This window comes from Leopardus geoffroyi, chromosome C1 (assembly GCF_018350155.1).
Source record: "Leopardus geoffroyi isolate Oge1 chromosome C1, O.geoffroyi_Oge1_pat1.0, whole genome shotgun sequence".
NCBI lineage: Eukaryota > Metazoa > Chordata > Mammalia > Carnivora > Felidae > Leopardus > Leopardus geoffroyi.
The window spans coordinates 158,152,686-158,283,212 of NC_059328.1; the positions used below are offsets into that span (position 1 = coordinate 158,152,686).

Below are 130,527 nucleotides of genomic sequence, written 5' to 3' on the forward strand. Positions count from 1 at the left end.
GAATTGAGGCTGGTTTAGTGTGGTGTACTAATTACTGTCTTTGCTCGTCTTTGATGGAGATCACAGTAATGACGCGGGAGGAATCCCAGTGCATTTCTTTTGGCAGCACCAAAGTGATTGCTCCCAAGGAGGGAGAAAATTCAAAGACTGAGGTTATGAAGGTTAGAGTAAAGCCGATTAATTATTTTCTGTTTTGAATTTTTAAATTTCTTAGAACCATTTCTTTTCTTCTAACGTTCTGCCGTGCGATACTGAAAAGAATCTGTCTTCAGTTCAAAAACTGTGATATCTCCCGAAGAACACTGTGTCTGAAGGAACCGCCAGGACCCGGGTGGTAATGACTGAAGGGCGGCAGTCCTGCCGGTGAGGTTTAGGGCACAAAGCAGGGCCCGCAAAAAGGAGCATTCGCTCTGGCAGCACCTCGGCCCATTGCCAGTTCTGGCTCAGAGCAGAAAGCACTTCCATGGGACAATCTGCATACCCTGCGGGAGCGGCAGGCCATATGTGTGCCTGGAAAAGAAAGCCAGAACTAATTAAGATGAAGTGCTTCTTTCCTCCTCTAGCTGTCACCTGCCCTTGCACGTCAGTTGGGGCAATCACATTCTGACTTTTCCCTGGATTCACTGCGTGTCTTATGAACAGTAGCGGCCAGATTGTCTTCCTTGCTCACACATTCTGCCATTAATGGAAGGGCTTTCTAAAGGTGGTCATTGTATTTACATATCAATGTCTTTCGCAGACACCACCCTTGCCCTCAAGCTCAATAATTCCACGTTAAGAGTATCTGGGCCTTGCGATTTCTTTCTTCTATGGAATCATTCTCAACTCTGCCTTTTTATGATTCTTTGAATGAAAGAAATTGGAGAGGTGTTGCTAGCTTTCCATATGAAGTTTGCACTGACTTAACAAAGGGAGAGGAAATGTTCCTGTCTGAGTTTGGGAGATTTTATTGTGCACCTTATTTTTTTAGCACTGAAATGTTGATGCCCTGCTCATGCTGGCCAATCAAGAGGCAGTGCCACACATCCCTAGGTGGATCCCAAAGGGTGTCAGAACACAGCGGGGTAGGTGCTAGCAAATTCAAAGACAAAGAGATGTACAAGACTGAGGAGTTTGGCAGCAAGCTCACTGGACTGGAGCCACTGGACCTACATTCTAGTCCAGTCTAGTGAGTCTCCACATCTAACCACTGTGATGCCAGGAGGCCAGTGAACGTTGGAGGCCTCAGTTGAGTACTTTCTCAAGTGAGGGGCTTAAAATGGGCTTAGAAGGGAAGGTTCGTGTATTCCAACCCTGACATTCTGCAACTCTCAGGGTCTCATTCAGTCAAGTTGGAAGAAGAGCCGGAGCGTATTAAATTTTACTTATATGCAATGAACAAGGCTGTAAATTCTAAAAATTACTGCATTTTTAATTTGCTGCTTTAATAAACAAATTTGGATTTGTGTAATACATTTCTGTCTTTAAAACAATCTACTCCAATTAGAATCCGAGTTTTATAGCTATGAAAAGAGATCCTGGAGACATGAAATAATTTAACTGATGCTACTGGGCAAAATTATTAACATGAGAATATTCAGACTTCCTACTCACCTAGCTTACAGAAGAGATCCTATAATGAAATTACCAGCTCCATTTCTCCTTCCTCAACATCCTAATGAGGAAATTTTTCTTGCCGGAAGAGATACTAAGGGGATATGTGTAATAACAGGCTGAGTGAGAAGAAGCGAAGGAGGAGGGAAGTTTGCTTCGTGGGAGAGGGATTGGAGGTGCTTAACCAACTGTGCTGTGTGGGGAAAGTGACTAGAAGCTTGAAATAGCATTTTAGTAGGTTTGTTGAGGACTAATTATGGCTCCCTCAAAGATGTAAAGACGAAATTTATTTTTTAACTCTTTGTGGCTGTTGAAATGTGCTTCTTGAATGTAACACCATTTTAACACCAAATTATGTGGTACCAAGATTTTTGAGGACTACCATGCTAAATGAAAATTAGAGATCCCTTTCCAAACAGCTTCTAAGATTGCCTCAAGTTCAAACAGGACCCTTTTTGTTCATGCTTTTATTTTCTCTTGAATCCCCCTGCCTACCCACCTGACAAACACTTACTAAGTGCCTTTAGGTGCTAGAGATGCATGGGTGAGTTCAACATAGAACTTTCCCTGCCAGAGATCCCAAGGTTCCAGGCTTGCCTGATGCAGCTCTGGGTGGGTGGACACCAGTGGATGCCATTGGCCTGTGGGCTTGGAAGAATTGGGTGAAGACTTTAGCTACAAATTAGATGGCAACATGGGGTGCCTGGGTGGCGCAGTCGGTTAAGCGTCCGACTTCAGCCAGGTCACATCTCGCGGTCCGTGAGTTCGAGCCCCGCGTCAGGCTCTGGGCTGATGGCTCAGAGCCTGGAGCCTGTTTCCAATTTTGTGTCTCCCTCTTTCTCTGCCCCTCCCCCGTTCATGCTCTGTCTCTCTCTGTCCCAAAAATAAATAAACGTTGAAAAAAAAAATTTAGATGGCAACATTATTCCCCATCTATTCTAACCCATCCTATTTCAAATTCATCCTCTTCTTGAATCACTTTCTTTTCCCTGGCTTTATTCTGCCAATAGATCCAGATCATTCCCAGGCTAACAACAATTTTGTCATATGAGAGGATGAGAAATCATGACCCACAAAACACCAGATCTCTAAGTAAAAGCCCGCTTCACTTGTAAAAGCATTAATAAAGCAGGGTACCTGGAATGTTCCCAGAAAACCACTAGAATGAGCTGCAAGGATTTCCTTTCAGTGTTATCTCCTTTTCATAGCAGTGACATTTGAAAGAAGACTGTGATTAATTCTTTCTTCAACTGATGTTTTGGAATACCTCTAGATATCAAGGTCATATTCTAAGGTCATTTAAGTACACATCAATACTTCAACATGGCATTATTTATACTTACATTTCAGTATATTTTTTTTATTAACAAAAATATCTATAACAATAGTATCTATCTATTAAGATTGTGTTCATTGGGAAGCCTGGTGGCTCAGTTGGTTGGGCGTCTGAGCGTTGGGGCATCACGTTGGGCTCTCTGATGACAGCTTGGAGGCTGGAGCCTGCTTCAGATTCTGTCTCCGTCTCTGCCCCTCCCTGGCTCAAGTTCTGTCTCTCTCTCTCAAATATAAATAAACATTAAAAAAAAAAGTTTAAAAAGATTGCGTTCATCGGTAATTAACAGCAACATCTACAACTACAAAAAAATACTTCAGTGGCTTAAACAAATGAGAGGTGTCTTCTTCACATGTAACAGGATGGCTGGAGGTAGGCGGCCCAGGCTGGAGTAGCTGCTCAAGGATGTCCAGGAATCAGGCTTAGTCTATTTTCTTGCTCTGCCATCCGTGGTGTATGGCTTCTGACCAGATGACCACCACAGCATGGCTGCGGTGCCTCCAGGAAAGAAGAAATGAGGAAGGAAAACAGCCTTTCTTCAGCCTAGCCTTATTCTAGAAGGCTGTGTCTGTATTTCATTGATCAGAACAGTGTCATGGTCTCCCCTGGCCTCAAGGGAGTCTAGGAAGGGAGAGACTTGACTTTCCAACCTCTGTAGTAGAGGCAAGCAAGGGAAAAGGATGTAGAATTGGGTGTCAAGTAAGCCAGCCTGACACCTGCACGGTGACTTCTCCCATATATAACAATAAAGGCAACTTACCTGCTAACTGGTTTCACAATAACATACAAAAATTGTGAGGGCACACTACTTTCTAAATTATAAAATGCTTCGTGAATGTTATCGCAGGGTATATTTAAATGATTAATCGAATTTTCATCTTCCAAGAAATTCTATTAAGACATTGTGCATCTTTTAGTTTGATTCCATTCTTGATATATTAGAAATATGTACCCTCAACAAGTAAATTTGGAGTAGTTTCTTTCTTTCCTGTAATCATTCATAATAATTTTTGACATTTGTCTGGGTCACCTTGGGTGAACATTTCCCTTTCTATCTCCAGCCATTGTGTTGTTCTCCAATTTATCTTTTTGTATCTGAGAGTAGGACCTGTACCTGAATTATACAAAGGATGGAACTGCAGATTCACCAGCTATATATTCTTCTTCCTTTTTCTACTGCACTTTCTGTCCTGGTGCTGATTTATTGGGTTGAGTAGCTGCATGCAGACAGCTACATGTCAGTCACGTGTATCCTGATTACTCATTATGAGCCTTAGGATGCCATACGACTCACTAATGAGCACATTATAATGCTGGCCAGTGCTAATTAGATGATAATCATGTGCACTGCTTTATTTACAGTCTATTCATTTAAATTAATTGGGCATTTAATTGAACACAGTGTGAAAGAAATTGGAATTGGGTTTTAAAGTTTGTTTAAGTTATTTTCATCTCCCACCTCTTATAGGCAGGTGACATTATTCACTTGATCTGGAAATTCAGAGCAAATACAAACGGACTAAATGCTTGTTTTATAATGATACACACACATATGTAAAGTTATCTTAAAATGGGTTTGGAAACAGCAACCAAATTTGCAATTTTTTGATCTCTACTAACATACTTATGTGACCTGATTACAGAGAGATTCTGCATGCATAAGAGATAGTATTAAATCCAGCACTTAGTTGGAAATATGAAGTAGGATCCTAAACCAACCTAATGGAAATGTTCTGTTATTTTCTTAGGGTAGGAGATTTACATTTAATTCATGAATAAATATGTGGCGAACTATACCTAATTATGATCCTATGTATTTTCTTCTTTCAGGACACAATATCAAAATACCTCAGAGTATACATTTTTAAATGAATGCATAATTGCCAAAAATTGCATGCATGAATGCATTGCTAAATTCAAAGTGTCTTTTCATTGAAATTATTTCTTACGAGCATACATAGAGTAGACCTCGAGTCACTATATGAAAGAGTTTCCAGACAAAATAATCTAGAGGTCAATTCTACTTTTTTCTCAAATAACATCATTTCTGTTTTGTGGTTATCTGCTCTCATGCAATTTTGAGATGTACCAAATGACTCAGGGTGTCTTTTCTAAATAAGTTGGAAAGTGTGCTGCTCTAATTATTTATAAGAATTGCTTATAGAAAAAAATCATAAACAAATATTATAAATTACCTGGGATAAAACTTGTCTTGGGAAGAGAACTCAAGGGGATTAGATGAAATGGCAATTTAAAAAATTAAATTGTATTATGTTAAACAATCTTAGTTTTTTCTCTTTGTTGACTCAAACCAGTAAATCAAGTAAAATTAATGATGTGAAGAATTTTAACCACTCTGATAAGGGCCTATATGACTCTGTCATCATAATGTTTGATTCTGCCAGATTCTACCACGATGCTTGTTACTTCAAATGAGTGTCATGATCTTCAATCTAAACAAGTTCTGCAAAATTTGCAAGTACGGTATAAAAACATGTTCCAAGGGAGAAGCTGGGCTCATGTTTTTATAAGACTCAAATCATGCAGGGACAACTGAGGCCCAGGCCAGGAAATCCACAAAACTGGATATTCTAACCCTATCTTTTGGATATAGTAGCTGCTAGTCACATATAGCTAGTGGGAATTTGACATGTGGCTAGTCTGAACTGAGCTGTACTATAAGTATAAACACATCAGATTCTAAATATTTAATATGATAAAGTAAAATTTAAATTTAAAGTTATTAATAATTTTATATCGATTATATGCAATAGTAATATTTTTTATATTTTGGATTAAATGAAATATATTAGCATTAATTTCACTTGTTTCTTTTTCCTTTAATGTGACTAGAAAACTTAAAATTACACATGTAGTTTGCATTAGTGACTTATATTTCCATTGGAAGGCACTGCTGTAACCTAATGGGCTGGTTGTCTTGGGGCAGACAAATTATTCACTACTTGTATACATTTAAAATGATTATTCAACCAAGAGTCTTGAGTTATCACTGTATACCAAGTACTGAGAGAGTAGTAGGGATACTATGAACTAGACACAGTCCCTGTCCTCAAGGACCACAGACATTTAGTATGTGCAGGGAGCTGTGGCCATACAGAGGATAAATGACTGGAAATAAAGACTACCAAAAATTTGGTAGAAATCCTTTCAGATATCTCTTTAAGCATATAGGTACATACAAACACATAAACACAGACACATATTTACATAACAGATGTGTGAGGTGTGTGTGTGTGTCTGTGTGTGTGTCTGTGTGTGTGTATAGATAGAGAGAAAGAGATGGGTAGATGGTATCATACCACCCATCATGATCAGAAACTCACTTTTTCTGTACAGCATATAATGGACATAGTTTCACAAAAACAATAAACATAGGTCAATAGAATCATTTTATTGGCTTCATGGTAAATATCACTGTATATATGTGTCTAAACTAATTTTACCTTTTCCCCATCCTCTTATTTATGGACTTTTAGATTGTTTCCAAGTTATTCTGAACAATAAAGGAAGAGACAACAATGCTCACTTTTGTGATTAGAAATTTAGAATAAACTATGAGAAGTGGGATTCCTGGTGAATCAATTTCTGGACTCTCTTCTGTTCCTGTGATGTATCTTTCAAATCTAGTTTCAGTACCTACTGTTTTTATTATTGTGCCTCTGTGCTACATTTTTTCTCCTTTTGTTTTAATTTTTTTACTTTATTTAAAAAAATTTTTTTTTAATTTTTTAATGTTTATTTATTTTGAGGGAGAGAGAGACAGAGTGAGAGAAGGGGAGGGGCAGAGAGAGAGGGAGACACAGAATCTGAAGCAGGCTCCAAGGCCTAAGCTGTCAGCACAGAGCCGGTGTGGGGCTCCAACTCATGAACAGTGAGATCATGACGTGAGCCAAAGTTGGACACTTAACTGACTGAGCCACCCAGGCACCTTACCTTTGTCTTTTAAAGTAATATGTTTTATTGCTATTTGTTAAATTTGTAACTAATTTCTACCATGGAATATGAGGATCCAGTTCTCTTACACTCATGTCCTATCGCTATATCACCTCTCCCACATCTTTTTATCCCCTTTCATTACCTATCTCTAATTTTGGTTTAGATCAGCATTCAGCATTTACATTGGTATGGCTTTGTAAATAGCATTCTTGGGTGAGTCATGCAATTGTATTATATTACAAATAATATAAATATATTTCCTTTCATGCAGTTTTCTTTTCCCCCAGAGCTAATAGCTAATACTCTTCTCTGTCTCTCTGTGTGTCTTTCTGTATACGCATCGCTAATTCACTGGCAAACTCTGCCAGACAGTATGTTGGAAAGTATAGTAGAATCACGATTTTCCTAGAGACATCCCTCTTGGAACCTCATTTCCTTATTTCAGTTGGGGCTGGCTATTTACTATAACTACAGCATAGTTGGGATTTCCCTTCCTAATCATCCTGGAGATTCCCATCACCTCATTCTGTTTTTTTTTTTTTTTTAAGTAATTTTTGAGAGAGAGAGAGAATGAGGGAGTGAGAGAGAAAATGAGCATGAGCAGGGGAAGGCAGACAGAGAGAATCCCAAGCAGGCTCCACACTGTCAGTGCAGAGCCCAATGCGAGGCTTGAACTCATGAACCATGAGATCATGGCCCAAGCCGAAATCAAGAGCCAGGCACTTAACCAACTGAGCCACCCAGGAACCCCTCCCCTTGCCTCATTCTTGAGTTAGATCACCTGTTTCCTGGGTCCTATACCCTCTCCTCATTTACTTTTATTTCAGGGAAACCTTCCTGTGGCTTCCTGAGAAAAGATGTATAGGGAGGTAAAGTTTTGAAACCTTACATGACTGAGAATTTCTTTAGACTTCTGTCATTCTTGAGAATAGTTTGCTGGATATAAAATTCTAGGCTGGAAATAACTTTCCCTAAGAATTTTGAAGGCAAATCTTTTCATCTTCTGGCTTTTAGTGTTATTGTTAACAGGTCCTATGTCATTATGATTCTTTATTATGTGTATCATGTCCCCACCCCACCACCCCTGATAAATTTGAGTATCTTCTTCCCCAATTTCCTAAAATCACATAATAGTGTGCTCAGGGAAGATCTTTATTTATTTATTATATTCAACACTTTTGAACCCTTTCAGGATGAAAATTTACATCCTTCAATTATAGGAAATACTTTTGGACAATTTAAATAATTTATTCCCCTCTTTCTTTCTGGACTGCAATTAGCAAATTATTGTACCTTTTGGATTGATCCTCTAAAATTTTTCTTTTTCTGGGGTGCCTAGGTGGCTCAGTCAGTTGAACATTCAACTTTGGCTCAGGTCATGGTCTCACGGTTCGTGGGTTCAAGCCCTGCATCGGGCTCTGTGCTAACAGCTCAGAGTCTGGAGCCTGCTTTGGATTCTGTCTGTCTGTCTGTCTGTCTCTCTCTCTCTCTCTCTCTCTGTCCCTCCCCCACTCACACTCCCTGTCTCTCTCTCTCTCAAAAATAAACATCAAAAAAAATAGTTAAGGGGCGCCTGGGTGGCGCAGTCGGTTAAGCGTCTGACTTCAGCCAGGTCACGATCTCGCGGTTCGTGAGTTCGAGCCCCGCGTCAGGCTCTGGGCTGATGGCTCAGAGCCTGGAGCCTGTTTCCGATTCTGTGTCTCCCTCTCTCTCTGCCCCTCCCCCGTTCATGCTCTGTCTCTCTCTGTCCCAAAAATAAATAAACGTTGAAAAAAAAAATTAAAAAAAAAAAAAAATAGTTAAAATAAAAAATAAAATTTTTCTTTTTCTTTTTTCTTCTTGTCTCGTTTTGTCCTACCTTCAGAGAAATTTCCCCAACTTTCTCTTCCAATTCTTCTTTTTTCTACTATGAACTTTTCTTATCTGGGGTTATGGGATGACTTTGATCATACCATGAGCCCATCCTGAAAACATTAGAAATTCAAAAAGACTTGGAATAAGCATCAGAACAGAGAAAGCAAGTAACCCCATTATCTGAGAAACATTAATAATGTAAAATTGCAGAGAACATATCTTTGTTAGTGATACAGGATGTGGGATAGATATGGAGACATTGGTGCTCCCTGGTGTTGTAAAATAAACTTGCAGCTTTACTTATTTCTATATTTTTAAGATTATAATCCTTTCTCCCTTGTCACTGAGCCTCAAAAAACAACTATTTCCCACATCATTTCAAACCCTCTGTAGTCAACCTTTTCATGCTTATCAATAACTTTCAAGTACCTTATTTAAAAAAAAGTATCTTTTTTTAATGTTTATTTTTGAAAGAGAGAGACAGAGAGACAAACAGAGTGGGAGCAAGGGAGGGGCAGAGAGAGGGGGAGAAACAGAATCTGAAGCAGGTTCCAGGCTCCGAGCTATCAGCACAGAGCCCAACGTGGGGCTCAAACCCACAAACCGTGAGATCATGACCTGAGCTGAAGTCTGGCACTCAACTGAGTGAGTCACCCAGGCATCCCAAAAATGACTCATTCATTTTTCACACCCCACACATTCTACCCCAGGAAACTGGCAGCCTCCCAGCGCAGAGCTTATGTTCTTTTCCTCTGAAATGCATACTTACACAAATGGATTCTGGTCTTCTTTCTTCAATATTAGAGGATGAGCCGATGCATACTGTAAAATTTAATTCCTTCTTGCAGGCATCTTTATTCTGCAACATACTTGTCATTGTCGTTTTTCATAACTTAACTAGAATGCTGTCCCCCACCCTCTCCCTCCCTGATTTGGAAGCCATTAATTCTCCTGACCTAACTAGTTAACTTGCTAAACCACCTTTATGGTTATTTACCAGGAAACACTGGACCAGAGACAAAAATAATATACCTCAATATACAAACAGCTCAGGCTTAATTTGTAGGCAGAATTTGATTTGTTCTCCACGGGAAGAAAAAATTTACGCATCGAGTGCATTTGGGAAGGAGAGAGAGTAGGAAGACATCTTGATGGAAGGACAATTTGGTAGGAACTGTTACAGAATTTTTCATTTGTGTTATCAAGAGCTCTTTTTGTATGTTCATTTTTATGGACTCTTATTTTTATTTACATAGATAAGAATATCTTCTCATCTTGTTATATACATTTAGCATTGGAATGTTTTCCTAATCTTTACATTGGCTCTGTTACCTCTAATATTCTTGTTCTGGGCATTCTATTGTTGTCATTTTGCTTTTTGTGTTACAATATCTCCTCAGTGCCTGGTGATTCCTGACAGTCTATTCCTGTAGAAGAGTGAGACACTGAAAGGCCAATTGGTGTGTGTTGTTAGAAGGTGGGCTTCACAGTAGAGTAATCTGGTTGGGGAGTTTCTTTGGAGGATTTCAGGCATTGGCCTGATAAGTTATCTTTTCTTGGATTGGCCAGTTTCCCCAGAGGCTACTCCTAAAATCTTTTGCCAGAGGAAGAGGGAGTTGGAATTTTTTCTGCTTGTGTATTTATAGCTTTATATTTAATCCCCTTATCTCCTGTATGTTTAGCTGCCCCTTCCAATGTGACTTGTGTCTCTAAGTTCAAGCTTCTCTCAGTGAGATTCCCCACCCAGTCTTTTGCAGGAATTAGGGAAGGGCAGCCGTCCTGCTGCAGGAGGAGGGTTTATACTTCTGTTTCCACACAGGCAACCAATACGAAGGGTGGCGACAGGGACTAAAGGCCTGGGATACAGTCTTTATCCCAGGTTGCTGTCCTTTGTTTCCCCAAAGTCTATTCATGAAATAAAAATACTGCATTTTATTTTGTCATAGTTTCACATAGCATTATACAAAAAAGCCACATTAGTAGATTCTAATGACTTCACCCCTTAGGCACTACACCCTGATTCTATAAATCAATACCCCTTCCTAGTAAGTCCTTGTGAATACTTGCCCCTTTCTGCCTTTCCCATTCTGAGAACATCCAGAGTATCAAAGTCCTCTTTTTCCTATCCCCATCCTTAAAGATGAATGAATCTCTTTTAACGTGAAAGAAAATTTTAGTCAGGAAATAGTTGGGTGTCAGTCTTCCTGTTGTTTTCACATATGACCTTGGTCCAGCTTGATAAACATTTGTTGAGTGCCTATTATAAGTGCATAGGCTCTGTGTACGCTGAAGTTTCAAAAATGCATAGGACAATCCTCTGCTCTCAAGAAATTCAAAGTCTCATTTACTCTATGCCTTCCCACTAATTCCCATGTAGTAACTGCGAATGGCTTCTGCATGGAGAAGGCACTGCGTGATGGCTAAGCAGTTGCTTGCCATTGGATTTTCACTCACGCTAACCCTAGTTTCTTTCATTTTCTATATACAGATATTTAACACTAAATTGTTTTGAAAGTCATTAGAAATTAGCTTGGATCCCAACATATGACAATGTCTGAAAAAGTAAAGTATTATCATTTCTCCTTAAAGAAAAAAACACAACCCCATGGCACTCTTGTAATTGGTGCATCATCTGTACATGAAGTTCTTGAGTCAGGTCAACTGATGGGGGCTCCTGTGATGACTAGTTTGTAGTAGGCTCCCTTCTGGTCCATCAGTTCTTCATGGGTCCCCTTTTCAATCACTACCCCCTGTGACATGACAGCAATGATATCTGAGTTTTGGATGGTAGACAAACGATGAGCAATGATAATGCAGGTCCGACCTTCTCTGGCTTTGTCCAGGGCGACCTGCACTGTCTGCAAAGAGAAGGTGGAAAGCTGATGCAAAGACACATGCTTGTACCCTGGCCCAACATCTCAAGAATTCTGCTTAATACTACTTGAGCAGCATTGCTATACTCAGGGGTTAAACCCAAAGCCTTGACAGGAGAGAAAGGATCACATAAGTATTTGCTGTATGCAATGCCTCAATGATTTAAATTGCATTCTACAGACTGAGAACTTTCAGTGAAGCAAGAATGAACCAAACTATGAGGTCACAATATAACTTTACAATACCTGATGGTCTAATTTGCAAAAAATGAAACCAAAGGAATCATGTAAGGTAGCAGTTAAGTGGTCATTACTGATATTGTTATTCATTAAGGACATCTTAGGTCTCTTTATTTTTTATTTTTATTTTTTTTTTCAACCTTTATTTATTTTTGGGACAGAGAGAGACAGAGCATGAACGGGGGGAGGGGCAGAGAGAGAGGGAGACACAGAATCGGAAACAGGCTCCAGGCTCTGAGCCATCAGCCCAGAGCCTGACGCGGGGCTCGAACTCACGGACCGCGAGATCGTGACCTGGCTGAAGTCGGACGCCCAACCGACTGCGCCACCCAGGCGCCCCTCTTAGGTCTCTTTAAAATGAATCCTGATTTTTAAGGAATTAATTATAAATGGTAAATTTCATAGTTTTGTTTTGTTAATTGCATTTCCTTCCATGCACATCAGATGTCACCTCTTACTTTGTGTTTTGTGCTGTCTCCCTGCTCTACCATGTAACTTTGAAATTATAAAATAGGAAATGCCTCACGGATGACCTAGATTATTTTACTTAAGAAAGCTAACTACTAGCCCTTGAAAAAGCATCACCTAGCCTAGAGAATCTTAACAACAATTCTTAAAGTTAAAATATGCTTTTTCATTTGAAACATTCCTATTTTGAATCACTTCCTCTAGATTATTGTCTTTTGTTCCACCAAGTATTGGCCATTTATACTGTTAATGAATCATAAAATTGAAAATAGTGCCATTTCATAAGGGCAAATATTACAGCAAAAGACCCATTTATAATGATCTAAGACTTTAGAAAATCAATACATACCTTTTCACTTTCTGTGTCTAAGGCAGAAGTAGCCTCATCTAGTAGCAAGATTTTAGGATCTCGTACAATGGCCCGAGCAATAGCAATCCGTTGTTTCTCCCCTCGAGACAGTTGAGACCCCTGGGGCCCAACATTAGTTTCATATTTCTGGAAAAAGTATGGTGAGTTTGAGACCCAGAAACAGTCATTGCTCCTATGCTGTATGGAGCCCACATTAATCACCTCTCTGAGGTTTAAACAATTTTTGTGTTTTTTTTTTTAAATTAGGAATAATAAATGAGTCCTTCTATAAAGGATATAAAACCCATTTAGGAATATAAAAAAATATAGCATTTGTTGGGAAATTAGGGGATTTTATATCTCCATCTCTGCATTTATTTTAGGTTTGTGGTGTTTTTTTTTGTTTTTTTTTTTCTTTCTCCCTGTCTATGAGATCTCTCTGATTTAAGATTCCCGGATTTCCAAACTCTCATCTGGAAGAGCTTTCCAACATGGAATAATCCTGTGAATGCAAGGGCCCTTTGAGAGATCTCCTGGTCCATCCTCTTATTGAGGAGACATCATTCTGGAACATAAGCCTAGTTACAAATCCTCACTGTGCTGTCTAGTAGCTCTATGAGCATGATCAAATTACCTAAATTTCTGTGAGCAGCAAACTTGCCTGGAAAATGAAGATATTAATCACTAGTCCATACATTTACTGAAATTATGAAGGAAAATCCCTAGCTAGATGCTAGGCATGGCTACATAAGGAATAGTTAGCATTCACAGAATATTTATGATGCTTTAGGCATCGTGTTAACTATTCTAGCCAGATGATCATTTAATACTCACAGAAATAATTTTCTCCCTACTTTACAGATTACAAAACTTAGGCACAGACAGGTAAGAAAATTGTGCAAAGACAAGTAAAAAGCAGAACTCGAATGTGTCATGTTTCTGAGACTTTGCCCTTGACCACTGCTCTCCCCTGCCTTCCACAACAAGGTGTGTTTCCTTCCCCTGATTCCCTTGCCTCCTGACAAATGCTAACCACACCAAGTGAGACTCATGACAGCCTACTTTGTCCTCGTGGAGAAAAAATGCTCAGTGGAGGGTACGAGGGGTTAAATCCATATGAGAAAGAGGCAATAAACTGCCTCTGAGCCACTGTCTCCCACAAAATGAGAAGGTGCTCAACAAAGATTTGTGGAATAAATGAATCTTCCAGAGGGAACACAAGCTTTGCTTTTCATTCAGGACACAGTACACAGTAATTTCCACATGCTCGTGGATTGAGCTACCCAGGTTAGAATCAAGCTAAGACTTAAGAGCCTTTGTGAAAAAAACAAAACAAAACAAAACAAAACAAAAAAAAGGAAAAAGCCACCCCAAACAGCACAAAATTTATAAACATAATCACGTGCAAAAAAAAAAAAAAAAAAAAGTAATTTAAAAGTGGTATTTAAAAGAAGTGCAAAGGTTAAAAGTTTGGTTCCTAAAATTTAGTTTCCATGTGTTAACTTTTTTTTTTGTGATCAACCACCAAGAGACTCTTGGTGGATGGAAAAATGCAAAGTCAATATTGTACTAAGTTCAAACTTAGCTCTGGAAAAGTGAGATGCATCAGGGCAGATGCAACTTACCTCACCAGGCACAGTAAATGCAGCCAAGTAATGAAATTATGGGGATGACAATAATACTAGCAGCATAATGACTATCTTGTGTATTCTTTCATTTTCATGCAATTTTTTGCATTTTGTAGATGATCGAGTCTCAGAAAAGATAAGTAACTGCCCCAAAGTTACACAGCTAGTAAGTGGCAGAGTTTGGATTCAAACCTGTATCTGTTCTGAATCTCAGGATTGTTTCTCACCACGCTACACTAATGCTCAGTATAATACTGCTTTAGGTATAACAGGTTCTATGGCATCCTTTGCACTGGATGATATAATACTTCCCAAAGCTCAAGAGTATGTTGGTGGAGGCCATTTATTTTGCTTAAAAGACAGAGACAATCCTAGGGCACTAAGAAAGAAACCGTGTTGACTTTGACGTTCTCTCTGAGCCACAGTCATAATACATTTTGGCCGTTCTACCTCTACCCATCCCCATCACCCATAAGGAGGTGACCTGAGGTACTCACCTCTGGGAGTGACATGACAAAGTCATGCAACTGAGCCTGCTTTGCAGCTTCTATGACTTTTTCCATGGGAATTTCCCTGGTGTTGTCCCCATACTTGATGTTGTCCATTATGCTACAGGCAAACAGCACTGGTTCCTGGGAAACAATTCCAATGTTCGAGCGGAGAAACTGGACATTTACTTTTTTGCTGTCATGCCCATCTATCATCTGCCAATAGAGGTGACAGGCAGAGCATTAAGTTCTAGAATTCCAGCAGTGAGGAACCTTCATATTCTAGAGGTAGTATTATATAAGACAGTTGCTTTACTTGAGAGATAAAAATCCCAGGAATCTTATAAATAAGTGATGTTGCCTTTGACCTCTGGAGGTAGTATCTGTCAGAAGTGGTGTCAAAGTTATGATCAGATTATGGTTTTGTTTGTTTCCCAAAATTTAGCTGTGTAGGTATTTGAAACAAGAAGGGCACCCAGGACAGTATTTTGTTAAAAACAAATTTCCCCTTATACTTTGGTGTAGCACATCCTTTACAAGTATGAACAATTGCTCAATTTTGAGACTCCACGGGTTATGAAACGGGTTTTTCTATGTAAAAAGCTATTGGACAATATAGCAATTAAACCTATTTCCTTGATTTTACTGATACTAACATGAGATAATAGACTCAAGTAAGGAAGGAGTAAATTTTTCACCTAGTCAATCAACAAACATATATTAAGTTTTCTGCCACAAGGGCACCATGCTAGGGAGTTTTTTGTCTGCTATATAAAGAAAAAAGGATCTCTATTTTCTAGTAATTCATGATCTAGCTAGGCAATTTAGTGCAGGAACTCAAATATCTACCATTTGAGCTGTTTCACTTAAAAGCCTTAATATAGTAAAGGTGAAGTGTGTCTAACATACTACTATAAAGTGTTTGGCCCTATGGTTTCAGAAACAGATTATGTTAAATGGTGTGAACACACTATATTGTAGATAAATTCTTAGCAATGGAAAAAGCAAACACTAGTGGGAAAAGATATAAGGCATTCCTCAACAATTAGCCCTGGCTCATCTTCCTCTATTCATTTTCCATAGTACTCATAGATTGCAAAGCACAATTTAATACCTAATTAACTACTGGAGCAGCTCGCTAAATATTGTACATGAGCTAGTAAGGTAAACTCCTAAAAGACATAAGATATGCTTCATACTTCTTAGAATCTGCCACAGGGCCTAACACAGTACTGCAGATCACAGGAATTATGTGTTGAAAATGTTGAATGCTGCATTTGGTAGCTTCCTTAAGAGTAAAGACAATTTTTAGCATTTATTTATTTATTCATTCATTCTCTCTATTTATTTGTAATGTTTATTTATTTTTGAGAGAGAGCATGTGCGAGCAGTAGAGGGGCAGAGGGAGAGAGAGAGAGAGAGAGAGAGAGAGAGAGAATCCCAAGCAGGCTCCATGCTGTCAGCACAGAGTCCAACGTGGGGCTTGAACTCAAGAACCCTGAGATCATGACCTGAGCTGAAATCAAGAGTCAGAGGCTTAACCAACTGAGCTACCCAGGTGCCCCAAAGACAACATTTTAAAATTGCATAAAACGTGGTATTTTTTCCTACTTGAAAAAGGTTTGTAGAAATGTTTTACAATAATATAACAAAATATATTGTGTTTATGAAATTCAAGGAATCATACTGATTTCTTCATGGGCATTGCTTCTTACTTATGATCAGAACAAGCACTGAGTACATTCAGAGAAATATACTTAATATATGTATATGTTAATATTGGAAAGATCAAATGTGAAGGATTTGGGTCCTTATATGTCTTATAGTTCACAGTCTACCTGGGGTGATAGACAGGATAGTCTGACATTTTGGGAAACTAGACTCTCTCGTTTGCAGAGATCAGACCCCAGTGCAATGTGCTTTCTAGGTTCAACAATCACTACATATTTTTAAACAAATTAAAATTTTTATAACCAAAATTAATAACAAAGTGATTACAAGTTATATATAACCAACTCTTTTTCCTTATTTTCATAATTTCCTGGATTCTTCCAATATCTCTTTGCTTATTTCTTTGCTTTGCTTTTTGCAAGGGAACCTTTAGGTGCCTCCTTCGAGTTTCTCTCAGCATTTCTCTTCATAAAGTGACCTGTCCTCACTGCAGTGAAGTTTATACTACTCAGGGAACTCAAAAAAGCCTTTATTTCAAAATATTAGGGTTAAACAATCACTTGTAGATCAGAATAAAACATTTTCAGACCTATGCCTCTGAATCATTTCTTAGAAAACTACTGATGGATGCACTCCAACAAAAGGAAAGTGAAACCCAAGAAAGAGGATGATAGGGGAATTAGGAAATAATGGATCTAATCCAAGAAAACATTCAGGAAATCAGGGTGACAACTGTTCAACAGGCACAGGTTGTAATTAGCCCAGGCAGTTGTAGACATGAGAGTAAGAAGCATGTCCCTCCGAAAAGGTAGCAGGATAGAGACATTGGAAGGATATAAGGATTTGATAAAGGCAGAGGATGCCAGAAAAAAAGCCTTTCATAAAAACAATCAAGAAAGAAAATGTAATGCTGATGTATCTCACTACTTGACAATGGGATGAACAATATTTACATAATCATAATAAAAGTTGTTAGTTGATTGTTAACTTTTAGAGTCAGCCCAGAATTAAAGATAATAAATGTTATAAACAGAATGTTAGTGTTTTGCATTTTGATAATATAAAAGTATAGTTATTAGGAATGGAGAAATAAGAGGAAGGAGCAAGAGGTGAAAATAGACATAGAATTGTTACTCTTATTTTAGGAAATAAGAATCCAAGAGATGCTATCTGTAGGTGTAGAAAAGAAGCAGAATTATATTAATTAAATTTACAAACAGAAACTTTTAAAAGTGATATATATATATATATTGGGAGGAGGTGCATAAAAAAGGGGAAGTGTTGAGGGTAAGCTAAATTTCCATCTCTTAATAAGTCAATAAAGAATCTAAATTTGTTAAATCTTGAAACAGCGGCATAACCATATTACTTAGAGACACTGAGGTAATCATTGAAAGACCTAAAAACACCAAACAGTTAAAAATCGTTGTCTTTGAGCAGAGAAATGGGGAGTGGTGGAAAGGGTAGCATAAGGGGTTGCTTTTTATTACAAATCTTTCCTATTTTATTTTGTATTCCTCTGCATATATTATTTGGAAAGAAAGAAAAGGGAAAGAAATGCTCCAGAAAATAAGAAGCAAAGAAATTCACCAGTTTTTCAAAAATCCTTGCCAAAGCTTTATGGCACATAACTACCAATTTGAGTTCTTTACATTATCTACACTTAAGCTTCTTGAACCAGGATTGTCTCAGATTGTTCATACTAAATTCCCTCTCTTGCTCATTTATCATTGCGTTCTTCATCACCCCAGTCATTTTTTCCATTCGCGGTCATTAGCTTCCTGATTTGTTTGCACATTCTGCTCCATTTACAGGTAAGCAAATGCTTCTGTTAAACACACTCATCTCCAGCTTTGCAGTGTGCCTAGTTTTCTTTGTCTAACTGGTCAGCAGGCCATCTGGAACTGGGAAGTATATGGTATTAGAAATTGTAAGGTAGAATCAGGTCAACCAGCAAATGACTGGAACTAGACAATATCCATAGGGGAAAGTGTCCGAGGCAAGCACGTTAGAGTGAGTCTGGCGAGGTGTAATCTTGAAAACCACTTTTAAGGGCTTGGAGATATTCTGCAGAAAGCAAAATTCTTAAAAGCATTTGCACTGCTTACCACCTTCCCTTCGTCAGGATCATAGAAACGTTCCAAAAGCTGAATGCTGGTGCTTTTGCCACATCCGCTGCTTCCAACAAATGCCAGTGTTTGGCCTGGACGAACCGATATTGAGAGACCATTCAGAACTTGTACATTAGGTCGAGAAGGATATGTAAATTTGCAGTCAACAAAGTCAATCTGGCCTTGGAAGTTGTCCTGTGGATGGGAAGATTGGAGTTACATGTGCTCCTATTAGAATCTAGAATACTGAAAATGTACCTAAATCTGAGTTTTAAATCCTTGCTTAAGATACCTTCAACTGCATGCTGCCATGTTGAGAAGTATAAAGGCAGCCACTTAATGAAATGGCATTCTGTTCCCAATTCTGGCAGGTATAGAACAAATTGATGCTTGAACAATGAAATTAAAGACATGTGACCTCTCATTCCCATTCTAACCTAATGGGATTTCCTTGTCATCCATTCATTCTGAATGGAAGAGAACAACTAGTAGATATGATTCCATCACAGAAGCCAGTAACTGTCCAAACCCTTATAGTTCTGCTTCCCCTAAAGATTTCAAATAACAGCATTAAACTTCAAATGACTCAGAAAGTTACTTGAGCTGTATGGAAAAGGTAGTACCTTCAGTTGTACTACTTGAATTATGAATTTTAGAAATGGATAGACTTTAATAACGCAGAAGCTTCACTTTTATTGAGCTGAAGGAGGAACAGGTCATTTGATCAATTTACAAGGATTTCTGAATTTAGTTCAGCTTTATTAGGGTTTAGTTTTGTTTTGCTCTCTTGAACACACTGGATTATTAAAAAATTGGGGTGCCTGGGTGGCTCAGTCGGTTGAGCGTCCGGCTTTGGCTCAGGTCATGATCTCACAGTTTGTGAGTTCAAGCCCCACATAGGGCTCTGTGCTGACAGCTTAGAGCCTGGAGCCTGCTTCGAATTCTGTGTCTCCCTCTCTCTCTGCTCCTCCCCTGTTCATGCTCTGTCTCTCTCCTTCAAAAATAAATAAATAAATAAATAAATAAATAAATAAAATAAAAAATAAAATAAAATAAAAACATTAAAAAATAGTTGGGCGGGGGGTTCCTGAGTGGCTCAGTCCATTAGGGGTCCGACTTTGGCGCAGGTCATGATCTCACAGCTCCTGAGTTAAAGTCCAGCATAGGGCTCTATGCTGACAGCTCAGAGTCTGGAGCCTGCTTTGCATTCTGTTTCTCCCGCTCTCTCTCTGTCCTCCCCCTCTACCTCCCCCCCCTCTCAAAAATGAACATTAAACAAAATTTTTTTTAATAGTCGGGGAAGATAAAAAAAATACCTGTTGGGACTATCAATTAGAAGAAAAGATATTTTGTTGATATCAAATTGGTTTTCAGGGAGTCCACATTAATCTAGATAAACATGAATTAAATCAATATTATTGTACAGGAAGAACTGGTTTTTCTGCATTCCATACCAGAACATTAGTAGAAAACATGGTGGTTGGGTAGGTCTCAAAAGATATCCAGTTTCATTCATTCTGGAACTCAGTGTGCTTTATATTACACAGAATTCAGCATTCACTGGATATCATTGCCTTATTCAAATGCCAGACTTATGAATAAATTTTAATGCTAATTTACTTCATTCCTTTACACTTATAAATCTATTGTCTGTGTATTCTACATTCATGTGAATGAACCCATATACTGCAGGAAAGTGCTAGGTAGTATTGTATGACTAGCTGTTCACACACATACACACAACACACACGTGCACAGTCCTCCTCCACCTCCCTCCTATTCCCTCAGTACTTACCCACTTTTCACCTGCACTACTGTACACATTAATTGGGGGTTGTCGGTCCAGCAGTTGAAAAAAGCGTGCAGCTGATATTTTAGCTTTGGCATAACTAGGGGTGTAAGCGAAGGCTCTTCCAAAAGCTGTCGCACTTAGTATCACTGAAGAGATCACCCTGTAATTGGACAGACACCCAGGTAGAGAAGGAGTGTGGCATGGTTGGTGTGACAGCCTAAGGGGCAGATGTCTGGGGGCCCGGCCCTGGTTCTACTAGGAAAGAATTGAGCAACTTTGAACAGGTCACCTTCGACTTGTTGGAAATGGGGGCTTGGAGACACTGGTAGTTTTCCGAGGTGTTCTATGTCAACATGGTGAGGGGAAAATTGAACGAGGGGGATTCACACCTCCAAACCCTGCTTTAGCTACAATGGCCTCTTTTTCAAAGGTTTGTTTGAGAAAAAAAAAATTTCCTGAGAATTTTTAAAAAAGGAGGAAGGGGGCTTGAAAGATCATCAGATCGGGTTGAGTTCTCACAAAGCTAACATTTTTCGAATCTATAATAAGTGCATAAAAGATAATGATTAGTGAAGCATCACTAGTACGAAGCATGGGTGTCATTCACGCTTCAGACACCATGAGAAAGATAAAATTGTCCATTTGCTTCTACAGTACTTATCCCAACTTCTAACATATTCAACATGTGCAAAATTAATGAGGAAATGGGTGAAGGGATAAATGAGTGATAAATATGGTGAGAGAGAGCTCTGGTGCTATATAGATGATGATGTGAGGGGCATCCTCCCAAGCTGACCATCTGCATCACCATGCCCAGAGGGCCTGCTTCTGCGGTGGTGGAGGGGAGTGTGTTTGTGCCTTATGAACGGCTCGTTCATAAGCAGGAATTCTTTTAGGCCAAACATCTCCAGGATCCCAGCCCAAAGCTTAAAGCAATGAAAAGCACCTGGAATAAAATGGGAAATGGTGGAAGATGATCTTTCAGTTTAAAAAAAAAATTAATGTTTATTTATTTTTGAGAGACAGAGAACACGGGGGTGGGGAGTGGGAAGCAGAGAGAGAGGGAGTCAGTTTTTAAAGAGAAGCCAGAAGTTGGGGATTTTCTATAGTTTCCCAATTTTTACATATTGTCCAATAATTCTTCAAATTTCTGACATAAACTAAGAAGTCAACAGTCTGTGATTTCTGATTTGGGTTAACAGCTCTCAATATGCAAAAATTTGGAAAAGAAGCTTTCCTGATTGGAGTGGGTATAGTAGGGCAGGAGAAGAAATTTCTTCTGTATTTCTAAAAGAAAGATAGAAGGCAAGAAGACAGAACTCATGGCTTGAGGACAAACCCAAAAGAACAGATTTCTATTGGGACCACTTTTCCTAATGTCCTCCAAGGCTTTCTCAGACCACCTCGCCCTCATCCCTCTAACACCCCCGCTACACACATATACATGAGTATCCAGTCCTTTGGTACCCTGACACACTTTGGCTCTCACCTCTAGAAATGTGAAACACTGAACTCAAAGCTAATCTTACCAGGAGAGCCGGCTTGAACTATAAGAAAGGAACATAATTCCCCTGTCCTGGCCTTTGCTGTCTCTACCTAGGAGGATTCAGCTGGAAATATGTCTTCCTTGCAAGAGGCAGAGTTCTAACAAGATGGTTCTATGAACCATCTGATCCAAGGCCTCTAGATTTCCTCAGCATTAACCAGTATAATAAACTGTTTCAGTGGTTCATTTATCCTATTACTCTGTACACATCCCTTTACAATATGGCTTTTTTACTCCTCTGTGATATTGTGATTTATAGTAAGAAACATGTATTTGGTTTTTGGCTCCTATTCCTGGCACAACTGTTAAACCCTTGGAAGTTCCTAAATTTGGAGAACCATCAAGGTGTCTTTTGTTGTGTTAATGAAGTGACTTTGGAAGGCCCCTATTAACCTAAGGATGGGGGCTAGTTGCAGTTGCCAGGGGAGGCAACCACACAATTAGAGGTAGAAATTGGATATTTCAGTCCTATCCCAGCCCCTCACCTCCAGGGAAAGGTAGGGTGTCTGAAGAAAGAGTCTGAGGAAGGTGTTTTGGGCAGTCTTGCAGGACTGCATCCTTAGGCTCTGGGGTTCGATGCTGTCTCCAGGTAGAAGGTGTCAGAATTAAGTTGAACTGTAGGACACCCAATCAGGGATCAGAAGTGTGTGTGTGTGTGACAACAGTGTGACAATAAAGGAGAAACACAATCGGATCCTATCATTGAAAAGTAGATTTCATTCTCTTTTTTTTTAAATCTGGGTTTGGTTGTATGACTTTCCTTGGCCAGAGAGATATTAGAAAATGCAAACACTTTTCAAGTGTTTCACCTTGGGCATTGGGGCTTACTCTCTTCTGTTGTACTTGGAGTACTGAGACCATAATATGAAGAAAACAAGCCAACCTGCTAGAGAAGTCAGGTGGAGACAGAAGCCCACTCAGAAGCCTGAGTGAATCAGTCCAGTTCTGAAGAACACCTTGACAGCCCATAGAATCTTCAGAAATAATCAATCCCAACTGTTCAAGAGATCAAATTTGGTATGGTTTGTTAAGCAGCAAGAGCTGCCTGATGGAACCAGGCCATTCCTCCCTAGAGTGTCGATCTTTTATGACCTTGGCATGATAGTCCTCACCTGAACACATAGCTGAAATGGAGCCCCTCATTGAGGATTAAGTAACCTCCATATCTGTAGGAAGCAGAGTTAGCAACAAACACTATGCACTGGGAAAAACCATAGCAGAATCCATAAATGTTCGCTTTTCGAAAGGCTGTCTTGAATGGCTTCTCCAGCTCAGTCTCAAATGCTTTAATAAACTGCCTCTCTTTTCCAATTCCAGCAACAGTGCGGATATTACTGAGAGCTTCAGTTGTAACCTGGAGAATGAAAAGGAGTCTTAGGAATTAAAAAGCAGAAATAACTACTCTCATGACATGTCAGTTGCTACATGGACTTAATGTGGGGTAAATGGCAAAATGTGGTACAAATCTGTGATGGAGGCATCATCTAGACATCAAAGAACTTGTCGGACATCAACCTACCTGGATCATGAAGCAGTTAAACTCAAGTTCTAATTAATACTAACATGTTTTGTTTTGTTTTTTTTTTGTCTCCACTTGTAGAAGAGAGAAGAGAACAAATGTACACATGCTTATCCTTGAAAACCTTTTGGCTTTTTTGGTAATTCATTGAAATGTCCAAAACAATATCTGTAGATGTCTTCTGAGACAAAATATATTTAATAATACAAATTTAAAATATGATTCTATTTTCTTGAAAAATAATCTGACCAAATATTATATAAGTATAAAGTTTATCTTTTAGTCTATACTATGAATTTGTAGTTGTTTCAATCTATACACTATGGTAAATAATCACTGTTTCTGAATTAGCATCCTGTCCTAAAGTAGCACAAAGGTGGCCTACTTTCTCCCATTGGTATATGAAACTTTTTGGCTTCTGTCTACTTGGGCGATGTTTACATCTCCTCTCTTAAGACATGAAACCTAGATAACAGTAAATTTGTTAAGAGAATAAAGGTGTGTATGTGTGTGTACATGATTTCTTATACCTGATAAATGTCTATGCCACCATCTCCTCATTTACCCCTGGTACAAGATACTCATTAGAACACACTTTTAAAAGTGCATTGCTGAAACCTAAGAGTATTTGAGAACTAAATTGCATCTCATAGTTCTATTTGGGAAAGACATTTGTCCTAAGTCTAGCAGACAGTAAAATGTGAAAATTAAAATTATCTGCCATTAAAAAGATGGTAGCTCCTCTCTGTGTGGGCAGCATGACCTGGGAAAAACATTTAGCTAAAAAAAACCAAGTAGACGGAAAGCTGAACTCTCCACTCTTGCAAATAAGAATACACCAAACTAGAATGTGGAGGAAGTAACCATTGGAAAAGAAATTGAACATGTAACCCTCTGTGTTTGCCCCGCTGTTTCTCTACACCTGTTTACACTCACAGCATCACAGCTTTGTTGTCATGGCCTTGGGGCAAAGCCACATATAAAAAAGGCTAGTGGGAGGTTTCCAAAGATTAACGTTTGTAGCCTAACAGCTTTCTTAAGTCTCTTTGTACAACTCATTCTCAGTGGTTTGTCTGACAGCCACTTAGCTGTAAGCAGTTTGAAAATTGGGTCTGTAAGATTACCTGGCCCGCTATCTCCAGAGCCTGCTTGTCTTGAGTGGCAAATCCTGTCAACATGCTGATTTGTATGGCTCCCGATAAAGCCAAGAAGGGGAAGAAGCACACTATAACCAGGCTTAGCTTCCAGCTAAAGATGAAGGCAATGATCATGGCCACAGTGATGTTAGTGAAGGAATTGACCATCATCCCGATTTGAGAGCCAGTCGCCTGCAAACCAAAAGCAATCAACCAATCTGAGACACACAGTCTCTTTCAACAAATACCACTATGTGAAAAGGCAATTTTATACTAAAAAGATTATTTTAAAAAATTATTCTGATAAAATATACATAACATGATGTTTATCGTTTTAGCCATTTCTAAGTGTACAATTCAGTGGCATTAAATACATTCACAGTATTGTGTAAACATCACCACCATCTATATCTAAAATCTTTTTTTTTCTTTAAGAGAGAGAGAGAGAGAAGATGGGCCAGCATACACACAAGTGAGGTAGGGACAGAGAGAGAGACAGGGAGAGAGAGAATCCCATAAATCATGACCTGAGCTGAAATCAAGAGTCGGACACTTAAACAAGTGAGTCACTCAGGCACCTGTCCAAACTCGTTTTATCATCTACAACAAGAACTCTGTACCCATTAAATATAACACCCCCCTTCTCCCTAGCCCTTGACAACCTCTATTCTTCTTTCTGCCTCTATAAATTTGCCTCTTCTAGGTACCTGAATGGAATCATACAATATCTTTCTGTGTCTAACTTATTTTATTAAGCTTAATATTTTCAAGGTCCATCCATGTTGTAGCACATATCAGACTTTCATTCCTTTAAAAGCTGAATAATATTTCATTATATGTATATATCACATTGTGTTTATCCATTCATCTGTTGATGGACACTTGGGTTGTTTTCACCTTTTGACCATATGGATACTGCTGCTATGAATGAACACTGATGTACAAATATCCATTTGTGTCCCTGTCTTCATTCTTCTGGATATATATACCTAGGAGTGGATTTACTGGGTCATTTGGTAGTTCTATGTTTAGAAAGATTTTTTTAAAATAATGAACTCCCTAATGCATTTGAAGGCTGGGTTAATAAAAGTCCCTTTTATTCATGGTTTTTGGAAGCTCATCTATTGTCTAATCTCATTTCATGGGTGTCAGAGCTCGAGCAGTCAGTGTGAGATTAATTCAGCTAAGTGTGGGCTGCGTATATTTCACATGCCTATGCATTTGGTCTGCTTGGAAATGCCCAGGCGTTGGTCATATGGTAATATTTCTGATTATCCAATGAAGACTGATGATTGCTCTGTAATTATACTTTTAAAATTTGTACAAGACTATTATAAGAGACCACTTTCTTTCTCAATGAAATTAGCTTGTTCATCAGTACAAAATCACATCCTGACTTAAGAGCTGGCTGTTCAGTCAACACGAAATGGACAAAAAAGGTTCAGTCTCAATATAAGTGGAGAACAGACACTCATAGTAATTATTATTTATAATGAAAATTATTTGATGGTTCCAACTCTTCTTTCAGTTGCAGTTATGCAGATGTGACCAAAGGTTGGCACCTTCTGTGTAGAAAAGACTTGTGTGGGAACAACTGCAATGCCTTTTGTCAAAATTGTAGAGGCTTTAGCATTATTTAAAACAACCACAGGTAAGCTACTAGGTAACGATAGGTGCTAAGGAAATGCAATGCAAGAATAATTTACCTCTGCATATTATATTGAAGATTCAAATGGCATATGAACTCTGTGGTCCAAAGAATTCCCTCCCATGTATTGATAATAACTTCCTTGAACACAGGAGTCAAAGTTAAATTTGGAATTCACTTATACACCTATATTTATAGCAGCATTATCCACAATAGCCAAAAGGCAGAAGGAGCCCAAGTGCCAAGTTGATTGACCGATAAGTGGATAAACAAAATGTGATCTATACAAACAATGGCATATTATTCAAGCCTTAAAAAAGAAATGAAATTCTGACACATGCTACAACATGGATGTACCCTGAGGACATTAAGCTAGGCGAAATACCCCAGCCGCAAAAGGACAAATATCATATGATTCTACTTATATGAGGTTCCTGGAATAGTCAAATTCATAGAGCCAGCGTGGGATGGTGGTTTTATCAGGGCCTGGGAGGAGAGTGGGATGGAAAGTTAATATTTAATGGATACAGAGCTTCAATTTGGGATGATGACAAGTTCTAGATATGGATAGTGGTGATGTTGCATAACAATGTAAATATACTTAATACCACTGAATTGTACACTTAAAAATGGGTAAAATGGTAAATTTTATGATTTGTATATTTTACCACTGCTAAAAAGAACAAAAGAATTTCGGGTTGGCAAGGACAGTTAGGCATTATAGAGAATTTGAAAAATAGCTAAATAGTTCTTTGGGATATCCTTATTTTTTCTTTTAACATTATATTCCATCAATATTTAAAAATTTTTTTTAAAGTAATACAGCTTAAGACACAAAATATATACACATATATAGTAATAAACATTTTCACAAAAAGGGATCAGTCTAGATACTACTTTGTACTTTGATTTTTTTTCACTTCTTGTAACATAACCATCCCTCCGGATCATTACATTAACACCTCTAAAGATAGCTGCTTAATATTCCTTAGTAGGGATGTATTCACTCAACTATTTTCCCACTGGTGGATATTCAGGTAGTTTCCAGGGGATTTTATTAATTTTTTGATCAATATAAAAAATACCCTTGAATGCATATTGTCACAAAATAGGAGAGAATTAACTCATACAAATTTTAGTCACAGGATTTGCATACCTGATTATTCTCTAAAAAATGTTGAAAGAATTCAAACTATAACCAATATTTTATGAGTGCGTCCGTTTCTTCTCATCCTCACAAATATAGGAAGTTGTCATTCACAATTGTTTTTATAGGTGGAAAATGGTGCTTCATTCTTTTATTAGTATTTTTCTACTAATAAGGTTGTGCAATTCTTCATTTGTTCATTGTCCTGCTGCATTTCTTTTTTGTGGTTTGTCCATATACTATTTTTTAACCTTTATTATTTTGTTTATTTTTGTTCTCTAACCAATTTTAGAGCACTACACATATTAGAGTTATCAGGTGTGTTAATTTTTGTTATAAATATTTTCCTAGTTTTTACCATTTGTTTATACAAAAGCTTTAAGTTTTTATGTAGTCTGACAAGTCTACTTTAAGTTTTTTTGTCTTGTTTAAGAGAATCTGCTCAGGACAGCTGGGTGGCTCAGTCGGTTGAGTGTTGAGCGTCTGACTTTGGCTCAGGTCATGATCTCACAGTTTGTGGATTCGAGCCCCACTGTGCTGACAGCTCAGAGCCTGAAGCCTGTTTCGGATTCTATCTCCCTCTCTCTCTGCCCCTCCCCCACTCACGCTCTCTTTCTCTCAAGAATAAATAAACATTAAAAAAATTTTTTTAAAAAGCACCTTGCAGACTGAAGGATGCAAAAATAGAAGAGATAAGTTTGTAGCTTATTTATTTAACCTAAACTTCAGTGTCAGGTAAACTGGACACTAGAATACTCAGTTGGTAAAAGTGAAATTGTTACAAACTTTCTCCAAGCAGTAAGACAATGCACATTAAAACCCTTCAAAATGATCATATACTCTGATCCAGTGATTTTATTTTGAGAACAAAAACAAAAAAATGAATAAGGATGTGCCAAGCTTGATGTAAAATGATAGAAGTTGCTTATAAGGGGGAAAAAAACAGAAAGAAAAAACATTTAAATAAGGAATTCTTTAATGATGATACATTAAAATGATGAATTATGCAGCCGTCAAAAATCTACTGTAGAAAAATATGTAATGGCCAAAATATGCTCACAGCGGATTGTTGTAGGGAAAAAACAGAAAGATTACAAAATGATTCATGGAGTGTGACCCAGAGTCTGTAAGAAGCACATATATACATAGAAAAAAAACTCTGAGGAAGAATATTCCATGTTCCTCAGAAATTCTCCCATATCATTGTCCATATTTTTGAGTCAAGACACACAGTACAGCACCATCAATCCAGGGCATTTTTTTCTTCCAAGAACCTTACAAATAAACTGTGGTTTTCTTTTTTCTTTCTCTTTCCTTCCTTCCTTCCTTCCTTTCTTCCCACAAAAAGTGAGTAGAGGTTCTGGATGGCACATTTGACTCTTGTCACTTTAATACAAACCCCTAGTTTCCTAAAGGCATGGCCTCACCTTACACATGTATAAGTCCCCTGAACAAGGCTGCTGGTTCTGAGGTTGAGAAACCACAGCTTTGTCTCTGTGAATGCCTCAAGATTCTAGATGGCAATCATTTACTTCTTTCCTTCAGTTTCCTTACTGGCATTTTGCAGAGGCAGCTCAGAATAGCTTCTCTTTTCCTAAGACCTGCATGCTGGGCATCTATGTAAGAGGCTTTCTTCCACACACGCTTTGCTTCCACCTTCTGGGGGGAGCTATTAAGTCTTGTGGAATCTGAGCCTCTGGGCCTGAAAATGATCTGAGAAATGAGTATCAGGAAAGTTTTCAGTTGCTAGACTCCCACAAAATCTAAAACCTGGACAGATTTGGACTCATGGCACTGATTCTGGACATTGCCTGGGACACACTGTTGTTTGTCAGCATTGGAAATGGTGGAAAATGTGGCTCTGGGGCATCTCAGTCCCATGAGTTCCTATTTCATGGGAAACACATAGGTAATTATCATAATTCTCAAAGGAAAGAATATTTACTCCAGTTAATAACACCCCTGATTTCCCCCCATAGCTTACCCCTTGAACTTGAGAGGCATCTGTAGCAAGCCTTGTTGTTAGTGCCCCAGGGCTATTTCTCAGGTCATCAAACCAGCCAATGTCTTGTCCTAATATTGCTCTGAAACCAAATTTACGTAGCCTTTTTGTGAGGAGTTCTCCAGATTTAGCAAAAGCATATCCCTAAAACATAAAGGAATCTTTAGTGATATTTTAACACGAAAAGGGAGAAAATAGCTAAATCACTTACAAAAAAATAAAACTCCTTACCTGCAGAAACTGAGTGCAAATGGATATACAGCCCAATACTACAAAAAGCAGGCACACAACATTGATCTGTGACCTTTGTTCTTCTTTATCAAGAAGTGAAAAAGTCTTTGCAAGAAAGTAAGCAAACATGTTACTTTAGTATTACAAACAATAGCAAAATAAATAAAATATGTTTAAAAGGAATTTCTCTTAAGCATCAGGTTAAGGGAACATATCAGTAATTAAACCAAAGTTAGCTATGAATATGTGTATTTTAATTCCTTGTGGGGAAGGAAGCTTGGCAAATGAAAACCAATAGCTACAATTTGCAGAAATTCTGTCTTGTTTCTTGGCCTGATGTAGGCAATTGTGTTGGCTTTTCATTGATACAGATGAAAAGTATCATTAAATATCTCAAATCTTGTATGTAATAAGGCAAAGAAAAAAGAGAGGAAGGAAGGAACAAAGGAAGGGAGGGAGGAAGGAGGCAGGGAGGGAGGGAAGAAAGGAGGGAAGGAAGGAAGGAAGGAAGGAAGGAAGGAAGGAAGGAAGGAAGGATGTTTTCTGGAACAAAGCACAAAGTATTATCATGACCTTTGTCCTTCTCACATAACAGAAGCAATAAAGATGATTTTCCCACTCAGGTACTCTGTTATTACTTTTATAGATCATATTCATATATTATATATATAAATATTATATATAATAATATAATAATATAATATATAATAATATAAATAATAATTAATAAATATATATAAATATATATATTTATAATATATTAATAATAGTTTCATTTAAAAAAACAACTAGCCATTAACTGTAGTTGGCTTAGGAGAAAGAACACTTTCTGTCCATCTGAGGCTGAGATTGTTGTTTCTTTTTTTTTTTTTTTTATGTTTATTTTTGAGAAAGAGAGAAAGAGTGAGAGCACAAGTGGGGGAGGAACACAGAGAGAGGAAGACACAGAATCCAAAGCAGGCTCCAGGCTCTCAGTTGTCAGCACAGAGCCTGACATGGGGCTGGAAGCCACGAACTGTGAAATCATGACCTGAGCCGAAGTCAGATGCTTAACTGACTGAGCCACCCAGATGCCCCAGAGGTTGTTGTTTCCAAATTAGGAAAAGTTGAAAACATTCTCTACTCCCCCCCAAAAGAACTATGGAAGTCGTGAATTTTTTTTAGTCCATAATAAATGGTAAACTATACTTTATAAGTGTATTCTGAACTTGCAGATGTATGCTCAAGTAACTGATTGGGGACTACGCTGTTGCAATAAGAAAATGGAAAGAACAGCTGGATATTCTAATGATAGTGCCCTATAATGAGTAGATTTTAGGTACAACAAAACTTCCTAATTTGGGCTTAAGTGAGGGAAGCTTGAGTTCAAAAACGTACACATTAGAGAACTTTATTTATCGTTCTAAATTAATTTAAGTCGCTAGAACAATGCTAACAAGCAGTTGCTCAAAAGAAATCGTTTATGCAATACATATTTATTGAGTGCCTGTTATATACCAAATAAATCTCTTGAAAACAATGTATACTACTCCATTAACAAATCCTTTTTTGCAAAGCAAAAGTAACCTATTCAAATAATCAAATTCCAAAGTGGAGAGGGGAGTTCCAGATTAATAAAATTTACTGTTTCTAGGATAATTTCTAGGGTCTTCATGTTCTTAATACAGGTGGAAGTGGGTTTGGAAGATTCCAAGGTCATTCTCCCCAGCATTGAATAACTCATATGTTTACTTTACAGAGTTTATAAATTTAGGGGTTTAAAGACATGTTGCAGTTTGGTTTTTAAAATCATTATACACATCCCCCAAACCCCAAACAGTGATGCCACATTTCCATTCCTTCCTCATGTCACCTATTATAATCATGGACAAAAGGACTATAGAAGTGCAGATTAGCCAGTTTAACTCTTATTCTAGAGATGGTAAACCAGAGCCCCAAACATCAAAACTTCTGTCCAAGTTCATTTAGCTAGTGGTTATTATTAGGTAAGGAAAGGCCTATTTTTTCAGATTCCAGTGATTTTCTTCTTGCCAGCTCTCTTGGCTCTTGGCATGACTCATCTTGTCTGGGTTAAAAAAAAAAGAGTGTTTGGCTGATGTTAAATCCACACAAGTGTCCAGTTCAAAAGTGGGCATCTCTCTATCCATAACTTCTTTTCACAAAATTCTACTCCATGAGTTCTTTGTTGTTGAGTTTTTTTCTTGTTGAAATCAACCCAAAAGGCTACCCATCCGTAGGCTCCTTTATAATACATCTGTGCCATTTTTACAATGGTGAGTTTGTTTAAGGAGAAAACAGATATTCATTAAACTCTTGCTATTTACCAGGTGCCAAATGTGTAACTTAACCTATTTTAACTTCAGTGAAGATTTCCTTAAATTAGGCTTCTTAAAACAACCCAGTGAGGTAGATTTTCTTGTCCCAAATTACAGATGAGGAAACTAAGACTCATCAAGGAAAAGCCACTTGCCTAAATGCACACAGAGAATACAGAGCAGAGACTTAATACGAATCCAGGGCTGACTGACTCCAAAACTCGTGCTTTTTCCCAGCATGCTACGTCCACATTGCTGTGCTTGGAACACATGCACACTTTCCAAGTCAAATAGACCCATGGAAAGTGAATCAGACACATTATGTTTTATGTGTGTATTGATGCATCACTAGACTAGAGACCAGGATCCTAATAGTGTCCAATCGTTTGCTGGGTCTGTGTCCCAAACTGTGGTCTCAATACACCAAATGTTAGTATTGTGCCCTTTAGGTATGTCAGAATGAAAATAGCGCAATTACGAACAGACTATTATCTGACTCATGATAATATCCTGCAAGATGAAAGTATCATGAATCTACTGATGAATATGTGATAATTATGCAAGAGACAAACAGAATGATCTTCTTCATCAGAGAGGAAAAATAGTACTCTGTTCAGCATCATTCTCTTAGAAAATACAACCCGGTGAGAACATTAAACAAGAGCAAACTTTGGATTCCACCAACCAGATCCTGTTACTCTGGTAACTGCAGCCCTTAAGTGAAAAGCCTTATTGCTCAAGCCAAGTTTTTCCTAGGATTTCTGGTTGTGAACAGAAGAATCACATAACGATTGTCACTACCAACAACTGGAAGCTGCTCTAGAGAGCAGGTGTTACAGCTGAATCGTCAGGTTTTTTCTGACCTGGCCGTTTCATAGACTCTTAGAACTGGCAGTTATCTTAGAAACCATTTTTGTCAATCCTTCCTTTTATAGTTGAGGAATCTAAGGCCCAGAGAAATGGCATGGCATGACCCCAGGGCATACAGTGCTTGATAAGTAACTAGAAGAGCCAGTTTCAGAAAAAAAAAGATCTCTGGGTTAGGAATCCAGGGCTCTTTCCACAGGAGCTCATATACAGGGTTTGGGTAAAGCTCAGTCAGTACACTCTTCACTCTGTTTTTTAAGAAAGTGAGAATCAGCAAAGAAGCTGTTATTCTGGATGTATTTTAAAAAGCAAACATCTAGGGCAAATGTCTTTACAGATTCAACCCTACCCACCACACCCCTCTGAACCTCATCACTACTCTGTGAGATGCATTTCCAGAGCCTTTCCCTACTAGAATGTCAGCTTTATGAGAGAAGGGAAGGGCTTTGGTTTTCTTGTTCCTCAGTCTATCCTCAATCCCAGCAATAATGTCTGGCAAACCATAAATAATTAAAACATATTTGTTGAATTATGAATAGATTTTTGTGTTTAATGTCTGTCTTCCTCATAGACTAGAAACTCTATTAGAGAAGGCACCATGACTGATACTGCAATCCCAAGTTTCTAGCATAGTGTCTGTGGAAGATGATCAACAAACATCTGTTGAGTCAAAAAAGAACATTTATGTTGCATTTAAAATATTGTACTTACCATACACGAAGGATGATAAATTAATTATTTAAAGGATTTTCATCATAAAGGGTTTTACATAACCAGAAATTCAATTTACCAGAGTTGAAGTTCTCGGTTTCCAGTTTCCTACTTCTCTGAAATTAACATGATTTCCTCACTTCCCACAAGGGGGCAGTATAAAAATTAAAAGGGCGACTGAGGCCCTCCCTGCACAAATGACTTGATTTTGTTTATGGACTCTCTGGGTCTTTCTGTATGATTCATGCCTGTGGGGACATTTTTCTGGTCGGGACCTCCCAGAGAAGCCGCAAGAGAGAGACTAGTGGGGGAAAAGAAAAACTCAGGACTCTTAGTAAGCTCTGGCTGTGTGGTATACTGGCAAATCCTTGAGGCTAGGCTTTGGAAAAGGTGCCTCCTACTCATGGTCCTACCACCTAATTAATTCCTACTTCACCATAAACAAATTTAAAAAGTTATCTAGATTCTAGGTTTGCCTCCTTGTTGATCTCACGGGATTTGGGGGGTGGCATAAATTTCAACTAACGAAACTTGGCAGCGTTTTGATAACTAATTTTGCAATGATAAAGTTTTGTTAGAACCTGGCTCTCCAGGTTCTGCAGATTTGAACCCCAGATCCATTACTTGCTATCCTAAATTCTGTATAACTTGATTTGCTTTTTTGCTAAAACAGGAACAATAAGAATCCCTACCTCAGATGGTTAACTAGGAAAATTTAGTGAACTATTATATATAATGTGCTTAGTGTAAATTAATATTTGTAATTATTGTTAATTTTTATTGTAGCAACAAAGTCAGATGGAGAATACAAAAACTCCTAAGGAAGTGAAAATTGAAATAAGCTCATTCTTTATCCGTGCCTTATTGTACTTCTCTCCTCCTTTTCCTCTTTCCTCCCCAACCTTGCCATTTCAATGGTGCTATCAGCAGAGAAGAGAATTACACATGCACTAACACCTGCTTTTTTTTTTTTTTTAATTTTTTTTTTTTCAACGTTTATTTATTTTTGGGACAGAGAGAGACAGAGCATGAATGGGGGAGGGGCAGAGAGAGAGGGAGACACAGAATCGGAAACAGGCTCCAGGCTCTGAGCCATCAGCCCAGAGCCCGACGCGGGGCTCGAACTCACGGACCGCGAGATCGTGACCTGGCTGAAGTCGGACGCTTAACCGACTGCGCCACCCAGGCGCCCCTAACACCTGCTTTTATAAGCCAAACTCTGCACCTCAGCTGTTCAGCAAGATCAAAACGGCCCTAAAATCCTTTTGTACTATTCGACGAACCTGCTTTGCATTCTGATTTTGTTTGCATATAGGGAAATTGCCCTCTTCTAACACTAAATTTGCAGCCATAGTGCAGTTTTTCGCAGACATGATGCCTGAATGAGCGTCCTGCCAGCCCAAATGAGAGTGTTCAGCTTCACCTTCTTGTCTTCTGTGCAATGGAAAATCAAGGCACTTTTAGTCCTTTATGAGGAAAATAAAGCTACATCCATTAAAACAACAGAGCCAGCCTATCAAAAATGACAATACCCACTGATAGAAAAACAAACGATGTGAGAGAATAACGTGAACCCAGCTGTTTGCTTACCCCAAGAATCTGGCTGAATAAAAAGGCATAGAGAGGTGTGACTGAACCATTGACAGAGGCACCCACAGCCCCTACCAGCATGTAGGGCCATTCTGGAGCATTCAATCTCAGAATCCTCCGAACTGGGGCAGGTTCAATTTCTTCTTCCACAGGAATATCCTTGTCCTTGAGGGGAGAAAGGATTACATTAGTCATCCAGAGGTACACACAGACATTTTGCATTTATTCTTTTATTATTCAGCAGACCCTTTGGCATTCACAGATTTAAAAGTCATGGTTTGATTGGTTATGAGTGACCTCAAAGATCTACAAGATGTTAGTGATGGGTTGTTTTGTAAGAAATGGTTTTGAATTGCTTGCCACCATGCCGTGACTTGGAAGGGACGAGCTAGATGGACACACATCTGAGGGTGAGGTTGTGGTTTTCACGTCGCAGTGAGTATGTGTTAACTCTAGGGGAGTAATAGATATGTTGGAACTTTCAAAAAAATAACTCCCCAATTAAAAAAAAAATTGTGCTATAGTGGTATTTACATATTTGAGGACTCATAAAAATTTTAAGGTATGTCTTTCATAAATGTCCTTCTAGAAACTACCTGAAGCTCTGAGGCAGGACAGTGTATCTGAAAGAAGACAAAGTAATTATTAAAATTTATTAAATGGTGTCAATAGTTATAATTTACATGCTCTCTGTAAGATTTTTCTTAATTAGTACCCATAAGTATATGGTAATCCATTCAGGATTTCTAAATTCTACATATTCTTTGTAATGAGTGAAAATTATTTTAATAGTTCTCTATTCTGTTCTCTTTAGTTGTCATTAAAGTGTCAAGCTAACAAATTTTTATCCTCTTGAAGGCAAATATTATATTCAAAACCCCATCATTTTTACTATCATTTTCCTCACTACTGATATTACTCACTGCTTGATCTTTAGGACCATTTATTAAATTTATTACTGATTTCATTTAAGAAAGGATTTTAGGTGGCTTACATAGATTTGCATTAATTTTTTTTACTTTTTCTATTAAAATATACTAAAATATTATAACAGATGAATTACAAAACTATGAATTAGTGCTCTCTTTCATTAATATGGAATAATCTACCCTTTAGGTAGCTGAATGTCATGAACAGACAACAGCAAAGAACTTCAAATACTTTCCTTTGCCTACGAAGTCAAAGACCACATTACCAATTCAGTTTAAATAAAGCTTTGTGTCATGTTATGTCATTATCATTGCAAGCCAAATAGGCTGGAGGAAGGCAGCTGGGCTGGTGATGGATTTCTTGTTAACTCCATTTCAAATTCTCTCTTGGCCTGCCCTCAACATGTGCACTTGTCATTTCTATACACTCATGTAGCAAATCCTTCTGTCCAATAATTTAATCTCTCACAGCTTACTAACTCTAGGAAACCAATTCCTCCAACCAGAGAGGAAGAGAGGTGCCTGGGAAAGCATGAGTAGAACAAGCATGGAAAGAACAGGGTTCTTGATTGAACCCAATGAAGCCACCTATGGAATACATCACGAAGCAATTTAGCTCTCTGGGACTCAGTTACCTCGTCCTCAAAATGAGATTGTTGGACTAAGTCGTTTTAGGGAGATAACTCTCTATGGGTATCTTGTATTTCTGCACATCTTATGCAGAATCACTGACTACCTTTATTTAGAGTATTTTTTTTTCAAGGGTGTTTGCATAGCAAATAGCCTTGGAAGACAAAGATGGTGTCTCCATCCCAAGAAAAGAGCAGATGTGCTTACTACCCATTATAAAAGAATCAAGTTCCTCAAGTTCAGGATTCCTCTCTTAAATACCCCCTTCATTTGCTAGTATCATCTGGCTCTCTTTAAATCTGGAGTTTGGGCTGGGAAACCAGTGCAAATGATGCACTCTGGCTACCACTCTTGCTGTGAGTAATAAAGTTCTTTGTCTCTGGCTCAGGGCTCTTGTGTATTCTGCCCGCATCCATGAAACAGTGTCAGACTAACTTGATACCTTGCACTACAACAAAATTTAGACCCTCTACAGTTCTAGACAGTGGTTGGTGTCCAGATCAGGATGCTTGCCAGACTCACGTGGATCAATGATTAAAAATATAAATTCCTGGGGGGCACCTGGATGGCTCAGTCAGTTAACCGTCTGACTTCGGCTCAGGTCATGATCTCACAGTCATGGGTTCAAGCCCTGCATCGGGTTCTGTGCTACATCTCGGAGCCTGGAGCCTGGAGCCTGCTTCAGATGCTGTGTCTCCCTCTCTCTCTCTACCACTCCCCTGCTCAACTCTCTGCCTCTCTCTCTCTCAAAAATAAATAAACATTAAAAAAATTTTTTTAATATAGATTCCTGGGGCCTATCACCAGAAATTCTAATTTAGTAAGCCTGAGTGTGAATCTGTGTTTAAAAATAAGGTGTTTGAAAAGATACTAATGTGGATCTCAGGGTACAGCAGAGCTATCCTAGAGGCTGCATGAAGCAATCATACGTTTCACAAGCTTTTAGAATTATCTACACTTAAAAATTTACAAAGAATAAAATTCACTATTAGAGCCAATGGAAAACTACAATTCAAAAGTCACTGATATTTATGACTAGTGGTTCTATCTCTAGAACATATATTGAGAATAAATTTTAGTTGTTTTCTACACTTAGAAAAAAACACCTTATTTTCTTTTGTGTCTTTGCTCTTTTTCTTCTGCTTGTCCCTTTTTACATAATCTTCAGTCTACATATCCTAGTTCAAAGGGTGTCTAACTAAGATTTACAACTTTATGTGCAATGGAATAATGAGGAAGAGGGGAACATATTCTGCGAGTAAGTGAAGGTCCTTCTGACATCCTTATAACATCCACCAGAAGTATTCCTTCCTGTCATAAATATCTAGGTGTTACATTTTTCTCTGTTTCATTCTCACTGCTATTGTGGGCTCTCCATCCCTTCTGCAGTGACCCCAGCTACTCTCTTACTTCTATGAAAGGGTCCTCAACAACTGTGGCAGTTTCTAGGAGTTATCTTCAAGTGTCCCCACATAGCTGACCTGGGCCTTATCAGAAATGCAACCATTTTCCTTCTCTTTCTCATCAGCAATGTCGCCCATGAAATGCCAACAGGCTCTGACACTACCTCCACTGCATTCTCCTCCTTGTAAGGGCTGCACGTGGTTGACCGTCCCCTGAAATCATTTCATGTCCATGGGACACCGTGCATAGTGCTCAACAAGAGACATATTTCCTTGGTATCATACTTAGTCATGGTAGCTCCTGAGGGGCACTACTTTGGGATCCCAAAATCTCTCATAGATTTTGTGTGAAAATTACTTCTGTCTGCTTCCTGCTATAATCCTTCTCTCTCTAGGACTCAGACATGAATTCAAATAGATAGGTCAAAGAGACCATTATCTGAGACCATCATCCTGAACTCTGACTTCAAATTTCTCTTCCCCTTCTAGAACTGTACAAAGTGTTTGGCATAAAACTTGGCATGTAATAAATGTTCAATAAATATTAGATGACAAAAAAAAAAAAAAAAAACACCACTCCTCAGGTAATTCTAGTAGTAAAGCCCAGTATGCGAGATTCCGGGCAGTATGCAATCTCCAGGACTCTACGAGCCTAGGATTCCATGATTATAGGTTTAGAAAGTGTCAGCTGTGCTCTACCATCAGGCACATTAAACTCCAACATTTTCTGGAGCCACTGACCCACAAAACAGCTCACTCACAGCCTGACATGACAGAAATTTCTCTGGTCTTCAGATTCTTGAAGGTATCCCTCACCCTAAACAACAATACTTAAGACATTTTAAAATAACATGAAGTGATTTTTTTCCAGGAGTTATCATTCCAAGATAAACTAACAAGAGACAAAATTTAATTGATTTGAGTAATTTTCCTTTGTCCCCTTTCACTAGAAGTTTGATTTAAAGGAAACTGTCCCCTGGCTGTCCCCCCCGCCCCCCGCCAAATGCACCATCAAGCCTGAATGATGCAAAAACTAGAAAATCTGTCCCTAAGTAATTGACTTACTTGATATAGCTAAAAGAATAATAGAAGAAAGCAAAATATAAAGCCATTATGTATAGAAGAATTTTTCCTTTGAGTTTTGCAAAGCTAAAGACAAATTTAGTCATCTAAAAAAAGGCTAAAGATAATTTATTCATCTTCCCTGTATATGTAGCAAACCAGTAACTCACGGAGAGGGGTAAAATTATAAAAGTTGATGTGTTCTCTTACTACAGATTACTGCTTTTATTGTAGCAATGTCAAGTTTATTATATGTAAAGAAGTATCCTGTTAGAAAAAAAAAAGAATCCTGCTTGCAACTCCAGGGCAGGGAGAGGGACAGTGGGTCTTGTTCATCTCTGCATCCATAACACAATCCCTGGCACACAACAGCTGTACAATCAATATTTATTGGATGAAAGAATGAATGGAGCTTTTATGCCCATGGTGCATACATGCAACAAAACATTTATTTAAAAAAATACTGAGCTCGTCTACTGTGCAGATGGTTCAATGGTAGACACGGCACTTTTCTCAGTTTCCTTCCTTCCGTCTCCTTTTATAGGTCAGGTGAAAATAAAACCTCCTACCTACTTAAATCTTATGTTCTGCTTTCTGTGCTTTGTTACCGTGATTTCTGCATGCCAATCCATAGGGGTCTCCTGCCTCAATAACGACTTCAAGATTCGATGATAAGAAATGGGAACTATGATAAAGGAGCAGAGATTCTCCAAATGAACATACAGTGATAGCCATTTGTAAGGGTCCTATCTCTGTCCTCTTAATCAATGCTGAAACCCTATCTTCTAAGTTAGCTGTGATGAAGTGATGGGTTTCAAACTTTTGACCTTGACTTGATTTCATACAGATCCTACTTTGCTTGTTTCCCTGAGAGAGATGTCTCAGTATCAGAGACTGGCACCTTTTGCCTGAGGGTGTCCCCTAATCCTCCACTTAATTTTGTCAGCATCATAGCTAAGATCTGACTCTACTGATGGCAACCCAAAGCACAGCTTGGAGAGTGAGAAGAAACGTTACCTAGTTACCAGCAACTAGGAGACCTTGGTCTCCGGTGAGCCCACCTAGTGCTTGAAATTACAAGCTCTTTATGCAACCATCTCTTCTAAATGTTCAGAGTCGAAACTCTGAGAGACCACAAGGTGGAGATAATTCCTTTATGTAAGTAAACATTTTGCATTGGAACCTGAGATAGCATACTTCCCAAGTAACACATTAAGGTTAGAATTTCTCCATAAAATGAGAAAAAGAAAGGATTTTGCCAGTGTTTGGCAACTTTAGTTAACTTTTAGAATGCTTTAAAATCTACTTGAGATCACAATATCCCATGTATTTAAAGTACTTTAAAATATTACTTGAGATTAGAAATTCCATACATTAAATTTTATCAACCCTAATCCCATTGTTCCTTTTTAAAAAATTAGTTAATTTAAATCTAAAAAATCCTAATGTAATTACCATTGAGCAGTCTTAATATAAGCATAAGATCTAATTTTCTTGGAGCTTTCACAAAATCACAATGGCTTCCCTGTCATTTTTTTCCCCTTCTTTTTTCTCTCTTAACTGGGGACAGAATATAAAGTGGCATATTTTAAATATTACACTGATTTAAATTTAATTGAGTTTAACTATTCCATTCTAATTCACAATGCTGATAAGTAGAATATTATATGGAGCATTTTTATTTCTCTAACTAGTCTTTATATTTGATTTAGTTTTCCTCCTTATGTAAATGGTTCCCTTTTGAGTTTCCTCAGCATCAGGAGAACGCTGTGGGAATCTGATCTCCAGACCTCCAGGGATCTGATCTCTACAGCTATGCCGGGCCACTGCCAGTTTCAACAGCAACAACAAAATCGGATTTTATTTTCCTTCTCTTTCTTTCTTTCTTTCTTTCTTTCTTTCTTTCTTTCTTTCTTTCCTTCCTTCCTTCCTTCCTTCCTTCCTTCCTTCCTTCCTTCCTTCTTCTCTCACTTTTGTTGTCAAATAGTAACAGAAACTAGAAAAAAAACACAAAAAATGCAAAAGTCAAATATGACTGATACTGTTACATTTGAAATTTCAACGTTGTGTTTGGTTCTTTGTCCCCTGGAGCTTCACTAGACTCCTTATATAGGCACCTTGTCATTATTGGTGGCAGCACCATGGACATAGATGAAATAACTATTTCTAGATTTAGAAGAGAAGTTGAGTCCTTAATGGCAAGATGCAGTAAGCAACCATGCTTGCTCTCTGTGTGATTCGTCCTGCTGCTCCTAAGTATTTTTCTATGAAATTTACTTAAACCAGCTCTACTGGATATTTATTCATTCCTAATATATTAAAACCAAGAGAGAACTTTAATAACCCTTCTGTCATAGTCATAAGATCATAAGGAAGACTGTACTTTATTCCACATTTGTCACTGCGAATAAAGGTTTATAATTACTTCCAAACCGGATTCTCATTAAAAATTTTTTAAAGACAGTTTGAAATTACATCATGCATAATGGATGTGCTTGTAATTAAAATACTCTCTGACTTATTTGCTTTGATAAATCTTGTGGTTTGGGCTTATTTCATTGTAGAAATTCAATTATCATCCTAGTTTTTAAATCTCCTGATATCCTAATAGGTGCAGGGCACTGGCCTAAGTGCCCAAGTTGATGCAAACACAAATAATATATATTCACTATCTTTAAGAAGCTTGTAATTTAGTAAAGGAATAAGACAATATGACCCCAATTAAGGCTCAATAAGAAAACTGCCATGAAAAGTGTCAAATGAACAGGAGTTTGGGCTTGAATGTGAGACTCTCAGGTTGAAGAATTAAGTTCAGAGATTAAGAAAGGCTTTGAGGATGGGGATAGATGGGCACCTATGTGAAAGTAAGATGCCCACAATAGATTTGAGGATCTGTGTCCCTAGGAAGAATTATTGCTACATCTGTTGATTCCTCGCCTATCTCTTTCATTTTTGTGTTATTTTGAATTTTATTAAAACTAATAGTGCTGATCTTAGATATAGATATATCCTTAAGAAATTATGGTAAAGCCATATGAAGTAAACAACTGCCCATAAAACCTAATCATCTTCTGTTAATTAAAAAATCGTGCTAACTTTATCAAATGCCTTTGTCGAATCAACACTTTTGCCAGGGTTATTATAATTTAAGAAGGAGATTGAAAAATTTGAGAAAACTTGTTTTCAAGTATTCTTACAACCTTTAAAATAATACACATATAGCCAAATAATCTAAGTACATATAATTTGCCTGTGTCTATTACGATGATTCATCTCAAATTATTGACTAACAATTTTAGTCCATTTTCAGTTCTCAGATGTTCTTAAAGGTCATTAATTAATCTGTATTTCTTTTAACATATTGTATACAATTTAGAGTTTTCATCAGGTCCTCATGGATTCTCCCATTTAATCTGGTTTAGCGAACATTACTAGATATTTGCCTTGAAAACTCATGTTGTCAGATTTAAAGGCCATGCAATAGTCCCCAGCAAAGACGGTCTCCAATCCCCAAGAGCAACTGGTGCCTGACCTTTCTGTCTTCTTCATAAGTAGACTTATGATCTACAACAGCTAACGGAGGTTCAGGTACCAGGTAAGAAAGCTGAGACTTGGAGCGTTGCCGGATTGAAGCTCTGTAAATAAACAGAAAGATGAAAGAGTCTGTAGATTATGGGCAGGTTGGAACAGGACTTAGCTGGTGTCCAGGCTTACATCATATGTGTCAAATAAACAGAAATGCTTGGTAGGTCACATAGTAACCAGGTAAGACAGCTTCCTGGGCAGGTTTGGCAGAACGATTCTTGCAGCATAGTTAATTAGATTGGATGCTCTGGGCCCCAAGCTAGACTCTGATTCAGAATGTGCTCAAGGAGGGAAGGAGAGAAGGAGAGGAAAGCTGTCCTACCAGTCTTCCAAAACAAGGTCCAAGGCTCAAATCCATTCCAAATCCACATGGTCTGCTAATTGCTACCAGGGCAAAGGCCCAGCATCTTTACCTCCCTATTGGTTACAGGTTGTAATTTGGATGTCTCTTTCTCTCTCTAGTCACACTTGGTTTTACTTTAGTGTAAGGCCACCCGGATACAAATGAGCTCAGAGGAGGAAAATAGGGCCCCTAGTGAGATTTTCTTTAGGCTACGTACTGTCCCTAGAAATGCATTTAAGTAACAAGTAGCTTACTGAAATAAAATTTAGTTGATGTGTTCATTCACTCATTTATTCATTTAACAGAAGCTTATTGGGCATCTATAGCATGCAAACCAATGCCAGATGCTGTGAGGATTACAAAGACTGGTCAATGACAGAATTTTCCCTCAAGGAGTTTAAAATCTTACAGAAGAGCAAAATATGTACCCAACCCTGGCGTAGGAAGAATGTGTTAAGTTCTGTAAGGCAGGGTTGACGAAAAAGTATGGAAATTTAAAGGAACAAAACATATACGGCAGGTATTACCATGAAAGTCTTCATGGAAGAGGTGACTAAGGTGGGACTTGGGTATTTGTAGGCTAGAGGAAGAGCATTTCTTTTTTTTCTCTTTTTTTTTTAATTTTTTTTTCAACGTTTATTTATTTTTGGGACAGAGAGAGACAGAGCATGAACGGGGGAGGGGCAGAGAGAGAGGGAGACACAGAATCGGAAACAGGCTCCAGGCTCCGAGCCATCAGCCCAGAGCCTGATGCGGGGCTCGAACTCACGGACCGCGAGATCGTGACCTGGCTGAAGTCGGACGCTCAACCGACTGCGCCACCCAGGCGCCCCGAGGAAGAGCATTTCTGATGGAGAGAACAGTATAAACAGAAAAGCATGGAGACAGGAGAGAACAGAGTTCCTCATTACATATACTTAGTATAGAACAGATATAGGAAGAGATTGGTTCAGGTGGTTTTGTTTTTTCCTTGAGATTTTCTGAGGAGACTCCTATTCTCCTCTAGGTTAAAGGTGAAAATATGCAGCACCAGGAGGAGTGGCTGGCGATTATATCAATACCTTCAAAGAAAGAAGCTTACTGAAAAATGAGGCAAATAGAAGGGGAAAAAAGGTAGAGCTGAGAAAAGAAGAGAGAAACTAGATGTATCTTGGACACATCACATATGTGAAGCCTGAAGCCAAAGCTTTCTTGGAACTACTTGTTATGTAAACTGATTCTCTCCCTTTAAAAGTTAAAGCAGGCTGAGTTAGGTTTTCAGTCATTTGCAAATACAGTTTGAAGTGATGAAGGCGTTGGTGAAGACTTGAGAGGAGGGTGTTACATTGTCAAAGCACCTATCTGAAGTAAGAAGTATAAAGAGAGAGATGCTAGAGCCAATGAGACCAGTATCAACTGTTTCAGCATAGTCTAGACGGAACCATTTACAATGAAACCATCTTCATCATTTGTATCCAGGTGAAGTCAGGCGAAGACAGATATGAAGGTGGTGCTTGTCTATTATCCATGCTCATCTGGCCTTCTTGAGAAGGTACTAGCACATCACCTTTTTGTTCCCAGGTCCAATTAGTGGCACTTAGTCACCCAGGTGCAACAAGGTGCATGTATCTCAAGTCCTCCCTCTTCCTTGCTCTTGCACATTCACACTCTTGTCAAGTCTCATTATGACCAGGCATGAAACCACTCCTCACCCTGCTTCCCTGTTACCAAGCTGCCCTCTGGGACACCCCAGCTCCCTCCCACCCAGCCTGAGACTCTCCAGCAATAGAGTTACTTCTTTGGGTTATGTAACTAAGGTCAAGAAGTCTTCTCCAGAAGGCAGGAGGACTAGGCATGTGTCAAGTGGAGAGAGCAGAGTGCATAGTAGGGCTGAGATGTAAGGTCATGGGCCTGCAGACAAGTTCAGAGCATTGGAAGCCAATGTAGGAGTATGTGGAAAAGGAAATATGGTTGACTTCCTCCTAGTTCTGAGCATGGCAAAACATATATCCTTGTCCCTTCTGAGTTTTGCTACCTTAATCTTATATTTCTTAAGTCTCTCTCTCTCCCTATTTCCCAGAATGTTCCACCTGCCTCGCATAGGCTGTCCCATTGAAACCATGGGCCTACCTGCCAACCCCCTCTGGTCCACCATAGACATCAGAGTTAGGATTCTATCCCGTGCCTTTAAAAAAAAAAAAAAAAAAATAGCAACATCTGTCACTCCCTTTCTCAGAAGCTGGGTACCACTTCTCACCACAAGTAAAAACAGCTAATTCAGAGAATGAATATCCTCACAATTTTTCTGTCTCTTTCAACATTATTATTCAGGAGATCAGTTACTGTTATCCTCTAAATTGTTCTTGAACCTAAAATATATTGCTAAAGAGAGATTGAGCCCTCCGAAAGACCAAGGCCAAGGAAATGAGATACAAATTAACATTTAATTTAGTCATCTTTTAGCAAAAAAAATCTGTCAGCATACACAATGAGATATTTTTAACAGACCTTCTTACTCAAATTTATAAATCTTTCTCTGCAGGAGCTTAATAGTTACTTTTTGTGTGTAGATTATATTTCTACATTTCTCTTTCTAGTCACCAAAATGTAGAATTTGTGAGAATTAATAGCCAAATAAGAAATGTTTGTATTAAAAATGTTTATTTGATCCTAATAATAAACTATAAGTAAACTACTCAGAACAAGGAGAATTTTGCTCCTCAGAAAAGCTAAGAAAATATTTACTTTCTTATTGACATGACTATGAAATACATCACTTCCTCTTTACAACTGTTAGCCTAGTTATCAAAAGAGATGCCTGTCGTTTTCTGTGTTTAAGAAGGTAGACAGTATCCTCAGGTTGTGATTCTAATGATCCTTATAATTTATTTTTCTTCGAATCAGAAAAGCATGGTTAAGTGGTGCCGTGGTGGCTCAGTTGGTTAAGTGTCCGACTTCGGCTCACATCATGATCTCACTGTTGGTGGGTTCGAGCCCCAGGTCAGGCTCTGTGCTGACAGCTTAGATTCTGGATCCTGCTTTGGATTCTGTGTCTCCCTCTCTCTCTTCCCCTCCCCTGCTCACACTCTGAGTCCCTCTCTCTTCAAAAATAAATAAACATTTAAAAAAAAAAAGAAAAGCATGGTTAGACACAATGCCCAATATCTATAAAAACTACCTAATAATTTTGGCAATTGTTGTAACTTTGACTTTATAGAGCAATTTGAGGCTATTACTTTATTATTTTCCTAATTCACAACACTTGATAAAACCAACATTTCTTGAAATTTTTATGAATAAACTTTCTCAAAAGGAAAAATAAAAAACCCTAAGCATAAAATTAGTGAACTATTTTTTTGAGTATAATTGGTATACAATGTTATGTTAATTTCAGGTATACAACATAGTGATTCAACAGCTATATACGTTATTCTTTGAATATTGAAAAATAAATCTGTGTTTGAATTGCTTGGAATTGTTACATAAATGTTTTCTTCTAAGCCACTTTAACCAGTTTCCAATAAGCAATATGCTGTCTTGAAAGAGCAAGTCTTATACCTGTGCCTTTGCTCAGAGTATAGCCTTGAATTACATATCCTAGAAATGATAAAGTCAATGGTAGAGAAATCTACTCTCACCCATTGTTTACTAACAGCCTCCTAACTCAGCGACAAAAATCTTAAATAATATTTTCACAAATAGAGACAGCTACTCTTGGGCAGAATTCTTAGTACATAGAATTTTAACATTAAATGAACTATTTTACTGATACACTTAAATCAGGATGAAAGACTAAAACTTACAGTCTTGTTAATGGCATATTCCAAAAATACGTTTGAAAATCAGTACCCCTATATTCATCCAAAGAAAAATAAATAGCTGGGGTTTAAGGAAATTCTCTTCAAATGCTAAAAAATACATTTCTTATTTCATCTAGTTAAGGAATGATTTGAATTCAGATGGGTCACTCTGGAAGCAGAAATATTTGTAATTCAATTGTAGCTCAGTAGGTAAAAGAATGGGCCTAAAGCCATGAACTTGACCTCCATGTAAAAACAGTGCTTCATATCATGGTTAGATCTAGGGGACAAGACCAAACACAAATTTTTAAAATCCCCTTTCTAAACTGAAAACATTTTAATTATAAAGCCTCTCTCTCATGACACTAGCCACAATAAGATAAGAAGCCAATGTGGGACAAAAAAATCCCCATGAATTAGAAACAGAAATGTCAATATATAGCAACCAAGGATTCATTTTCACGTTCATATTACATGAAACCTGGGGCTACACTCAAGGATCTCCTGGTTGTACCTGAGATATTACCTGAGGGATCATGGGGGCAGAGGCTCCTAAGAATATTTTAAAGCCTTAAAATCTGCCTCATGGCTAGCTTACCTTAAACTAGCCTGGTAGCTCTCTCTGCTAAAGGTCTGTCTGCCACCAAATGAGCTGTCTTCAGTTTCATCTTCTCCTGTGCAACACAACATGAATGATTCCTTAGTGTATACAATAAGGAGAGCCATATCAAAATAAAACTACTTATTATATGCTATCACTATATCTGACGCTAAAACATCTCATTAACTCTATTGCGACAAATAACACTTAGCACTTATCCATCACATTCGAACAAAAAATTTCAAAATACTCAGCAGGGGGTGCCTGGCTGGCTTCATCAGAAAAGCATGTAACTCTTGATCTCTGAGTCACAAGTTTGAGTCCCCCACACTGGGTGTAGAGATTACTTAAATAAATAAATAAATAAATAAATAAATAAATAAGCAAACAAACTTAAAAAAAAAAATACTCAGCAGGATTGAATCTTTTGAACTGTGTGATACCCAGTGTGTCATCCCCAACGAATAGATATTTTGATAGCATGAATCGTAAAAACTTAAAGGAAGCCCACTGTAGGTGGTTTCTGTGGTAGACACACCTAGTTAAAAAGTATTTTCAGAATAAATCACACGTGTTAAATGTACACAGTAGTTTTACTCAGTAGAGTTCACAAATCGAGATGTGGTATGGTAGAGAAAGTTTGGAGTGGTTGGTTAATGTAGGCTGGCGTAAGCACCAAGTCTGAAAATTCAGACTGAAAACAGAAAGTATGCACGAGGGCCCAAAGTATCTATCCACACTAATGAAGATAAGCACCACAATGTTTAGTCATTAATTAATTTACCCAATCAGTAAGAATAAATGTCTCACTGTGTGCAGGACACTCTAGGAAGGCTCTACTATCTGCAAAGTATCGGATAGAATTGAAATCATTCTTCCACACAAGACCTAGATTTTAGCTCTCTGACTTGATCAAGTAACTGAATCTCCTGAACTTCTGTTCTTTTTCTTATCATCTGTAGCATGCCTCCAAGGGCTTTTGGGAGAACAAATAACACAGTGTATTTTAAATGTAGAGAAATCCATAAAACAGAGTTAACAAACGTAATGCTTTATACAATGTACAAGTATATTGGAAAAGACACTTGCCTTTTATGCCCTCTCCATTAGCAGCTTGATCACCTTGACTTTGCAAAGTCACTAGAGTGAAGTAAACGCCTTTCCTTTCCATCAATTCTTCATGGGTGCCTCTTTCCACAGCTGTACCATGTTCAAAACCAATAATGACATCTGCAGCTCTGATTGTGGATAGGCGATGAGCAACTGAAATGATTGTATGTCTGTACTGAATCTGTAAGAATGTACAGTGTACTGTTAAGCAAACAGTAAGACAGAGCTGACATTGATATTGGATGGTCTCCAAATCCACAAGTGAGTCAGAGTCTTGGTCCTTAATAGTCTATGCAGACATTAGAAAAGGCCAGCACACTCTATCAAGGCCATGAACACCCACATGTTGGTCCAGCTGTTGTTATTAATGAACAGCTAAAAACAAAATGGAAATTTTTGAAATCACATATTCTAAGTTAGATTCAACAAGATTTAAAATTTTTCATTTGTAGCTTCTGGAAGCAAATCATACTGACTTCTATTCAACTGCGAGGAACATTGTAGTCAGTATTTTCTAAACTGTTAGACTGGACCCACTGACCCATGTAGTCCCCTCTCTCTCCCTCCCTCTCTCCTTTCCTCCCTTCCCTTCCCCCCACCCCCATCCTCTCTCAGCAAGCTGCCTTTCCTACAGCACATTTCCACATGGTCTCATACAATGAACTCAGACTTTCAACCAACCTTACTCAGTGCCTCTTGTACCATGGCTTCACTCTCATTGTCCAGTGCCGAGGTGGCCATGTCCAAGAGCAGGATCTTAGGGTTTCGGACAAGGGCTCTGGCAATGGCCACTCTTTGTTTCTGGCCACCGCTCATCTGGCCTCCTCCTTCTCCAACAAGAGTGTCAAATTGCTGGGAAGAAGGTGACACCAGGAAGGAAGAGGAACAATTTGATGGTTCCTGGCAGTGATCATTACAAGGTCCTTTCTAGCTTCCTTCTCAAGGATGAATTTTCACAGGCCCAACTTTCATTGAAAGAAATACCCTTTTGTGAAACAGGTTACTGTCTGATCGATACTTGTATGTAAGATGAAGAAATTGATTTATTCTTTCATTCCTGGGTTCCTGGGTTATATAAATGTTTCTCTCTAGTTCAACTTCAAATAAAATGTTTCCACCAAAGTAAAAGTTGATCAGGGTCCTGAAAACCCATTTTAAAGGGTTAGAGCACATATCAAGTTCTTCTTCCTTTTCTCTAGTTTGGCAACACAGAAAAACACAACACTAAAGCTGTCTTTATGTTGTAAAGGAAAGATCAAACTAGCTTTACAATCATTACCATCTATAGCAAACAGTTACTGAGTATCTTTCATGTCTAGAATTATATGACAATCTCACAATGGTGTCAGACTCTTGTCTTGTTCATTATTAGCCAGCATGAGTTGAGCACTTACCATGTATAAAGCATGGAGCTGAGCTCTTTACACATTTCACCTCATTAGTCCCTACGGATGGCCGGATGGCCCATGAGATAGATATCGCTGTGGTCAATCGATGGGTAGGGAAATGCTGGGATGTAAGGGGCTAAAGTAACTTGCCCAAGTTTATAGAGCTTACAAATAGAGAATATGGGACTTGCATGGAGGCAGTCTGATTCCAAAGCTTTATACTCTTTGCCATTAGACTATATCATACTCACAGCTGCAATCCTATTCACACAGGTAATCTAAAAGGCTGATTAGGAAATTATCTAGAACACAGACTCTGGAGCCAGACCACGTGGGTGTGAACCTTGACTCTTCTGCTTTGAGCAAGTTATTTGACCTCTTAGTTCTCTCTTTACAGGTGGAAATAGTAAAGTAGCTACCAACAGGATGGTTTTAAGGGTCAAATGAGAGGTAAAGTGCTTAGAACAGTGCCTGGTATGTAGTAAGCATATATAAGTAAGCCTATATAAGTAAGTATATATATATATATATATATATATATATATATATATATATATATATGTTAACTAGTAATAACTCTTCTTGAATTTAGCAGACTATTGGCCACAAAATGTATATAAGTATAATAATATGGAGTTGGGTTTTGTTGTCATTGTTTACAATGAAGATAAATGAGGAATTTTTGAATATGTGAGATACAGTACTGAGGACACGGCATTAGCTGCCTAAACACAAGAAAATTAAAGAACAATGACATTAGTAGGCATCAAAGGAGCATTGTGTAAGTCATTGCCACATGAAAAACTTACCTACTGCTTAAACAAATGCTTAACGGATAGGGTAAGAAGATTGTGTCAATGTCAAAGGGAGATTTTAAAAGAAAATTCCTGTTTGGTAGATTTTTAATATATCAACAATAATTTGTTTTCAGACAAAGGGGGAAATTCATGGTACATTTCCAGGAATGAAATCTAACATGGCATTAAGAATTTAATGATTTGGGATTCAAATGAAAAGAAATGTATAATATTGTGTAACTTTTTCTTTTCTCTTTCACAACTTCTGGGTTCCCCCGTGGAATGAGAGACTAGGGGTACCTGTGGCAGGTCCATGATGAAGTTGTAGGCATTGGCTGCCTTGGCAGCTAGAACTATATCTTCCATCGTTGCATCTTCTCTGCCATAGCGAATATTCTCTGCAATGGTGGTGGAGAACAGAACGGGCTCCTGCTCCACTATCCCAATCTGAGCTCTAAGCCACTGAATGTTAAGAGAGCGGATGTCATGGCCATCCAAAGTCACCTAGAAAACATGAGCACAATGTCACATCTCTTAGAATCCTTCGGGGTTCTGAACCAAAATGCTATGTTGTACTTGATGGACGGGGAGAAAAAGTAGAGACCTGCAAGATTATAACAAAAATAATTCCTCCTACAATGAGGTTGTTTATATAACAGTGACAATTTATAGTTGAAATCGAGTATAGCTGTAGGACAATTCATTGTAGAAACACAAATGATGTAAAGGTCATTTAATTGACCACAATTGGCCCAGGAATGGAAAAAATGTTAATTCTTCAATGGAATCAATCAGCTATTCACCATATGCTGTATATTTTTATTATCTTTTGACTTATGACCTATAAAAATGGACTTCAAAAGCTACAAAGAAAATAAGAAATGTTCCCTATCTTGTGTATATGCATTACAGTAACTTTCTGGCCGGATTCATGAAATCTTGCCATTTGTAACAAAGTAGATGTAACTGGAGGGTATTACATTAAATGAAACAAGTCAGAGAAAGACAGATTTCATATGTTTTCACTCCTATGTGGAACGTGAGAAACTTAACAGAAGACCATGGAGGAAGGGAAGGAGAAAAAAATAGTTTCAAACAGAGACGGAAGCAACCCATAAAAGACTCTTAAATACAGAGAACAAACTGAGGTTGATGGGTTGGTAGGGTGTGTGGGAGGGGGTGGGGGGATGAGCACTGAGTAGGGCACTTGTTGTGACGAGCACTGGGTGTTGTGTGTAAGTGACGAATCATGGGAATCTACTCCCAAAGCTAAGAGCACATTGTACACACTGTATGTTAGCCAACTTGACAATAAATTATATTTAAAAAAAAAATAGCACTTTGCCATTTAAAAGTAATTGAAACTATAGGTGGGATAAACAATTACAAATTACTATTAGCAAAGAAGCAAAGACCTTATATCAAGAAACCATGATTTTTATAAATTCAGAGTGTAGTTATGCTGGTATGTAGCAACGAATATCCAGAGGACGGAATGTCTGTACCAAAGAGAATTTTCATTACGTCTGTCATGTCAGTGTGGCAGTGCATCCATTATAGAGAATGCCTTGTATTGAAGCCACTTAACATACAGTCAAATGAGTCTACTGCAAGGCATCAAGGAAATGTTGACAAGAATGATTTTGAGAGTGTAGAAAGAACAGAGCCTCTGGCATCTAATAGACCTGGGTTCAAACTGGGGGCAAGTCTCAATCTCTCTGACTCTGCTTCCTTATTTATAAAATGAGCATACATACCTTGGAGGTCATTTTGAAAATAAATAATTATTTTTATAGACAAATAAACATGAGGAAAAAGAAACCAAGTAGTTTGTGAGATTATATATATATTTTTAACCTCAGCTTCTCGAAGCAGTAATCAATCTGTTCATTCTAGCCATGCAACCTTTCCTATACCTAGTGTTCGGAAAACTTTAAAAGACAATACGATTTTGTTGCAATCCAAAGAAATAAATGGAAATGTTAGTTCACCGAAGAGGCAGAAATACCATTTTGAATGTATCTGCGCATTTAGTTACACCCCTTAGTGCACAAGCGGGTTGTTCATTGAGTACAGCCACCGTGCAGGGAATTAGTCCAGTCAGTCTGGTCAAAAATCATTAAGTCAACTCTGCGTGTGTCAAGATGGTCTCCATGTGTGCTAGGTCTTTATGTTTGACCAGCGTATCTCCATTTGCACTTCCCATCCCCACATATTGAGGAGGTTTCTGGAAGACACACACCATGCCTTCACTGGGGTCATAGAAACGCTGAATGAGCTGTATTGCTGTGCTTTTCCCAGCTCCACTGGATCCTACCACAGCTGTCATTTCCCCTGATTTAATGACCATGCTGAGGTTATTCAAAATCTGTAGAGAAAAGAGAAGAACAACATTCAGATTGTCAGCAATTAGACTCATAAGTTAGGATGCTTTGTGAGAATACTGTGTATGTGTTTACTCATGCCCTGAAAGCAGTATCTATCAATACCAACCAATAACCAGAAAACTAATAAACAGTGCCTAGGATGAAGTTTTAGCATTTAGCACATTACTCATTAATAAACTCATAGTGGCGGTGAAGAAATAAAATGATGTGTGGTAACACTGTTGCAGTAAACAAACCAGGACAACTTTTAAAAGTATGTTCCATGGGGCGCCTGGGTGGCGCAGTCGGTTAAGCGTCCGACTTCAGCCAGGTCACGATCTCGCGGTCCGTGAGTTCGAGCCCCGCGTCGGGCTCTGGGCTGATGGCTCAGAGCCTGGAGCCTGTTTCCGATTCTGTGTCTCCCTCTCTCTCTGCCCCTCCCCCGTTCATGCTCTGTCTCTCTCTGTTCCAAAAATAAATAAACGTTGAAAAAAAAATTTAAAATAAAAAAAAAAAAGTATGTTCCAAAGTCCAATTTAAAAGACTCCTGATACTAGGACGCCTCAAGGAGACCGTCCCAATTAGTTAAGGAAAAAAAGCCATTAAGTTAGAAATATAATACTAATTTACTGAGCATGGATTAACAATAAACTAATTTGCAAATTTTAAGCTGTTATGCACTTTTATTGTGTGTGAACGTATGATCTGAATAACTTTCCCTAGGAGATGTTTGTGGCATGTTTGTTAAGTTTAAAGCACCGTTAAAGGTAGAGACTGAATGCTGGTAGGTCCAGAAAGGGAAGAACAAGAAGCTAATTCATAAGCATCTGTTGGATATTTTCACCAGTCCAGTGGTGATTTTTGTACTTATTATGGAAAGGCAGTTTGGGGTCCTCTGTGTGACAAAATCTCACATGCCTTTCATCCCACTAGAGAGTCAGGCTTGCAAATCACTTTCACTTACTAGACTGTATTGGACTGTCATTCCCATCAGGGTGGCAGGCATCAAGGGTGCTTTTTCTCATTATAGCCCAGTACAGCGTGGCACCCAGCAGGGCTAAATACATACTTGTGGTATAAAGACTATTTGCAGGTCTAAGTAAGATTTTGTTAAAACAAACTATTGGTGTTGGGAATAGAGGATAAAAGAAATGAAATTATTGTGTTTCAATTCTACTGGTATTTATGAAACGGCTCTTATTAGCTGGTTCTGAACAGATACTACGAAGCAAGTTTTTAGACATCCATTAAAAAATCTTTACTGAGTGAGTACTACCTTGTGGTTGATCTTTCACACATATGTTGACATATGTTGACATTTTGACATATGTTGTGACATTTAATGTTTCCATACATATGTGATATGTAACAGTAATCTAAATACACTTCAGCGATGTAATCAGAACATAGGGGTACCTATGTTCTGTGTATATATATACACACATACACATATGTATGTATGTGTATATATATATACATACGTGTGTGTGTGTGTGTGTGTGTGTGTGTGTGTATGTGTTTGCCTACATTTTAGGTACAGAGTGTCAGAATTAAGTAGCATGGGATTTACTTCCCATAACAGAAATATTAAGAAAGTGTGGCTAGAGGTATTCTGTAAAAATTAGAAATAAGTCTCATTTCAAAGGCAACTCATTCATGGAGAGTAGATCCTCATTTACCCGTAGAATAAGTTGCCTTTAAAGATACTTGCTCAGTAGGTGTAGGAAAACTGTAAATTTCTTCATCATGTGCCCTGGGCAATCACCCAGCACAAGATACATGAGCCTAAGGTCACAAGATTACCTTTCCTCCAAAGACTGATCTAGTGACCCTTGTGAACTTAGAGATAGGAAGGAAGAAACCACAAGGCAGCAGCTTTTCTTTGCCACTCCTTCCCTTACCCACTCCGTGTTTCACCCTCTGCATCTGTACTTTTTGGCTGTTCTGATAGACTTGCAGTTTATTTAGCTTATGCTTTTCATGACAGTAATCATACTTCAACAGAGAATCATACTTAACCTGACCTAACCTGAATGTGCTGCCAGAGCATGTCCTCACCAGAGGGATTTGCACATTGTCGTTACTACAAAGGAATGTGGCTTGTTGTCTGAGAAATGACATGATGCCAAGCGACACTTCTAAAGAAACATGCTTCTGTTCCTTCTTCCTGGACACTGTCATGCTTCAGAAAAACAAGTAATTTGTGGCTCTGGACATGAATCATCAAAGAAGGAAAATGTCATTGTTCCTGGGGAAAAGATGAACACTTACCTTCACCTCTGGTCTGGAAGGATAATGGAAGGTCACATTATGGAATTCAATTTCACCCTTAATTCGATCCAACTTGTAACCATCCTCTGACATGCAGTCAATGATGGGTTTCTGGAGTGGAATATAAGAGGAATATGCAACAACACACATTATATGCATTTATGATCCATCTTGGTTTGAATTTACTCATAGAACAACAACCAGGTAAAACTTGCAGCAAAATTTGTTTCCACATTAAGCATTTATTAATAACAGTAATAATATGAACATTTACTGAGATATTAATATGAGATATTATATTACTATACATTAATAGTATTAATATATTATATTACATATATTAATACATGACCAAATATACACAAATAATTAACATATAATTAATTATAATCTATATAAAATATGTCAATAATATACAATTGATATATAACTTCACATTAATTAAATTTAATTAATTAAATTATTACTATTTGTTGACATATTACTATGACATATTATATTATATAATAACATAATATATAGTATTAATCTATAGCTAATATATTATTATATTAGTATATAGTATATTAATATTATATGTTATTATATTTTGAGATACCATGGAAGACAATTTACAAGGTATTTTAATATGTGCTTTTCTCACTTATGTAATTGTCACTATAACCTAGTTAGACATATGATATGCTCAATTGTTTGCCTGAGGAGGTTAAGTATCTTTCCTAAGGCCACACAAACAGTCATCCAAGCCAGGGTCCAATAGTTCTCTACATTTGTGTATCTGTGGTAGATGATGATTAAAACTACCTGAATGTCCTCAGGAACCTGGGTGGCTCAGTTGGTTAAGCCTCCGACTTCATCTCAGGTCACTATCTCACACAGACAGCGCAGAACCTGCTTCAGAACCTAGCCTCTGTCTCCCTCTCTCTCTGCACCTCCCCAGCTTTCTCTCTCTCTCTCAAAAATAAACATTTTAAAAAAACCTAACTGAATGTCCTCAAGTGGTATCCTCAAATACTACCAACTTTCAATTGCTATGCTGAATTTCACCTCATTGTTGTTAGTAGTGAGCCTAATCTAGAATTTAACCCTTCTAGTTAATCAGACAGGAGTGAGGGCCATGTCTTGCTACCAGAACACTCCATGTCAGCTTCTTCCTGCTTCTACACTTGTGGGAGAAACTCATCATCATATCTCATTTTGGGGCAATAGCATAATCTATTTTCTTCTTTGTGGGTCTCTAGTAAAGATAATAAAGTAACTTTTAAATAATTGTTTGTAATAGTTTCAAAGTCCTTTTAGACTCATTATCTTATTTGAGCACATAACAACCCTAAGAATGAGGTAGAATTTGGATAGCTCAACATGTCTATGTAGTTTCCAACAATCTATACTCCAATATATGAAACCCCCAAATACGAAACAGATAAAGTGATCAACAGTTTCCTCAGGTAGGTTATATGCTTCATAAATACTTAAGATTTAGGGGACCAAAGAAGAACCTCTGGATTTCCAGGGCTTCCAGAGGGGGAGAACATGCTGCCCTCTTCTCCCTTCTATTCTTGGATTTTGACTTTCTAGCTGGACCTCCAAGGTGCTTTAGTAGATTAACCAGGAAAATCCTAGCCAGACTACCAGACAGTCTAAGGTCTGTCACCTTTAGAAGATAATCCAAACTTACGAACTTGGCCTTAAAGTCTTGCATGATCTGGCCCCTTCCTCTCTCTCCAGCCTCTGTCCCTTGCTCACTCAACTCACACACACTGACCTTGTTTTAGGTCCTTGTATTCACCAAGCCCTTTTTCCATCCAGAGGGCTCTTTTCCAGGAATAGCCTCCCTGCTCTCATTTCCCAAGGACCGTTTCCCCCTAAACCTCCCTTCACACGGCTGACTGTCCTTGAGTTCTCAGTGCAAATATTATCTCCTCAGAGATGAGGTTACCATCACTTAAAGTCTCCTCTCCACTCCAACCGCTACCATGCTGACCTATTTTATTTCCTTTATTGCACTAATATTATCTTATCTTTGAATGTGCTTACTTTTTTTAATTTTTATTTTTTACTGAAGTTAGGTTGGTTTTAGGTGTACAATATAGTGATTTGACGATTATATATATACATTACCAAATGCTCACCAAGATAGTGTAGTTACGTTCTGTCATCACACAAAGTTATTCCAATGTTATTGGCTGTACTTTTCATCCCTGTGACTTGCTTATTTTATAACTAGAAGTTTATCCCTTTCACCTATTTTGCCCATCCTGCTAGCCCCTTCCTCTCACAGCCACCAGTTTGTTCTCTGTATTTATGAGTCGTTTCTGTTTTTTGTTTGTTTGTTTGTTTGTTTGTTCATTTGCTTTGCTTTTTGCATTCTACATATAAGTGACATTGTATAGTATTTGTCTTTTTCTGTCTGACTTCTTTCACTAAATGTAATACCCTCTATTTTTTTCTAATGTTTTTATTTCTTTTTGAGAGACAGAGAGACAAAGAGACAGAGCATGAGAGGGGGAGGGGCAGAGAGAGAGGGAGACACAGAATCCAAAGCAGGCTCCAGGCTCTGAGCTGTCAGCACAGAGCCTGATGCAGGACCCGAGCTCATTAACTGTGAGTTCGTGACCTGAGCCTAAGTCAGACGCTCCACCAACTGAGCCACCCAGGTGCCCCAACATAGTAACTTCTAGATCCGTAAATGTGCTTCCTTCTTTATTACCTGTTTCTTAGTATGATAGGAGTGCAAGGGCCTTATTTGTTCTATTTCACTCTTGCAGTCCTAACTCAGTGTGGAGCCTGGCTCATGATAGCACTTATTAAGTATTGCTGAATTAGGGGCGTTGTGATAGTCCTCATATTTTTTTTTAATTTATTTTTTTAATATTTGTTTATTTTTGAGGCAGAGACAGAGCGTGAGCAGGGGAGGGGCAGAGATAGAGAGGGAGACACAGAATCTGAAACAGGCTCCAGGCTTTGAGCTGTCAGCACAGAGCCCAATGCGGGGCCCAAACTCACGAGCCGTGAGATCATGACCTGAGCCGAAGTCAGACGCTTAACTGACTGAGCCACCCAGACGCCCCATCCTCCTATTTTTTTTAACATTGAGGGTAAATTCCTCAGAAATTCATTTCTCTCCCCACCCCAACCTGCTCATGGCCTTTACTTTGGCTCTTACATACCCGGTCTATTGTCTGAAAAATGCTGGTGGCCGCTGCACGCCCAGTTGCAAAGGCTTCCAAACAAGAAGATGCATTGCCAAGATTTAAAGCTCCTACTACGATACTGAGGAAAATCTGAAATAAAAAGAGATAAACATAGTTTTTGTATGTTTTTGTCAATTTGTAAATAGCGCTATCATTCGGGCTATCTGTGTGAACTCAGAGGTTTCTCAGAAATGTTCTTCCTTGGGAGTTTGAAAGATAACTATTTCTTTAGAGACACCTGGAATAATTTCTGTTCTACAAAGTATCTCCAATTTTTCTATTGTTATGATTTAAAAGATTACATTATTTTTAACTGAACATCTATGTGTAGAACACTATTCTACAAAGAAGAATATATTTTGAAATGAGGAAGAGACCTAAGCAAGGCAGCGTATAGACACAAAGTGAGTTAGAATAGTGACATGATAATTCAGTTTGTCACATGAACAGCCTGATATGGTCTCTGGATAAGAGACCCCTGATAAGGGTCACTGAAGCAATAAAGACAGTATGATTAGCTTGATTGTCATAGAGATTGGTACGTACATTATAGATTTGCTACTAATGCTATATTATTGCTACTAGTAGACTATTATTAGGATAACTATTACTACTACTAGGAGGAGGAGGAGGAGGAGGAGTTTTCCTAATGTATATTTCTAAGTGATTTACCTGCTTTACTTCATTTAATTTTTACAACAGAAGAGAAAACCAAGGTGTATGGAGGTTGCCTAACTTACTCTACATGAAAACATGTATTAAGTGGTAGAGGAGTATTTGTTTTTTGTTTTTTTTGTTTTTTTTTTTTAATTTTTTTTCAACGTTTATTTATTTTGGGGACAGAGAGAGACAGAGCATGAACGGGGGAGGGGCAGAGAGAGAGGGAGACACAGAATCGGAAAGAGGCTCCAGGCTCTGAGCCATCAGCCCAGAGCCCGACGCGGGGCTCGAACTCACGGACCGCGAGATCGTGACCTGGCTGAAGTCGGACGCTTAACCGACTGCGCCACCCAGGCGCCCCGGTAGAGGAGTATTTGAACCCAAGCTCTTGCCTGACATCCTGTCTAGCAAACAGGCCCACCTCCTGCTGGTGGCATGCGGTTGGTAAGGCCAGGTTCCTTGCAATGCTGAGGAAGCTGTCCTTAAACTCACCAACCCAGTCATTTCATTAAGTTAGGGGAAGGCGAATTTATCATGACCAGATGTTCCTACCAAATAGCACTATGTTTTTATCAGTGCTGTTTATAAAGGAAGAAGCAATGAGGTAATTTATCATGTGCCTCTAGGAGGAGCACAAGACTCCTTTTGACCAAATGGGACTAGTCATGTAACTTTCATGGAGGATATTTCATTGGCCACCATCCGTTGGGGACAGGAGTTGTTTCCTGAACTGAAAACTGGCTGCTGCCTGAATGTTTGAATGTAGTCTTCTTCAGGCAGTCAAATGATCCTAGTCTGTGATGGTTTCCCTGCCTTCCTTTGGTCTTGTGTCTGGACCAGGAGACTCCTCAGAGCCTCCCAGCCGCCTCCCTTCCTCTCAAGTAACCTCCATTCCGCATATGATGATGTGCACCAGTCCCCCCTTGCCTTCTTCCTGAATTCCCCACTCCATGCATGAGACAGACATTCTCTTCTCCTCTTTCTTGTTCCTCTTCCTTAATTACAGAAGGCAGTTCCTCCCATGGACAGATTACTTCATATTTCAAGCCGCAATTTCTTTATCGGTAACACAGGGATATTAACAGTATATATCTCATGGGACTGTTATGAACATGAAATGAAATAATTAGTTTAAGGGTGATAAATCCAGTGTTAGCCACATAAATCATAGTGATGATGTTAAAAGAAGCAAGATTGCACACTTAAGAAATGATAAGGTGAAAAGAGGGAGAAGTACTTCTGTAAATTGGGTTAAGACCACCTTTATCAGAGGCCTTCCCACCTAAACAAAAGATGCTTTCCACATGTCCTAGATCAGGGCTCAGCAAACAGTTTCTATAAAGGACACCTAGTAGATATTTTAGCCTTTTCAGGCCATATGAGCTCTGAAGCAATTACACAACTCTGCTATGTAGTACGAAAGCAGCCATAGACAATAGAGAACAAATAATTATGGCTGTGTTCCAATAAAACTTTATTTACAAAAACAGGCATCAGGCTGGATTAGACTGGCAGGCCATAGTTTGCCGACCCCTGTCTAGATCCTAGATTGAATCACTAGGGGCCTAACCTGAGGTTTGCAGTCAAACCTTGCTCAGCCTGGTTTTGCAGATGTCTCTCTCAGAGTTCATAGGGAAAGAGTGAGTGAGACAGAACAGAGACATGTACTGATATTATCACAATAGCCAGCACCCATTCCAACAGATGATCATTTCCCACCCCAAACACTGCACTCTAACCAGGGGATGGCAGTGTCAGAAGAGGCAAAGGAGACCACTGGGGAATAATCTGTGGGTGTGCTGTGCTGGGGAAAAGGGGATCTGTGGCTCCTTGGAAGATAGATCCAGAAGAAGAAAACACTGGCTAATGAGTCAGGCCCTAGAGACATAGTCACCTGAGTTTATATCCCACTCCATGCCCCTCAGCACATATTTTTCAACCTCCTGGCTCCATTTCATCTTTAACGACATCAATACAGAATGAAGCTTTGATATTACATATTGTATTTATATGAAATATGTCATTTAGTGCTTGACACCTTATACACTCTGAATACTGTTACCCTCTACTGCTGCTGTTATTTTTTACTATTGAGTCCTGAAACCTGGGAAGCGTGAAAAAGCAGCCTTCTGCACTCTGCAATTCGCTTTCATCTCCTCTCTTAATAGATCACAGAGTTTGTTTTTTGTCTGGGTACAAGTGGTACTAATCACAGTCATTTACGTGAGCCACTTACCATGTATGCCCAATTACCATGCAGCCAATAATGACTTTGTGCATGAAAAACATATTAGATTAACCGAATTGTTAATTAGTTTAGTGGATTACTAACACTCACCTCAGCTCACGTATACTGAGGCTTCAGAGTTTGCTACTCAGAAGTATGGTGAAAAATGTGCCTGCGCACATGAGTGAAAGAAAGAGAGAGATGGAGGGAGGGAGGAAGGGAGAGAGAGAGAAAGAACAATCAGTGATTATACTGTTCATGGATTTCTCCATTTTCCCAAAGGGAAATTTCTAAAGGTGTAAGCAGAGGCTTGCAAGAAGACATTCGGAGTATGAGGTAAGGTTAATCATTGATGATTAAAATGTTGGAAACACATAGCATTCCACATCTGCATATAGTAAGTACTCAGTTAAATTATTTGCAGAAAGTATAGAGTGAACACTTGAAGCTGAGGAGTGTCAAATGAGTTAAACAAGGAGGCCATTAGGTTGAGGCAGATTTAATACCTTAGCAACCTGCATAAGCAAACCAAAACTTCAGCTCAAACGCCTTAAGGTCAAGAAATCAAAAACCTGAGGACAACTAATCACAAATAGTCAATTAAGCTTCCCCGGGCAAGGCAACTGCTTAAGGTATCGCCAATCAAATAATTTTTTTTTTTTTGCTTTGCTTCTGTCTTTTCACTATAAAAGTCCCCTGCTCCTATGGGTGGAGAATGGTTTCTCATCACTTCTGGTTTGGTGCTGCTTGATTAGAATTATTTCTGCTTAAATAATCTCCTAAAATTTTGAATATACCTCAGTCTATTTTTTAGCAGAACCATAAAATTGGATTCCTGCTACAGAAGTAACCAAGGGGATTTTAAATTCAGTGTTTCCAATTGGAATTGTGTAGTATTTAATTTTCAATTTACCAATTCATTTTTCCCTCTGAAATGTTATTTGGGCACACCTCTGTCCTCTCTGTGCAGGCATGGTATGAAAAGAAAGAGGTCTTTTCTCAATGCATGTTTTTCTGCAGAATGAGCAGATATAAGCAGCTGGGACTCATAAATGTTGAAAGTTCTTAAGAGTCATTAGATCAATAAAGACCAGGGACTTTATAGTCGGGTTTCATACCTGCAATACTTTCACTGGTTTTTCTTTTTCTTTTTTTTTCAATATATGAAGTTTATTGTCAAATTGGTTTCCATACGACACCCAGTGCTCATCCCAAAATGTGCCCTCCTCAATACCCATCACCCACCCTCCCCTCCCTCCCACCCCCCCATCAACCCTCAGTTTGTTCTCAGTTTTTAAGAGTCTCTTATGCTTTGGCTCCCTCCCACTCTAACCTCTTTTTTTTTTTTTTTTTCCTTCCCCTCCCCCTCCCCCACGGGTTTCTGTTAAGTTTCTCAGGATCCACATAAGAGTGAAACCATATGGTATCTGTCTTTCTCTGTATGGCTTATTGCACTTAGCATAACACACTCCAGTTCCATCCACGTTGCTACAAAAAGGCCATATTTCATTCTTTCTCATTGCCACGTAGTACTCCATTGTGTATATAAACCATAATTTCTTTATCCATTCATCAGTTGATGGACATTTAGGCTCTTTCCACAATTTGGCTATTGTTGAGAGTGCTGCTATAAACATGGGGGTACAAGTGCCCCTATGCATCAGTACTCCTGTATCCCTGGGGTAAATTCCTAGCAGTGCTATTGCTGGGTCATAGGGTAGGTCTATTTTTAATTTTTTGAGGAACCTCCACACTGTTTTCCAGAGTGTTTCACTGTCTTTTCAAATGTGCAAAGCTGGGGGCACTTAGATGGCTCAGTTTGTTGAGCGTCAGACTTCGGCTCAGGTCATGATCTCACAGTTCATGGGTTCGAGCCCTGCATCAGGCTCACTGCTGTCAATGCAGAGCCCACTTTGGATTCTCTGTCTCCCTCTCCCTCTGCCCCTCCCTCACTCACACTTTCTTTCAAAAATAGATGAATATACATTAAAAAAAAGTTTCCTGGGGCGCCTGGGTGGCGCAGTCGGTTAAGCGTCCGACTTCAGCCAGGTCACGATCTCGCGGTCCGTGAGTTCGAGCCCCGCATCAGGCTCTGGGCTGATGGCTCAGAGCCTGGAGCCTGTTTCCGATTCTGTGTCTCCCTCTCTCTCTGCCCCTCCCCCGTTCATGCTCTGTCTCTCTCTGTCCCAAAAATAAATTAAAAAACGTTGAAAAAAAAATTAAAAAAAAAAAAAAGTTTCCAAATGTGTAAAGCTGTATTAAAGTTGTTAAGAAAGTGGCTAAATTATAATGATAGCAATATTTTCTATCTATACTGTTCTTTTAAGGTTTACAAAACACTAACATGTATAATCATATTTAATTTTTTAAACAAAATTCAAGTGATGCCAGTTGTTCATCTTGCAAAGAACTGAATTTTGAAAAGTTATTCTTAGTGTATTATCATGCTCTTATGAAATAAAGTCAGTAGCTTAGATTGATTATGGTTTGGCCTCTGATAATCATTTCGATTTGTAAGTAAAATTCTGTTCTACTTTCCCTAGAAATGTATTTCTACTAAAGCAGTAGACCTCAAATTACAGGCTATCAGCTAGCAAATGTCTATGTAAGATTTTGGCATTTTTCATTATTTTTAAAAAATGTTTATTTATTTTTGAGAGAGAGACAGAGCATGAGCAGGGGAGGGGCAGAGAGAGGGAGACAGAATCTGAAGCATGCTCTAGGCTCTGAGCTGTCAGCACAGAGCCCAACGTGGGGCTCAAATCCATGAACCGCAAGATCATGACCTGAGCCAAAGTCGGAGGCTTAACTCACTGAGCCACCCAGGCACCCCTACGTTTTTTATTATTTAACTGGCATCTGTCTCACCTATAATCTAGGGCCAAAATATTTTATTTAAGAATCTTAGGTGAAACTGCTTCCTATATCCATGCTTTTAAAATTAATATACTTAATTAAACAATTAATAGGCCAAATGAAACATGCATTTCATGTTTTATCTCCCTGACCTCGTGGGGCTTAGTGTGTGTGAGGGCAGGAAGGGGTGGTTAACAAATTGTAAATAAACCCAAATGTTCACTTTCATTCAAGCCCTCTGAAGGAAAAAGTCGGCAAGCCATACAAGAAAATAAAAGATTGATGAGTGTGGAAATGCCTTCCGTCTGAGAATCAGAACAATAGCAAGAGTCCAGCGGTAATGAGAGGCGCTGTAAGCTAAGGAAGAAAGCCCTTGGGTTAATGAGCTTTATCTCACCCTAGCCACATCTGGTTATCCTGGCATTCACCATGCATGTCGCTTGTCTTTTGTAGCACGCGTTTTCTTCTGCCATTAGGCACTGATGTGATTGTTTAAGTATTGCTTTTCTTCCCCACGAAATGATAAGTTACATCAGGAAAAGATCACATTTCTTTTGTTCACTATTGAATCCTCTGCACTTTGTATGGGTCTGGCATATCATAGATGCTCAATAAGACTTTTTTTTTTATACTCAATAATTCTTGAAAGAACAACTGAAAAAAATACTGAAAATTAAAGTAGCCATGGCATTCGTGAGAGCACGACTATAGCACAAGCGAACAATAAAAATGGTGGCATTGCCTGTTCAGTTGAGGGTATTATTGGCTTGGTATTTTAGTAACTCATTATGTTTCACAAATACGTCCATTAGCACATATCTTGTACTATTATGAAACTTAACTACATGAGCTGTTAACTTTCAGCTGAGAGATCAACAACTTCCCATTTTCATGGCATATTATCTTTTGGACTCAGTCAGAAAAGTCATTGTTTTACAGCTATAAAATCCTTAGTTAATTGGAAATCATTAAATCTCTGGTCTCATCAAGTCAAATGCTCAGCATTCCTTTACTATAAAATGTGTAGGTTTTGCTTGTTTCTGCAGATGGACTCCACCAAATCATTGATGCTTTCCCCCCTCAGATACTAAAGGAATAAACAAAACACCTTAACTATGGGCTTTTCCTAGATGCCAGCAGGAGATGCTATGTCTAGGCTGCTCAGATCTAAGTACCTGGACGAGGGTTCCTGCCGTATATTCTTCATCATCGAGGACAAGTTTGGAGCCATACCAGAAGGCCAGTGCATAGGAGAAGAAGATGAGACACCACATGAATCCAGTAAAGAATCCCATCACTATCCCTTTTCTAATTCCCCAACGCTGGGCAAACACAAGATTTTTCTCATATCTGTGAAGAGAAAGCATTTGAGTCTATGTCAGCAGCAGCAACTCAAGTCAAAATATTCAAAATAGGCACAGTGCAGTGCTTATACTCAATGATCATAATAAAATCACCCCAGACACATAGCGCCTTCATGGGAAGAAAATGACGATCGTGTCCACGTAGTTATTTTGTTTCTTTCAACCCGGCAGTGAAACATGTTGAAGGAATGATGCCTAACAAAGCCTCATGGTTGGTTGATTACCTCTGGGATGAGAACAGTGTGAGGACAGTGAGAACTTTACCCCAAGAGAAAAGAATTTTCAACACAAATGTTTGGACATAAGGGATCTAGTATTATTTGTGCTTGAACTGTTTTATTAAGTCATGCTGCATGCTTTCTATCAGCAAATGATGTAATTGTTTCCCCCTAGGTTTGAGACCTGTGTTTGCACCAACTCATCTCCATACACTTATCTGACCTGTGACCAAGAATGCTATGTCGTAACATGACCCATGGGGTTCACAGCCACAGGACGGGGATAACTATGTATCCAATTCAAGCACTAAGCTCCAGTGATTCTATACTCTGGGCATTAATAACTGGCATGGTCTTCAAGCTCAGACACTCTGTAACTGCCTTCTTTTATCCCCAAAAATAAATCCATGGAGAAAATTTCCCATTTCATGGGACAAAAATGAAGGTCTATTCTATGTTACCATTTTCAAAACATTTACATTGCTACTTTTATCAACAATGATTAATATCTTTTATGGTGGAGGAAGTATGCTACTGAAATTTGTTATGAGAAACAAGGTAACTTCACTCTATAAACCAAAAGACACAAAACAAAAACAAAAAATAAGAAAAGAAAAGAGGCTAAGTAGAGATTGTAAATTCTCTTTTCTCTTTGGTAGCAACTGAGAATGACATTATCATACTAGATCTACTCATTAAAAAGAGTTTAAACTGGAGGCTATTTTATAAAATCAGTACCTGGCATATGGAATGCACTTAAGTACTAGATAAATGGAAGAATAAACAACATTCTTGACAACTGTGCTGTTTTACTCATTTAGGTTTTTATTTTTATTAAGAACTAATCTTCCAGATGGGCACCTGGGTGGCTCAGTCGGTTGAGCATCCAACTTCAGCTCAGGTCACGATCTCAACGTTCTCAAGTTTGAGCCCCGCATCAGGCTCTCTGCTGTCAGCGCAGAGCCTGCTTTGGCTCCTCTGTCTCCCTCTCTCTCTGCCCCTCTCACACTCATTCTCTCTCTTCCTCCCTCTCTGTCTCTTTTTTTATAATAATGCTTACACCTAAAAAAAAAAAATAAATGTTTATTTATTTTTGAGAGAGAGAGACAGACAGAGCACTAGCAGGGAAGGGGTAGAGAGAGAGGGAGACCCAGAATTTGAAGCAGGCTCCAGGCTCTGAGCTGTTAGCACAGAGCCTGATGTGGGGCTCAAACTCAGGATCCAACCATGAGATCATGACCTGAGTCGAAGTCTGATGCTCAGCTGACTGAGCAACCCAGGTGCCTCTGGAACTGCATTTCAGATCACTCCATGATCTAAACAGTGTTACAGAGGTTTAGCGTGTGTATGTATCCACCACCACAGTTGAAATAAATATCTAACCTAAAATAGCTTTCTAAACACCTGCCACTATAACATTTTCAAAAACACACAGCTAAAGGCTTGGGGGTCCTTGTAATGCTAATGCCCCATCTAATTGCTCCCAGCTGCCTCTCAAACAGAAGCTCCCTCAGGGTAAATAGACCTAGGTAAAAATCTGCCACTTTGTGAAAAATGGGGAAGATTTCAGGGTGGTATGCCAATCAACAGAATTCTGGAAAGTGGCAGACATTTCAACGAACCAACCTTTCAACCTCTTTTTTCTCACCACCAAAAGCAGCCACTGTTCGCATAGATGAAATGACTTCATCAGCCACTGACCCTGCTTTGGCATAGGCCTTCAATTCATAGTCAGTAAACTTGGACAAACTCTAAAATCCAAAAGAAGAAAACAAGACGTGAAGACCAGGTAATTAGGGAAGTCAACCTGTCGCTCAGTAAACATGTGGTGGGTGTTACCAATACAAAACTAGATTCTCGCTGTAACCGTGTTCACCAAGGGAAGAATTGCATCCAAGCTTGATCTCTGTTAAACCCCATCCATGAGCGTTTGGTTGCCAGCTTATCAAAATGATTCCATTAGAAGTCAGCCTCAAAAACCTCTCAGAGTAAGTCCCAAAGAGGGCATTCAGTGAGACCACAGTGTTTCACTCATTATGCTGATGAAGGTTTTAAGTGAAACTGTGTCCCATTTCATTACTATTGGCCACAGACCATTGCACAGTTTGTGGACAAACACCAGAGACAGAGACTGGTGGTCCGTGCAGGTGCCATGTTAGTCAGTAGAATGGGGGAGAGGTCCCGAGTATGCAAAAGCGTGATGCCACAGAGGTAATTCCACAGGAGAAAGCTCCAGATTAATATTACACCATTTGACTCAACTATAGGGGCTCAACTAGCTTTGCTCTTTACAGAAGGAACTAAAAAGACACTGCCTTTAATGTTTAACAAATTACTTTTTCTAAAATTAGACTTGGATTGAGTTCTAATTAGAATTAATCACCAAAGAAATCCCTGTCACAGATGAAGATACCAAAATGAATAAAAGCAAATATTGTAAAAGATCAGAAATCTAAAAAATTTATACTACCCAGACTAAAGGAGTTTATCTTCCAAGTTTTTCCAAACTCTTAGCAGCAAAAACCTTCACAAACAAAATCTTAAATGGAGGTTTCGGGTACAAAATAAGTAAGTGTATAATTTTGTTATAATATATTTATGTTACAAGTGCACACTTCCTAAGTTGTGAATTGAAAAGGCAACAATAGGGAAAGTAGGTCTATTTTCATCAACATTAAAATCTGAATTTTACGGACGTTACCGATGACGCTGCAGTTTTTACCACAACCTTCTTTTAACTTATTTCTAAATTATTTATTGAGGAAATCAAGTAGTTGTGAATGTTCATAGTTTTATTGTAATGGCTCATGAGATAATCTCAGGATACTTCAGTAAAATTGATACAAGAGTTTAAAAGATGTGTATGGGAAAATATTTAACAATCACTCATGTTTCTCCTGGTTAAATATAAAAGTCAGACACAGGCATAAAAAACCCACAGTAACGTGTAATATTGATATATTGCCCTCTCCTGCTCTTTTTTGGGGGGGGGTGGGGGGAGTGGGGGGGAGTCCTGCTCTTGAATTAGGCCTAGTGAAATTGCTTGCATCATTTTACACAAACATGCACAGACTTGAATTCAAGAAGAAACCAGTGCAGAGTTACAGCATTGCAAATCACTGACACACTGACAAGAAGTTGAAATACAGGCACTGAGATAGCAAGAGAAACCATGCTCTAAGCCTGTTAAAATCAAGCGAACCAGGCTACATCTCTAACATGTTAAATGTGACATATGATCCATCTGAGTATGAACGTTAATTAATTACAGGTTTGAAGAAAGAGATTCAATGTATTGGGGGTGGGGGGAACTGAATTAAATGTTTGCAGAATCCCGGAAGATCCTCTGAGGAAGGGAGGCTTGGTAGGAAGGACTGTGGTGAAGCTTGTGTGATATGGTGGATTGGAAAAAAATAAAAGCTTATAACTCTGTAGCAATTAGTTCTGTGCCAGATGCCATGCTAAGTGCATAACATGGAATATGCCTTGAATCATCACAATTACTTTGGGAAGGATTAGCCTTACCTTAAAGGTGAGGAAGCTAACACTTTGACAGGCTAAAAATATCTTTCTTGAGCCAGGTGGTAGAACCAGATGATGGACAGTTGAGGGGAGTGAACTCTTTGCTATTGTCATTCTGTACTACCTGGGAAATGTTTGAGTAATATTGTCGGTGGACTGTAGAGAATATTTTGCTAGAAAATATTATCATGGAGATTGGTTTCCTGTTGCTCAATGATGTGCGTGCGGCTTTTCACATGAATTCTATTCTCATTTACAGTAAATTATTAGTGTGCCTGATCCCATGAGCTGCTATCGAATGTGTCTGCTCTAAAAGCAGAACATAATTTCTTAATCCTTGGGAGTGTTTTTTAATAGGGATGACTCAAAATTCCTACTCCTACGTTTTTTCTTAGCCTACATACCTGGGGAATGGAAACTGATGGGGACATTGCTCAGAATGGGTCAGGTAACCTCTGTCTGAAACTGATCACACAGCATGGAGAACACAGTTGTGACGGTAGAAATCTGCATTAGGTGTTTGTTACTGAGCTGGGTATGTTTGTTGGGCCTTTTTGAGGAAAACGTCAGAGCTTTAGAGACCATAGGAAGCAATAGGCATATCAGAGAGTGGGTGGGGGTTTTGGAGTCAGACTCCCTTGTATTTGATCACTTGCTAGCTGTGTAGTCCCAGACAAGTCCCTTTACCTCTCCGAGCCTGCATTTCTTATGTCTAAAATGGCATTAAGACTTTATAAGATTGTTGTAAAGATTAGAGACAATATATATGAAGTTCCTAATAGTGCCTGGCAAAATAGTAAATGCTCAGAAAATGTAGTTGTTATTGTTATTAATACAATAATATTTATGTTATTAAAACATCATCAATCCCTGATCTGTGGAATGTTATTTGATAGTGAGGAATAATCAAACAAAGTAAACTGGAACAGTGATAATATTGACTAAACATACACAGGAAAAAGGAAACAAGTTTCACATTTCTGGCTGTTTCACAGCACAAAAGTCTTGGAGAGAAGTGAGAAGACATTCTTACCAGACCAATGATGCCTGCTCCAATCCCAATAAGAGGGCTGACAGAGATAATAACCAAGGTCAGTTTCCAACCCTGGTAAAATCCCAACAGGAACCCACTGATGCTTGTGGTCATGCGCTGAATGAAAATGGCCACTTGGTCAGCAATGGCATCATTGACTTTATTAATATCACTAGAAACAAGAGGGGATTTGATCACTAAAACTGAACTTGGTCAATTCAAATGTCTTGCTGAGAAATCCCAGTCTTTCCTTTCTAAGTACTCTTGTATCTGTACCCCGTTGCCCATGGGAAACAACAGTCTTGCACGTTTTGAAACACTTGATACAGCTTGTGAGTTCGTCAAGTCTCTTTCTCCCTCACACCCAAGCAAGTTTGTTCTCAACCCAGCTTTCCCAACTGGTGTCCATTCAGTGTTGACAAAGACTTTTAGAAACCGCCTTGTTTGTCTCTTTCTTTCTTAGGGCTCATATCCTTGGTCTGTCCTAACAAGCTCTTCTTTCCTTCTTCATACCTGCTAAATCCTTTCAGCCTCAAGGAAAAACCCACACACCACCTAGTTCATAAAAACTTATATAATCCCCGAGGAAGAAGTAATATCTTCCTCCCTGTGTTTGCATAGCAATGTAATTAATCTGTGTATGTGTGTGTACATGTATGTAATTATTGCATTCTGCTTATAGGCAATATAGAATAGTGGTTAAGAGCACAGATTCAGGCCAGCTCTGAATTTGAACACAAGCTTCTCCTGGGCTAACTTGCCTTACTTAACCTTCCTACGCCTCAGGTTCTGTCATTATGTCCATCTACAGATGAGGATTAGTTAATATAAGTAAAGTATGTAGAATAGTGTCCGTGTGTTGTAAGCTATCAGTATGTGCCAGCACTGATTACTTACTTGTTTGCACCTTTTATCTCTCCTACTAGGCTGTAAGTTCCCTGAGATCAGGAATTCTGTGGTTTATCTTTATGGTTTGCATAGAGTAAATCCTCCAGAATACTGGTTGAACATAATTATGTTACATTCATATTCCTGGGAATATTCCCATAATCTCTTGTTTAGATGGAGCCAGGAGGGTTTAGGATTTAATAGCAACAAAGGACCTTAGCTATTACCCAGAGGTTTGACAGTTGTATTATAGCAAGGGTAAGTGTCTGTTCAAGGTCATAGTAAGTAAGGGGCAGAACGAGTGCTCGAATCTATAAGGGTTTCAACATTTAGTCTCTTATCTTCACTATACTGTACACTAAGTGTCTCTCATGAGACCTCAACGTTCAATTCAATAGGGTTCAATTGGTTCTAATTACTCAGGGCTCATTCAGAATGACTGGAGGGGAGCTATTAATGGCCCCAACTGGTATTTATGTGTAAACTGGATTTAAATTCAGTTTTTCAGTTTGAATCTTTCTCGAGCTATTTTGGATTTTTCTTTGTCTTTGTTTTTATGTGCAGAAATAACCTCAACAGAGCAAGATAATTCGTTCTAATTGTATCATTTTTCCTTATTGATCCATAGATTGTGACATCCCTCGGTCTCTCTTTTGGAGGCCAAATAGCCCTAGCTCTTTTAACTCTTAAGGGCCTACAAACAAAATTTAGTATCCTGGCTATCAACTGTTAATGATCATATTTGATAAAATGTTACCTATGGAAAAAACATGCTACCTGTAAAAGCCCGACTTAAGAGACAAAATGTATCCAAAATAACTGAAAACGTGTCTCCAATTATTTAACTTAGAAACAAGGGTTCTATTATCCAAAACTCACACATACATTAAGACCTCCTACCGACCACTTACTCGGAAAGTCTTGTGTTCAGCTCTCCCACGGAATTGCAGTCAAACCATCCCATTTCCATTCGCATTATTTTCCTAAAGGAAATTTTTCTCATATTCTGTATCTGATGAGCTGCAGCAATCACCCAAAAGCATATCTGAAAATGAAGCAAGGAATGTTTGGCATTGCAATGTTAAAAATATCCGTGGATTCCTTCTCTTTCCAGAAGAAAACGCTTTCAGTATGAGTGCTGAGAGAAAGAGGAAAGCGATTCGCGGAATGCCGCGTCATGGGAGCTGCGGTGTGAGCCGAGGGCACCTGCTGCTTCAAGCGGGATGAGCAGAACAGCTGCGGAAAGGGAAGCCGAGGGTTCGGGTGTGAATTTGGCTTTGCCACGTGTAGAGCTAACCTTACTGAGTTCCACTGACTGCGCGAGTAAAGGAAAGCCCACGGTGCCGAAAAGAAATTCTTGCTCTAATTTTTGCATGCCGTTTCTGAGTGTATTTTTCCCGAGAGGCCTGCCAACAAGCATGTTTGTATAGTTTCCAGGCTATTGGACAATGATTTTCAGAGAAAGTAAGACAAAAGTTATGACATAAGCAGGGAATCTACTGATAGTTTTCCCCAACCAGATGTAGTCGGGTTGTCATCAAAATGCCCAGTGCCAGAATGAGAGAAACTGATTCATTTCTTTTTACAGTGAACATGAACTTCCTGGAATTCTTGGATGAATGGAGATTGAGGGGAATAATTATTTTCTTTCTACAGAAAGAAGGCAAAAGATGAAATATTTTTCTTCTTTAATAAGGGTTAAGCATGGGGCACCTGGGTGGCTCAGTCAGTTAAGGTCTGACTCTTGATGATTTCGGCTCACGTAATGATCTCTCAGTCTGTGAGTTCGAGCCCCACATCCAGGCTCTGTGCTGACAGTGTGGAGCCTGCTTGGGATTCTCTCTCTCCCTCTGTCTCTGCCCCTCCCACACACTCTCTCTCTCACTCTCTCAAAATAAATAAACTTAAAAAAAAAAAATAAGGGTTAAGTAACTCCAAGCCCTCCCATGGCTTAAATCTAGAATACACTCTAGATTCAGTTTACAGAATTTGAGTTGGAATACAGATTGGTGAGATTTTAGCAATGAAAGAGAAAAAGAAAGTCAAGTTTGCTTTCCTCCAACTCCTCATGCCTGCCTTTCTCCAGGGTGTTCATATTCTCATTACAAACACATCCACAATTGCCTTTTTTTTTTTTTTTTTTTTTTTAAGTTTAGAAGAAAAGATAAAGTCTAGGGGACAGGGAAGGACAGGGCATTGAAATTCAATGTCTATTCATTCACCATCTCTCTAGGCAACTGCTTATGTTTTTCTTCCCATCTGAGAGCAAGAATCCTTCCCCACTCTCTCACCCACCCCCATCTCCAAGTAAAACTGTAGTCCTTAGGGTATCTGAACAACTTAAAAGTTAAAGAGGGGCACCTGGGTGGCTCAATGGGTTAAGCGTCAGACTTCTGCTCAGGTCATGATCTCACCGTTCATGAGTTCGAGCCCTGTGTCCGGCTCTGTGCTGACAGCTCAGAGCCTGGAGCCTGCTTTGGATTCTGTGTCTCCCTCTCTCTCTGCCCCTCCCCTGCTCACATGCTGTCTCTCTCTCTCCTCTCTCTCTCTCTCAAAAATAAATAAACATTTTTTAAAAATTTTAAAGTTTAAGAGCGTACTTTGCATTTCATTGTAATGTATTTGAACCCAGAGGTTGATCTATAAATAAAATGAAGGTGCTACTCACTTGAATATATCCTGTGATGAGTACTGACAAAGCGATTCCAGCATAGTAACTGGCAAATTTGATCATTTCACTTTCAATGTCCAGCAACCTTCAAAAGAAGGGGAGAATATTAAGATTCAGAAGTCGCCTCAGGTTTACCAAAGATAACATTTGTGGGTACAGAGGAATTTAAAATATAAAATATGGGTAAGCCCTCTTATCTATGTAGAATTATAATTTGATCTAACCAAATCTCTACATAGACCTCATGGTACCAATCCCAGCAAAGATGCCTACCCCCTTCATCTTTATAGGCAGAACTAACTCATTGGCAGCTGCTAGAAGCCAGGGGCAGTAGATGGCAGCCCAGGGCTCTGTCCATAGAGTCCCTCCACTCATGCTCATTGTGCAGTGATGGAGCAAATCACCAGAGAAAGGTTTTATAAAGCCAGACAGGTGTCCGAAAAGACACTGGTGAGAGGTGTGGGCTATAAATCAGGAAGCTTACTGTACCTCCTCTAGGAATCTAAGCCAGCTTGTCAGCTCTTCCATCTCAAAGTGACATTGTGAAAAATGTGTGTGTTTCATCATCCCAAAGAAAGAGAAAAACACTTATTAGCCCAGGCCTTCTGCTGACTACAGCGCATGAAGTTTCACTCTCTGGCACGATGTCTAAGATGAACCCAAAGAACTTGTAGAGAATAGCTAGAAAGCCCTAAAGCATTTTTCCAGCACAACTATCATGCTGTGGCGCAGGGTTTGGGATTCACAGGGGCAGTGAGGGGAAGCAAAAATTATTCTGAAATTGCTTTCAGAAAATAAAGAATTTTATAATTAGAAAATTAACATAGATTGATAACAGTTCTGATCCTTGAGGATGCTCTAAATGATATCAAGTCCATTTCTTCTTTTTTAAATGTTTATTTATTTATTTTGAGAGAGAGAGAGAGAGAGAGAGAGAGAGAAAAGAGAGAGAACATGAGCAGGGTAAGAGCAGATGGAGAGAGAGAGAGAGAGAGAGAGAGAGAGAGAATCCCCAAGCAGACTCCATACTCAGTGCAGAGCTGGCACAAGGCTCAATCCCACCACTGTGAGATCGTGACCTGAGCTGAAATCAAGAGTCAGACGCTTAACTGACTGAGCCCAGGTGCCCCTTGAGTCCATTTCTTTAGAATTGGAAAGCAGTGTCTTCAGCAGAGATGCTCTCATCCTACATGCTTTCTGCTTCCCATCAGACCTTCCTCTTATGACCCAAGCTTGAATTGTTCTCTGCCTCTACTGAACTTGGACCAAGTGTTGAAGTACAATTTCTTTAATTCAGAACAAACTATGATTCTGCGACAGATTTTAATTGCCATCTTGCTACTTGAGGGCAAGAGCTTGGTTTAAGCTGCTTGCTCACACTGCCTGAACCCTTGTACAATACCTTACACATAGCAGACCCAACACCGCAGTGTTTCTTCATTTTGCTTTGACTTTTAAAATACTTATGAGGAAGGGATATGATTGCTTTGGTCAACCCCTCTGATAATCTCCAAACCAGCTAATATGGTCTGTTCACCACATTCCCAGTCTTTCATGATGGTAGAAAGGGAACCCCAAGCATGGACAAGAGCTAGAAAACTTACATCCACAATCGGAGGCTCTCACAAAGGTTAAGTATCTCTGTACAGGGTGTGTAGTGAAATATTGTGAGGAAAGACTTGTAAAGGACAAGTTAGTCCATATTGCTAATTTTCTGTTTGTGACATGAAATTTGGGTGTCCAAAAACAGACAACTATGAGTATTTGTCAGAAAGTTTTACTTAAGATTTCCTGTGGTGCATTCCTTCTCCAGACACTCTAAGCAGAGGTGATAAAAGGTGTCTCTGTCAATTATAAACAAACCTACTCAGACTGACAGTACTGAGCACAGACCCAGCTCCAAGGTTTATTGGGGCAAACTCCCAGAGAATTATATAGGGGATGGTGTGGATAAGCACATGAGTAGTTTATGATTCTGTTCACTCTTGAAGCACCCCAGAGATGAATGGTTAACTTTTTTATTTTATTCTTGGGAATAAGAAGTTATTAGGGTTTTAGAAACTACTTGTGAATATTTCTGGAACAACAGAACAGATCTATCAGAAAAAACTGCTAGGAAGGAAAAGAGCAGGCTGCTTTGGTTCCTTTCTGTGCACATCAAATTTTCTTTTATCATCTGGTGGAAAGTTTTCTTGTGGCTGTAAAATCCTGGAAAGGATTCTTTAAAGTGTGGGGGTGATTTGGACCACCAAATGGGCGCCTTTCTTTTTAACAGCAAAATTGACATACATTTACTAGAGTAAATTCAGATTCCCTTGGTTCATTTGTTTAAGGGAGAAGAGGGCAGAAAGATGGCAATTAAAGGGGAAAGGTACGAGATATTTTACAAATGATTAAGATATGAGAGATCCTTATCTTGCCCTTTATGAAAAATAAATTCACCACAAAATCAAATTACTCAATTTATACTTCAAGGTTTCAGATTTACTAAACCCAGAGGGTTTTCATTTTCAATACCTAGGAGGTCTTTATGACAGGGTGCATTGCTTAACATGGAGTCTTCCTTTCAATGGTTTTCATGCATGGTAGACCCAGTAGTACTGACACTGTAGAGTGAACATCAGTGGCAAATCACAACTGACCACCACAGGTTGGCAGAAATGTGGCCATGTCCTACTCTCAGAATGATGGAGGCTCTGTATTGTTTAATGCACGGGACATCAACCTGTGCACAAACGGCTGATCACTGAGTAAAGCTGCTCTGCAGAACACCCATACACGATGGCTTACTGCCAGAATGGCTAGAGAATCTATGACAATTTCCAGAATGGCTAGAATTCCCTTTCCGAGAATCTATGACAATTTTTTTTTCACCCAGGAAGCCATTTGTTTGTTTTTCATTAAACTTTTCATTTCAAGGCAAGTGTATATTCTCATGCAATTGTGAGAAATAATACAGAAGCATTATATATGCCCTTTGGCAATATCTTGCAAAACTCTAGGACAATATCACAACCGAGATGTTGGCATTGATGTAATCAAGATCGGAACATCCTCATCACCCCAAGGATTCTTCATGTTGCCTTTTTACATCTACACATGCAGCCTCCACTCCCCCCTTAACCCCGGGCTACCACTCATCTATTCTCTAGTGCTATAGGTTTGTCATTCAAAGAATATTATAAAGTGGAATAAAGAATATTATGTAACTGGAATCACACAGTATGTAACTTTTTGGCATTGGTTGGCTTTTTTTCACTCAGTATAATTCTTTCATCAATTATTTGCTCCTTTTCATTTTCAAGTACTATTCCGTGGTATAGATGTATCACAGCTTAACCACTCACCCATCGAAGGATGTCTGGGTTGTTTCCAGTTTTTGTCTGTTACAAGTAAAGTTTCTATAACCTTTGTGTACAGGTTTTTGCATGAACGTTAGTTTTAATCTCTCTGGGATAAATCCCCAACAGTAGAATTGCTGTGTTATATAACACTTGCATGTTTATTTATTTATTTATTTAATTGCCAAACTGTTTTCCAGAGTGGCTGCGCCATTTTGCATTTCCACCAGCAAGGTATAAGTGATCCAGTTCCTCCACATCTTCACCAACATTTGGTGTCATCACTATTTTTATTTTAGCAATTCTGATAGATTTGTGCTGATGTCTCATTTTGATTTTAATTTGCTTCCCTAACCGCTAATGTTGCTGAGAATCTTTTCATGTGCTCATTTGCCATCTTTATATCCTTAGTGAAATATCTTTTCATGTGTTTTCCCCCATATTCTAATTTGAATTTTTCTAACCACTGAGTTTGGAAAGTTCTTTATATTTTCTAGATCTTAGTCCTTTGTCAGATATATAGTTTGCAAACATACTCTCCCAGTCTGTAGCTTTTCTTTTTCATTCTCTTAACAGGGTCTTTTGCAGAGCAAAAGTTTTTCATTTTGATGAAGGCCAATTCATCAACTTTTCTTTTTATGGACTGTACTTTTAGTGTCAAGTCTAAGAGCTCTTTGTCTAGCCTTAGACATGAAAATGGTGAGCTACACATTTTTCTAAAAGTTTGGTTTATTTTTTACATTTAAGTCCATAATCCATTTTGAGCTATTCTGTGTATAGGTTCATTTCTTGCCTATGGATGTCCAATTATTTAGGCACCATTTGATAAAAAGTTTGTATTTCCTCTATTGAATTTCTTTTCCACCCTTATTAACAATCAGTGGGACATATTTGCACTGGTCTATTTGAGTTCTCTATTCTGTTCTGTCAATACAACACAATCTTGCTTTAGCTATATAACATATCTTGAAATTGAGTAGACTGTTCCCTCACACTTTATTCTTCTTTTTCAAAGTTGTTTTAGATATTCTAGTTCTTTTTTTTTTTGACTTTTCATATAAATTTTAGAGTAATCTTGTCTCTATATACAAAAATATCTTGCTGAGATTTTAATGGAAATTTTATTAAACCTGTATTATCAGTTTGGGGGAAATGAGATTTTTCTTACACTGAATTTTCCAATTCATTAACAATATATGTCTCTTCATCTGTTTAGATCTTTGATTTCTTTCATCAGGAGTTTACATTTTTCAGCATGTAAGTCCCATATATGTTTTATTAAATTTACAACTAAATACATTTTTAAAGCAATTTTAAATGGCATTATGTTTTGAATTTTGGTGTCCACATGTTCATTGCTAGTATGCAGAAATAGTACTAAATTTTGTATATTTATTTGGTATTTTATGACTTTGCCAAACTTATTTACTGTTTCTAAGATATTTTCGTAGATTCTTTGGGATTTTCTATGTCCACAATAATATCATCTTCAATATAATTGGGTGTATTTCTTCCTTTTAGGTCTGTATTTTGTTTTCACTTAAAATGTTTTTGGTTGTAACAAAAAATACATAACATAAAATTTGCCAACTTAACCACTTTTAAATGTATAGTTCAATAGTGTTAAATATTAAATCAGTATTCCTTTCCTTCCTTATTGTATAGGCTAGAACTATGAACACTGTGTTGAATAATAGTGGTGAAAGCATATATTCGTGCCTTGTTTCCAGTCTCAGGGAGAAAGCATTTAATCTTTCACTTTTTTTTCCTTACTTTGTTTTTATTTTTTTTAAAAAAAATGTTTAATGTTTTTAATGTTTGTTTTTGAGAGGGACAGAGAGAAAGAGAGACAGCATGAGAGGGGGAGGGGCAGAAAAAGAGGGAGACAGAAAATCCAAAGCAGGCTTTGCGCTGTCAGCTCAAGGTTGGACATGGGGCTCAGGCCCGCCACCGGAAGATCATGACCGGAGCCGAAGTTGGATGCTCAACCAACTGAGCTACCCAGGCGCCCCTCAATCTTTCACACAAAAAAGCTGTGGGACTTTTTTGTAGATGTTCTTTCTTAAGTTGAGGAAGTTCCTTTCCATTACTAGTTTTTTGAGAGTTTTTGTTATGAATGGGTGTTGAAATTTTAAGTGCTTCTTCATCTTCAATGAAGATCATCATGTGGTTTTATATATTAGCTTGTTAATGTGGTAGATTACGTTCACTGTTTTTCTAATACTGAACCACATGTGCTTCTCTAGAATATACTCTACTTGGTGTGTAATTCTTTTTTATATATTGTTAATTCTATTTGCTAGTATTTTGTTAACATTTTGCATCTATATTCATGAGGAATATTAATCTGTGCTTTTCTTTTTTGTAATATTTTTGGCTGGCTTTTGGATCACAGTAATACTAGCTTCATAAAATGAATTAACTACTCTCTCTTATTATCTGGAAAATATTGTATAAAGCTGGTGGTAGTTTTTTTTTTTTTTTTTGAAACATTAGGTAGAATTCTCCAGTGAAATCACATGGGCCCGGAGATTTCTTTTTTTAGAGTTTTAAAATTATAAATTCAATTTCTTTAATAGGGCTATTCTAATTATTTGTATCACATTGGGTGAGTTGTGGTAGTTTGTTTTTGCAAGCAATTGGTTCATTTTTCTAAGTTGTCAAATCTATGTGTGTAGACTAGTTATAGTAGTTCCTTGTTGCCCCTTTGATGTTTGCAAGGTCTACAGTAATATCTCATCTTTCACTCCGAGCATTGGTCATTTGTGTCTTCTCCCTTTTTCTTTTGTCAGTTTTGATGAAGGTTTGCCCATTTAACTGATTTTTTTTCAAAGAACTAGATATTTGTTTCATTGATTTCCTGTATTGTTTTTTTTATTTTTATTCTACCCTCTCATCTGCTTTCGGTAGACTTATTTTACTCTTTTCCGAGGTTCTTAAGTTGGGAGCTTAGATGTTTAGTTTGAGATGTTTCCTCTTTCGTAATGTATGCATTTAGTGCTATAAATTTTCCTCCCAGTACTACATGAACTGTGTCCCACAGATTTTTACATTTTGTGTTTTCCTTTTCATCTAGTTCAATTTTTAAACTTTTTCCTTGTCACTTCCTCTTTGACCTATGAATTATTTAGAAGTGTACTGTTTGATTCCCAAGAATTTGGGGGGTTTTCCATTTATCTTTCTGTTACTGATTTCTAGTTTGATTCCATTGTGGTTAGAGAATTCACTCTATTATTTCAATTATTTTATATTTTATTTCAATTATTTTATATTTATAAGCAAATTGAGGTTTGTTTCATAGCTCATAGGGTATGGTCTGTCTTGGTATGTGCTCTGTAGGCACTTAAAAAATGTGTATTATGTGGTTGTTGAATGGAATGTTCTATACATGTCGTTTAGATCCTGTGGCTGCTGGTATTTAGCTCTTCTATATCCTTGATAATTTTATGTCTAGTTGCTCTTTCAATTGTAGAGAGATGGTAGTTAAGGGTTCTACTATATTTTTGATTTGTCTATTTTTCCTTTCTGTTCTGTCAGTTGTTGCTTCACAAGTTTTGCAACTCTGTTTGGTGTGTATACATTTAAGATTGCTGTGTCTTCCTGGCAGATTGACTTTTTCACCTTTGTATGATGGTCCTCTTTGTCTCTGGTAAATTTCTTTATTCCAAAATCTAATTTATCTTATATCAGTATAGTCATTTCTGCTTTCTTTTGACTAAGGTTTACATGAAAAATCTTTTTCCATAGACTACTCAAACTGTTTTTATATTTTTATTTCACTTTATTTAAGTAATCTCTACATCCAACATGGGGCTCAAACTCACAACCCCAAGATCAAAAGTCACATACTCTACTGACTGAGCCATCCGAGGTGCCCTCAAACATTTTTTAAAATTCAAAGTTGATTTACCTGTAGTGTTTTTGAGTATATCTCTTTGTATAGCTTTTTTAGTGGTTGCTCTAGGAGTTATGTTATAAATATAATATATATATATGTATATATATATATATGTATATATATATATACATATATATATATATGGCTTATTATAATCTGCTAGTGTCATTTTACCAGTTTGTATGGAGTGTAAAAACACTATCTCCCTTTATATACCTTTATTCTCCTCTGTTAATACTATAATTATCTTTAATATTTCCAAATCAAATTCACATCAAACAATGTTACAATAGGATGATATCAAACAGTGTTGGCAGTTTTTACTTCCACCTTTAAAAATAAGTCAGAAAACTCAAGCAGAGGAGGAAAGTCTACTATGTTTACCCATGATTTTGCTTACTATGTTCTTCCTTCTTAATGTCCAAGATTATTTTTATTATTTCCTTTCTGTTCAAAGAGCTTCCTTTAGCCATTCTTAAGTAAGTCAGCTGGCAATAAATTCTCTGAATTTCCCTCGTCTGAAAATGTCTTGATTGTCTCTTCCATGGAGGTTGTGATGAATGTCCTCACCCTCTGATCCCATGCAAGCAGGCAGGGAGAGAGGTTTCTCTTTACAGTGGGGGTGCTTCAACTCTACATATTCTTCACTGACACCACAGAGGTGGGGTGGGAGACAGACACAGCAGGGGCTCAGTGATACCTGGTAAAGGTGGAAGTCTAGGCCTAACTCAACCTTTGCTAGCGTGGGTAAGTGTGAGGTTATGTAGTGTTTTTTGTTTTTGTTTTGTTTTATTTTCCTGTGGTGTTGGCTTGAGTAGAATAGTGATATAGTTATTGCCCGAGATTTTTCTGTTAGGCTGCCTCTTTGTGGTCTACTATCTAGAAAGAGCAGAATTTTATTAAGTCCTTTGTGGTTTGTGCTCACTGGTTTTTCCAGATTGCAGCTTTCCCAACACCCATGTGTGGTACATATGAGGCCTAAAAATAACCCAGGGAACTCACAGCCATGTCATGATTTGAGTCCTGAGAACTCTAACCTTCTTTTATCCACTTTTCAGACTACTATGTTTGTTTTATATGTAATGGATTAAATAATCCAATCAAACAGCAGAGATTGTCAGACTGGATAAGTCTAAAAAACAAACAAACAAGCTCCAACTGTAGACTGTCTACAGGAGACACATTTTAGATTCAAAGATATGAACGAGTTAAAAGTAGGATGGAAAACGATATGTCACGGCAAAGAGCAACCATAACAAACCAAGAGTGGCTGTACCAATATAAGACCAAATAAACTTTTAAAAATTGTTATTGGGAATAAATGTTTTATAATTATAAAAGGACCAATCTATCAGAAGATTATAACAATCAGAAGATTATAACAATTATAAACATATATTCATCTAAAAACAGAGTTCCCCAATACATGAAGCAAAGTCTGACAGATTCAAGAGTAGAAATAGGTAGTTCAATAATAATAGTCAGAGATTGCAATTCTATACTTTGCATTGGATAGAATAACCAGAAATAGAAGACTTGAATAATACCACAAACCAATAGACCTAACAGAAATCCTTTGAACATTCCATTCAATAACAGCAGACTGCATGTTCCCCTTAAGTGCACATGGAGCACTCTGCAGGATAGACCCATGCTAAGCTGTACCAATCCATGCTACAATATGATGAACCTTGAAAATATTATGCCAGGTTAAAGAAGCCAATCACAAAGGACCACATATTGTGGGATTCCAGTTGTATGAAATGTCCAGAATAGGCAAATCTACAGAGCCAGAAAGTAGATTAGTGGTTGTCTAGAGCTGAGGGGGGATGGGAGATGGGAGAGTGACAGCTAAAAGTTTCTTTCTGTGGTAATAAAATTGTCCTAAAATTGGGGCGTCTGGGTGACTCAGTCAGTTAAGCATCTGACTCTTGATTTTGGCTCAGATTGTGATCTCACGGTTGTGGGATCAAGCCCTGTGTTGGGCTCTGCACTGACAGCTTGGAGCCTGTTTGGGATTTTCTCTCTCTCTCTCTCTCTCTCTCTCTGTCTCTCTCTCTCTCTGCTCCTTGCCCACTCTCATTCTCTCTCTCAAAATAAATAGACATTTTTAAAAATATTCTAAAATTGATTGTAGTGATAGGTGCACAACTGTAAAATACAGAAAACCATTGAATTATACATTTTAAATTGGTAAATTTTATGGTATGTGAATGTATCTCAATAAAGCTGTTTTAAAAACTGTATGGTTTTATAGTGTTTAAATTCAACACAGTGTTTGAATGCATACACGAAACGTACATTGCTAAGAAAACAGACCAAAATCCAAGAGAAGGTACAGGCTGATTTCTACTTTGACACATTCATATGCGGGCGAAATAAAGAATCATATTTCCCAATGGCTGTGGTAGTCAGCCTCTACAGAGCCCCTAATCATTCTTGTCTCTTGGTTTCCACACTGCTGCATAGTTCCTTTTCAAATTGTACCAGGGTTGGTCATGTGACCAGTAGAAAATGGCAGAAATGGACACCTGCGTGGCTCAGTGGGTTAAGCGTCTCTTGATTTTGCCTCAGGTCATGATCTCATGATTCATAAATTCGAGTCCTGTGTTGGTCTCTGCCACTGACAACGCAGAGCCTGCTTGGGATTCTCTCTCTCCCTCTCTCTCTGTTCTTCCTCTAGTCTCTCTCTCTCTCTCTCTCTCTCTCTCAAAACTAAAAATAAACTTTAAAAAAAGAAAGAAAAGGGCAGAAATTATGGTATGTCACTTCCACAATAAAACTTTTGGGCTTTGTGGCTTTTGTTTGAATTTTTACACTTTAATTGGATAAAAGAAAATAAAAATAAGCTGCACCGTGGTATTTGGACTACTTGGATTTCCCTTCATTCATCATGTTTCATTCTTTTGCCATATTATTTGACTATTCTGAGCAAATAAATTCTGATAAGCTGTTAAGGAAGCTTGATGTTCCATAATACTTTTCAGCATTATTCACTGAGAGCTGTTTGGAAGGCTTTGCCTAAAAATTCCACCCAATGAATTACAATTCATATGTAGAAACCAACCAATGAAATGAAAGAGTAAAACCAGCTTCTACCAATAAACATGCATGCTTATGTTGATAAGATCATGGAGCAACCCTGTCCAAGACCTGTACACCTATTATAATAGGTAGAGAAATTTTACTTTAACGATATGCTTTTTCCAAGAAGGAAAGTTGCAAAAGAGTTGGGTAATTTTGGAGACACGTTAACTACTTACAGTAAGAAAATGTCCTCACCCTTGTCTTCTGCCCCACCCAAGTCCATTTTCACATTGATCTTAACTAACGCCAAAGCTAAACAAACATTTACTCAGAAGAATAAACAGTAGTCCCATCAGTGACCATAGTCACTCACAATTAAAAAGTATTCAACTCATCAAAAGAGTAAAGAAAAGGCCTGAGAAGGGTTGGGATCTACACAAGTTCAGATACCCATATGAAATTTTTAAAAAGGACAAATATCCATTTAATGTTTTGTATCACATGAATTCAGCAGAAGCCAGTGAACTTCTGAAAGCCCCTATTTGCTCTGCACAATGTGCTCACCTTTGAGTATATAATCCAGTAAGAATGAATAAAGTATGACTAAGGGATAGCCATAGGAAATTCTTTTCTAATGAATGTTGGTGATGCAGACGTTAAAGGTAGATTCATTCTTTAAATCATCTAGTAAATATTTATAAGCACTTGGCACTGTGGATAAGTCTCAAATTTTAGCCCCTCTAACATTTATTTCCAAATATTAAGGCATGAAGAGATATGCCTTCAGGAATTTTCCCTAGAAAATTTTACCTTCATGAGTGTTAATGATTTTGGTCAATGTACATCATATTATAAGTCTGAATGCATTTTTTCCGAAAAGGGAGGCAATTAACATTACATTTTGTAGTCATACTACTCAATTCATTTTTGTCCTCCAACATAAATGAAAGACTTTTAAAAGATTGTCATTGACAACAGCAACTCTTTTATGCAAACTGTTCCAAATTTAGAAGAAAAACATGTATTTAGGCTTTAGGAAATTTATTTCTCATGAGTATTATTATTTTTTAAAAGGTAATTCTGCACATTGTATGTTGTCCTATATTTTTCTGTCAAGCACTAACCAGTTGTTACTACCTATTTATTTCAATCGTCTTTGATTTAATGATGATTTTACTGACTAGACCTAAATGCCATGAAGATAAGGACCATGACTCAAGATAACCACTGTATCCTTGAGGTTTACAAAGTTCCTGATAGGTAGTTGGTGTTCAAAAAATTTTGACTGAATGAATGAGTGAATGAAAGACCCTAACAGTAGATAATATTATGGAAGAGTATCAGTGATGTAGGAGGATTAGTTCATAATCTAAATCAAACATGTAGGGGTGCCTGGGTGGGGTTCAGTTGGTTAAGCATCCAACTCTTGATTTAGGCTCAGGTTCAGTTTGTGAGATGGAGTCCTGTGTGGGCTCAGCACAGACAACGTGGAACCTGCTTGGGATTCTCTCTGTCTTCCCCTCCCCCGCTCTCTTTCTCTCTCTGTCTCTCTCAAAATAAATAAACAAACATTAAAAAAAACAAATCAAACATGTAGAAAAAATTTTAGATGAAGGTAAAAAATGTAATTTTGTTCGAGGGAGCCCCTCCAAGTGTCTTCCAAGGCAAGATGTGCCCTGCCCTTGGCTCTTGAACCTGAGTGTGTGACTTCATACATGCAAATGAGCTTGTTCTAGCCCTGAAGCAGTGTGAGGCTCACTGCAAAGTCCATGCTATGATAGTGAGTCAACACTGAACACTATGGACTCACTGATTTCGGGCTAATCACAAAATGAACAGTAGCACGGTGAGTTCTGGCTAATTCTGCGTGGCTCCCTTCTGTTTGCTGCAGCATCACACAATTCTTGCATAGAAACTCAACTACTGAGACCAGGGGCCCCTACTCCAAGTCCTGTAGTACAACAATGAATTTCCCATTATAAAAAGAAGGCTGAGGATCAAATGGAACATTAGCCACAGTCACAGAAGCTAAGAAATGGAAAGTAGTTAAGTGACTAACAAAAGTCTTGAAAATGAGATGTGAGACATGACAAAGACTCAAATAAAATTCATGGCTCACTTCCCAAGTATATTGGTAGTGTTCATCCTCAAGCCTATAGTCTACCAAGTGGTTAAATTTGGGTGTCACATTTAATAGGCAATTTCCAGTTCTATTTTTTTGTTAGAATTTAAAAACCTGGTAAGATAGGAAGAACCTTAGGAGGGAGTAATTTGTAGAAATATGGGTTGAATTTATGTTTCTGTTTGTTCTATGTTGGATATCAATCCAGTTCAGCTAATAAAATCCCACTTACACATTTTGAATTATAATTCAACATATAAACAAAAAAGGTTAAACATAAAAAATAGCCTACCCACAACGCGTTCCATTTGTCATATTCTGGTTAAGGGAGCTGTTGATCCATACTATGGTGTTGTTTACACATGCTTTTCCAGGGATCTTGAGTTCTTGTAATTCAGTGTCATAGTCAATAAAAATATCTGTCATTCTGCCAAAAATGAGGAGCAGGGCTGGATGGGATAGTCCATGGAGAAATGCACATAAACTTCCCACAAACATCAGCCAAATGTCAGTCGCTGAAGAAAATCGAAACTTGAAAAACAAAGGATTCAGAGATCATCTATGGGTGAAAAGCAGGAGAAGTAGGAGGACTATTTAATTTTAGTTACTAGATTCTGATAAATAGTATTCAGCACCAAATTTTATGGGAATCATCTTCATTGAACAATAGAGTTTTCACTAACTATATAAAAATAAGTGGTATATCAATTATCTAAGACAGTAGACTCTTACATTTTTAGTTTGTTATTTCTTTCCTAGTCTCTGAATTCATTCTCTTTACCTCAAGAACTGACCTCAGTTCTTAGGTATTGATTCACAACATAAGTGGGAAGTGATCAATGGCATTGATGAGATTGCCATGTAGAAATATTGTGTGGGGCATTCACCAGTAGCATAAATTGGCTCCCAGAACTGACACTGACAAAGAAGAGTGCCTATTTTTGCCTAGAAATGTCTCTACCTTGTGAAAATTTGGGGTAAATACCTACACTATAGAATTTATATAGATATGTCATAAGAGTAAGTATACATAATAGTTACTGTGATAATTTTCCTTACTAAAATAATAATTATGGGCTTAATGGTTATTTTCCAGGACACTGTTCTGATCTACCAGATAGGATTTATGTGTTTAATTAGCAATATATTTCGAATTGCCATTCAGCATGTTATCCCATGGACAACGTTTATGACTAAAAACGTGAACACTGTACTTAAAAACCTGCCAATGACTGAAGATTTAACACTCCTCCATGATCTGAACAATTTTCCATTGCAAAATTTATGTCAAAAATCAGCACAATTTTATTACCAATTGAAAGAAGCTAACTTGAGTGCTGTCACCTTTTTTCTCATCTTGTAACCTGAGGAGAGAAACATATGGATTTATAGACCATCCTTTCCAAAACAAAGAGAAATTCTCCATAGGTGGTGATTTTATGAGTCATCCTTTAGTAAGAAATAAAGTCCCCACTGACTGAGAAATTCTTGCCAAACCGGGCATCCTAAAAACAAACTTTTATTTTTCAGATTTACCTCTTCTAGAGATTTTGGTATAGCTCTATTTCATGTTGAGCAGAAAGTCAGTGAGGTTTTTCTGAGAGATACTGAGAGAAAATGAAAAGTCTCTATACTCCCAGTTTATATTAGCAATAACTATTGGATTTCATCCTTGACCCTCAGCCTGTTTCTATCACATTTCCTTGTGGGTAAGTGGAGGTGGTTGGATTAGCTGCTTTAAAGCTTCCTTCTAGCACTTAAAAATTTTAAAACTACATTAAATAGTACCTATACGATGGAAAAGTTTTTAAAAACTCCTATACTTCCCATAAAATCATATTTCCTTAGTATTTCTTACTCATTTCACTTCTCATAATGTTATATCTAACCCATATTTGACCTTCTCGACTCCAGGGTTCTCTACTTCACCTGAGTCATCCCTCATGGATACACCGTGGACCTTTCTTTCAACAGAAACTGCTCCCTTGACACTCTGGGACTGGCGATGCATCCTGTTTTGTCACTTCCTTTCTCCTTCTACACCATTTTGTCATCTCAGTTGTGATCTGCAGTTCCTTAAACCCTCATTAATTTTCAATTGCTAAAAACCTATCAAGATTGTGTTTCCTTCCCTATGCATCCCAGCTCCCACTGCCAGCCATTTGGACCACACTCTTACCATCATCCTCAATCCTTTTCCCCACCTCCATCTTTGGAAACGCCCTCATCTCTGCATCCATCCACTGTTTGCCCCTCTCCACCTGAAGCCAGGCTGTGGGGCCTGAAGAGGTTCAAGACCACCTCTTCACTGTGTAAACTGATGCCAACACATGCCATGCCTAGCAGTCAGCTGCCCTGACGTTCCCCTCCAGCTCACAGTAGAATCCCAAGTCTTTGCTGAAAAGTCCAAGGCCCTCCACAGTCTGGCCAATTGGCTCTCTGACCTTGTCTCTTTCTACTGCACTCCAATTCTCTCCACCCGAGCAACCTGGCCTCTTTGCTGACCTTTGTTCATGCCAAATTTATTCTCACTTCTGACCATTTGGACTTGTTGTTTCCTCCTGACAGAATGCTCTTTCTTCAGATACTTGCATGGCCAACCCCCTCATCTCCTTCAGATTTTCCCTCAAAAGTCACCTTCTCAATGGGACCCTCCCTGGCCAAAGCCTTTAAAATTTCAAATTTGTCCCCACATCACTTCATATCTCCATTCCATGTTTGCTTCTTTTTTTTTTCTTAGAAAGACAGTGATAGATTATCACTACCATGCTATGTATTATATTTATTTATGGTGCTTATCATGTCATCCTCACTAAAATGTAAGCTCCTCAAGGACAGAGATTTTTGCCCAGTTTGTTCTTTTCTGTATCCTCAGTACCTGTAATAGTGTCTGACACCTGGTATGCATTTAATTAATATTTATGAAATGAATGAATGAATGAATGAATGAGTATGGTCTCCATCCTTAACTCAATCCATAACACTGTACTTCATCTGTCTATAATAGACTGTTCCATTTCCCTCCACAGCTTTCTCAGACTTTCACTGTGATCTTCTCATTCTACATTACCACATCTAACAGAAAATGTTCATCTCCTCTAAAAACCAAAGAACTCACTCAACCTTCCTGTTGATTCTCTCTTTGCTGTTTATCTGTACCCACACCCATTTTCATCTTTTTTCCCTCCAGTGAGGAAATTGTGGTTCCTCTAGGCCCAGGCTGACCTTACTACTCCTAGTCCAAAACTGCTGTTACCACATCCACCAGCCCTCTCTGCTGTGAATTACTTAAAATTTCTTAAAGAGCTTCAACCTCTGCCTTATTACCACTTCTTTTTCAGGAACTTGCCTAGCACCTCCCTTCTGTCTTCTAAGTTAGACTCTCTCTAATCCTACTCTCATGCCAATGTATGATTAGCTGACATTTGCTTTATATGAGAATTTAAACTTTTAAACTAAAGAGAAATATCTAACAATTAAATTTTAGGGTTCTACTATTTGCCTATGGAAAGAATTTGGGGTTAAGGGACCTCCCCTGTGCTCATGAAATATTACTTGTCCAACTTCACCTCTGCCCATTTAGGTTAGAAATTCTATGATGTTGCTGGGTGCACAGGGGAGATTTGGACCTAATCCAGAAGGGATCTTCCAAACGGTTTCTGAAATCAAATTACAGCAATGTTCTTTGTTTGTTTGTTTGTTTGTTTTTTCAAATTACAGCAATGATTTAAAGAGAAAAAGAATGGATCACCTATACCATTTTATAGGAAGTACAATGTGCATGAAAATATTATCTCTCTTTGTACCTTTAAAAGGAATATTAGGGAGTTAATCTAGAAAAGATGATGCATTGTTGAAACAGTCACTTACCTTGAATTCTTATCATTGTTATCTGTCAGGATAAAAACAATGCACAAAGCAGTTAATAATAATGACACAATGAAACATAGTCATTAATAATTTTTCTCTGGGGAAACATTCCCATAAATTAATTTCATTCATGGAACATTGCAAAATGACTATTTGCTTTTTTTTTTCTTTCTTTCTTTCTTTTTTTTTAATTCTCTCTCTCTGTGTCTCTCATATTACACAAGATACCCTTTCAGGTTCAGGACTACTGGCTTGACTACATTTTTAGATATTTCTACAAGGTATGAGATATTGGTATTTTCTGAGCATCAGCTGGAGACCAACATTTTTTAAGTTTATTTGTTTATTTTGAGAGAGAGACCATGTGTGAGCATGCACAATTCAGGGAGGGGCAGAGAGAGAGGGAGAGAGAGAGAATTCCATGCAGGCGCCACATTGTCAACATGGAGCCTGACATGGGGCTTGATTTCATGAACTGTGAGACCACGACCTGAGCTGAGATCAAGAGTCAGACCCTTAACCCTGAGACCAACCCTCAGACCACTGAGCCATGCTAGCAGCCCGAGACCAACATTTTTAAATTAGCTGAAGAAAATCTAATTTTTTTGAACTACCAAGTAAAATGGATATTTATTGTTTGGTTCCTTGGGAACAACAGAATTTATCTATTTAAAATTAAGACTACAAATTAACTAGACAATAAGATGATGTTGACACTCCCATGCCAGTAGAAACCACAGGATTGAGCTGGATGTAATTTTCCTCAGCTTAGGTCAGAGCAGATGGAGGGTAGGAAGTGAAAGTGGGGGTGCAGGGTCATGGGTGTAGGGAAGCAAAGGGAAAGGAGTTCAGGGTGCTAAGGTCAACCACCACCATGGGACAGCAAATCCTGATTCCCTGACATTTTAATTAATGTAAGTAAGAGTAAAGAGGCATTATAGTATAGATAGAGATCAACATCTTGGGTTTGGGAATCAGATAGAACTAGATTAGAATGATGGTTCCATCAATTATCAGTCATGTGATCTTTGCCAAGTTTAAAAAAATTTATTCAAGTCTAATTTTCTTCTTCTGCAAGCTGTAAAATTATAGAATTCGTTTAAAAAATAATAAATGCTTGGAATCACCTGCGCTCACTAGATGTTAGGTGCTAGTGCTACAGGTCCTCTTTCCCATTGTCTCATTCTAACCAGCACTGTCTTAGTATAGTTTCTCACTAAATTATTACTGCTATAATCAATTATAATAGCTGAATAAAGGCAATAATAATAACCAATGCTGGAACCCTACTCTACTAAAAAAGAGATATTTGTAGAGGAGATACTTTCATTTACCCACACTTTGTGCATTTGTACTTAGCACTTTCAGACATTCCATAACACGGATTCTGGAGAGAACTACCGATTTGTGGGTAAGAAATGCATCCCGTAATGGTTCTACATATTGTTGATTTTTCTCTGCCCCTTGAAACTTCACTAGCTTGTCTACTTTTGTTCTAACCTCTTTTTATATAAGAGACAGTAAGAGAAAAGGGCCACTTACATAATCTGTCTGACTCAAAACCATAATTCTCTTCTCCAAATTTCTTCACACTGCGAAGAATTACTGAGTCAGACATGGTAATTGCAATCTGCAGCCAATAGCCCTATAAAACAAAATAATCATTGCAATTATTTTTTTCTCTTCTTAAACAAAATAGCCAAATGAAAGAACAATTTTGTACAAGAAATAACCTTCACTAACAATCTAAATCTTCACTAAAAATCATATTTTTAATTGGTTAATAACTCCATGAAAGAGCCTAATTATTAGGAAAGATAAAGCCAAACCATTGATTATGGCTTTCTCTATCTGATGAATGGATAGTTGCTTTTTATTTATTTGTTCTTTCTGCTCGTTTTTCCTCCCTCTCTCCCTCCCTCCCTCCCTTTTCTTCCTTCCTTCCTTCCTTCCTTTCTTTCTTTCTTTCATGAGTAAAAATAAAAACCACTGGCACTACACCACCAACAGGTGACATTCTTGGGTCACTGTACTGAACCAACTACACCTAAATACTGGTGGGTAGCCTTCAGTGCTTCTTTGTAAATGCAACTCCTAGATCGAGGATATGGTGAGTCTGGCATGGACCAGAGGAACAGCTACCCACTCATTTTACAAAACAAGTGTAAACTTGACATCAAAACAAACAAGAATGATATAAGAAAAATAGAATTATAATTGCTTTTGAAAATAGATTTAAAATTGTTAAATATGTTAAGTATAATTCAGCAGTTCATGAAAAAAATATAATGAACAATGTTGATTCCAGGAATGCAATGATTGTTCAATGTGAAAAAACTTGATCATTTTGATAGATGCAGAAAAAGTATTCAGCAAAAATCAATATCCATTACTGATTTGTAAAATACTATAAAACTAGAGAAATAATTATCTGCAACTCCAATGAATAGATTTTGGGTAATGATTGGCAATGAACACTAAACCCTTTAAATGAGATACTGGCAAAGATTAACAGTGCAAAGTATTGTGAAGATGTAGAGGGAAGACATTATGTTGATTCATTATCTCTCCTTAAGCTCCTCTTGGCTCTCACAACTTCTTGTACTTTCCTTGTTTTTGAAGACCTTGACAGTTTTGAGGAGTATTGAACCGTTATTTTGCAGGCTGTCTCCTAAAGTGGGACTTATTTGATATTTTTCTCAGGATTAGATATGGGTTGTGTATTTTAGGGAGGAAAACCACAGAGGTAAAGTACCCTTCTCATGACATCATATCAAAGGTACTATCAGTGTAATGGTATCTATCAACGTGATTTTAAAAAATAAACTTTAAAGATAAATTCAACATTAAGAAATAGAGTGAGAAATATTATTTAATTAAATAGTTTATGAGGTCAGTAAAGATAAAAAAAACTACGTGAAGCAGATTCAAAATTCTTTTATTCAACAACAAAATTTGCTCAGTATTTTGGGAATATATTCTCAATGCAGAGAATGCAATGTTCACTGGTTATATCATTTTTGAAATTTTAACAAAAATTTGTTTTTCAGAAAGCAAAGAAATTCTTTGATAATGAGAAAATAAATCTTTAGAATATTTATAATACTGAGTCTCCTAATTTTAAAATAAGACTTTAAAAAATCAGTCTTCAATTATTTTTTTCCTGGCTTAGCTCTTCATTTAAAAAGGTTTCTTTCGGGGTGCCTGGGTGGCGCAGTCGGTTGAGCGTCCGACTTCAGCCAGGTCACGATCTCGCGGTCCGTGAGTTCGAGCCTCGCGTCAGGCTCTGGGCTGATGGCTCAGAGCCTGGAGCCTGTTTCCGATTCTGTGTCTCCCTCTCTCTCTGCCCCTCCCCCGTTCATGCTCTGTCCCTCTCTGTCCCAAAAATAAATAAACGTTGAAAAAAAAAATTAAAAAAAAAAAAAAAAGGTTTCTTTCCACTGGTGTGCAAATATTTGACAGCATTTAGACCCCAGTGGTGTAGTGTCTTGCCTGTGAACTTCAGAGTCTCACTGATCCTGTGGTCTCACTCTATGTTGTTGAAAACATTTTTTAACCTCTCTCCAGGCTCTGAATTCTCCATCATTCAAGTCAGTGATGGTGATGGTGATAAGATGTACCTTGTGGGACTAGTATGAAAATGATATGAAACTGAGTCTGTACATCAGCTGGTCCAAAGGGAGAAGACAGCTAAAGTTCCTTTTGGCCTTCAAGCCTAGAGACTCTCTCCCTTGCCCTACTTCCCGCCCTCCCTCTGGGGTCACTTGTAGTAAGGCACCCTCTATTAAGGAAGAGAATGATGGTCAACCAACCTACTCTTTTCATTTTCCGTCTCTGTTCCTCCACCAATTCCATACATTTGTTTTCATATTAGGTTTGTTTGCATTTTGCTTCTTTCTGAATGCAATGATTTTTGTGATCTCTAATTTACTATTAAAGAGTAATGTTTTCAAACACAAAAATTCACACATAGCATGGATTTCTTCCCTGTAGCATTGACCTGTAGCAGAAGACCACTGAGAACACAATTGTAGTTGAACAATCTGATTTATTATTCATTGCAGTGAGGGAGAACACATGGTAGGGACCACAGGGTGTCTCAGTAAGAGGGTTTTAGGATGAACCTATCATAGGAAGTGGGCTTCAATTAGGTGATTTGGGAGAGGATTCAAGAAAGTAGGCATCTGCTCTAGATTGAATGTTGTCAGAAAGCCAGAGCAATTTCATGATTGGATAAAGAAATAGTCACTTATATAGCAAGAGACAGGGATGTTTGGTATTTTTGCACAATGACTTTATTTTTGCCTGTGCATGAGCAAAATTATAGACTGGTCTTGCTTTGTTTCATTTTTATCCTGGTTTCAGAGGGACTTTGTCTGAGATTGGTGGTATGGTTAATTTTATGTATCAATTTGAGGGGGCTAAGGGATGCCAGATAGCTGGCAAAGCATTATTTTTGGATATGTCATTGGTGGTGTTTCCAGAAGAGATTAGCATTTGAATCTGTAGATTACCCTCACCAGCGCAGATGGACATTATTCATTCAATCCTTTGAAGTCCTGAATAAAGCAAAGAGGCAGAGAAGCCAAGGGCAGAGAAACTAAATAGACGTTTTTCTAAAAAAGACATACAAATGGTCAACAGGTACATGAAAAGATACTCAACATCACTCATCATCAGGAAAATGCAAATCAAAACCATAATGACATACCACCTCACATCTGTTAGAATGGCTATCACAAGAAGACAAGAAAGAACAAGTGTCAGTGGTGATTTGGAGAAAAGGGAACCCATGTGCACTGTTGAGAAGAATGCAAACTGGTTTACCCCCTATGGAAATCAGTATGGAGGTTCCTTAAGAAATTAAAAATGACAACTATCGAATGATCCAGAAATCCCGTTTCTGAGTATATACACAAAGGAATTTAAAATAGGATATTGAAGAGATATCCACATTCTTGTGTTTATTGCAGCATTATTCACAATAGCCAAGATATAGAAATAACCTAAATGCCCATCAATGGATAAATGGGAAAAAAAGATGTAGTATATACATATATATGTATACACACACATACACAGCATATATAAAAAACTATGTATATATACATGTATATACAATGGAATATTATTTAACCATATGAAAGAAGGGAATTCTATCATTTGTGACAACATGGATGGACCTTGAGGGCATTATGTTCAATGAGATAAGCCAGACAGAGAAACACAAATATTGTATGACATTGCCTATATGTGGAATCTATAAAAGCTAAACATGTAGAAATAAAGAGTAGAATGGTGGTTACTAGAGGCTGAGAGGTGGAGGAATTGGGAAGATGTTTAAGGGTACAAGCTTGCAGCTGGAAGATGAGAAAGTTCTGGAGATCTAATGCACAACATAGTGATTATAGTTAACAATACTATATTGTATATTTCGGAATTGTTAAGAGGCTGTATCTTAAGTGTTCTCACCATAAAAAAGAAATGATAATTATGTGCCATGATGGAGGTGGTCACTGAAGCTATGGTGGTAATCATATAGACGTATATAAATGTATCAAAGCAACCAGTTGTACACCTTCAACTTATGCAATGTTGTATGTCAAATACACCTGAGTAAAAAATTAATCGATTTTTTTGAAGGCCAGTAAAGGAAGAATTAGCTCTTTTACTTTAGCTGGAACATCCATCCTTTCCTGTCCTTGCATACTAGAGCTGCTGCTTCTTGGGCCTTTGGTTGGTTTGCTCAATCAGAAATGGAAGCTAGTTGCTTTATTTCTGCCCAGTTCAGGAGTGGCAGTGATGACTTTTGAAGGCCATTGTGTTGAAACAGTTTATTACTTGCATACACCCACAAAGACAATGGCATTTTTATAATGCTGTTTGGGAAAGTGCAATGAGATACCAAAACTACTAGAATGAGTAAACAAAAGCCTTGCTTGTGATATTTTCCAGGAAAGGCACTGTTTCCACAATGAGATGTTAGATGAATTGCCTCGTATCATTACAAATGTAGAATGAAACACTGGTATCATTAGACCATGTTTTCTCCTACTGGTTAGTTCCCTTTTTATTAGATAAGGTCCTGGGAGGCATAGCAGATAATGGAGAATATGTTGGCCAGTTTCTGGAACCCTAGCAACACAGCGGGAATCTAGTTTTCAGTGATAAACAAGTTTGTTTCACAGGGTCACAAGAATGTGTCTTCCTCCTCACCTGGTACATTCCATGATTTAAGAAGGCTATGGTGTTTTGTCACATTCTCCCCACTAATATAAGCAGATGTAATATCATCTAATTCTACTCCCTCAGCTGTTACCTATAGCACCTAAATTAGAAATTTGGTCTTGAGCTTCCTGAAGCATGTGAAGGGTTCTTGGGTATAATATGATGCAGGAAGTTTTAATTAAGGCATCTTAACTTACAATAACAAATTTTTACTTTAACACAAAAGAACTCAGAATTAAAAATAAGGTACCATGCATGCTATTTCATTTTTACTCTGTATTTTCATAAAGTAAATTACTTTAATCTCCAAAAAAATCTCTTTGGAAACATTTTGAGAATTTTCAAGTCCTCCAGAAAGATGGTCTTCCAATAAACTTAGAAAATCTAGGAATTAAAAGTTGGAAATCAAGATTTCTAAGCACTGCCTGGCAGACCTTGATTACCTAATTGTGAAAACCCCAAGAATTTTTAACTGTCCATGCCAACACCACTGTCCCTCTCTGCTAAATGGCATGTGGTCTATGTGCAGACAATCTGTGCTTCTGTATAACTATCCAAGCTTGAAGTTTTCTTTTCTTTGATAAAATGTGTAATCTTATCAACACAGAGGACAGTCTCCTGACCTTTATTGGTAGATACATCACAGATATGTGTATGTTAGGACACTAGCAATGGGGCACCTGGGTGGCTCAGTCGGGTGTCCGACTTTAGCTCAGGTCATGATCTCATGACTCGTGCATTCAAGCCCTACATCAGGCTCTGTGCTGACAGCGCAGAGCCTGAAGCCTGCTTTGAATTCTGTGTCTCTCTTCTTCTCTGTCCCCCCTCCCCTGCCACTTGTGCTCTGTCTCTCTCTCTCTCTCAAAAATGAATAAAAACATTTTAAAAAATTAAAAAAAAAAAAGGAAAAAAAAAGAACACTAGCAACAATATTCTGGAAGACACTGTTGGGGAGGAGAGAGAGGACACAGAGACCAACACCTGAATGAATTCCCTGAGAGAACCTAGGACATCGACAGACCTCAGAAAGAGGGATAAGTAAGCAGTGCCATGGAGGGCCTGAGGTTGTCAAAACTGGAGGAGGTAGAGTTCTATAGCCATGTCAGGAACAAGTAAAAAAATCCAAAGAATACAAAGTGTCAGTGCTCACCATGGGCCATTACACCAAGGTTGCTAAGTGTGACTTCAAGACACCGGTATGACTATTGATGCTGCAGGAGAACTGAATAAGAAGAGAAAGAAGGAAAAAAGGAAAGAAAGAAAGAAAGAGAAAGAAAGAAAGAGAGAGAGAGAAACAAAGAAAGAAAGAAAGAGAAAGAAAGAAAGAAAGAAAGAAAGAAAGAAAGAAAGAAAGAAAAAGAAAGAAGGAGAAAAAGAAAGAAAGAAAGAAAAAGAAAGAAAGAAGGAAAGAAAGAAAGAAAGAAAGAAAGAAAGAAAGAAAAAGAAAGAGAAAGAAAGAAAGAGAAAGAAAGAAAGAGAGAGAGAAAGAAAGAAAGAAAGAAAGAAAGAAAGAAAAAGAAAGAGAGAAAGAAAGAAAGAATGAAAGAAAGAAAGAAAGAAAGAGAAAAAGAAAGAAAAAGAAAAGAAACGAAACAGGTCAGGGATGAGAATAGTTCTCCCAGAAGCTGGAATCCCTCCTGCCTGAAGATAGAACTACAATAGGGACATTAGGCCCACTGCCTGTTTTTATAAATAAAGCTTTATTGGAACACAATAATGCCCATTAGTTTCCATTTTATCTTTGATTGTTCTTGTGCTACAATGGCAGAAGTGAGTAGCTGTGACAGAGACTATACGCACACCTCCCCCACCTCCCAACCACCATCAGTGCCTAAAACATTTACTTTCTAGCCTTCTAGAAAAAATGTTTGCTGACTCCTGTATTATGAGGCCAGTTCAGGACAGCCTGATGCCTGGGGAGAAATAATGAAGGACCTGATTTACCCACCTAAAAATCATATGCAGCACCAGACCTCCAACCTGCCCTGTTCTCATAAAACTTATAGTGGGGCAGGGAAGACAGGTGCCACATAAAAAATTACAAGCATGGGAGAGAAGAGGAAGCATGGGTGTCTCCTACACCATCAGGCAGTGGCCCTGCCCTTGTCCAGAGAGCTGAGGTGGGGTGGGGGGTATGAATTCAGCACATTTTTAGTATGGGACATAGGAGATGAAGACAAGTTACCCAAGGAAACAAGAGAGAGAAAAGCATTCTAGTGGGGAAGAGCACACGAAAAGGTCCAGACCCAGGAGACAGCACATAGGTTCAAGATGGAAGAATGTCCAGCCAGTGTGAGGAAAAGTGGATGGATGTCTCTGAAGGATGTGGCTGGTGGATTCCTCCAGGCCTCATCTTTAACATTGAGGATGTGGGACCTTATCCCAATGGCAATGGAACAAATATACACTTTTAGGCAAGATAGAGATATGATCATATTTATCCTTTTTGAAAAGGCCAACACTCTGATAAGGCTTGGAACTTGAGAGCCCACACCCAGAGGGACTAGGAAATCTGTTTGGGATGAGCAGAAATTCCTCCAGGCCAAGCAGTGGGCGCCTTCATTTACCAGGGCAAGAACCACACAGTTCATCTCACTCCTGGGCAGATAGGCCTCAGGTGACCAAAAGAAATAGGCTTGTGGTGCCACACAACCAAGCCACTGGTGCCCAGGCTCTTGTCACTTTAGGAGATGACTTCTCTACTCTATCAGTGTTCTAGTTTCCAATTGTCTTGCTTTCCATTCTGCTTTCCATTTCATTTTCTCCCAAATACTGCTTTCCATTTCATTTTCTCCCAAATACTATTTTTGAAGCATGTTGATCTAGACTGAATTCAGAAGGAAGAGGCTGAGGTTTTTCCACATCCAGACCAACACAGTGAGGAGGATCTAAATGCCCTAACAGCCATTGAGGAGCTGGAGGGATAGCGAGGGGTACGAGGCCAGGATCAGGAGTGGCCTACACCCCACCCCACATCACATTGTGAATATTCTCCTTGGTTTTTTCTTTTGCCAGGACTTCCCTTGTGTAAAAACTTTCAAGGTCACCAGCATCACACACTGCCCTTCCCTGAGCTGCTTGGAGAGAAAAGCGGAATTTCTCTTGCTCCTCTTGACTCTGGAAGTCACTTCCTTGGCCACCAACTCAGATTTCTTAAAGCCCTTAAAATATCCGTCACTGCTGACATGTTGCAATGCAGGTAGAGCACTTTTGTTGTTATCAAACCCAGCAAACCTTGGGTTTTCTCTCAAGGATCATTAAAAGGAGGAAAGAAATAGGGGATCCTGGGTGGCTCAGTCGGTTAAGTGTCTGACTTTGGCTCAGGTCATGATCTAATGTTTTGTGAGTTTGAGCCCCACCTTGGGCTCTGGGCTGATAGAAGCCTGGAGCCTGCTTCAGATTCTGTGTCTCCCTCTGCCTCTGCCCCTGCCCTACTCATTCTCTCTCTCTCTCTCTCTCTCTCTCTCTCTCTCAAAAATAAATAAACATTTAAAAAAGGAGGAGAGAAATATTAGTTTATGCTAAGGAGCAAGACAAATAGAAAACCACTGCTTGGCAGATAAGCAGGTTGTGGCACAATGGTGTGTGTCAACAACATGGAAGACATCTCCAGAGACGGGATAAAAATGAGGCCCCTTTAGCCCCAAGGGCCACAGCTGATGAACATGGGAAAGAAATTAAATGGAGGACTAAAGAATTGCTCTAGAAGAAGAGAGAGTTTAATTTCAAAGTTACTCCCAGTCTGTCTTGGTTTCTATGTGCATAGTTCTCCCATCTGCACAAAGCAACACACAACTCTAACACTTGATTCTTGCAATAGAACTCAGGCATTTTGTTTTGTTTTGTTTTGTTTTTAGTAATTTCAGTGTCTTTTAAAACCGCGGACTGGGCAATTTTTTTTTTCCTACACTACTTCATAATCTATTTCAAGCATTCATCAGTAAATATTTGTCACCATTACTCTTAGTAGGAAGACACACAAGTTATTCAAGGGGCTTACAATCAAGTGGGGGAAAGGGCATGTGAACGGTAACTCCCAGGTAGGGAAATGCAGCCTCCAGAGATAATTACAGAGTGTTACAGGACACAGGAGGAGGGTAGCCAAGTCTGGAGTGGTGGGGTAGGGGTGTGGGGGTGAGGTGGGGGTTGTGGCTGCACACTGAAAGAAACTTTATTAAACAAGAGCCTATAAATAAGCTAATACTTTAAAAACTTAGTAATAACCACTATTAGAGTTTTTTGTACAGTCATTATAATTTGTCTCTAATATATCTAGTTAACTATTCTTCCCTCAAAACATTTGGAATTACCACACCTTATTCCCAGTCTTCAACATGAATAATATTTGATTGATGTGTTCAAATCATCCACAACATGTGAGTTCTACTGGGTAGAGAAACCTAAAAATGGAAATTAGTTTCTAGAAATCAATGTTTCCCCCTGTAGCCATGCATCCAGAGCTCATATTTTTTAGTATCTAAATTATTGAAAACTGGGAGAATGAGGGATATAAGCATGGTGTTGGAGAAAAGATGAAGTTGGCATAGTTCTGTATGAAAACAGCACCAGCTTTCCAGATGGGATTTGTGGTTATCAGTGCAAACTGAATTGCACTTTCATAAACCCAAGACAAAAAAGCTCACTAGCATTTTTACTTTGGGCACATTATTCAATCCATTCATCCATTTGCACCACACACACACACACACACACACACACACTCTCTCTCTCAAAACAATTGATGCATAGAGTAACATTGCTATAAATGAGACAGCAACCAAGAGTCACCCATATTGTATAATATATTATTAAATTACAAATATATTCTGCAAGTTCTTATCCAAGCATTATGGTACTGTTTATTGCATGACAAGAGGATAGCCTTTAGTGAATCAGAAACACAATACCCCACAAAGTAAAACTTGGAGGAAATGGACTTGCAGAACATGATCCTCAAATGCTGTAAAGAATAGAAGTCACTTACCTGTGAGCGAGGACTTGAGGAAGCCAGAAAAACAACAGACTCTACCGTGGAGAGTCAAAGGTTTTACAACCTTTTCCAACTTCAGTTTTCATCATTGCTAAACACTGAACAGAATTCAAGCTTTTTCTAAAACATTATCTATTTGTTGACGGGTCAATGCCCTGAAGGCCAGTCTAAGCACAGTTCAGTGACATCTGAGGAAAGGTTGAATACACTCAAAACAATAACCCCAAACACACAGTGGGCTTAGGAAGCCAGCTGAGGGCTTCAACAGGCTTTGGAAGGTGTGGATTCCCTTGAAAGGAGGCACAAGACACTGGTACCCCATCCCCCCACACCCTGCAAGAGCGTTGTGATTCTGGCTACATCATTTCTTCTCATAAGCCTTTGGTCTTAAGAAATTACTTTAAAACATAACCAGACCAAAACCAAACAAAAAACAAAAAAAACAAAAAACAAAACAAAAAAAAAACAACTTTAAACTTTTCCCCTCAATTTGAAAGATTACTCTTGGAAAGTCCTTACGTTGCAGGCCCCTGATATTCCTGACCCAGCCCCAGAATTGTGTGGAGATAGATGACTTGAAAGAACACGTGAAATAGCCTTTTGGTCAAAACTCTGAGGGCTCACATGACCCTTGCACCCTGGCCTCAACAGTCAACAACCTCAGGCTCTACCCACCAGATAAATGATTTTTTTAAAGGTTTAAACTAACAGAAATCCAAGTCAAATAAACATATGTGGCTTCTCCAGCGGCTTTGTGCTGTCCGTACCTGTTCCTCTCCCTTCTTGTTAATTCCATCATTTTTCTCAAATGCTCTTATTTTTTCTCTCTCTCCCTGACTGAGTTAACCATTTCCTAAGAGCATCTCACTGTGGCCTCCAGTGATGAGTAATAATAGCCAATGCTGGTCAAGCCTTTGTTGGGTACCTGGCTCAGTTGAAGAGTCTATTTTGTACCTCCTTATTTGGATTCCTCAAAAACCATAGGAGTTAGGTGCTATCATTATTACCTCCATTTTATAGTTAAGAGAAATGAAGCACAGATAGGTTAAAAAACCCACCCAAAGTCTACAACCAATAGGTCTAGAGTCTATGCTCTATACCACTCTATCTGACCTTCCAGCCCAGGCTCTGAAATGCAGGTGATGGGCCAGTGCTTCTCAGTTTGAAGAAAATAAGATCAAATCAATGATAAGATCAAATTTTCTTAAAGTTTTTCTGCCATAAACTCTTTAAAAATTCAGTATCTTCTATTTGTCTCTACTAAAACCTGCATATACAATGGTTTATGATTTAGCTCCAAATTTTGTATGTTATTATATGTATATGTTAAAATTTCAATATATCAAGGGCAGCAAACACAAGAAAGGTTTCTAAGATATTCCCTCCATCTGAACTGGTTTGACAAGTCCTGGGACAAGTTGACGTCCGAGTCAATGCAAATGTAATAATATTGGGTTTGGCACCAATTAGGACCTAGGAAAAAGAAATTTGTTCTACACAAACCCAAAAGGACAGCACAGCTGTGAGATTGTAGCTTTGGCTGGGAGAAGATTCTCAGTAGAATTTTGTGACCTTTGTTCTGGTAAAATTGTTGATGACACCCACAGGGTGAAAATGAGCTTCTCATTGGTCCTAGTGTCCTAAGTTTTCTCTTTGTTTGGCATGTAGATGTGAAGGGAGATAACAAAAATAGAGTGTTAGAGTTGTAAACAATATTGCAGATGTTCTGTTCAACCACCTCATCCTGTAGATGCAAAAACTGAGGACAGAACAACAACCTGTTCTGAACCCCTTCAGGGTTTAGTAACATCTTCCTCCGTTCCTTCAACTCTGGCTCCCTGACCAGCTAGGGCAGGATGAATACCAAGTTAATCATTCCTATTTTGTTTTAGCAGTAGGTGAGTTTTCTTTATGGTTTATGGTTTAAAAACAGGTAGGGCTGTGGTCCCTGCTGTCCTCCAGTTAAAGCCTCAACTGAAGCACTTTTTGAGTGCTTACTACGTGCCAAATACTCTTCTAACCTCTGGGATACAAGAATGAGCAAAACAGTTGAGAATTCCTGCCCTCAAGAATCCTATACTCAGGTGTGGGGGAAAGGAGAGGTAGATAGTAAACAATAAGCGCAACATACATGCAGATGGTGATAAATGCTATGGAGAAAAATATTACAGGAAAAGAATATGATGGGGGTATGTGTATGTGTGTTTGTGAGGTGAGCAGGTGTGTTGCCATTTTAAAGCAGGTGGTTGAAGAAGGTAACATTTGAAGAATAACCTGAGGTGAAGGAGCAAGTACATGAATTTCTAGGGGAACAGTAAGTGCAAAAGCCCTGGGAAAACTATTTAAAGAGCCCAAATGTCCATTGACTGATAAATGAATAAAGAAGATGATGTGATATCTATCTATCTATCTATCCATCTATCTACATCTACAAGTAGATGATATAGATGGATAGATAGATAGATAGATCTGTATATCCAATGGAATATTATTCGGCGATCATGAAGAATGAAATCTTGCCATTTGCAACAACGTGGGTGGAACTAGAGTGCATTATGCTAAGTGAAATAAGTCAGAGAAAGACAAATACCATCTGATTTCATCCATATGTGGAATTTAAGAAACAAATCAGATGAACATTGGGGAAGGGAAGCAAAAAATAAGATAAAAACAGAGAGGGAGACAAACCATAAGAGGCCCTTAAATACAGAGAACAAACTGAGGGATGGCTGGCGGGGTGTTGGGTGAGGAGATGGGCTAAGTGGGTGATGGACATTAAGGAGGGCACTTGCTGGGATGAGCACTGGGTGTTATATGTAAGTGATGACTCACTAAATTCTATTCCTGAAATCACTATTACACTATACATTAACTAAATTAGATTTAAAAAAAAAAAAAAGAGAGAGAGAGAGAGATGGACTTTGGAATCACAATGATTTGAATTCACTTCCCAGCTATGTGACTTTGGGCAGGTTACTTAAACTCCACTAGCCTCAGTTTCTTCATCTGTAAAATGGAAGTAGTAATACCATCTTTACAGGGTGATGAATCTACCAGCAATTACCTGTGCCATAAATCCTGGGAAAATAGGCTGCCTGTGGGAAAGAAAATGTTTTGGATATGAGGGCAGGGCAGTGACTCCTCTGGCAGCACGAGTGCCAGAAAACAGTTGATCTGACCCGTGAGGGATTATGCCCTAAAATGAGTAAAGTTTAGTTTGAGTCTGAGATTTCAGTCTATCTGGATGGCATGTGGATATTCACCCCAGATCCAACATGCCCCAAGCTAATGATTAGGTATCCTCCTTAATTATACTGCACCATGAGTCTGGCTGACTCTGCCCTGAAAAATACATGCTTGAATATATATTTTTTAATGTTTATTTATTTTTGAGACAGAGAGACAGAGACAGAGAGAGAGAGAGTGAGCAAGTAGGGGAGACACAGAGAGAGAGTGAGCAAGTGGGGGAGGGGCAGAGAGAGAGGGAGACACAGAATCTGAAGCAGGTGTCAGGCTCCAAGCTCTCAGCACAGAGCCTGACATGGGGCTCAAAGCCGCAAACTGTGAGATCATGACATGAGCCAAAGTCGGACACTCAACCAACTGAGCTAGCCAGGCACTCCATGCTTTAATATTTTTTTTAAGTGAACTTTCTCAATCTCATTCTGCCTAGTCAAAGATGCCCATGATTGATACCTGTAATAAGATAAATTAATAGTCCATATTTTCCTTTCCCAATAAGTCAATGATATCCAAAAAATTGACTGTATATTTGTGCAAGGATGATCTGATATTAGTGCAATAGAACACTGTGAACAATAACCTATGCATTTTTCTGTTCCCCTTTCCTTATCCTGTGACTCTTCTCCAGGCAGGCAGTTAGGTGAGTTTTGTATATTTTGCATTTACCAAAATCAGTATATTCTTCATTTCGTTTTGTAGACACGTAAAAAAGACGAAAAAGATGAAAAGAAGAAAAAACATGAAAATGTAAACGTGATTATCTGTAAGTTATAACGTGATTATCTGTAAGTTATAAGAACGTGAGTATGCAGGCAGAATACCCTGGAAGTTTTTTGTGTGTCTCACATCCATGAAATACAGCCAGACCAACACTAAATCATCCTACACACCTAGAAAACTGATTGGAGGATTAACACAACAATCTGCACAATCTGAACCACAGAATTCAGCAGGTACATGGCATGGAGAGGTGAACTGGGGGAGAGAGAAGCTTCAGAGGACAGGGAACTACTTTTGCATGTGGAGAGAGGACAGAGATGGGGAGGAGAATATGGGAAAAGCACCCCCCCCCAAAAGCAGCTGGAGAGAAAGTGGAAAAGTGGAAACAGCCACAGGGACTGTGGCAGAAAGGAGAAAGGAGAGGGTTTAAATTCCATTAAGACTATAAACAGGGGGAGCACAGAGTCTGCAACTCCACGGCTCAATACCTGGCAGTGCTCTGGTGGGAAGGGCGAATACTCAGGAGAAGAGTGGAGTCCGGGGTTCTTCAGGCCACACAGGGAGAGGCAGTTCCCCTGCTGGGAGGACACCTGGTAGAGGCTGTGTGGGTCCCCCAAAGGCAGGGCCCCAGTGGATCCTGGAGAACAACCACATTCTCTGGTGCTAGAACATGACCATTAAGGGTGAAGCCTGGTGCCAGATGTGTGTTGTGATTTTCCATAATCCCTGAAATGCTGCTGTTACACTATCTTGTGAACTTTTTCTGTGGTAGGCTGGCAACTGGCCACAGTCTCTGGGCATCGGCAGCAGCACAGTCCCACAAACGTTCCTGGGCGTGGCCGGCACCCGGCCATTGCTCAGTGAGACCCTCCACAGAGGGGTGGAGCAGGTCAAAGCCACAGTCCCTCAGAAGTAAGGGGTTTGGAAAAACAGTCCCATCTGAGATAAAACTCAGGAGGGAAGTGCTGCCTGGGGCTTGGTCACGGACAGTGTAAAAGTGGGTAGTGGACGGAAGCCAAAGACAAAGGACCGTGCCTAATTGTTGATCAGGGAGAACAGAGTTCCAATACTAGAGACTGGGTAGCTGAGTGACACCAGTTTCAATGCTCCCGCGCATGCGCATATGCACCTACAAGCGCCACAACAATCCACCCCAGTAAGACAAGCAGCGCCATCTAATAGATAATGGAGCCATTACACTGAGCCTTGCCCAACTGGGCCAACCTAGCTCTTCAGGAACACAAGTCTCTCTGCCTGCTTAGTTTATGGACTATAAAGCACTTCACAGTTTGACTTCTAGGGAAAAATGAAGTAATTTCAGTCGTATTTCACTCTGTTCATTGGTCCTCTATTCAATTTTCTTTCTTTTTTTTCTTTTTTCTTTTTTCTCTTATTAGTTTCTTTTCTTTTTCTTGAATACAGAAAGAGAAAAAATTCATTTTTATTTTCAATTTTTATTAAAAATACTTTTCTTTAATTTTTTTACTATATTTTTTACTTTTGTGAAAATTTTTTCAAATTCTATTTCACTTCCATCATTTCACTTTAGTCTACTTCAGTGTATTCATTTTTTCAAATTTTCAAACAATTTCCTTTTTTTCTTTCCCCTTTTTTCTCTAATATATCAAGCCCCTTTCAACACCCAGATCAAAACACACCTAGGACCTAGCATCATTTATTTGATTTTGTGTGTGTGTGTGTGTGTGTGTTTAATTTTTTAATTTTTTTTAATTTTAATTTTTTTACCTCATTAATTCCTTTTCTGCCTTCAAAATGATGAAACGAAGGAATTCACCCCAAAAGAAAGATCAGGAAGAAAGGACATCCAGGGACCTAACCAACACAGATACAAGAAAGATGTCTGAACCAGAATTTAGGATCACAATAATAAGAATACTAGATGGAGTTGAAAATAGATTAGAATCCCTTTCTGCAGACATAAAAGAAGTAAAAGCTAGTTCAGATGAAATAGAAAATGCTACAACTGAGCTGCAACCTCAGGTGGATGCCACAGCAGCAAGGATGAGGCAGAACAGAGAATCAGTGATATAGAGGACAAACTAGGGAGAATAATGAAGAGAAAAAAAGAGGGAGATTAAGGCAAAAGAGCACGATTTAAAAATTGGAGAAATCAGTGATTCATTAAAAAAGGAACAACATCAGAATCATAGGGGTCCAGATGAAGAAGAGAGATAAATAGGAGTAGAAGGGTTATGAGAGCAAATCTTAGCGGAAAACTTTCCTAACGTGGGGAAAGACACAGACATCAAAATCCAGAAAGCATAGAGGACTCTCATTAGATTCAACAAAAACTGACCATCAACAAAGCATATCATAGTCAAATTCAGAAAATTCAGGCAACAAGAGAATCATGAAAGCAGCAAGGGAAAAAATTCTTAACCTACAGGGGAAGACAGATCAGGTTTGCAGCAGACCTATCCACAGAAACTTGGCAGGCCAGAAAGGAGTGGCAGGATATATTCAATGTGCTGAATCAGAAAAATATGCAGCCAAGAATTCTTTATCCAGCAAGGCTGTCATTCAAAATAGAGAGGTAAAAAGTTTCCCAGACAAACAAAAACTGGAGGAGTTTGTGAGCACTAAACCAGCCCTGAAAAAATTTTAAGGGGGACTCTGAGGGGAGAAAAGATGGAAAAATAAATAAATAAATAAACAAACAAACAAACAAACACACACCAAAACCAAAAAAGACTAGAAAGGACCAGAGAACCCCACCAGAAACTCCAACTCTACAAGCAACAGAATAGCAATACATTCATATCTTTCAGTACTCACTCTAAACGTCAATGGACTCAATGCTCCAATCAAAAGACATAGGGTAACAGAATGGATAAGAAAACAAGATCCATCTATATGCTATTTACAAGAGACCCACTTTAGACCTAAAAACATCTTCAGATTGAAAGTAAGGTGATGCAGAACCATCTATCATGCTAATGGTCAACAAAAGAAAGCTGGGGTAGCCATACTTATATCAGACAATCTAGACTTTAAAATAAAGACTGTATCAAGATATGAAGAAGGGCATTATATCATAATTAAGGGGTCTACCAAGAAGACCTAACAATTTTAAACATTTATGCACCAAATGTGGCAACACCCAAATATATAAATCAATTAATCACAAACATAAAGAAACTCATTGATAGTAATACCATAATAGTAGGAGACTTCAACACCCCACTCACAGCAATGGATAGATCATCTAATCAAAAATCAACAGGAAACAATGGCTTTGAATGACACACTGGACCAGATTGACTTAACAGATATATTCAGAACATTTCATCCTCAAGCAGCGGAATATACATTCTTCTCCAGTGCGCATGGAGCGTTCTCCAGAATAGACCACATACTGGGACACAAATCAGCCCTCAACAAGTACAAAAAGATCGAGATCATACTGTGCATATTTTCAGACCACAATGCTATGAAACTTGAAATCAAACACAAGAAAAAAAATTGGAAAGGTAACAAAATACTTGGAGACTAAAGAACATCCTATGAAAGAATGAATGGGCTAACCAAGAAGTTAAAGAGAAAATTTTAAAAGTTCATGGAAGCCTATGAAAATGATAACGCCACAACCCAAAACCTCTGGGACACAGGAAAGGCGGTCATAAGAGGAAAGTATATAGCAATCCAAGCCTTCCTAAAGAAGAAAGGAAGATCTCAGATATACAACCTAAATTTATGCCTTAAAGAACTGGAAAAGAAGAGCAAATAAACCCAAAAGCAGCAGAAGACAGGAAATAATAAAGATTAGAACAGAAATTAATGCTATCAAAACCAAAAAAAAACAGTAGAACAGATCAATGAAACCAAAAGCTGGTTCTTTGAAAGAATTACCAAAATTGATAAACCACTAGCCAGTTTGATCAAATGAAAAGGGAAAGGACCCAAATAAATAAAGTCAAGAATGAAAGAGGAGAGATCACAATCAACACAGCAGAAATAAAAACAATAATAAGAGAATATTATGAGCAAGTACATGACAATAAAATGGGCAATCTGGAAGAAATGGACAAATTCCTAGAAGCATATACACTACCAAAACTGAAACAGGAAGAAATAGAAAATGTGAACAGACCCATAACCAGTAAAGAAATAGAATTAGTAATCAAAAATCTCCCCAAAAAATCAAGAGTCCAGGGGCAGATGGCTTTCCAGGGGAATTCTACCAAACATTTAAGGAAGAGTTAACACCTATTCTCTTGAAGCTGTTCCAAAAAGTAGAAATGGAAGGAAAACTTCCAAACTGTTTCTATGAAGCCAGCATTACCTTGATTCCAAAACCAGACAGAGACCCCATTAAAAAGGAGAACTATACACCAACTTCCCTGATGAACATGGAGGCAAAAATCCTCAACAAGATATTAGCCAATCAGATCCAACAATACATTAAAAAAATTACTCACCATGACCAAGCGGGATTTATACCTGGGATGCCGGGCTGGTTCAATATCCTCAAAACAATCAGTGTGATTCATCACATCAATAAAAGAAAGGACAAGAACCATATGATCCTCTCAATAGATGCAGAGAAAGCATTTGACAAAATACAGCATCCTTTCTTGATAAAAACCCTCAAGAAAGTAGGGATAGAAGGAGCATACCTCAAGATCATAAAAGCCATATACAAAAGACCCAACGCTAATATCATCCTCAATGGAAAAAACTGAGAGCTTTCCTCCTAAGGTCAGGAACAAGACAGGGGATGTCCACTCTCACCACTGTTATTCAACATACTATTGGAAGTCTTAGCCTCTGCAATCAGACAACACAAAGAAATAAAAGGCATCCAAATCAGCCAGGAGGAGGTCAAACTTTCACTCTTTGCAGACAGATGACATGATACTCTATATGGAAAACCAAAAAGATTCCACCAAAAAACTGCTAGAACTCATCCATAAATTCAGCAAAGTTGCAGGATGTGAAATCAATGCAGAGAAATCGGTTGCATTCCTATACACCAACAATGAACCCACAGAAAGAGAATAGATCCCATTTACAATTGCACCAAAAACCATAAAATACCTAGGAATAAATCTAACCAAAGAGGTGAAAAATCTATACACTGAAAACTACAGAAAGCTTATGAAAGAAATTGAAGAAGACACAAAAAAATGGAGAAAGATTCCATGCTCCTGGATAGAAAGAACAAATATTGTTAAAATGTCAATACTACCCAAAGCAATCTACATATTCAATGCAATCCCTATCAAAGTAACACCAGCATTCTTCACAGAGCTAAGACAAATCATCCTAAAATTTGTATGGAGCCAGAAAAGACCCCGAATAGCCAAAGCAATCTTGAAAAAGAAAACCAAAGTTGGAGGCATCACAATCCCGGACTTCAAGCTATACTACAAAGCTGTAATCATCAAGACAGTATGGTACTGGCACAAAAACACTCAGATCAATGGAACAGAATAGAGAACCCAGAAATGGACCTACAAACGTATGGCCAACTAATCTTTGACAAAGCAGGAAAGAATACCCAATGGAATAAAGACAGTCTCTTCAGGAAGTGATGCTGGGAAAACTGGACAGCGACATGGGGAAGAATGAATGTGGACCACTTTCTTACATCATACACAAAAATAAACTCAAAATGATGAAAGACCTAAATGTAAGATAGGAAGCCATTAAAATCCTTGAGGAGAAAGCAGGCAAAAACCTCTTTGATCTTGCCTGCAGCAACTTCTTACTCAACACATCTCCGGAGGCAAGGGAAACAAAAGCAAAAATGAACTACTGGGACCTCATCAAAATAAAAAGGTTCTGTACAGCGAAGGAAACAATCAGCAAAACTAAAAGGCAACTGACAGAATGGGAGAAGATATTTGCAAATGATATATCAGATAAAGGGTTAGTATCCAAAATCTATAGAGAACTTATCAAACTCAACACCCAAAAAACAAATAATCCAGTGAAGAAATGGGCAAAAGACATGAATAGACACTTCTCCAAAGAAGACATCCAGATGGCCAACTGACACATGAAAAAAGGCTCAACATCACTTATCATCAGGGAAATACAAATCACAACCATAATGAGATACCACCTCACACCTGTCAGAATGGCTAACATTAACAACTCAGGCAACAACAGATGTTGGTGAAGATGTGGAGCAAGAGGATCTCTTTTGCACTGCTGGTGGGAATGCAAGCTGGTGCAGCCACTCTGGAAAACAGTTTGGAGGTTCCTCGAAAAATTAAAATTAGAACTACCCTATGACCCAGCAATTGCACTACTAGGCATTTATCCAAGGGATACAAGTGTGCTGTTTCAAAGGGACCCTGCACCCCCATGTTTATAGCAGTACTATCAACAATAGCCAAAGTATGGAAAGGGCCCAAATGTCCATCAATGGATAAATGGATAAAGAAGATGTGGTATATATATACAATGGAGTATTAGTCGGCAATCAAAAAGAATGAAATCTTGCCATTTGCAACTACATGGATGGAACTGAAGGGTATTATGCTAAGTGAAATTAGTCAGACAGAGAAAGATAAAAATCATATGACTTCACTCATATGAGGACTTTAAGAGACAAGACAGATGAACATAAGGGAAGGGAAACAAAAATAATATAGTAACAGGGAGGGGGGCAAAACATAAGAGGCTCCTAGTTATGGAGAACAGAGGGTTACTGAAAGGGTTGTGGGAGCTGGAGTGGGTTAAATGGGTAAGGGGCATTAAGAAATCTACTCCTGAAATCATTATTGCACTATATGCTGACTAATATGGATGTAAATTAAAAAAATAAAATTAAAAAAAATAAAAAATAAACATTCAAGACTAGGATGCAATAAGAAAAAAGAATGTGAGTATGCATGAGTTTTATCTTCTTGGTGCTTTTCTTCATCTTCTCAATTGTATACAATAAAAGCAAACTACTTTTTCATATATAATTTATTAAATGAAAAGAATAAAGTATATGACAAAAAGTAATGCCTATAAAGATGCTTAATAAAATTTATACTGCTAACAATCTTTTAAATATATCTATAGGTCTTGTTGGTTTTTTTTCAAGTTTTTATTTAAATTCTAGTTAACATGTATGGTAAAATTGGTGTCAGATATAGAATTTAGTGACTCATCACATATAATAACACCCCCTGCTCATGACAAGGGCCCTCCTTAATGCCCATCACCTATTTAGCCCATTTCCTCACCTCCCTCCATCAACCCTCAGTTTGTTCTCTATAGTTAAGAGGCTCTTATGGTTTGTTTCCCTCTCTCTTTTTCTCCCTTCCCCTATGTTCATCTGTTTTGTTTCTTAAGTTCCACCTGTGAGCGAAATCATATGGTATTTGTATTTTTCTGAATGATTTATTTCACTTAGCATAATACACTCTAGCTCTACCTACATCATTGCAAATGGCAAGATTTCATTCTTTTTGATGGCTTGTGTGGATAGATAGGTAGATAGATAGATAGATGTATGTATACATATATATATATATCTACTTGTATATATATATAGAGAGAGAGAGATGTATATATCACATCATCTTCTCTATCCATTCATCAGTCAATGTACATTTGGGCTCTTTCCATAGTTGACTATTGTTGATAATGTATCTACAGGTTTTGAATGTTCTCCAAATGCTAGTTGTGGTTCAGTTGGTGCTTTTTCTTCCAGGAGGCTCTAGTTTGTGCAAAAACTATGGAGCCCTCATTTGAACATGACAGGGTATATTACTATGGATTTGAAGTCTGTCTGCATTGCAATCCAGGTCCATCCAAATGCAGACAAGCCCTGAAGCTGCTACTCAGTAGTACGGCCCAGTAGCCTAAACCTAGAGGTAGCTTCATCCTACTCCAGACCTGTGCCTCTGGGCCCACTTCTCTCAAAAGCTGGCTCTAATCTGAACAGTCTTTGAGATCCCCTTTGGGTCCTTGTACAGTCTGCCCCAACCCTATGTCACATCTGGCTTTGGCTCCTGGGACTCCTCCTCACCCCACTCGGTTGGCCATTAGAGTAAAACATTTGGCTCATAAAACACTTCTTGATGGTCTTCATGCTTCTTTTAAGATGGTTGTGGAGACAAAAGTTAAAAATAGTGAGTTGGGTAACCTCAGTATATTGTTAGATATTTTATCTTCCCTCTATAGAATTAACGACACCAAATGAGACTTCTTCATCACACTCTTAGCAAGTTGTGGCTTACAATTATCTGATGAAATACACTAAACTCCACAACTATTTATCTTCTTCAGCTCTCAGTACTTGGCCAGAATTTCTATTTTTGTTTCCCTCTCTAATGAGGAAAACTGACACAAAAATATATATTTCATCTGTGAGCAAATCTTTTCTCATACCTTTGAGTGTACTAGTTCTCATCTTCCCCTGAAGGCTCGTTGTTGGACATATATATAAAAATCATGAGTAACTGGAAAAGGGAGAAGAATAGGTGAAAAAAAAAAACAAGAAAAAGAAAATCCGAGACAATGCTATAGAACAACATTCATTACCAAGAGATTGTGCCTATGGCGTTGAGCAGTCACTTGAATTGTAAAATGAATTCATCTCTCACTGGAGAGGGGCAAGCCTGCTGAGGCTTTGGGAAGACTGGGTTTTCAAGTCGCAGCTTCACCCAGGACACCTCCCTTCCTAAAGTGATATGTAAATCTTGGAAACCATCGTCAAGCAGAGGTCACAATTATCTCTGCCAAGTGGTTATAAATAGCGTATGAGTGTGAGAAAGTATCTGCTACTCCCTAGTTTAATGCAAGGCAATTCATTGTTAATACAATATATCCTGGCAACAAGGAACCAGTTTTACCAAATTAGTCAATCATGTCTTTGAACAACAATCCAATAGACTTATAAAACCAAAATCCAGCTCTCTTTTCAGTAAGCTTGTCAATCCAGGTAGATGTTGGCAAACTAGTCTTATAGCTTTGAGGAAAAAAATTGAAGACACATTATTTTTACTGCTTTCTTGGAGATGGCAATTCAGAGCTCCCCAGTTCCACTCTTACTAACTCTGGGTGACTCCTTAATACACAGGAAACTTAGCTTTAAAGTTTTAAAGCAGTGAGTTATCTAGAGCTGATTCACTAATTCATTGCTTCTCACTGACTTGTCTAGGCACACATTTGAAAATGTCACAATTTTCTTTTTCAGTGATAAAATGCCTCACCTTATTTATTTGTTAATTTTACCTGCAGAAAAATGCCATAACAATTTAGAATTGAAACAGTGCAGAGAAAATGTCACATTTTTAAGTAACATGGGATAAGAGTGATTAATTCAAGGACTTTGGTCATGAGCATCAAAACTCAAACTAAGGCAGGATAAAATAAAGAACTTGCAGCCAAATTCAAGCTGCATCTGACTCTGCGGCCATGCAGGTTGCTGCCATAACACTAGGGAGTCTCCTAGTCAGCCCAGGGCTTTCAACAGACGGCATTTCAGAGTCCATACTTATCTCTCCCAGGATGCTGCCAGCCACCCTTACCTTTAGACCACAGCCCATTCCACAGTAGCAGATTTGGCACATCCTCACTTCCTTATTGAGGATGGAAGGGTGGCCGCCTGAATTACCAGAAATTCATTTCAAAGTGTCGAGTGTCTTTCATGGGCATGTACAAATGACAGTCACAAGTTCCTTTTTTTCTTCTGGACTGTTGCATATGTCTTTATTTCTAGCATAAATGAATGTGTATGGAGTGTGTGTGTGTTTGTGTGTGCAAGTGCCAAAGAAGCCCAACTCAGAACACATCATATTCTAAGTTACAGTATTTTTCTCCAAATCAGACCTCAAGGAATTATGTCTGGAGACCACAAGGTGACATATCAAAAAATGAAGAGCTACGTGCCAAGAAAAGGGTGAACAATAGAAAGAGCCTGGGCACACACACACACCATTTTATACATTCTGCAGATCTTATCATAGAGAATTCAGAAAATGACACAAGAAATTAAGAGAAGGAAATAAAGAAAAAACAGTCTAACTATGTGACTCCTTGATGATTCATCTCAAATCATCATTCCAATCACTTATCACGGCTTTTCTGAGTGATTCCCCACCTAAGTGATTACTGACTTCCCCTCCTCCCTTGCCCTGATTCCTGATGTGTCAGTGACAATTCAAGTTTACTGGTAAAGCATTAAGCTTTTCTCTCCTCCACTGCCTCTGCTTCCCTTTCCTATTATAAGTCTTGTAAAATATCTAATCTTGTAAAATATCTATACCTAATTCAGCCAGCCACTCAAGGTGACAAACTTTCCTTCCTACAACCATGGTCCAGTTTGTCCGTAACCTTACTGAAAAGGCTCTGGTGCTGATAAATGCTGCTGTGATTCACTCAAAGCCTGGTTAGCCAACTTTTGGAACAACTTTGAGGTTGAGATCGTTTCTCCAACCCCTGCTGAGAATCCTACTACTACTTAGAGCCTGGGAAAAAAATCATCCGTAGTGCTTAAACTGCTACAAATAGCTCGCAGTTAAAGAAGCTGTGTTGAATGGTTTGGTGGCCACAGAGGTATGGATGCAGTTTTATATCCATGAGATCACAGACAATCATGGCATCACTTGTGATAACATTTGAGGACCAAGCTTTAACATCTGATGATATTTGATTTACTATGTGAGGGTTCTGGGACCATGTGTGATCAAACTGGTATCTGTAATAATGTATAATAAATTAATGTATAATACTTACAAGTATACTTATACCTTCTCATGCCTGAAACCCCATGTGTAATTTCCGGTATCTCCTAGTATATCCTAAATTCCAAAACATTCCCATTTAAATTTTATAATAGCAATAAAATTCACAGCAATGCTATTTGCATATCCTTCCTCAGATTTCCAATGTTGCTTCTCAATTATCACCTTAAATCTCTAAGCACCGAACGTACTTATAACTTCCAACTCCATGAAGTCACTTCCTCTTTTTTTCACACTCTCATTGGATTCACATTTTTTTTATTTTCCCTTGTAAGGATCTGCAGCTGTGTTTTTTGACACAGCTATTGAATTTTATCCTAACTCCAGTCTCCTTTTCTCTAATTTTGTTTCATTAATATTAGAACACCTCTGATAAATCATTTTTATAAACCCAAGTCTTTTTGAACTTCCTCAACAATCCAAAGGCTTTTATCTGGAAAAGAACTGAGGGGAAAAAATATTGCAAGACTGAGAACTAAGTGTCCAGTTTTTAATATGTTTATTCTGGGATATTGTGAGATTTAAGGAGAAATGCTGAGTAACAACTAGGTCTTGAATTCAACAAGTTACAGAACTGGAGATGTTAATTTTGGAATAATTGGAGTATCTGTGGTATTTACAGGCTTGGAAGGATCTAAAATCCCCTAGAGGAGGGACTCCTGAGATGGTTAAGCGTCCGACTTCCACTCAGGTCATGATCTCACAGTTCATGGATTCCAGCCCCGCATTGGCTTCTGTGCTGATAGCTCAGAACCTGGAGCCTGCTTCAGATTCTGTCTCTCTCTGCTTCTCCAACACTCATGCTCTGTCTCTGTCTTTCAAATATAAATAAACATTTTAAAAAATAAAACAAAATCTCCTAGAAGAACATAAAATGGAAAAAAAAAATCTACAATTGATCCCTGAAAGGACTCCATCATTTGAGGTTGGACTAAAGAAGGAGAAATCATCAAAAGAGATTAAAATATGACTGTAAGAATGTAGATTAAAAACAAGAAGAATCTCTAGTGGCAGATTCTAAAAACTAAGTTTTTCAGATAGTCCATCTTTTTAGCATAACAGAGATGCACACATTGAACCAGGGGAAAAAATTCTGCCAGTATCCTCCACAATCATCAAAGAAGAACGTATGTTAGACTGTAGAAGGCAAATTCGTAGTATTTGGATCAACCCATTATCCACTTGAAGATACACAAAAGGACTTCAAACATCGTCCAAGCAGATTGATAACGTCAGTGAAGATGGCACATTAGGGACCTGAAGGGGCTTGTGCTTCCCCAGAAATACCAAATAACCTGGCAAAAACTGTAAAAACCAACATTATTGGAATTCTGTAAAATAGGCAAGGGTTTACAGCAATCAAGTGAACACTTAACCAGGAGAAAGGCCACTAGAACATAGTAAGAGAACTCTATGGCATCTTGATTCAGCCTTCTCCCATCCCTTTCCCTGGTACAATGGCAGTCTTCAAGATGGCAGCTTGAATCCTCTGTATGAATTCATGGTACTACAGGAGGTAGAGAAAACTGCTCTCAAGGAATCACATTTGTTTTGACCTGTCTGTGGTTTCCCTGAAGAATTATCACAAAAAGCCTACCTTTGTTTCACTTAACTTATAACCCTCTTAGGGTGGAGGATGTTCTTCAGAAATGTTGACAGTCAAGTGCTGCCACCTGGGACAAAAATTAACAACTGAAGCAAACAATAGACATGACAAAAGCCAGGAAGAAAGCATTGGGGAGTGAGATTCTTCAGGGAATAAGGGCTTTGAAAAGCTCCTGAGTATAATAGCTAATCCAGAAAGCTACGCATGTGCCCAGGGCAGCATGCATGCTCAGAGAAGACTAGAGAAGACAATAAACATTCATTTCTAGCTGATCTTTAGGCTCAGCATATGCAGGAAGTGAAGGCTAATTCAGAATTGTAAGTGGCGTGGCCAAGCATTGAGGAAAAGGGAACATGATTTTTATAACCGAGATACTATTATGGGTTGAATTGTGTCCCTCTAGAATTCATATGTTGAAACTCTCATCTCCAGTACCTCAGAATGTTACTGTATTTGTAGATAAGGCATTTAAAGAGGTGATTATGTTAAAATGAGGCTGCTAGGGTGGGCCCTAACCCAATTTCACTGATGTCCTTATAAAAAAGAAGTGTGGACACAGAGACATCGTGTCTGAGCAAACACAGAGAAAAGGCCATGTGAGGACATAGGGAAAAGGTGGCCATCTGCAAGCCAATGAGAGAGGCCTCAGAAGAACTGAACCCCGTCAATATCTTGATCTTGGACTTCCAGCCTCCAGAAGGGTGAGAAAATAAACATCCGTTGTTTAAGTCACGCAGTTTGTAATCTTTTGTCATGGCAGCACTAGCAATCTAATACAGGTATGTGGATCTGAAAGTGACTTTCTATAGAATCCCCACACAAAAATTTAGAAAATTGTTCAGCAATCTGAATAGAAAGAAAGAAAATAGGAAGACACGGATTCAGGAGATAGAAGTAAAAGATATGAGGAGACAAAACAAGGACATGGAAAGAAAACAGAATGTGATATGGAAGAGAAGCAAGAAACTAAAAATGTACTATCAGAATTAAAATCTTCATTACAAGTAGTAAACCACAAGCCAACACTGTAGGAAATGGAATCAGTGACACGTTACATTAAATGTGGGAATTATTTCAGACTGTAGAGGAAGAGGACAAAAATATGAAAATGATGAAATAGAGATTATAAATTTTTTTTAATGTTTTATTTATTTTTGAGAGACAGAGAGAGAGACCGAGCACAAGCAGGGGAAGGGCAGAGAGAGAGGGAGACACAGAATCTGAAGCAGGCTCCAGGCTCCGAGCTGACAGCACAGAGCCGGATGCAGGGCTCGAACTCACGAACCGTGAGATCATGACCTGAGCCAAAGTCGATGCTTAACCGACTGAGCCACCCAGGTGCCCCTAAATAGAGATTATAAATAAAAGTGATAGAAAATAGAGACTTAAGATAAGAATTACAAGGCTCCCCAAGGAAGAAACAAAGCCAAAAAAACTGAAGCAATCATCATTGAAATAAATGGAGCTGAAAATTTTTGAAGCGTAAAGATTGAAGGTCAATAAAAACAGAACCATATTTGGTTAGTTCCTGGCAAAAAATAGCAAATTACAAGGACAGAGGGGAAAAGTTCTCAAAGCTTCCAGGCTGAAAGAAAGGTTAAGCTTTAATCATTTTATAAGTTATTGGTTCTGTTATAGTAATGATTAAATAATTTTTCAACTCTTTGCAAATATAGAACATTGTCTTTGTCCAGAGAACCATAAATAATTTGCTTTTTTACCAGGGAAGCATATAAACTGCTGTTTACTGCAAAATTAATGGAAATTCCAAGGAAATTAAAAGATGTTTTGCATATTTAAAATCCATATTAAATGAGCTGATAATTAGAAAAGACTAAGAAACCACCTACTGGCTGGTATAATGTTACCAAGCTCTCCCAGTGTCATGTTCCATCCCGGACTTGCAAATAACCTTGCATAAAAATATATATCAAACTTATTCAATCTTGTATCAGTTAGCTTTTACTATATAACATACCGCCCCCAAAACTTGGTGGCTTAAAGCACCACTTTATTTGCCGACAATTCTGTGAGTTAAGCATTGTGATGGGTTCTGCCAGCTTGGGTGGGGGTGGGAGTGGGGTGTCTCACTGGGGGTCGTGCGCCAGGCTGCCATCATCTGGTGACTGATGGTCTCATGGACTAACAGACTAATAGTCTGAGATGGCTCACTCATGGGTTTGGTGGTTTGGTTCTAGCAGACAGCTGTTTTGCGGGACCCTAGCAACATAGCCCAGACTTTACAAGGTGACAGCATTACCAATAGGCAGGCTCCAATGTGCCATTTTAACACCTGTCCTTGTATCACTCCCACTGATGACTCATTATCCAATATCAGTCACATGGACAAACCCAGATTCAATACGGGAAGGGACTATACACATGGACATGGATATGTGGAGGCTTGTCCATTACTGAAATAGTCTACCAGAAACTTCGACCATATAAACATGCATAAGGGGCGCCTGGGTGGCGCAGTCGGTTGAGCGTCCGACTTCAGCCAGGTCACGATCTCGCGGTCCGTGAGTTCGAGCCCCGCGTCGGGCTCTGGACTGATGGCTCAGAGCCTGGAGCCTGTTTCTGATTCTGTGTCTCCCTCTCTCTCTGCCCCTCCCCCGTTCATGCTCTGTCTCTCTCTGTCCCAAAAATAAATAAACGTTGAAAAAAAAATTTTTTAAACATGCATAAGTGGTCCACATTTAGGAATTTATTCTAAGTAAACATCAGATGTGTGTGATGATGTTCATTTACAGATGTGCTTCAGGGGCGCCTGGATGGTTCAGTCAGCTAAGCGTCTGACTTCGGCTCAGGTCATGATCTCACAGTTCACGAGTTTGAGCCCCACATCAGGCTCTGTGCTGACAGTGCAGGGCCTGGAGCCTGCTTCAGATTCTGTGTGTGTGTGTGTGTGTGTGTGTGTGTGTGTGTGTGTGTGTGTGTCTGTGCCCCTCCCTGCTCATTCTCTCTCTCTCCCTCTCAAAAATAAATAAACATTAAAAAGTTTTTTTTAATTTTTTAAAATTAGAGGCAATCTAAATGTCTGATTATGGGAGGTTAGCCAAACAAACCCATATGACAGAATACAATACAAATTTTTGTTTTTTAAATCACTGAACAAAAGAATATTTATTGATATCAGAAAGTGTTCTAGATAAGTTTATGGGTTTTTTTTAGAAAGCAGCCAATAATACATATGACACTGTTTTGATAAAAAAAAATAAAATAAATATAAAACATATGCAGACAAAGAAACACAGATCATAGGAGTAAAAGACAAAATGAATGCACTCTACATAGCGATAGTGATCATGAATGTACTCATATGGACTCTGAGGTAGGACAGATCTGGGTCTGAATAACTAGGTAAGTAAATTGGACCAATTATTTAATCCTCTCGGGGTCTCTGTTTTCTCAACTTTAAATTAGTTGGTAGTTTAACAATTGATAGGGTTGTTATGAGTATTAAATGAGATAATGCTTGTAGCATACTACTTGACAAACTAAACTGAACTTTAGGATTGCTCTGATTTGCTAAATAAGGAATGATTTTTCTGTTTATTTTTCTCTGATGACATCATATTTTTATTTAATAACAGAACTAAGATAATAATAAAAAAAATTCTTGGAATTATTGAGATTTTGTTTAAATGTTAAACCAGCCTCCATACAGATGGAACAGAGCCAAAACCCAGGTTCTGCAGTCCCTGTTCTGCAAAGGAAAGGCTCTCATTCAGGGAGAAGCTGGAGAAACTAGCCCCCTGCTTTGAGACGTTGTCAGGCAGTAATCCCAGGACATTGTAAAGATAAGACAAAAGTTCACTTGGGACATTTATTTAACAAATGTTTGGCATTGCATCAGAGGGCCACTGGTGGCTGGGCAGCTGACCTGCATTAGGTCAGGTATACTCCACTATGAGTCATTTTCTGCATCTACAGCCAATCAACTTGAACAGACTATTATAACAAGGACATGTCCTTTATTTTTGGGACGGTTTCATTAATAACATTAACAATAACATGGCCATTCCCACGATGTGATGTTTTATAATCAAATTAGCTTCTAGGCAGTTTGCTTTCAAACTAATAATTCACCTTTAAAAAGAAACAATCACCAAAAAGCCATGTGTACTTAATTGTATTGAAGCAGGACAAGAACATTATATTCAGAAAATCTGAAAGGCTAATAGCATCTCACAAACTTCAGTCAATAGAATAGTGTCCATAAATCTTTCAAACTAAATGAATCCAGTGCACCTAGATGATAAAGATGTTTAGATTTAAAAGCAATAATTGTGGGGCGCCTGGCTGGCTCAGTCAATAGAGCGTGTGACTCTTGATCTTAGGGTTGTGATTTCAAGCCCCACATTGGGTGTAGAGATTACTTAAAAGTATTTTTAAAAAATAAATAAAATACAATAAAATAAAAAAAAATTGTTCCAGACATTGCAAGCTTGTTGATGGCCAAGTTTGTTGTCTATTTGTATTTCCCATAACACCTGACAAATTATTTTGCAACATAAATACTTGGGGCCTGACTAGTTTTGTTGGTTAACAGCCAAAGCACTTGATTTGACATTTGGGTGCTTACAAATACAACTTCAACTCCATGACTATAAGGAAAGCATCTGATGTATTTTATAAAATAACAATGAGGTATCTTACTTTTTATTATCATTATGACAAAGAAGTAGGGAAAATTTGAAAATATATTTAGAAGGGGCACCGGGGTGGCTCAGTGGGTTGGGCGTTTGACTTTGGCTCAGGTTATGATCTCACTTCTTTGGTTTGAGCCCCACATCGGGCTCTGTGCTGAGAGCTCAGAGCCTGGAGCCTGCTTCAGATTCTGTGCCTCCCTCTCTGTCTGCCCCTTCCCTGCTTGCATTCTCTCTCTCTCTCTCTCTCTCTCTCTCTCTCAAAACTAAATAAACGTTTAAAAAATTTTTTAAAAAGAAAGTATATTTAGAAGTGTAAAAAACCTACAGCAAACTGCACTTTCCATTAGGTGAGCAGTCTGTTCTTAATAAGCTATGCATTCCAGGCCCAGTTACGAGACCAGAAACTAATCTCAGTATGCCCCTCCCTGCTTCTACAATGCCTAATTAAGTTTTGAACTTTAATTCCAAAGAACATTGATTATATGTGTGTATGTATATATGTATTTGTGTGTGTGTGTATAATCATCTTTATAAAACTACATGCTTTTGTAAAAAATTGTATATAAATAAAAAAGTATGGTTTTATCATGTTTTAAACATTTTATAATAGAATATTCCAAATATACATAAAAGTAGACAGATTAATATCCTGAACTCCCAGGTACCCATCGCCAGCCCCAGCATAAACCCATGGCTAATCCTGGCCCAACCACACACACATCCACTCCTCCCACTACTATGGTATTTTGAAACAATTCCCAGACATCACATTATTTCATCCATTAATATTTCAGTAATTCTTCTAAACAACAAGCATTCCTTTTTTGATAACCCTAATATCACCATCACATCTGGAAAATTAACAATAATTTCTGAATAGAATCAGCTATTCCATTATCTAAATTGCTAATTGTCTCAGAAAAATTGCTTCAAATGGATTTGTTTTTGTTTTAATGTGTGTTTCTTTGAATCAGGATCCAAATAATTTCTATATATTGCACATGGTTATTACATCTTTTAATCAATAGACTTCCTTTCCATTTTTTTGTCTGTGCAATTTATTTCTATTAAATAAACCATGTTATTTGTCCTTAGAATTGCCCTCATTGGTTTGCTGATGAGACCTCCAGGATATAGTTTAATCTGTTTCCTCTATTCTCTATATTTCCTGTAAACTGGTAATTGGATGTGAAGGCTATATTAGATTGAGGGTTTTTGTTTGTTTGTTTTTGGTGTTTTTGGGGAGGCCATGAGTGTGGATTAGACTTTTCCCTAGTTGCCATTGTGCTGAATCATATCATTCTCACTGTAATCTTTAAAAAAATCTTTTCCTTTTTCTCTTGCCTCACCCTCTCTTGTTTCACCCTACACCACCTAACTACGGTGACCCATATTAACAATCCAATACATATCCCTCCATATTTTCTCCATGTTCACATAAATATCTTATTCACATGCAGAGATTCTCTGTTTGCTTTATAAAAATGAGGTCTTGAAAAGTCTTCCAAGCCTAGTAGAAGAGTTCTAATTTGTTCTATTTAATGGCTCCAAAATAATACTCCATGTGCATATCCACCACAATTTACTCAGCCATCCTACTTCAGGTGGCAAATACTTTGTTCCTGGATTTTTTTTGCCACATCTTGTTCACATATACATATATGCTGGCTTTTGTTTTTGTAGGATGGATTCCCGAGAGTGAGATTGCTGGGTCAAAAGATATCATGTATATTTTATTTTAATTGATGTTTCCAGATAGCTGTCAAAAAAGGCTGTAGCATTTCACACATCCACAGCAAAGGGTGAGATCATCCTTTCCTTGGCAATCTAAAACAGTCTCAAGGAGTGGGAAAAAAAAAAAAAAAGTCACAAGTAAGAGTCACATGTTGGAAGCCAGCAAGGAGCAGGGGCCATTCAAGGAGAGGAAAACCTCTGTGGGATCTCCTAATCAGCATTCAGTGAGCTAATGGCAAGTGGTTCTTCAATAGAAAAGGCCCTATTCATCTTTGTATCTCATGAACCTAATGCAGGCTTGGCACAGAACAGACAATATAAAATACCCCCGAACAGGGTCTGAATGTAATGCCCGAAGTTCCTAAACCTCCCACAAAAGACCACCAGAGTCGTGAGTCAAAGCCAAGCGGCAAGGGTCGTTTATTGCAGGTTCGAACCTGGTCCTCTGCGCACTCGTCGCCGGTGACGCAAGAGGCCCCGATCAGAGTTGGTATAGGGTTTTTATAGACAGGGACAAACAGCATAGGTGAGGTTTCAAATTATGAGGGGCCTGATTAGTCGATTTTAAAGTACGGACATTTGTGGTTTTCTGATTGGGCGTCCTTTGTCTGTCCTTTGGCGGGAAGGCTTTGTCTGTTACTTGTGGTGGGAGAGAAAAAAGGGGGAAGGGGATAGGTGAGGAATGTGCTAAGCAAGCAGGTTTACAGAAGCGAGAAACGCCGGTTAGTTTATGTACAACCACTCATTCCATTACATTTAGGAAGGTTTACAACCCATTCTACTACACAGCGGGTTACATTCAGGAAAGGTCTCACAATGCTCATAGCAAACAGCAAGCAAAACAGACTTCTCAGCAATTGTATTTCTTATCGAAGATCCATAATAAGCAGAAAAGAGAACCTAGCTTTAAACTAAGGTAGGGCTGTCATTTGGATTGTTCCTTTCATTCCCCCCTTTTTCTTGTGCCTAAAGAGCCAATCTTGGATCTTCAGTTTTTTACTGAGTTCGTAAGACCATTAATTGTACAGCATTGAACCTGTCTTGGACAAAATTAATAATTTTTGTTTATGATGCAGGGGCCGAATGTGAGAGCGAGAAGTAGGATGGCCAGAGTTAGAGCCCCTGCAGTAATGAGTTCTCTTGCTGGTGTCTCCGCACGTATACCCAATCTCCGGGTCGGTAGTGATGCGGCTCAGGAGGGGGCCCATTCTTATAAATGGCTCTCAATCTGGGCCAAACTTCCTGGTGGGTGTGCTGGAGTTCCCTCAGGGAAATAAGAAGCTTATGATCATCAAATTCAGTTAACACATTAGACTATAGGTTGGGAATTATAGGGGGGGCACTCCATACATGATTTCAAAGGGGGTCAATCCAAGTTTGTAAGGGGAGTTCCGCACCCTAAACAGAGCGTAGGGGAGTAAGACTACCCAGTTAGCGCCAGTCTCCATGGTCAATTTGGTTAGGGTCTCTTTTAGGGTTCTATTTATTCTTTTTACCTGTCCTGAGCTTTGGGGTTTATATGCACAATGTAGTTTCCAATCGGCCCCAATAAACTACGCTATCCCTTGTATTACCTTTGAAATGAATGCTGGTCCGTTGTCTGATCCTATTAGGGTAGGGAATCCGTACCTGGGCATGATGTCTTCTAACATCTTCTTTGCTACTATCTGTGCAGTCTCATGCTTGGTGGGGAAGGCCTCTGTCCATCCTGAAAAGGTATCTATAAACATTAGCAAATATTTATATCCATATTTTCCAGGCTTTACCTCGGTGAAGTCTACTTTCCAATAGGCTCCCGGCCTGGTTCCGCGAGTTCTTGAGCCAGGGTTTTTCCCGTGGTTGGTGGCGTTAGTTAGTTGGCAAGCTTTACAGCTAGTAACTATCTGTTCGATTTTTGTCCTAGAGTCTTTGATGGTGATCCTAGCATGTCTTATTAAGTCTTGCATTTTTCTCGTGCCCATATGAGTGGCTCGGTGCATCTTGGATAAAACTTTATTTCCCATTTCCTCTGGGAGGATTATGCTACAGTCCGCTGCTCTCCACCATCCGTTAAGGCACTGAGTCATAGGCAATTTTTGGATCCAGTCTAGGTCTTTTTTAGTGTAGGTGGGACTTTCTGGTAAACTAGCTGGACCGGGGTCTGGTAGGGTGGTCATTAAAGCACAGTCCACCTGTAAGGCCACCTCTCGGGCCACCTGGTCAGCCAAATTATTTCTTCTGGCCACCGGTGTGATCGGTTTTTGGTGGCCTGGGCAATGTATGATGGCTAGTCGTTTAGGCAGCCAGAGTGCTTTTAAAAGAGCCAATATTTCTTGTTTTTGATGGTTTTCCCCTCTGCAGTTAACAGTCCCCTCTCTCTGTATATAGCTCCATGTATGTGGGCCGTAGCAAAAGCATATCTGCTATCGGTGTACACATTTAGTCTCTTGTCTTTTCCCAAAGTCAGTGCCTTGGTTAAGGCCACAAGTTCAGCCCGTTGGGCAGAGGTGCCAGCTGGCAAAGGCTCTGCCCAAACAGTCTCAGTTTCAGTTGTGACTGCTGCCCCCGCGTACCTTTGACCCTGATGTATAAAGCTGCTGCCGTCAGTGAACCAGGTAACTTCGGCGTCTGGCAGCGGATGGTCCTGTAAATCTTCCCGAACTCCATGAACCTGTGTCAATATCTCAGCGCAGTCATGGAGAGGGGTATCTAAGTCCGGGTCTGGTAACAGGGAGGCAGGGACGTAAGATGCCTAAGTCTAGGAGGCGACGGATATGTGGTGTGATGCCATTTTTGGCTTCCATTGACATCGGGTATTGTCGGACCCGAACTGGATCTGCCCCCGGCTTCAGCTCTATGAATAGAGCTGGGCAATGTTTAGCCAATCCCATACCCCCGGTTTCAGCCCATGCTTCCGGAAACTGCTGGAGCCAGGGCTCTATGTTTTGACTTTGTGAGGGTGGCCCCTGATGGAGTCGATATTCATCTTCTAATCTTAGAGTAAGTATGGTAATGGGTTGGTTGTGAGGGCCAGTCACTTGGGGGCCCCCTGGCGTAAAATGAATCTGGGCCCCCATTTTAGTGAGTAAGTCTCTTCCTAATAAGGGGCACGGGCTGTCAGGGATGACTAGGAAGGAATGGGTAACCTTCCCATTTCCTAGGTCCACAGTTTTTTGGGTGGTCCAGGGATATTTTTTATTCCAGTAGCCCCTTGGACCCAGGAAGATTTTTCAGAAATTTTTCCATGGGGTCTGATCAAGACCGAATGTTGTGCCCCTGTGTCGACCAAGAATTGAACTGGGTTCCCCTCCACTTGTAGCGTTACCCTAGGTTCGGGGAGGGGATCCGAACCCCGTCCCCCCTATTCTGCATCTTGAGTGAAGAGGGCGGGTGTGGTTTTTGGCTGCCACGGTTTTTGACCATGATGTGGCTTTTTCTTTTTAGGGCATTCTCGGGCCCAGTGGCCTTTTTCTTTGCAATAGGCGCATTGGTCCTTATCTAGGGGCTGGTGTTTATCCAGGGGCTTTTGGACAACAGTAGCCAGGACTTTGGTCATTTTCTCGGTGGCTTTAAGTTGCCTGTCCTCTGGAGTCTCTCTATTATTATAGACACGCTGGGCAATGCGGAGTAAGTCCTGAATCTGTTTTCCCTCCAGGTCCTCTAGTTTCTGGAGTTTCTTTTTAATATCAGTGGCTGCTTGATTTACAAAGGCCATTACAACAGCAGCTTGATTTTCGGGGGCCTCGGGGTTCATGGGGGTATACTGTCTGAAGGTTTCCATTAATCTTTCTAAATAAGCGGCAGGGCTCTCTGTCTTACCTTGTATTATTGAATACACTTTTGCCAAATTAGTGGGCTTGCGTGCAGCAGCCCGGAGACCCGCCATTAGAGTCTGGCGATAAATGCGCAGCCGTCCCCTACCTTCTGCCGTGTTGTAGTCCCAGCCATCCTGTGGGGGTCGGGTCAAGGGAAAAGCTGCGTTAATGAGATCAAGGTTAGCAGCGGGTTAGCCGTCATCTCCAGGAACCAGCTTTCTTGCTTCCAATTGAATTCTTTCTCGCTCCTCGGTAGTGAACAGGATTCGGAGGAGCTGCTGACAATCATCCCAGGTGGGTTGGTGAGTAAACATAACGCTGTCTAAGAGACTTATTAAATCTTTAGGGTTGTCAGAAAATCGGGCATTCTGGGTCTTCCAGTTATATAGGTCACTAGTAGAGAAGGGCCAGTATTAAAGTCGGGGATTCCCCGTATCATCGGGAGGCCCTATTTCCCGTAAGGGTTAAGCTACGGTGGAGTCAGGAAGGCGGAGTCCTGGCTCACGTGGGGCCCACCTACGGGTATGTCCAGCCGGCCCTTGGACTTCGCCCCCACTAAGCATGGGCGCGGGTTGAGCCTCTCTATTCTCCAGTTCTCCTATGGGCTGGGCTATGGGAGGCTCTGCCGGCGCAGCAGGGATAAGGGCAGCTTGCGGAGTGCGAGGAGGAACCTGATAAGGGGGAGGGTCAAGGAAAGGTAAATCTTGGTTGTCGGGGAGATCAAAGGGTGCAGCTGGAGTTGGCGGCTTGGGAGGGTTTTTTTTACTAAATCTTGCCACACCAGAATATAGGGAATCTGATCCGAGTGACCTTCTTTCCCTGGTAGGAAAATTTTTTATTTTACTTTAAGGACCACAGGGAGGCAGAAGGTTCCCTCTGTAGGCCAATTAACCCCAAAGGTGGGCCATTCAGAGCGGCAATAGGTAATTAACTTCCTTTTGTGAATGTCTAGGCTTAAGCTGTGTCCTCTAGCTTTTACGTCCCTGAAGTTGGCGAGAAGGAGGGAGAGAGGGGTGCTCTGCGTTTGGCCCATATTATAATTCTGAGGAAGAGGAGAGGAGAAGGGGGGGCGCCGCTGGCCAGGGGGCAGGAAGGAAAGCCGCAGGGAGCTGAGAAAGGAGGAGAGAGAAACAAAGGATGGAATAATTAATTCTGATCAGCCGAGAAAACACTTAATTCCAATAAAACATCCGACCCATGAAAGAAAAACAAGAACTAACAAAAATCTTTCGCAGCGGTTCCAATTTTCTTGGCTAGCCCGACAGAGAGGGTTACGGCGGTATTTACAAGGGCCCCGGGGTGACAATACATTTAGACTGACAAAGAAGCACTCTTTAGACTGACAAAGAAGCACTCGCGTACTCGCCCGTCCGCATCCCTCGCGGGAACTTAGGTGCCTCTTAGCATGGGCGGGCAGGTATAAACCCCCTGCTCGGATCAAAAAGATTTTGACCGCCTTAAGCCGTATGAGGATCACTGCGGAAATCGGGTTAGAGCCCACTCGAATCCCGTAGCTTATGCTGTGGGACTACACATAGGGTAAGTCAGGTGCGTGCCCCTGACTCCCAACAATCATTCCATTCAACAGACAGACACACAGACATACATCACATCAAAATACCGGTAATAATTGGCATGCCTAGATGGTTTTTCTTCTTTTTTAGACGCCTAGAGATATTTTTTTTTTTTTTTTTTTTAGCACTCTGGAGGTTCATAAAGAAAATGAAAGTATTTAGTTCGCAGGCGCGTTGGGCGTAAGCAGCCCACAGAAAAGAATCCAGATGGGCCAAGCAGCCCCAGATGGACCGAACAGGTCCCCAGATGGACCGAACTGGTCCCCAGATGGGCCAAGGAGCCCCAGATGGGCCAAGTAGCCCCAGATGGACCGAACAGGTCCCCAGATGGACCGAACTGGTCCCCAGATGGGCCAAGGAGCCCCAGATGAACCGAACAGGTCCCCAGATGGGCCAAAGAGGCCCCCAGATGTCAGTGGACGTCTCCAACTGACCCCGGCTGGGTGCCCTATAGTGCGTCCGCCAGGGTCACACCAGCTTCCAGACAGAACCGGTTCTCCAGAGAAGAAGCACAGATCAGAGAGAAAAGGAAGAACGTTAGAGCCGGCTTACTTACCGATCGGAATCAGATACCACCCATTGACCAGAAGTCTGGTGGGCTCGGGGGAGATCTCGGTGGGACCTCCAAATGTAATGCCCGAAGTTCCTAAACCTCCCACAAAAGACCACCAGAGTCGTGAGTTAAAGCCAAGCGGCAAGGGTCGTTTATTGCAGGTTCGAACCTGGTCCTCTGCGCACTCGTCGCCGGTGACGCAAGAGGCCCCGATCAGAGTTGGTATAGGGTTTTTATAGACAGGGACAAACAGCATAGGTGAGGTTTCAAATTATGAGGGGCCTGATTAGTCGATTTTAAAGTACGGACATTTGTGGTTTTCTGATTGGGCGTCCTTTGTCTGTCCTTTGGCGGGAAGGCTTTGTCTGTTACTTGTGGTGGGAGAGAAAAAAGGGGGAAGGGGATAGGTGAGGAATGTGCTAAGCAAGCAGGTTTACAGAAGCGAGAAACGCCGGTTAGTTTATGTACAACCACTCATTCCATTACATTTAGGA

The 130,527-nt window shown here is 38.8% G+C and overlaps 1 protein-coding gene across 5 annotated transcripts; it reads right to left on the bottom strand.

Moving 5' to 3' along the window:
* Positions 1-10,649: 10,649 nt before the first annotated feature.
* On the bottom strand, positions 10,650-101,974 carry ABCB11 (ATP binding cassette subfamily B member 11). 5 transcript variants are annotated; one of them, XM_045480101.1, is made up of 28 exons: positions 101,437-101,965; positions 91,767-91,869; positions 90,225-90,246; positions 87,667-87,718; positions 86,647-86,885; positions 73,964-74,051; positions 72,207-72,340; positions 70,408-70,579; positions 67,479-67,603; positions 65,446-65,620; positions 58,504-58,617; positions 55,334-55,444; positions 52,939-53,064; positions 50,997-51,200; positions 49,193-49,363; positions 48,491-48,692; positions 47,399-47,474; positions 42,626-42,728; positions 35,070-35,234; positions 29,587-29,691; positions 29,338-29,499; positions 24,547-24,750; positions 23,016-23,257; positions 20,361-20,517; positions 18,563-18,760; positions 14,793-14,999; positions 12,668-12,814; positions 10,650-11,595 (listed from the first exon to the last, which is right to left on the bottom strand). In XM_045480101.1, the coding sequence occupies exons 2-28, from the start codon at positions 91,840-91,842 to the stop codon at positions 11,395-11,397; spliced, it is 3,978 nt and encodes a 1,325-aa protein (XP_045336057.1). In that variant the 5' UTR covers positions 91,843-91,869; positions 101,437-101,965; the 3' UTR covers positions 10,650-11,394. The 5 variants fall into 5 exon arrangements, 4 of the variants coding, with proteins under 4 accessions (XP_045336057.1, XP_045336058.1, XP_045336059.1 ...); XM_045480102.1 differs by lacking the exon at positions 91,767-91,869 and having other exon boundaries at positions 101,437-101,963; XM_045480103.1 differs by lacking the exon at positions 91,767-91,869 and having other exon boundaries at positions 86,647-86,913; positions 101,437-101,963.
* Positions 101,975-130,527: the final 28,553 nt, after the last annotated feature.

Coding starts and splice junctions, on each gene's coding strand:
- ABCB11 (XM_045480101.1), bottom strand. CDS start 91,842: ATGTCTGACTCAGTAATTCTTCGCAGTGTGAAGAAATTTGGAGAAGAG. Junction 74,052..86,646: donor ACAAATGGAACGCGTTGTGG/GTAGGCTATTTT, acceptor CTTCTTTTGAAG/GTTGCTGGACATTGAAAGTG. Junction 70,580..72,206: donor CTGAACACAAGACTTTCCGA/GTAAGTGGTCGG, acceptor TCTTGTTTCTAG/TGATATTAATAAAGTCAATG.